Source organism: Anas platyrhynchos, chromosome 1 (genome assembly GCF_047663525.1).
Source record: "Anas platyrhynchos isolate ZD024472 breed Pekin duck chromosome 1, IASCAAS_PekinDuck_T2T, whole genome shotgun sequence".
NCBI lineage: Eukaryota > Metazoa > Chordata > Aves > Anseriformes > Anatidae > Anas > Anas platyrhynchos.
This window is the reverse complement of record NC_092587.1, coordinates 67,314,370-67,458,548: the sequence shown is the minus strand read 5'-3', so window position 1 is coordinate 67,458,548 and position 144,179 is coordinate 67,314,370. Positions and strand designations below refer to the sequence as shown.

Here is a 144,179-nt window from a genome sequence, read left to right as displayed (position 1 = left end):
GAAGGAGGAAATGGGAAGTAGTGAAGAAGGGAAATTAATAGCAGTGATGAATCAAGGTTTGAGGCATATGTTAATTACCTCGATGCTTGGTCATGTCTCTTGTGGCAAAGGAGCAGGAAGGGGATAGAAGAGGCAAGCTCTAGCATCCCAGAACACATTCATCATTGATATATCTGGTCTTTCCAACCCTCTACTGGTGGTAAGACCCTAGCGTTCCATGCAGTAATTAGGATGCTGAAGCCATAGAAGGGCATGCAAAACATAGTCTAGAACACAATGCTGTCCAGGATGCTATAAATGGTAACAAATCCAAAGTAAACTAGCAGAGAAACAGCTTTACATACCTCCATGAGACAGTGACCTTGGCAGACCTGCCAGCACTCAAGTGTTATGCCATAAAAGTATTAATAATCATATATGAATAGCTTTCAGAGACTGAAGTACTCCAGACATATATGTTGCTTCTCCAAGTCTTTTCAGTTCATAATACAAATTCCAAATCCAAAACCTGAAGATCTACCATCAACAGCCCACATTCTGGCTCATTTCATCATATCAAACACACTGCAAATATAAGCCAAAAAAATGTCAAGCACAGTGGTATGAGTTTGCTGGTGGCAGACTTCAACTAGCTAGTTAAGCTCTCAAAATATTAAAAAGCAACTAAAAAACATTAGTTGTTCACACCAATTACAGGACTACAGATTCAAATATAATGCTGCTTTCTCTTTCAATGACGGTCTTTTATTCCTGATGTTGTCCAATATGGACCTTCCCATCCTCTTCCCCCTCACCACTTTTTTTTTTTTTTTTCCTAAGGCAATCTTGACAGCCAAAAAATATTACTACATGCTAGAGTATGAGGATTACTATGGACACTGAAATGGAGTGCATCTCTCTTATATATGACTTCCATTGTAGTGCTAGGAGCATTGCAAGCAAACCAGGGAAAAGCTAGAAACAACTTCCTGGTGGCTGATAAAAGGGCTTATATGTAGAGCGTGACACCTGACCACTCTGGGGCTGTGCAATGTGAAGAAGGCAGACATTCTGAAGCCATCATAAGAGCAACCACTGATGTGTGACAGAGACTTTTTGGAAAAGCTTAACACAAAAGTAAGATGTGGCTGAAAAGTAGGAGCACATAACTTAAGAACAAAATAGTTAAAAACAAAACAAAAAACAAAACAAAACAAAATAAAAACAAACAAACAAACAAAACACAGCATCTGTAGATCAAGTCTAGCAGAAGAATTTTTGTGATGTGAAAAAAAAAAAATCCACTGGGACAAAGCAGTAAAAGTTTGATTTATATGACATAAAAGATCAAAAATTCTCAAATTCGGTCACCTTACATCATATTTCCAAACGAATCATGGAATATGGCATAGAATATTGCATAGAGTCCATCATAGTATGTGGCATAGAATCTCCCATATAATCCCCCATAGAAGCTGGAACACAATGTGGCACAGAATCTGGCACAAGATTTCCCATAGAATCTGGCATAGAATATGTAAGAGAATGGTGCATACAATCTCAGATGTTTCCATAGAATCTGGCAGAGAATCTGGCACAGAATATGGCATGGAATCTACCATAGAATCTGGCACAGAATCTCCCATAGAATCTAGCATAGAATGGGGCATAGAATCTCCCATAAAATATCCTGTAAAATCTCCCATAGAATTTTCCATGGAATCTGGCATAGAATTTGACGTAGAATTTCCAATAGAATATTGAATAGAATCTGCCAAAGAATCTCCCATAGAAACTCCCATAGAATCTGGCACAGAATCTGGCACAGAGTCTCACACATATGCTGGCATAGAATTTCCCATAGAATGGGGCATAGAACCTTGCATAGAACCTGCCATAAAACCTCTCGTAGAAAGGGACATAGAACCTCCTGTTTTTCCTCCCGTGGAATGTCCCATAAAACCTTCTGTAGAACCTCCCATAGAATGGGGCATTAAATGCCCCATAGAATGGGGCATTGAACCTCCCATAGAACTTCCCCGAGAATGGGGCACAGAATCTCCCATAGGACCTCCCATAGAATGTCACATTGAAAGGGGCATAGAACCTCCCATGGAACCTCCCACAGAACCTCACAAAGAATGGGGCAAGGATCACTCATCAAATCTCCCATAGAATCTCTCATAGAACCTCAAATGGAACCTCCCACAGAATATTGCATAGAATCTCCAACAGAATTTCTCGTAGAATTTCCTATAGAAGGGGCTTAGATTCTCCCATAGAAAAGGACATAGAACCTCCTGTAGAACCTCCCATAGAATGGGACATAGAATCTCACATAAAATTTTCCACAGAAGGGGGCAAAAAATCTCCCATAGAATCTCCCATGGAATAACCCATAGAACTTGGCAGAGAATCTCCAATAAAATTTCCCATAGAACTGGGCATACAGTCCCCCATAGAATCTCCTATACGATCTTCCATAGAATCTCCCACAGAACGGGGCATAGATTCTCCCATAGAATGGGGCACAGAATCTCCCACAGAACAGGGCATAGAATCTCCCATAGAATCGCCCATAGAATAAACGAGAAATGTCCCATTGAACCTCCCATAGAACCTCCCATAGAATCTCCCTTATAATCTCTTATAGAATGGGACATAGAATCACCCATTGAATCCCCTATAGAATCTCTTACAGAACGAGGCATAGAATCTCCCATAAAATCCCACACAGAATCTCTTATAAAATGGGGCATAGAATTCTCCATAAAATACCTCATAGAATCTCTTATAGAACGAGGCATAGAATCCCCCATACTATCTCCTATATAATTCCTCATAGAATCCCATATAGAATCTCTTATATAACGGGGCATAGAATCTCCCATAGAATCCCCAATACAATCCACCATAGAATCTCTTGTAGAACAGGGCATAGAATCCCCCATAAAATCCCCCACAGAATCCCTTATCAAATACCCCTTAGAATCTCTTAAGGAACAGACACAGAATCCCCTATAGAATCTGCCATAGAATCCCCTATAGCACTTTTTATTGAATGGGGCATAGAAGCCCCCATAGAATTGCCCAAGGAATCTCTTATAGAATAGGGCATAAAATCCCTTATAGAATCTCCCATACAATCCCCCAGAGAATTTCTTTTAGAAGAGGGCAGAAAATCCCCTATAGAATCCCCCATGGAAAGGGGCATAGAATCCCCCATTGAATACCCTCTAGAATCCCTCCTATATCCCCCATAATATCCCCCATAGAAACCTTATAGAACGGGGTATAAAATCCCCCATGGAATTCCCTATAAGATCTCTTATAGAAAGAGGCATAGAATCCCCCTGTAGAATTCCCCATAGAATTCCCTATAGTATCCCCCATATAATCTTTATATAACAGAGCATAGAATCCCACATAGATTGTCCCATAGAATCTCTTATAAAACTTGGCATAGAATCCCCCTACAATACCCCGTCAAAACCCCCATAAAATCTCATATTGAATGGGGCATAGAAACCTCCATAGAATCACACATAGTGTCTCTTATACAATGGGGCAAAGAATCCCCCATAGAATCCCCATAGAATAGGTTATAGAAAGAGGCATAGAATCCTCCATTGAATCACCTATAGAATCCCCTATAGAAGCAGCAATAGAATCTCTTTTTGAATGGGGCATAGAGTCCCCCACAGAATATGGCATAGAATAACTTTTAGAACGGGGCATAGAATCCCCCATAGAATCCCCCATAAAATCTTTTATAGAATGGGGCATAGAATGCCCCATAGAATCCTCTATAGAATCTCTAATAGATCTGGGCATAGAATCCCCAGAATAATCTCACATAGAATTCCCTATAGGATCTGTCAAAGAATTTTTATAGAACGGGGCATAGAATCCCCCCCAGAATCCCTTATAGAATCTGCCTAGAAGCTGTTATAGAAAGGGGCATAGAGTCTCCCATAGAATCCCCCATAGAATCTCTTATGCATCGGGGCGTAGAATTCCCTGTAGAATCTGCCATAGAATCATTGTGGATGGGGAGTAGGATCCCCTGTAGAATCCCCCAAATAATCTCTTATTAAATGAGGCGTAGAATTCCCTGTAGAATCCCCCATAGAATCTCTTGTGGAATGAGGCATATAATCCTCCATAGAATCCCCTGCAGAATCCCCAGTATAATTTCTTAAGGAACAGGGCACAGAATCCACCACAGAAAACACCATAGAATCTCTTATGGAATGGGGAATAAAATCCCCTGTTGAATCTCCAGTAGAATCTCCAGTAAAATACACCATAGAATCTCTTATGGAACGGGGTGCAGAATAATGCATAGACTTCCCCGTAGAATCCTCCTTAGAATTCCCTGTAGAATCCCCCGTAGAATCTCCTATGCAAAGAGGCATAGAATACCCTGTAGTATCCCCCATAAAATACATTGTTGAATCCCCCGTAGAATCCGCCGTAGAATCTCTAAAGAACACGGCCTGGAATCCCCAGTAGAATTCCCAGTAGAATCATTATGGAACAGGGCACCGAACACATGGTAAAATCTCATATGGAATGGGCCGTAAAATCCTCTGTAGAAACCCATGTGGGGTAGAAAATCCATGTGTCCGTATGAACCCCATAGAATCTCCAGTAGAATCTCTTAAGGAATGGACGTGCAGAAACCTCGTAGAATAACCCTTAGAATCCCCTGTGGAATCTCATATGGAATGATGTGTAGAATAACTTGTAGAATCTCTTAGGGAACAGGGCATAGAATCCCCTGTAGAATCCCACGTAGAATGCCCTGTGGAATCTCTTACTTAACGGGGCATAGAATCCCCCATAGATTCCCCCTTAGAATCCTCTGTGATATCTGTTATGAAACAGGGAGTAGAATTCCTCGTAGAATCACCTGTAGAACCCCCTTTAGAATACCTAATGGAATGCGGTGTAGAATCCCCTGTAGAATTCCCAGTAGAATCACGCGTAAAATCTCTTTTGGGACAGGGTGTAGAATCTCCCATAGAATCAAATGTAGAATCCCCAGTATAATACCCTGGAGAATATTTTATGGAACAGGGTGTAGATTCCAGTGTAGAATCCCCCAGAAGACTATCTTATCAAACAGGGCGTAGAATCGCACGGAGAGTCCCCTGTAGAATCCCACGTAGAAAATCAAATAGTATCTCTTATTGAAAGGGGTGTAGAATCCCCCATAGGATCCCCGATAAAATCCCACATAGAATCTCCCTTATAATCCCACATAGAATCACTTATGGAAAGTGGTGTAGAATTCCCCAATAGAGGCTATTATGCAACGAGGTGTAGAATTCAACGTAGACTACCCAGTAGAGTCCCCATTAGAATTCCCTGTAGAATCCCCTGTAGAATCTCTTGTGGAAGGGGGCGAAGAATCCCCAGTAGAGTCCCCTGTAGAATCTATTCAGAAACAGAGCATAGAATCCCCCATAGAATCCCCTGTTGAATGTCTTGAGAAAAAGGGGCATAGAATGCCCGTAGAAGCTCCCGTAGAATTTCTTGCGGAACGGGGTGTAAAATTGCCCATAGAATCCCTTGTGGAAATACCCTGTAGAATCCCCGTAGAAACCTGGAAGAATATTTGCGGAATGGATCATAAAATCCCCTGTAGAATCCCCCAAAGAATCTCTTGTGGAACGGGGCATATAATCCCTTGTAGAATCCCCAACAGAATTCCCTGTAGAATCTGCTGTAGAATTCTTTGTAGAATACTTTGCGGAGCAGGGCATAGAACCACCCGTAGAATCCCACGGAGAATCCAACACAGAACCTCTTGTGGAACGGGGCATAAAATCCTCCAGATAATCTCCGGTAGAATCTCCCATAGAATCCGATGTGGAATCCCTTCTGGAAGGAGCATAGAATGCAACGTAGATTCCCCAGTAGAATCCCCCGTGGAGTCCCTTGTGGGAGGGGCATAGAATCCCCCATAGAATCCGCCATAGAATCCCCCTTAGAATCTCTTGTGGAATCTCTTGTGGAACAGGGCATAGAATCTCCTGTAGAATCCCACATAGAATCCACCATAGAACCTCTTACGGAACGGGGAGTAAAATCCCCTGTTGAATCTCTCGTAGAATCCCCCGTAGAATCTCTTCTGGAATGGGGCGTAGAATCCCATGTTGATTCCCCCGTAGAATCTCCTGTTGAATCCCTTGTGGAAGGGGTGTAGAATGGCATGTAGAATCTCCCATAGAAACTCTTGCAGAATGGGGAGTAGAATCCCCAGTAGAATTCCTCATAGAATCCCCCATAAAATCCACCATAGAATCTCTTCTGGAACAGGGTGTAGAATGTCCAGTAGAATCCCCTTAGAATCTCTTGCAGAATGGGCAGTATAGTCCCTGGTAGAATCACTCGTAGAATCCCCCTTAGAATCCTCCATAGAATATCTTGAGGAACGGGGCATAGAATCCCCCATAGAATCCCCCTTAGAATCTCATTCTAAATAGGGTGTAAAATCACCCGTAGAATCCCTTGTAGAAATCCCCTGTTGAATCCCCATAGAAACCCTGAAAAATATTTTGCCGAATGGATTGTAGCATCCCCTGTAGAATACTCCATATAATCCTCCATAGAATCTCTTGCGGAATGGGGCATAGAGAGCCACGTAGAATCCCCAGTAGAATCCCCCTTAGAATGTCCTGTGGAATCCCCCGTAGAGTCCCGGTAGAATGGGGATTTTCCTGTTGACTGGCAGCTAGCAAACATGATGCCCATCTACAACAAGGGCCAGAGGGCAGACCTGGGGAACTATAGGCCTGTCAGTTTGACCTCAGTGCCAGGGAAGCTCATGGAGCAGATTATCTTGAGAGTCATCACACAGCACTTGCAGGGCAAGCAGGCAATCAGGCCCAGTCAGCATGGGTTTATGAAAGGCAGGTCCTGCTTGATGAACCTGATCTCCTTCTGTGATAAAGTGACGCACTTGGTGGATGAGGGAAAGGCTGTGGATGTGGTTTACCTTGACTTCAGTGAGGCTTTTGACACCGTCTCCCACAGCATTCTCCTCAAGAAACTGACTGCTCTTGGCTTGGACTGGTGCACGCTTCGTTGGGTTAGAAACTGGCTGGGTAGCCAGGCCCAAAGAGTCGTGGTGAATGGAGTCAAATCCAGTTGGAGGCCAGTCACTAGTGGCGTTCCCCAGGGCTCAGTGCTGGGGCTGGTCCTCTTTAATATCTTCATTGATGATCTGGATGAGGGCATTGAGTGCACCCTTAGTAAGTTCACAGATGACACCAAGTTAGGTGCGTGTGTCGATCTGCTCGAAGGTAAGAAGGCTCTGCAGGAGGATCTGGATAGGCTGGACCGATGGTCTGAGGTCAACTGTACGAAGTTCAACAAGGCCAAGTGACGGGTCCTGCACCTCTGGGCGCAATAACCCCAAGCAGAGCTACAGGCTGGGAGAGGAGTGATTGGAAAGCTGCCTGGAAGAGAAGGACCTGGGAGTGATGGTTGATAGTCGGCTGAATATGAGCCAGCAGTGTGCTCAGGTGACCAAGAAGGCCAATGACATCCTGGCTTGTATAAGAAGCAGTGTGGCCAGCAGGGCTAGGGAAGTGATCGTCCCCCTGTACTCGGCTCTGGTGAGGCTGCACCTCGAGTACTGTGTTCAGTTTTGGGCCCCTCACTACAAGAAGGACATCGAGGTGCTTGAGCGAATCTAGAGAAGGGTGATGAAGCTGGTGAGGGGTCTGGAGAAAAAGTCCTATGAGGAGTGGCTGAGGGAGCTGGGCTTATTCAGCCTGGAGAAGAGGAGGCTCAGGGGCGACCATATTGCTCTCTACAGGTACCTTAAAGGAGGCTGTAGCGAGGTGGGGGTTGGTCTGTTCTCCCACGTGCCTGGTGACAGGACGAGGGGGAATGGGCTTAAGTTGCACCAGGGAAGTTTTAGGTTGGATGTTAGGAAGAACTTCTTTACCAAAACGGTTGTTAGACATTGGAACGGGCTGCCCAGGGAAGTGGTGGAGTCACCATCCCTGGAGGTCTTTAAAAGACATTTAGATGTAGAGCTTAGTGATAAGGTTTAGTGGAGGACTTGTTAGTGTTAGGTCAGAGGTTGGACTTGATGATCTTGAGGTGTCTTCCAACCTAGAAATTCTGTGATTCTGTGTGATCTCTAGCAAAAAAGGGGCATAGAATGCCCTTAGAAGCCCCCGTAGAAGTTCTTGTAGAACGGGGTGTAGAATCCCATGTAGAAATACCCTGTAGAATTCCCGTAGAAACCCAGAGGAATATTTGCAGAACGGATCGTAGAATCCCCCGTAGAATGCCCTGTATAATCCCCTGTTGAATCTCTTGTTAAAAGGGGCACTGAATCCCCCATATAATCCCCAGTAAAATCCCCTGTTGATTCCATTAGAATCCCTTACATAAGAGGTTTAGAGCTTAGAATCCCGTATAGAATCCCCCATAGCATCCCCAGTAGAATCCCCTGTAGAATCCTTTTAGGAACAGAGCATAGAATCTCCCGTAGAATCCCCCTTAGAATCTCTTTTGAAATGGAGTGTAGAATAACCCATAGAATCCCTTGTAGAAAACTCCTGTTGAGTCCCCGTAGAAACCTCAAAGAATATTTTGTGGAATGGATTGTAGAATACCCCACAGAATCTCCCAAAAAATCTCTTGCTGGGGACATAGAGTCGCATGTAGAATCCCCAGTAGAATCCCTAGTAGAATCCCCCATAGAATCTCTTACTGAACGGAGCATAGAATCCCCCGTAGAATCCCCTGTAGAAACTCCTGTAGAATCTCTTGCGGAACAGGGTCTAGAATCCCCCTGGAATCACCTGTAGAATCCCCCCTAAAATCGCCCATAAAATCTCTTGCAGAATGGAGCGTAGAATCTCCCATAAAATCCCCTGTAGAAATGCCCACAGAATCTCTTGTGGAATGGGGCGTAGAATCCCCCATACAATCCCCCATACAATCCCCCGTAGAATCCCTTGCGGAACGGGGCATATAGTCTCCCATAGAATCCCCCTTAAAATCTCTTTTGAAACAGGGTGTAGAATCACCTGTAGAATCCCTTTTAGAAATCCCCTGTAGAATTCCCCTAGAAACCCCAAAGAATATTTTGCAGAACAGATCCTAGAATCCCCCGTGGAATCTCCCATAGAATGCCCTGTAGAAGATCTTGCGGAATGGGGCGTAAAATCCCCCAGTAGAAATTCCTGTAAAATCCCCCATAGTTAGTTTCCCCTGTAGAATCACTTGTGGAAGGGGCATTGAATCCCCCATAGAATCCCCTGTCTTATCCTTTGCTGAACGGGGCAAAAATTTGCCCATAGAATCTTCCATAGAATCCCACATAGAATCCCCCAGTAAATCCCCTATAGAATCCTTCTTAGAATCCCCGTAGAATCTCTTGCCAAACTTGACGTAGCATACCCTGTAGAATCCCATGTAGAATCCCCTGTAGAATCCACCACAGAATTCCACATAGAATTTCTTGCGGGACGGGGTGTAGAAACACACATGGAATCTCTTGCAGAAACCTTTTATAGAATTCCCCATAGACACCCGGAAGAATATTTTGCGCAACAGATCATAGAATCCCCCTGTAGAATCCCCCGTAGAATCCCTTCCTGAACGGGGTGTGGAACCCCCCGTAGATTCCCCTGAAGGATGTCTTGCAGAAGGGGCACAGTATCCCACGTAGAATACCCCATAGAATTCTCCTTAGAATCCCCTGCAGACTGTCTTCGGAACAGATTGTAGAATCCCCTGTAGAATCCACCATAGAATCTCTTGTGGAACAAGGTATAAAATCCCCCATAGAATCCCCTGTATAATCAGCCATAGAATTCCCTGTAGAAATTCTTGCGCAACAGGGTGTAGAATCCCTAGTAGAATCCCTTGTAGAAACCCCATTGTAGAATCCCCTATAGATAACCTGAAGTATATTTTGCAGAGAAGATCATAGAATCCCCCGTAGAATCCCACATAAAATCCCCCCCTAGAATCTGCCGTAGAATTCCCCGTAGAATCCCCAGTAGAATCCCTTGTGGAAGGGGCATAGAATAAACAGTAGAATAAACAGTAGAAACCCACATAGAATCTCCTGTGGAACACGGCATAGAATCCCCCATAGAATATCCCGCAAAATCCCCCGTAGAATATCTTGCAGAACGGAGCATAGAGTCCCCCGTAGAATCCGCTGTAGATTCCCCCATAGAATATGCGTAGAATCTCTTTTGGAACTGGGCTCAGAATCTCCTGTAGATTCCCCCGTAGAACCCCCCTCAGAATCTCTTGCGGAAAGGGTGCAGAATCTCACATAGAATCCCCCAAAAAACCTCTTGCGGAACTGGGTGGAGAATACCCCATAGAATCCCCCATAGAATCTCTTCTGGAATGGGGTGTAGAATCCCCCCTAAAATCTTCTGTAGAATCCCCAGTAGAATCTCTTGAGTAACGGGGTGTATAATCCCCCATAGAATCCCCCATAGAATTTCTTGTGGAACGGGGCATACAATCCCATGTATATTCCCCAGTAGAATCCCCTGTAGAATCCCTTGAGTAATGGGGAATTGAATCCCACATAGAATCCCCCATAGAATCCCCCGGTAGAATTTCTTGTGGAATGGGGCGTAGAATCCCACGTAGAATACCCCGCAGAATCCCCTGTAGAATCTCTTGTGGAAAAGAGCATCAAATCCCCCGTAGAATCCACCGTAGAATCCCCCATAGAATCCCCCATAGAAACTCCTGTAGAATCCCTTGTGGAATGGGGCATTGAATCCCACGTAGAATCCCCCATATATTCCCTTGCGGAACGCAGGGTAGAATCTCCCATAAAATCCCCTGTAGAATTGCCTGCAGAATCTCTTGTGGAATGGGGTGTAGAATCCCTCGTAGAATCCCCCATAGAAACAATTGCGGAATGGGCACAGAATTGCCCGTAGAATTCCCTGTACAATCTCCTGCGGAATGGGGTGTAGAATCTCCTGTAGAATCCCCCATAGAATTGCCCGTAGAATCTCTTGCTGAACGGGGTGTAAAATTGCCCATAGAATCTCCCATAGAATCTCCTGTAGAATCCCTTGTGGAAGGGGCATAGAATCCCCCATAAAATTCTCCATAGACTCCGTTTCGGAGTCTATGGAGAATTCCAAGGGGCATTCTACAGGTGATTCTACGGAGGATCCTGCGCCCCTTTCGCAAGAGATTCTACGGGGGATTCTACGTGGGATTCTACGGTTGATTCTACCATGGATTCTACGGGGGATTCTACGGAGGATCCTACGGGGGATTCTACACCCCTTCCACAATAGTTTCTTCGGGGGATTCTATGGGGTATTCTACACCCCATATCGCAAGAGATTCTGAGGGGGATTCTACGGGGGATTCTACGCTCCATTTCACAGTAGATTCTACCGAGGATTCTATGGGGCATTCTATGGGGGATTCTACTGGGGATTTTACTGGGGTTTCTATGCCCCATTCCACAAAAGATTCTACAAGGGATTAAACAGGGTATTTTACGAGGGATCATATGATCCATTCGGCAATATAGAATCCCCCGTAGAATACCCTGTAGAATAGCCCGTATAATCCCCCATAAAATCTCTTGCAGAATGGAGCGTGGAAACTCCCATAAAATCCCCCGTAGAATCGCCTGCAGAATCTCTTGCGGAATGGGGCACAGAATTGCCCGTAGAATCCCCTGCAGAATCCACAGTAGAATCCCCCGTAGAATTCACCATAGAATTTCTTGTGAAATGGGGTGTACAATCCCCTGTACAATCCCTTGTAGAAACCCCGAGAAGCATCTCCCGTTGATACACAGAAGAATATTTTGCGGAACGGATAGTAGAATCCCCTGTAGAATACTACATATAATCCTCCATAGAATCTCATGTGGAATGGGGCATAAAATGTCATGTAGAATCCCCAGTAGAAACCCCGTAGAATCCCCCCTAGAATCTCCATTAGAATCTTTTGTGGAATGGGGCTTTGAATCCCCCGTAGAATCCCCTGTAGAATCCCCCATAGAATCTCTTGCAAAAAAGGGGCATAGAATGCCTGTATAATCCCACACTGAATCTCTTGCTGAACGAGGCACTGAATCCCCCATAGAATTCCCAGTAGAATCCCCAGTAGATTCCCTGTAGAATCCCTTGCGGAAAGGGACCTAGAATCCCCCATAGAATCCCCTGTAGAATCTCCCATACATTATCTTGAGGAACGGCGTAGAATCCCCTGTAAAATCCCCCTTACATTCTCTTTCTAAATGGGGTGTAGAATCCCCCATAGAATCCCCCATAGAATCCCCCATATAATGCCCATTAAATTCCCCCGTAGAATCTCTTAATGAACGGGGAGTAGAATCTCCCTGTAGAATACCTCATAGAATCTCTCGTGGAATGGGGTGTAGAATACCCTGCAGAATCTCCCATAGTATCCCCTGTATTATCCCTTGTGGAACGGGGTGTAGAATCCTCCATAGAACCCCCAGTAGAATCTCTTTTGGAATAGGGCTTAGAATCACCCATAGAATCCCCCGTAGAGTCCCCCTTTTAATTCCCTAAAGAATCTGTTGTAGAACAGAGCGTAGAATCCCCAGTAGAATCCCCCGTAGAAGCTCTTGCGGAACGGGGCGTAAAATTCCCCATAAAAACTCCTGCAGAAACCCCCGTAGAATCCCTTGTGGAAAGGCATAGAATCTGCGTAGAAACGCCTGTAGAATACACTGTAGAGTTCGCCGTAGAATTTCTTGCAGAACAGGGTTCAGAATCCTCCGTAGAATCCTCTGTAGAAAACCCATTGTAGAATCCCCTTTAGATACCCCAAAGAATATTTTGTGGAGCAAAATAGAATCCACTGTAGAATACTCCATATAATCCCCCCTTATAATCTCTTGTGGAACAGGCCATAGAATCCCATGTAGATTTCACAGTAGAATACCCTGTAGAATCCCTAGTAGAATCCCCCATAGAATCCCTTGTGGAATGGGGCATAGAATCCCCCGTAGAATACCCGCAGAATCCCCCATAGAATCCCCCCCTAGAATCCTCCGTAGAATCTCTTGCTAAAAAGGAGTGTAGAATCACCCCTAGAATCCCCTATAGAAACATTGTAGAATCCATGTAGAAACCCACAAGAATATTTGTGGAAAGGAACATAGAATCCCCTGTAGAATACCCCGTAGAATTCCCCATAGAATCTCTAGCAGAATGGACAGAAATCCTGTAGAATCCAAAGTCGAATCCCCCGTAGAATACCCAGTAGAATCCCCTGTAGAATCCGTTTCAGAAGAAGGCATAGAAACCCCCTTAGAAGCACCCGTAGAATACCCTGTAGAATCTTTGGTGGAATGGGAGCCAGAATCCCAAGTAGAATCGCCTGTAAAATCCCCTTGTAGAATCCCCCGTAGAATCCACCCCAGAATCCCCTTAGAATCCTCTGTAGAAGCCCTTGTGGAACATTACATAGAATCCCCCATAGAATCCACCTTAGAATCTCTTTTGGAATGGGATGCAGAATCGTCTGTAGGATCCCTTGTAGAAACCTCCTATAGAAGCCCTGAAGAATATTTTGGGTAGTGGATCGTAGAATCCACCGTAGAATTCCCCATAGAATCTTTTTTTGGAACAGGGCATTGAATCCCCTGTAGAGTCCCACGTAGAATCCCTGGTAGAAGCTCTTGCAGAACTGGGCATAGAATCTCCCGTAGAATCGCCGTAGAATCCCCGTAGGATCTCTCACGGAACAGGACATAGATTCCCCTATAGAATCCCCCATAAAATCCCTCCGTAGAATCAACCATAGAATCTCTTGTGGAACAGGGCATAGAATCCCTTGTAGAATCTCCCGTAGAATCTCTTGTGCAGCGGGGCATAAATTTCCCTATAGAATCCCCTGTAGAATCTTTTTTGGAACAGGGCGTAGAGTCCCCTGTAGAGTCCCCCGTAGAATCCCCTGTAGAATTTCTTTTGGAACAGTGCATAGAATTCCCCCTAGAAAAAAATGTAGAATCCACCGTAGAATCCGCCGTAAAATCTCTTTAGAAACGTTGCATAAAATCCGCCGCAGAATAACACGGAATCTCTTGCAGAATGGGGCGTAGAATCTCCCATATAATTCCCCATTGAATCCCCTGTAGAATGTCTTGCGGAATGGTGCGTACAATTTCCCGTATAATCCCTGCAGAATCACTGGCAGAATCTCTTGTGGAATGGTGCGTAAAATCCCCTGTAGAATCCCCCATAGAATCTCTCACAGAATGGTTTGTGAATTGCTCTTAGAATCCCCTGTAGAATGCCCCGTAGAATCCCCTGTAGAATCTCTTGTGGAACACTGCATAGAATTACCCAAAGAACCCCCCATAAAATCTCCCATAAAATCCCCCATAGAATCCCCCGTAGATTCCTCAGTAGAATCTCTTGCGGAATGGGACGTAAAATCCCACGTAGAATCCCCCGTTGAATCACCTGTAGAATCCTCTGTGAAATCTCTTGCAGAACAGGGAGTAGAATCTCTCATAGAATCCTCCATAGAATCCCCCGTTGAATCACATGTATAATCCCCTGTACAATCCACCATAGCACCTCCACCAGAACGTTGCGTAAAATCTCTTGCAGAACAGGGTGAAGAATCCCCCCTAAAATCTCTTGCAGAACAGGGCATAGAATCCCCTGTAGAATCCCATGTAGAATGTCTTGTGGAACAGGGAATAGAATCCCCCACAGAATACCCCGTAGAATCCCTTGTAGAAAATCATGCTGAACGGGACTTAGAATCCCTCATAGAATTCCCCATAGATTCCTTCATAGAATCCCCTGTATAATCTCTTGTGGAATGTGGCTTTGAATTCCCCTGTAGAATCCCCCATAGAATGTCACATAGAATCTCTTGTGGAACGGTGCGTACAATCCCCCGTCAAATCCCCCGTAGAATCTCTTGCAGAACGGGGTGTAGAATCCACTGTAAAATCCCCTATAGAATCCCCCATGGAATTCCCCACAGAATCTCTAGAGGAAAGGGACGTAAAATTCCCCACAGAATACCCCATAGAATCTCTTGAGGAACAGGGTGTAGAATGCACGGAGAATCCCCCGTAGAATACCTGTAGAATTTCTTGAAGAAGGGGAAGTAGAATCCCCTGTAGAATACCCCCTAGAAACCCCTGTAGAATCTCTTGTGGAACCGGGAGCAGAATAAATCTCAGTATCCCCCATAGATACCACCGCAGGATCCCACGTTGAATCTCTTGAGGAACGGCGCATAGAATCCCCTGTAGAATCCCTTCTGGAATCCATTGTGGAATCCACCGTAAAATAGCCCATAGATTCCCCTGCAGAATCTCTTTTGGAACGAGGCAGAGAATCTCTTGTGGAACGGGACGTAGAATCCCACGTAGAATCAGGCGTTAGAATCACCCATACAATCCCCCATAGAATCTTTTGCGGAACGGGGTGTAGAATCCCTCATAGAATCCCCCGTACAATCAGCTGTAGGATAACTTGCAGAATGAGGCATAGAATCCACGAGGAATTCACCATAGATTCCCCCATAGAGTCCCCCATAGAATCCCCTGTATAATCCCCATTAGAATCCCCCCTAAAATCTCGTGTGGAACGAGATGGAGAATCTCCCGTATAATCCCTCGTAGAATCCCCTGTAGATTCCTTCATAGAATCCCCTGTAGAACCTGTTGTGGAACGGGGCATATATTCCCCCATAGAATCCCTTGTAGAGTCCCCCTAAAAATCTTCCATAGAATCTCCTGCGGAACGGGGCATAGAATCCCCTGTAGAATTCCCCATAGTATCTACCGTAGAATCTCTTGTGGTACAAGGTGTAGAATCCCTCGTAGAATCCCCTGTATAATACCCGGTAGAATCCCCCGTGAAATCCTCTGTAGAATATCTTGCAGAACAGGGTGTAGAAACAACTGTAGAATCCCCCGTTGAAACTGCTATAGAATTTCTTGCTGACGGGGCGTAGAATCCCCAGTAGAGTCCCCGTAAATTCCTCCATAGCATCCCCCGTAGAATCAGTTACAGAACTGGGAGTAGACTCTCCCGTTGAGTCCCCGTAAATCCCCTGCAGAATCTCTTGCGGAACAGGGCACAAAATCCCTTGTAGAATCCTGTAGATTGCTCCATAGAATGCCCCGTAGAATCTCTCTTGGAATTGAACGTAGAATACCCCGTAAAATCCCCTGTAGAATCTACTGTGGAATGGGGCATAGAATCCCCTGTAAAATTGCCTGTATATTGCTCTGTAGAACACCCTGTAGGATCTCTTGTGGAATGGGGAGTAGAATCCTCCAGAGAATTCCCCGTAGAATCTCTTGGGGAACAGAGCATAGAATCCCCCGTAGAATCTCTTGCGGAATGGATGCGTAGAATCCCCTTTAGAATCTCCTGCGGAACGGGGCGTAGAATCCTGCATAGAATCCACTGTAGAATCTCTTGCAGTATGGGGCATAGAATCTCTTGCAGAACAGGGCATATAACCCACGATAGAATCCCCCATATTATCCCCTGTAGAATCCTCCATAGAATATCATGTGGAACGGGACGTATAATCCCCCATAGAATCCCTTGTAAAATCCCCCATAGAATTCCCCATATAATCCCCCGTAGAATCCCAAGTAGAATCCCCATAAAAGGAATTCCTTGGCGTAGAATCTCTTGCAGCACATGGAAGAATCTCCTGTAGAATCTCCTGAAGAATCCTCCGTAAAATCCCCATAGAAGCACTTGCGGATCAGGGCATAGAATCCTCCATAGAATCCCATGTAGAATCTCTTGTGGACCAGGATGTAGAATACCCCATAGAATACCCTGTACGATGTCTCGTGGAATGGGGTGTACAATCCCCCGTAGAAAACCCCGTAGAATGCCTTGTAAAATCTCGTGCAGAATGGGACATTGAATCCCCTGTAGAATTCCCCATATATTCCTCCGTAGAATTCCCTGTAGAATATTTTGTGGAAAGGAGGATAGAATCTCTTGCGGAATTGGGCGTAGAATCTCCCGCAGAATCCCCTGTAGAAACCCCCGTAGAATCCCACGTAAATTCTCTTGCAGAAAGGGCCGGAGAATCCCACATAGAATCTCTTGTGGTACGGGGTGTAGAATCCCCCATAGAATCCCCATTAGAATACCCTGTATAATCTCCCGTAGAATGTCTTGCGGAACGGGGTGTAGAATCCCCTGTAGAATCCCTCGTAGAATCCCTTGTAGAATCTCTGGTAGAATATATTCCAGAATGGTGCATAGAATCTCTTTCAGAATGGGGCGTAGAATCCACTTAGAATCCCATGTAGAATCCCCCATAAAACCTCTTATGGAATGGTATGTAGAATGCTCGATAGGATCCCCCGTAGAATCCCCCCCTAGAATTTATTTATGAACAGTTTATAGAATCCCCTGTAAACTTCCCCGTAGAATCACCCGTATTATCCCCCTTAGAATCTCTTGCATAGAGGTGTGCAGAACCCCCCATACAATCCCCCATAAAATCCCCCGAAGAATCCCCCATAGAATCTCTTGCGGAATGGTGCATAGAATCCTCAATAGGATCCCCTGTAGAATCCCCCGTAGAATATATAGAGGAACTATGCGTAGAATCCCACAAACAATCCTCCATGGAATCACTTGTAGAACGGTCCATAGACCCTGTAGAATCCCCCATAGAATGTCTTGGAACGGTGAGTAGAATGACCCATAGAATCTCTTGCAGAACGCTGCACAGAATCCTCCGTTGAATCCCCCGTAGAATCCCCAGTAGAATTACTTGCGGAACACTCCATAAAACCCTGGTAAAATGCCCCTTAGAATCTCTTGTGGAACTTCGCAAAGAATCCCATGTAGAATCCCTCATAGAATCTCCTGCAGAATGGTGTGTAGAATTCCCTGTAGAATGCCCCATAGAACCCCCTGTAGAATCTCTTGCAGAACGGTGTGTAGAACCTCCCATAGAATATCCCGTAGAATCCCCCATAAAAACACCTGTTGAAACACCCATAGAATCTCTTGCGGAACAGGGTGTAGAATCCCCCGTACCATCCGCTGTAGGATAACTTCTGGAATGAGGCATAGAATCCATGAAGAATTCACCGTAGTAGAATCACCTGTAGAATCTCTTGCGGAACGATACACAGAATCCCCCGTAGAATCCCCATAGAATCCACTGTAGAAGGCCCTGATGAATGCTCTGTGGAACAGTGCGTAGAATCCCCCGAAGAATCCCCCCCACAACCCCGCAAAGAATTGCCTTAAGAATGCTGCTAAGAATCCACCGTAGAATCGCACATACAATCCCCCGTGGAGTACCAGTATAATCCCCTGTAGAATACCTCTAGAAACCTTTGTGGAATGGTCTGTAGAATCCCCCGTAGAAAATCTTGCAGAACAATGTGTAGATTACCCCAAAGGATCCCCCATAGAATCCCGTGTAGAATCCCCAGTAGAATCACCTGTAGAATCTCTTGCAGAACGCTGCATAGAATTCCCCGTAGAATACCCCATAGAATCACTCGCGGAATGGTGCGTAGAATCCCCCATACAATCCTCAGTAGAATCGCCCATAGAATCATTTGTGGAACAATGCATAGAATACTGTGAAGTATCCCCTGTAGAATATCTGTAGAATCCCCCATAGGATCCCCCACAGGATCCCCCGTAGAATCTATTGTGGAACAGTTGGTAGAATCCCCTGTAGAATTTCTTAAGGAACAAGGGTTTCTAAAGGGGGATTCTAAGCAGTGTTCCACAGAGGATTCTACGGGGGATCCTACAGGGGATTCTACAGGGGATTCTAAGCAATGTTCTGCAAGAGATTCGATGGGAGATTCTATGGGGGATTCTGCGGGGGATTATACGCCCCGTTCCGGAAGTGATTCTATAGAGGATTCTACGGGGGATTCTACACACCATTCTGCAAGAGTTTCTACGGGGGAATCCATAGGGGATTCTACACACCGTTCCGCAGGATATTCTATGGGGGAATATACTGGGAATTCTACACACTGTTCTGAAAGTGATTCTATGGGGGATTCTGTGGGGTATTCTACAGGAGATTCTACAGGGGATTCTATGGGGGATTATACGCACCATTACGCAAGAGATTCTACGGGGGAGTCTATGGAGGATTTTGCAGGGGATTCTGTGCACCCTTTGGCATGAATTGTATGGGTTTGTACGGGGTATTCTACAGGGGAATCTATGAGGGATTTTACACCCCGTTCTGCATGTGATTCTAAGAGGGATTCTATGGGGGATTCTATGGGGAATTCTACAGGGAATTCTATGGGGGTTTCTACGCACCATTCCCCAAGAGATTCTACAGCAGATTCTACAGGGCGTTCTAGGGGGGATTCTATGAACTGTTCCAGAAGAAATTCTACAGCAGATTCTATGGGGCATTCTACGAGGGACTCCAGGGAATATTCTATGAACCGTACCACAAGAGAATCTACAGGGGATTCTATGTTGGATTCTACAGGGGATTCTACGCACCGTTCCGCAAGAGATTCAACAGGGGAATCCATGGGGGATTCTACGCACCGTTCTGCAGGAGATTCTACACGGGAATATACTGGGGATTCCACACACCGTTCTGCAAGAGATTATATGGGGGATTCTACGGGGGATTCCATGGAGGATTCTATGCACTGTTCCAAACAAGTTTCTGTGTGGGAATCTACGCAATTTTCCGGAAGTGATTCTACAGTGTATTCTAAGGGGTTTCTACGGGGGATTCTATGGGGGATTCTGCTGGGGATTCTATGCACCCTTCCGTAAGAGATTCCACTGAGGATTTTATGGGGGACTCTAGGAGGAATGCTAGGGGGGATTCTAAGCACCGTTCCGGAAGAGATTCTACAGGGGATTCTACGGGGCATTCTAAGGCGGATTCTACAGGGGATTCTATGGGAGAATATAGGCACCGTTCCGCAGCAGATTCTACGGTGATTTGTACTGGGGATTCTATGGGGGATTCCACGCAACGTTCCGCAAGAGATTCTACAGGCCATTCTACGGGAGATTCTACAGGGGATTCTACGCACCTTTCCGCAAATGATTCTACTGGGGATACTACGGGGGATTCTACAGGGAATTCTACAGGGGATTCTACACACCGTTCCACAAGAGATTCTACGGGGCATTCTGATGGGGATTCAATGCAACCTTCCACAAGAGATTATATGGGCCATTCTATGGGGTATTCTACATGGGATTCTATGGGGGATTCTACACACCTTTCCGCAAGAGATTCTACCGGGGATACTACGGGGATTCTACTCACGGTTCTGCAAATGATTCTACCAGGTATTCTACGGGGGATTCTATGGGGTTACTCCGGGGGATTCTATGCACCGTTCTGCTTTAGATTCCACTGGGGATTCCATAGGGGAATCTATGGGGCATTTTACGCACCCTTCTTCATGTGATTCTAGAGGGGATTCTACAGGGGGATTCTACACACTGTTCCGCAGTAGATTCTATGGGGGAATCTATGGGGGATTCTATGCACTGTTCCGCAAGAGATTCTACTGGGGATTCTACGGGAAATTCTAAGGAGGATTCTGCTCACCGTTCCGCAAGGGAATCTATGGGAGATTCAATGGGGGATTATGCAGGGTATTTTATGGGGGATTCTACGTGGGATTCTATGGGGGATTGTATGGAGGATTCTACAGGGGGTTCTATGGGGGATTCTAAGCACTGTTCCAAGAGGTATTCTAGGGGGTATTCTAGGAGGGATTCTAAGCACCATTCCAAAAGAGATTTTACAGGTGATTCTATGGGGAAATCTATGGGGGATTCTACCCACTCTTCCACAAGAAATTCTACAGGTGATTCTTAGGGTTATTCTAGAGGGGTTGCTACGAGTGATTCTACAGGGGATTCTACGCACTGTTCCACCAAGACATTCTACAAAGGATTCTATGACGTATTCAAGGGGGGATTCTAGGGGGGAATCTAGGGGGAATTCTACGCACCATTGCACAAGATTCTAAGAGTGATTCTGATTAAGGAGACATTGGGGAGGCAAGGACAACCCTAGACAAGGACTATATATCTTGAAACAGGACATTGGAATTCATGATAAGGATACAACAAACAGAAAAATCAGCGAAAGCCAACTCTTGCAATTAAGAAACGTGCCAACTCAGCAGAATCCTGACCAAAGGTGAAAAGTACACTGTGAGGAAGACTCGGGGTCTTCCTCCCAAAGACCACTGCCCATGTCCCGAAGATCCCTGCCTGCAGTTCTTGGGAAGCTCTACACAGGCGCAAGGTGCTAAAAAGCTAATTAGCATGAGAAGTGAGGGAAGGCGGGGATAGGTGATGAATATGTATAGGCGCTTGTAGAATATTAATAGATGGATTGTATAAATTCAAGACTGCTCTCCGCTTTGGGTATGCACGATAGGTGGAGAGATCCCCCGTGCATCCAGCGCTGCAATAAAGAATATACCACTTAAAGGAATTTTGGCTTTGATCTTTGAATCAATTCTATGGGGGATTCCATGGGGGATTCTATGGGGGATTCCATGGGGGATTCTACAGGGGATTCCACAGGGGATTCTATGGGGGATTCTATGCACAGTTAAGCAAGAGAGTCTAAGGGTGATTCTACAGGGCATTATACGAGGGATTCTACTGGGGATTCTACGCACAGTTTTGCAACAGATTCTATGGGGGATAATTCATGGGATTCTGCGGGGGATTCCATGGACTGCTCCGCAAGAGATTCTATGGGGCATTCTACGAGAGTTTCTATGGGGATTCTACACAGTATTCCTCAAGAGATTCTACAGGGTATTCTATGGGGGATTCTATGGACCGTTCCACTATAGATTCTATGGGGGATTCTACGGGGGATTCTACACACCTTTCTGCAAGAGATTCTGTTGGGGATTCCATGGGGAATTCTAAGGGGGATTCTACTCATCATTCCACAAGAGATTCTTCAGGGGATTCTGTGAGTGATTCTATGCACTGTTCCACAAGAGATTCTTCGGGGTATCTATGAGGGATTCTACGCACCATTCTGCAGGATAATCTAAGGGGGATTCTACGCACCGTTTTGGAAATGACTCTACACAGGATTCTACCGGGGATTCTACGGGGGACTGTTCACACCGTTCAGCAGGTAATTCTATGGGGGATTCTACAGGGGATTCTGCGGGGGATTGCACAGGGGATTCTGCGCACTGTTATGGAAGCGATTCTACAGCGATTCTACAGGGGATTCTATGGGGGATTGTATGCACCATTCTGCAAGAGAATATGCAGGGATTCTGCAGAGTATTCTACGGGGGATTCTACAAACCATTCCCCAAGGGATTATGTGGGGCATCATACAGGGGATTCTACAGGGAACTTTATGCACAGTTCCGCATGAGATTCTACAGGGATCCTACAGGGGATTCTATGGGGCATTCTACGGGGGATTCTGCAGGGTAATCTACTGGGGATTCTATGCAGTGTTCCGCAAGAAATACTACCATGGATTCTGCAGGGCATTCTACAGGGGATTCTACCCCAAATTCCACAGGATAATCTACTGGGGATTCTACGCACTGTTTCGGAAGCGATTCTACATTGATTCTACGGGGGATTCTACGGGTGATTCTACACACCATTCCGCAAGAGATCCTTCAGGGATTTTATGCAGGACTTTACGGGGGATTATACATACCGTTCCAAAAGAGAGTCTGCAGGGATTCTACAGAGGATTCTATGGGGGATTCTACAAACCTTTCCGCGTGAGATTATATGGGGCATCATACGGGGGATTCTGAGGGGGACTGTACGCACAGTTCCACACGAGATTCTACAGGGATCCTACACGGGATTCTATGGGGAATTCTATGCACCATTCTGCATGAGATTCCACGGGGGATTCTGTGGGGGATTCCACGGGAGATTCTACGAGGGATTCTATGCACCCTTCCACAATAGATTCCACAGGGGTTTCTACGGGGGATTCTCCACCCCATTCCGCCAGAGATTCTACAGGGGATTCTATACCTAGTCCTGCAAGACAATCTATGGGGGATTCTGCTAGGGATTCTACTTGGGATTATATGGTGGATTCTACGCCCCTTTCTGCAAAAGGTTCTATCATTTTTTGATAGAACATCATATGTTCTTGTGGAACACCTTGTTCCACAAGAGATTCTGTGACGGATTCTGAAGGAGATTTAATGCCTTGGTCTGCAAGAGATTCTACGCGGGATTCCATGGGGGATTCTGCTGTGGATTATACACCCCGTTCCACAAGATATCAGACGGGGGATTACAGGTACATGTATTTTACGTCGGATTCTATGCCCCATTCCACAAGAGATTCTAGGCGGGATTCTATGGGGCATTCTACCCACAGTTCCACAAGAGATTCCAGGGAGGATTCTACACACCTTTCGAGAAGAGATTCTACGGGGATTCTATGGGGGATTCTGCAGAGGGATTCTACGCACCATTCCTCAAGAGATTCTACAGCAGATTCTATGGGGCATTCTATGGGGGATTCCACGGGGGATTCTAATAACCGTTCTGCAACATATTCTAGGGGGAGTTCTACGGGAATTCTAAGAGAATTCCACACACTGTTACGCAAGAGCTTCTATGGGGGACTATACGGGGGATTCTATGGGGGATTTTACAGGAGATTATATGGGGGATTCTACATGTACATTCTGTTTGCAAGCGATTCTACGGTGGATTTCACAGGGGATTTTACGCACTCTTCCGTAACTGATTCTACAGGGGATTCTACAGGATATTTTACAGGGTGATCTATGGGGATCCTACGCACCGTGCTGCAAGAGATTCTACAGGGAAATCTACTGGGGATTCCACACACCGTTCTGTAAGCAATTCTACAGGGGGTTCTATGGGGGATTCTATGGGGGATTCTACAGGGAATTCTATGCACTGTTTCACAATGGAATCCACAGGGGATTCTACGAGGAATTCTAAGGAGGATTCCAGGGAATATTCTGAACTGTACCGCACAGAATCTACAGGGGATTCTACGTGGGATTCCACAGGGGTTTCTACGGGGGATTCTACGCCCCGTTCCACAAGAGATTCTACGGGGGATTCTACGAGAGATTCTATGTGGGATTCTATGTCCCATTATGCAGGAGATTCTATGGGGATTCTACGGGAGATTCAACAGGGAATTATACACTCCATTCCACAAGAAATTCTAAGCCCTGTTCCACAAGAGATTCTATGGGAGATTCTACAGTGGATTGTATGGGGAATTCTACGGGAGATTCTACGCCCCGTCCTGCAAGATATTCTACGGGTGATACTACAGGGGATTCCACAGGGGATTCTAGGCCCCGTTCCGTAAGAGATTCTATGGGAGATTCTACGGAGGATTCTGTGGAGGATTATACTCCTCTTTCCTCAAGAGATTCTATGCCCCATTCTGCAAGAGATTCTATGGGGGATTCTACGGAGTATTATATGGGGGATTCTATGGGGGATTCTACCCCTATTCTGCAAGAAATTCTACAGGGGATTTGTAGTGTTTTTTTTTTTTTTTTTACAGGGAATTCTACTGGGGATTCTACGCCCCGTTACGCAAGAGATTCTACGGGGGATTCTACGGGGGATGCTACGCCCCGTTCCAGAAGAGGTTCTACGAGGGATTCTATGGGGAATTTTACTCGGTATTCTATGCCCCATTCTGAAAGAGATTCTACCGGAGATTCTATGGGGGATTCTACGAGGGATTCTACGCCTTCCATGCCCTGTTCTGCAAGAGATTCTTCATGGGGATTTTACAGGACATTTTACAGGGGATTCTACAGGGGATTCTATGCCCCATTCCAGAAGAGATTCTATGTTAGGTTCTACAGGGGTTCTATGACCCATTCCTCAAGAGATTCTAACAGGGGATTCTAAAAGGGATTCTACGGGAGATTCTACATGGGATTCTATGCCCCATTACGCAAGAGATTCCATAGGGGATTCTACAGGGACTTCAACACACTGTTCCACAAGAGATTCTACATGGGATTCTACGGCACATTCTATGTGCCGTTCTTCAAGAGATTCCACAGGGGATTCCATGCTGTATTGTATGCATGATTCTAGTTGCCATTCCGCCAGAGATTCCAGGTGGGATTTTCCGCACCGTTCCACAAGATTCCATGTGGGATTTTACACACTATTCTGCAAGATATTCTACGGGGGATTCTACACTGAATTTTACCCGGGACTCTATGCACCGTTCCACCAGAGATTGCAGGGGGGATTCTCTGCACCATTCCACAAGACATTCCACGGGGGATTCTACCCACTGTTCCACAAGAGATTCAAGAGGGGATTCTACCCACTGTTCCACAAGAGATTCCACGGGGTATTTTGCGTGTAATTATGTGAGCCGTTATGCAAGATATTCTACATGGGGATTCTACAGGGCATTCTACCCACTGTTCTTCAAGAGATTCTGTGGGGTATTCTATGGGGGATTCTACACATGGTTCCACAAGAAATTCTATGGGGAATTCCACGTGGAATTTTCCGCACTGTTCCACAAGAGCTTCCACGTGGGATTCTATGAGGGATTCTACCCACGAAGAGATTCGACAGAGGATTCTAAGGGGGGTTCCATGTGCCGTTCCTCAACAGATTCCACGGGGGATTCTACGTGCTGTTCCGCAGAAGGATCCATTGGGAATTCCACAGGGGATTCTATGCGCAGTTCCACAAGAGATTCTACTTGGGAATTTATGTGGAATTCTGTGCGCCGTTCTGCAAAATATTCTACAGGGGGATTCAACGGGGGATTCCGTGTGTCATTCCGCAACAGGTTCCACGGGGGATTTTGCGCGCCATACCAAAACAGATTCCATGAGGGATTACACGGGGGATTCTATGTGCCGCTCCGCAAGAGATTCTATGGGGGATTCTACAGGGGATTCTACCCACCATTCCGCAACAGATTCCATGGGGGATTCTACACGCCTTTCCGCAAGAGATTGCACGGGGGACTCTACGGGGAATTCTACGCGCATTTCCGCAAAATATTCCTTGGGGGATTCTACGCACCGTTCCTCAAGAGATTACACAGGGGATTCCACGTGGAATTCTCCACACCGTTCCACAAGAGATTCCACAGGGGATTCCAAGTGGGATTCTACCCACTGTTCTGAAATAGATTCTATGGGGGATTTTACACAACGTTCCTCAAGAGATTCCATGTTAGTTTCAATGTGGAATTCTACACGCTGTTCCACAAGAGATTCAATGGAATATTCTAAGCTTGATTCCATGTGCCATTCCACAACAGATTCCATGGGTTATCTACTGCCGTTCTGCAACAGATTCCAAGGAGGACTCTACATGGGATTCTATGTGCTGTTCCACAAGATATTCCAAGAGGGATTATACTGGGAATTCTATGCGCTGTTCTGCAAGAGATTCTATGGGGGATTCTACAGGGGCTTCTATGTGGGATTCTATGGGCCATTCCACAAGAGATTCCAAGTAGGATTCTACAGGGGTTTCCACATGCCGTTCTGCAGGTGATTCCACGGGGGATTCCATGTGGTATTCTATGCACCATTCCGCACGAGATTCTACAGTGGATTTTACGAGGACTTCTATGTGTCATTCCACAAGAGATTCCACCAGGCATATTAGGTTGGGATTCTAAGCACCGTTCCACAAGGGATTACACGGGGTGTTCTATGGGGATTTCTATGCAGCGTTCTTCAAGAGATACTAGGGGTAATTCTACAGGGGACTCTATGCACTGTTCTGCAAGAGATTCTAGGAGAGATTCTACGGGGGATTCTAGGCACCGTTCTGCTGGGGATACCAGGGGATTCTACGGGGGATGCTACACGCCATTCCTCAAGAGATTCCGCTGGGGATTCTAGGCACCATTCCGCAAGAGATTCCATGGGGGAATTTATGTGGAATTCTGTGCACCATTCCGCAAGTTATTCTACAGGGGGATTCAATGGGGGATTCCACGTGCCATTCCACAACAGGTTCCACAGGGGATTTTGCAGGCCTTACTGAAACAGATTCCACGAGGGATTACATGGGGGATTCTACCTGCCACTCTGCAAGGGATTCCTTTGGGAATAATGGGGGGATTCTACGTGCCATTCCGCAATTAATTCCATGGGGGATTCTACGCACCATTCCGCAAGAGATTCCACGAGGGATTCCACGGGAAACTCCACGGGCCATTCCGAAATAGATTCCACAGGCTATTATACACACCTTTTTGCAAGAGATTCCACTGGGGACTCTACGGGGGATTCTACGCGCCATCCCACGAGTGATTGCACGTAGGGCTCTACGGGGAATTCTACACCCCATTCAGCAAGTTATTCCACGGGGGATTCTATGCACCGTTCCTCAAGAGATTACATGGGGGATTCCACTTGGTTTTCTATGAGGGATTCTACGTGCTGTTCTGCAAGATATTCCATGTGGAATTCTCCGCACTGTTCCACATGAGATTCCACAGGGGATTCTACGTGGGATTCTACCCACTGTTCTGAAATAGTGTCGTGGTTTAACCCGGCCGGCAGCTAAACACCACGCAGCTGTTCACTCACCCTCCCCCCTCCCTCTCTGGGACGGGGGAGAGAAATGGAAAGTGAAGCCCATAAGTTGAGATAAAGACAGTTTAATAAGACAGGAAAATAATAATAACAAAATAATAATAACAATAATAATAATAATAATAATACAATGGTGATAATAGGAAAGTAATAATAATATGTACAAACAAGTGATGCACAATGCAATTGCTCACCACTCGCTGACCGATGCCCAGCCTAACTCCAAGCAGTCCGGCCCCCTCCCCCCGGCTAGCCACCCCTATATATTGTTTAGCATGACGTCAGATGGTATGGAATACCCCTTTGGCTAGATTGGGTCATCTGTCCTGGGTCTGTCCCCTCCCAGCTCTTACTGCACCCCCAGCCTGCCTGTTGGCAGGACAGAGCAAAAGGCTGAGATGTCCTTGGCTTGGTATAAGCACTGCTCTGCAACAATTAAAACATCGGGGTGTTATCAGCACTCTTCTCATCCTAAGCCAAAACACAGCATTCCACCAGCTACTAGGAAGAAAATTAATGTTGTTCTAACTGAAACCAGGACAAATAGATTCCATGGGGGATTTTACGCAATGTTCCAAAAGAGATAACAAGGTGGATTCTACGTGGAATTCTACATGTTGTTCCACAAGAGATTCCACGGAGGACTCTACAGTGGATTCTACTTGCCATTCAGCAAGAGATTCCACAGGGGATTCTACTCACCATTCCACAAGAGATTCCATGGGGGATTTTACAGGGGGGATTCTACGTGCTGTTCCGTAAGAGATTCCACTGGGGATTCTATGGGCCTTTCCCCAAGAGATTCCACAGGGTATTATATGGGGGATTCTACGTGCTGTTCTGCAAGAGATTCCACCAAGGACTCTATGTGGTTTTCTATGCGCTATACCACATGGTATTCCAAGGTGGATTCTAGGTGCCCTTCCGAAAGAGATTCCAGGGAGGTTCTGAAAGGGTTTCAACATGCTTTTCCCCAAGAGATTCCAGGGGGTTTCTACAGGGGATTCTACGTGCCGTTCCACAAAAGATTCCACAGGGGATTCTATGGGGGCTTCTATGTGCTGTTCCACAAGACATTCCATGGGAGATACCATGGGGGATTCTACGGGCCATTCTGTAAGAGATTTCAGGGGGAATTCTACAGGAGATTCTATGCACCGTTCCGCAAGAGATTCCACAGGAGATTTTATAGGGGCTTCTCCATGCTGTTTCACAAGAGATTCCATGGGGGATTCCAGGAGGAATTCTAGGGGCCATTCTGCCATGGGGGTATTCTATGGGACATTCTGTAAGAGATGTCAGGGGGAATTCTACAGGAGATTCTATGCACCATTCTGCAAGAGATTCCATGGCGGATTCTACAGGGTCTTCTACATGCTGTTCCACAAGAGATTTCATGGGGGATTCTATGCATCATTCCACAAGACATTGCACAGGAGATTCCATGTGGGATTCTACACGTCGTTCTGCAAGAGATTCCATGGTAGATTCTACGGGGGATGCTATGCACTGTTCCACCAGAGATTCCACAGGGGATTGTATGTGGGATTCTATGCACCATTCCGCAAGAGATTGTATGGGGGATTCTACGGGGGATTCTACGCACTGCAAGAGATTTGACTGGGGATTCTATGGGTTCTCTACAAACTGTTCCACAAGAGATTCCACAGAGCATTCTACGCGGTCTTCTACATGCGTTCCACAAGAGATTCAATGGGGGATTCAACGCACTGTTCCTGAAGAAATTCCCCAGGGGATTATATGGGGGGCACTAAGTGCCATTCTGCAAGAGATACCATGGGGAATTCAATGGGGATTTCTATGTAATGTTCCGCAAGAGATTTCACACTAGATTCTAGGGGCGATTCTATGTTCTGTTTCGCAAGAGATTCCGCCGGTTATACTAGGGGGGGATTCTACATGCCCTTCCTCAAGAGATTCCACGGGGGATTCTACAGGGTCTTCTACACACCGTTCCACAAGAGATTCCACGGAGGAATGCATGGGGGATTCCACAGGGGATTCTACACCCATTCCGCAAGAGATTCCACTGGGCACTCTACGAGACATTATACACCCCATTCCACAGGAGATTCCACGAAGGACTCTATGGGGAATTCCTCTTGCCATTCAGCAAGAGATTCCACAGGTAATTCTATGCACTGTTCCACAAGAGATTCCACGTGGGGATACCATGAGGGATTCTATGGGCCATTCCACAAGAGATTCCACATGGAATTATACGGGGCATTCTACGTGCCGTTCTGCAAGAGATTCCACGGAGGACTCTACATGGTTTTCTACACGCCATATCGCATGATATTGCAAGGTGGATTCTACGCACCGTTCCACAAGAGATTCCAGTTGGGTTCTAAAAGAGCTTCTACACGCTGTTCCCCAAGAGATTCTTGGGGGCTTCTCCAGGGGATTCTACGTGCCATGCCGAAAGAGATCCCATGGGGGATTTTACACACCATTCCACAAGAGATTTAACTGGGGATTCTAGAGAGGCTTTTACGCACCGTTCCAGAAGAGATTCCATGGGGGATTCTATGGGGTATTCTACACACCCTTTTGCAAGAGGTTCTTTTCAGGATTCTACGCACCATTCTGCAAGAGATTCAACATAGGATTCTACAGGGGATTCTATGCAACATTCCGCAAGAGATTCTATGGGAGATTCTACGAACCGTTCTGACAAAGATTCCACGGGGCATTTTATGTGGATTTCTGTGCACCGTTCCGCAAGATATTCTATAGGGGGATTCTATGGGGGAATCCACGTGCTGTTCCTCAACAGATTCCACAGGGGATTCTGAGCACCGTACTGCAACAGATTCCACGGTGGATTCAATGTGCTGTACTGCAAGAGATTCTACGGGGTATTCTAGGAGGGATTCTACATGCCGTTCCGCAAGAGATTCCACCAAGGATTCTAGGGGGTATTTGATGCGCTGTTCTGCAAGAAATTCCATGGGGGATTCTATAGGATCTTTTAAACACTATTCCACACAAAATTCCACTGCGGATTCTACACAGTCTTCCACATGCCATTCTGCAATTAATTCCATGGGGGATTCCACGCACTATTCTGGAAGTAATTCCACAGGGGATTCTACAGGGTCTTCTACATGTCATTCCGCAAGAGATTCAAGGGGGGATTCTACGCACCGTGCCACAAGAAATTCCAGGGGGATTCCACAGGGGCTTCTACATGCTGTTCTGCAAGAGATTCCACTGGGGATTCTATGCACCGTTCTGCAAGAGATTCCATGGGGGATTCCATGGTGGATTCCACTCACCGCTCTTCAAGATAAGTTCCAAAAGAGATTCCACCAGGAGACGTTACGGGGGATTCTACGCGCCGTTCCGAAAGAGATTCCACCAGGGGATGCTATGGGGGATTCTACATCCTGTTCCAAATGAGATTCCAGGGGGGACTCCACGAGGAATTCAATGGGGGCTTATACGCGTCATTCCTCGGCAGATTCCAGAGGGGATTCCAGGGGAGACTCCATGGGCCACTCCTCACACTTTTCTGCACAAGATACCATGGGCCACTCCGTGCACCGTCCTGCGGGCCACTCTGGAAGAGATTCTGTGGGGGATTCCACGCACCACTCCGCGGGGGATTCTGCGGGAGATTCTGTGGGGGATTTCCCGGGGGATCTACGGTGCGTACAATTTCCCGTACAATCTCTTGCGGAACGGTGCGTAGAATCCCCCGTCCAATCCCCCATCTAATCCCCCGTGGAATGGTGCATAGAATCCCCCGCAGAATCCCCCACCCAAACCCTCAGGGGATGGGGCGCGGGCGGGTGCAGGGGTGCTCCCTTCAAAGTGCAAGTTGGCAGCCCCATAGAATGCCCAGTAGAACTCCCCACCACAGGAGGGGACGTCAAACTCCTCTTCCCCCCTTCCGCCCCCCCCCCCCCATACACCAGAACTAGGCGTAGAATCCCCCATCGGAATCTCTTATAGATGAGGGCATAGAATCCCCTGTAGCACCTCTTATAGAACAGGTTGTAGAATCCCCCATAGAACCCCCTGCAGAATGGGGCCCAGACTCTCCCGCAGAACCTCCTGCAGAACTGGGTGTAGAAATCCCATACAACATCCTGTATAACCTCCCGTAGAAGGGGGCCTAAAACCACCCGCAGAACCGGGCAAATAGTCACTTATCAAACCTCACATAGAACCTACCTTTGAAGCTCTCACAGAGTATCACATAGAATCTCCTATGGAAGGGGCATAGATTCTCCCATGGGGTGTAGAAGCTCGCATGGAATCTCCCATAGAACAGGGCATAGAATCTCCCCTAGAATCTCATCTAGAAGAGCATGTAGAATCTCCCCTACTGTCTCCCCTAGAATGGGACATAAAATCTCCTGTAGAATCTGCCATAGAACGGGGCATATAATCTTCCCTAGAACAGGGCACAGAAACCCCCCTTAGAATGGGGCATAGAGCCTTCTGTAGGTTCACACATAGAATCTCCCATTGAACTTGGCATAGAATCTGGCTTACAACAGGGCATAGAACCTCCTGTAGGAGCTCTGCATAGAATGGGGGAGTAGAAAGGTGTGTAGAACCTCCCACAGAACAGGGTGCAGAATTTTCCCAGAGAATCTCCCGCAGAATGGGACATAGAACCTCTCCTAGAACTACCCTTAGGACCCCCCCTAGAACGGGGTTCAGAATTTCCTGTATCATCTGTGTAGAAAGGGGTGTAGAACCTCATGTGGGGTTCTTGCAAGTGACACCAAACTACCCCCAGTATGGGGCATCAAACCACCCCCACCCCCATCGAACCTGCCCTACAGCAGCCAGGGCACAGAACACCCCACAGAAGGCAGGGGCAGAATACTCTCTGTGCATCAAAGCATAGGTTTAGAGACATAATCCCTTGTTTTCCTCACTGAGGACTATATCAACACAATAAATAACTTGTCTGATGAGTCTGAATTTTTTTCCCTTATACAGTTCATACCCCTCATGTAATTTAACAGCATAGAGGCTATCAGCTGCTGGTACCTTAATTTAGCAGAACATAAACAAAAGAATTCTTCCCTGAAATATATGTCCAAATTAGTGAAGATTTGCAAATACCTAAGGATAGAGATAGAAGCATCTCAGATTGATTTAGGACTGCTATCATTTAACAAAAGCAATGCTATGCCAACTTTGAAAGGAAGTTAGTGTAAGCTACAGCCATGTCCAAATGATAGCTATGAAGTTCTGATAAATTCTCAGTAAAAATACTCAATAAAAAGCAGTAGGTAATACTTCATCCAATTCCTTCTAACAGTGTAAGAGAAACATCTTTCGTTAAAAAGATTCCACATTTATCATAGATAGAACTGCTGTATCTGAAGACATTAACAATACAAACTAATGACTATATTGCTACCTTACACATCTTAGGAAGATACGCAAGTCCACACACCAGAAACTTTGAAGCTGATGAGCATCTTGTATCCTTGCAAAAGCCTCCTAATCCCTAGCAATGGTTCTGACATCCACCAAAAGATTAAATAAACAAATCAAATGAATATGGTACTGATATCTGACTGCTGTTCAGCTTGGCTGGGGAAAGAACCTTTATGCCATTTCATTAAGAAGTTTTTCAAGAGTAAACTACACCAATATGTTAGATGAGACTTCGACATGGAATAAAGCCTGCCACTTTCACAATAGTTGTTGAACAGGAGATTTTCATAGATTCCTTAATTATGCTTTGTGTTGCAAGATACAAAGACTTGATCCAAAACATTTGACTTGATTCTCCAGAATATGTGATTTACTATGCCCAGTACCAAGAAATGTACTGTTCTGATGACCAGTAGAAAAAAAAAGAATTAGGAAAGTTTAAAAAATGTTATACGTTCAAGGTAACTTAACTGTAAGGAAATCTGATCTATCATTGGGATAACTAGTAACTGGTTATTTGCAGCCACTCATCACAGCATGTAGTTATGCATCATGGATAGTCTATGCAGAAAGGAGCTTAATATATGCAACAGCATAAAATATTTCTAAGAAGGCATGAGAAGTTCACATCTTACAGAGAACTGTAAATAAGCAAAGCAGTTAGTTCAGATCCATAAGTCATGAGCTGTCAACATTGATTTCAGTCTTTATGAGCTATCATCTTTATGGAATGCATTCTGTACACCTGGCTCTCGCTGGATAGACAGTTACAGAAAATAAGCAGTTATTCTTAATGCTGCAGATTAACTGCTGATAAATTAGCATGAACCCTTGCAGTGAAAAGCAGGACTTGAGACAACTTTTAGGCTCCTTCTTCCATCAGTGTTTTTGACCAGCTCTGCTCTTTACATCTTGTCACCACACTTTTTGCTCATCCTCAGTGCAAGTTAACTTCCCAGAAGAAAATAGCCTCTCAAATACTAGACACTATACAGCACAATGAACCATTTTTTTCAAATCAATCTGGCTTCTTCCTGATCATTAAATACATTGTCCTTTTAAGACTTTATTCACTTTGGTTCTTTATTTATTTTTAAATCACAAATAATTTGCAGGTAAATGATTGTTTATTTGACAGATGATAATTTAGGCAGTGTTTTACTGGTTGTCAGAAAACAATTGCTAGGCCAATGACTTCACTGTTTACATCCTGCCAGTGCAGAGAATTTGCATGCAAACTCTAGATTTGGTTTCCAGAAGAGCTCTGCATGAAAATATAAAGTTTCCTATGAACATTCATCCTATGAAAAGGCACTAACAGTTTCAAGGAAGTCAAAGGCTGTAAACATATGACTAAAACTAAATTTTTTGTACCACTGCATATGGGTTATTTGATTCTCTCCTCCTTCCCCCCCTCCCCCCCCCCCCCCCCCCCAGCACCAAATGATATGTCCCGATCTGTTATCATCCTTTTAAAAATAACCCCACAAGTTTAAGTCATCTTCCCAGCAGTAAAATCTATTGTCTTCTGTTCTAGTGTGGGTGCATATAAGCCTTGTTCCCTCTGAAGTAGCTATTTATGTAAATGCACGCTATGTTGTCTTCTTTCTGTAGCTTTCTCAAAGTTAACTGCTTATTTTCACTACTTCATCTTTAATTTGTACACAGTCAAGTAGAGCACATGCACATAGACAATGTTTCTGCTAGAACTTATACAAAACATCACTTGCTTTTCAGGTTATACTTGTATTTACAAATACCATGAAGATGTTTTTCAGAGCAATATGATATTGCTTATTCAGATTCAGCATGAAACCCATTAAACCATCTACCCCTCCAAGTTGTTGCTGACTCTATATGGATAAAACCAATTTAATGAATGTATATTTAGAGAAGCATTTAAGATTCATTTAAAGTTCTGGAACAAATAGTGAATCCCGCAAAAAAAAAAAAAAAAAAAGAAGTGGTGAGATAAAGGACATAAAAACATGAAATGCACAGAAAAATGAACTCAAAAAAACATGCCTTAAGGAAAAAAAATGAAAAACTCACCTCTTTGGATTCTACACTGAGGTTGGGCATAAAGGTAAAACACAAATTTTACATAAGATAATTTTGTTAGAAGCAGAGACATACATAACCCTTTCCTCCCCTTTCCCCTGCACAGACAGAAAAGTACTTTTGAAAAGTGCATTTAACTTGGCATTTGTACCCTTGTACAGAGCTAAGGCTTCTCAGGAGTGTGATGCACCCCAGAGATGTATTTTCTGTTTATGGAAATAGCAACTGAGGAAATGTACCAAGTCCCTGATGAAATGTAACGTGACACTTTAGGCAAGAATATCACCCTAAAATTGCCAACAAGCATATTGTTTTCAAAAAAGCCATTCTCAAAAACAAACACATGGGGATGAACAATCAAACACTGCAGAATAAACAAAACTAGGAAAAAGATACTCCCTTCTGAACGATCAACTTAATAAGGAAAAGTTGTACAACAGTATTATACCAAGAAAAACAGAACCCATGTTCTCCAAAAAGATTATAGATCTCTATATATCTGTGATGAAACAGTATAATGCTAAAGACTGAAAATTAAAAATATTGCTATTAAACACATTTTCTGAAAGACATACACTTCTTCCAGTAGGTCTTTAAAATAAATCTAAAATCATGAAATTAGTATAGGTTGCACTTATCCTGCAGGGCAATGGAATCCAGAACTTAGTGCTGAAGAGAACAAAATTTCAATGATTTCTGTAAAATGCACTGTCTAGGTCAGAAGCAATATATTAATACTAAAGTTTCTTGGTTTCAGGACCACCATTGCCACAGCTGGTGCAAATAGTACAGATTGAAGGGGTTTTTTTCTTCATTGCTGTCCATGACTTGCTGTATTGAAAATAGTCTGATCATGAAAAGTAGGTTAGTGAGGGCAGATCAGAAGATGCAGTTACAGGTTTAAACTGGTGGGGACAGCAAGGACTTGAAAGTTCATTTTACTTCTAAACAGCAAAGAACAGCAAAATCACCTTGCAGAAGACACTATCTGCCCTCCTGCTTCCTTACTTCTTGTGTTATCTTCATCACTTAAACTGATGGAGTTGTTTGGGCTACAAGAAATAAAGCAAAAAGCTTGGGAAATTTCTCTACTGCACTGGAATTTCTCTGTTAAGGGACAATTTCCCAGAGTCAAGATGACATAAGTTGTATTAACATCAATTATACTCAACAAAAATATAGTTTGCTATAAATACTACAACTCCAGAAAGCAAATACAGAAAACACACATCAAACCAGTTGACCTAATCAAAGTTTCTCAAATTAAGAAAGAAGTATTCTCTATCCACAATTAATGTCAAGCAAAGACTTCTCATGGACATATGGAGACAGTAACTTTGAACATTTTCATTATCTTTTGCTGTCACTTAGATAAAATGGTCATTATCAGAAAAACAAATTTTCTTTCTTTTCTTTTCTTTTTTTTTTTTTTTACACATAATTAAAAAATTGGTTATTATGTGGGCAATTTCAGTCTGGTTTTCCATTCCTTCTAGTCACCCACACTTTAGGAACAGGAGGCTTCACTTAATATCTCTTCACTATATGATCTTCAGCATGGAAGATTAATTTTCATTATGAAAGAAAGCATGGAGGATCAAAAATGAAAAATATTCACAAACATCTACAGCAATATATAGGACTAAGGAGGGGTATTTTTTGTTTCCACCAGTTAAGTCACTGGACACAAAGTTTACCTGCAGATGCTCAGAACTGCCTCGGTACTGTTAACCTGAGCCCCTCATCACCTCCTTCATAAGTACTATAGGTATATTTAAATTAAGTGTTTTTCTTCCTGACTGTCCTGAGACTTAAGCCTACTATATACTCAGCACATTTACCAGACACAGGGAATCTGATCTTGGCAAGGAGCGTTTTATTCCGTTTTTAACTGAGATCTGAAAGTGGTGTACTACAGTACTACGCACTACAGCATGTGCACAATATTACAGAACACACTTGTAAATAGGGAAAACTCCAAGTTTCTTTTTCAACCTAGGAAAAGAGAAGTTATTATAAATTTGAGCAAGCAGTAAGTTATCTTGAGACAGAGACCAAGGACCTAGCTTTCAACACAAAGCAGAATATCTCAAATAGAATTGTTAGTCATGAAACTAGAAAAGAGGGCTCTCTCTCTCTTCAAGATTGCCCCCCAGTGCTCTAATCTATCTAAAGCCCTCTGCAAGGCCTCTTGTCCCTCCAGGGAATCAACAACACCTCCCAGTTTGGTGTCATCAACAAACTTGCAGAGGATGTTCTCCAGTCCTGCATCCAGATTGTTGACAGAGAATGTGAAGTAGCTTCTTTCTTAGCCTCCTGATTAATACACTCATTATAAACCTCTTAATTCTGCCCCCACTGATTGTATGGAGCACAGCTACTAATCCCAGACAGGAATTTCAGCCTGATGAACAAGAGATTAAAAAAAACCCTCAACCTCAAGTCCTCAGTGTCATCCACTCATATCCATCTATGAAGCTACCTTTCAGTCTTGTAGAAGACAGACCACAACTTTCTTCTGAATATTAGCCACCACATTAATTTGTGGCAGCACACTTTAAGTTGAATAATAGTTTAGACTGAAAGAAGATTTACTCCTTGTACTTTGATGGACTTGAGCTAGAAATTAATAATTTGTCTATCAAGAAGAACAGATTTGCTAATCCTAAGTGTTTACCAATATATATTCCAAAATAGAGCAGTGTCCAAACCATAAGTAGTATTTAATGGTTTACATTAGGAATTTGATGGTGGCTGTACATACTTAATCATGTCCAACTTAACACACAGCAAGAAATATGAAGAAAATATTTACTGTAACAAGGTCCTTCCTCTCTCTCTGTAACCTACAAAGGAAGGCTAGGTATTACCAAAAATGTAATGGCTGGTATTCACAGATCTTGGAGATTTAAACTAATAAGTGAGTTCAAAGTCTCAGAACATGTGACTCATGATAAAAAACCGGAAGTCATCGTCTAGAAACTGCTTACAAATACCACAACAGCAGTGAACTGTATAGCAAACACTGGTCTTTCCTACCAAGTTCCAAGAAAAAAAAAAAAAAAAAAACATATTTTCAAAGCACAGCACAAAGACAACATATAATAGCATGTATTTTTTCATGTGGCTTCTGAAGAATGTTTAGCATGCTCAATTTCAGTGTACAGGGTAATTACATCCTTTATCTCAGCTTCAAGGAATGAAACTAAGCCCAGTTTCTGTTTTCCAATTGTACCAATGCACACATTGCTAGTGTGGGCACAGCTTTGTATTTTAAAGATAGAACAAGTAAATTTAAATTTCCTTTGGGGAAAAAAACAAATGTTAAACTATAGCTTATTGATAGCAAAAAATGAATTTCTTGCAACAAAGCAGCAAAACTGAAGCTAGTGAAGTTACACTGTTATCTATCTGCTCCACTGGAGAACAATATCTACCCTGTAGTTTAAGATTGCTCTCATCAAAAAGATAATCATTGTTTCCACGAGGAAGCTCTTCTGTTGAACTTATAATGATTTTATTTTTTTTCTAATCAATTGATGGAGTTTAATTCTTTATGAGTGGAATGTTTCTCTTGGAAAGTGGATAACTATGATGCTGATGAATTTTAGTCCTTCATTCTTGTTTGGAACATGAATAAGTATGTATCCTAGGGCCTGACAGAAACATCTGTGCAGTTACAGAGTCAGAAAGGTCCACTGCACAGAAGAAAAAAATATTCCTTTGATATGCTTTTTCAGTGAAGCATTTGAATGGTGCCCATCTTCTCTGAAGTCTCAACTGTATTATGACAAATCAAAATAATTCTTTCACACTGCTCTAAGTCTTCCATCTATGGATTTCAAAGCAGCATTGACAAGGATACATAGCACAAAGAGAAAGAGGCACATTGTCTTTCCAATACCTCTGCTATGTGCTTTCAGACCTGCAGTCATACACTATTTCTTTAGTTGACAGAAACAGACATCAATTATTTACATATTGAAAAATCCTTATGTCTAATCCTACAGTAAAAGCGATCACCACCTCGGAATAGATGTATAAAAGAAGATCAACCACTTTGCTTAAAATTAATACAAAACTGAGGTGCTGGTTTATTCAATGCAACCAGTTTGTTTCTGTTCTACTGCCTTTACTCAGTAGTAATTTGAGTATATTCACCCTGTAACCTGAACCCTTGTAATCCTTGTGTGTTATAAGTCATTCTAAGGAAACATACACCACCTTGTTTTGGAAGCCTTACTTTTAGGTATCTCAAGTTTGACATAAAAAAAGTAGGACTTGACTGAGCAATTGAGCCTGCTTCAGAGAGCTATAACCTAGTCTGGACTTCTTTCCTTCTTTAAGTCAAGTGAAAGAAGAAGACACTTTAGGATGAGATGGCATGTGAATGAAAGCATCCTCTTGTCTCTATTGACCTCACAGAGAATCCAACATCTACCTCCACTACAGGAAACACAAAGCAGAATCTTAAGTTTAGGCAAGATGAATCTCCCACATATCCCTTGCACATGATTACACCCCCACCCACCCCAATTCTTCATGCCTTTAATTGAAGTGCTCATGTGTGCAGTACTTCTGAAAAGGCCATATGGTGTTTTTTTTTTTGTGAATGTTTATTTCCACTCCCCCCTCCCCCCCCCCCCAATATCTCCTCACAGACTACATTTCCAATAAATGTTTTCTTACAACTTATTCGGAAGTTTGAATTTGTTTAGCAACAGTGAATGCAGTGAAGGTTAATTTGCTTGAATTAATTTTTTAGATGATCAGTGTTTTTGTTTTTGTTTTGTTTTGTTTTTCCCATACAGAACTTGCAACCAGTTGTATGAAATTTGCATGGACAAATGAAGAATATACACTTTTGATACGTTCATGATCCATAAACCATGCAAAGAAATTAAACTCCAGGTAAGAATCTCTCCTTTGTATAACTGTCAATTGAATTGTTTTATCTGTCCTCAGGATTTGGGAATTTTGGAAATTTGGGGAATTTTTTCATGACTCAGGTTTTTAAAACCTATGATGCTCTCCATATTTTAAAATTCCTTGAAAGTTTTCATTACAGAAACATTGAGAAAGTCCTGCAAACACTCTGTCCAGGACCTAAGCCTGACAAAGGTCAAGTCTGTTCTAAATGCAGAGCCAGTAATATTCCAACAGAGTTCAGAAGTCCACACCCTCTGCTCTCCCACTATAAATCTATTTAGATAAGTTTTTTGGAACAAAGGTTAACAAGAATTTAGGTCAAAAAACAATATAAGTCAACACGATCCAATTAAACAGTTATTCTTTTTGTTGTGTTCTCCTGTCTTGCCTTAGTTAAAAAGGTAGCCCAAATCAAAAACTTGAAGAAGTTCCCTACCCCCTCCCCAGCATGAATGTTACACACAAATCCAACAGTCCCCTATATTATCACATACCTATTTATCCAATACTATATTTCTATTTGATTTTTCTGAACTGTAATCCAAGATGCTAGTTTGTTCCATGCTTTGAAAAAGCACAATCTTTTCTACCTCAAAAAAGGCTTACTGACTTAAACAAAAAGGCAATACTAGCTAATGGGAGTGAGGTGTGCAATAAAGATGCACTGAATTTATAAGTTGAATACTTCTGTTTGTATGCCCAAAATTAGGAAAAAAATGCTTATACAAAGTCAGGATGGTGAGGACATTAATGATAGTCACGATTAGCAGACATCCTTCTGCAGTTACTCATATCTGCTGATATCATTTGCAGAATGCCTAACATGACTATTTTCAGTTATGTTTCACCATTCCAGAGCATTAAATTATAATATTGGGGGAATGGAGGAAAAAAGATTTATGGAATAGGCTAAGTCCTGGGTAACTATATTCTTCCATGTTCTTACTTGCATCAGTGATCAAATATATTTTTCCAGGAAAAGCTTTCTATAAAAGAAGAGCAATAAGCTTAAACTATATCCTGTAAAGTGTTACTGCGTTAACTAGATTATGAATTTATAAACTGTATTATAAACTGTACAGATCATCCCAAGTACCCACCCTCCCCTAACTGCTTGCAAAGGAAGCCCTCAGCCCCTGCTAAGAATTACGGCTAACAGCAGTAGTGATTAAACACATGAAGTGGTGCAAAAAACATAACAGGCTGAAAAAGTTACCCCCCAAAGATGTTGTCTGCTCTCTGGACCTCAGTTGGGTATCAACTGTTAGACAAGCTGATGGACAATTTCCCAAACCTCAGACTGTCCCCCAAACTAGGGCAATGTACATTAAGAGGAAGAGATCTTGGATGCTCCCTCAATCTATTCATGAGAAAATCACCTTCAATTTCATTCAGTCTTTGTTGCATAAGGTAGGGCACCCTGGCACTCCAGAGAGGGAGAGGAAGACTGCAGCCTGAAGTGTAACAGGCAAACTATCTGCTGGCAGGAGGGGCAACACTGATACAGGGTTGAATTAAATTGCACTTTTAGATATCTCTTGATATAATGGTTTGAAACCTTTTACCTAGGCTTCACTGAAAAGTCAGAAGAAGCAGCATAGGCTTTTACAGCATATGCCCCAAATTTCTACTAAAAAGTCTTGACTTAAGTACTCATAGGACTTACCAAGACTACCCACTTTAGTTCATATTTTCTATGTATTTGCCTGCTTTCCTGATGAGGCAGAGGAATGATGACACAGCAGGGGAAAACAAAAAACAAGAACGCAGTAAACGCATTTTACTGGGAGGCTGTAAGCCTGCAATGCTATCAGACAGATTTGATGGTTGGTAGGAAACAGCAAAAGCCTTGACATGAGAAATGAGGTTTCTGTAGTTCCCATTAAATGTCCTACAGATCTGGCAAAACTTAAGCCCCGCCCTCCGCCTGCCCAAAGGCTTATATGTGTTCACTGTTGGGACCTGTTTAGATCAACAACTCACAGTACTGCACTTGATGGGCCTCTCAACTCCTCATTTAGAGCACAGGCTAAACACAGAAAATGATAGATATACTTGAACCAAAAACTTAACTGGATTTTTACTGCAGTTGATTTTTTCCTGTTCAGTAGGGGAAAGAAATGACAAGCATCCAGACTGCCTCCACTATATTCTCAGTACTCCTACTGCTGATGCTGTGGAGTAAAGGGATATCATGAAGGAAGGGGAATTTGATTTAACTACAGGAATATTACAACAATAATGGAATAGGAGCAAAAAAGAGTCAGTGCAAAGATTAAGAGAAAAGACAAAACAGTATAGCCTCTAGTTCAGGAGTCACAAGGCTGGAAGCCAAGAAACCATATGAAAGTACCACCTTGCTTGTACTGATACAAGTCTTTTGGGAATCATTTTTGGCCTTCAAGCAATATTTACAATCATGAGAACAGCCATGCAGATCAGACTGAATATTTAAGATGGCCACAAAAGAATTTTTTTTAAAAAGAGGATCACTAAGGAGAGAAGGGGAAGTTAGTTCTAATGAACCTAGGCAAGAAATATATCCTAGAAACTTAATTACACTGATTAAATATATCAGTTCCATTGTAATTAATACTAGTTGAGAACTGAAACTTTGTACACTGAGGTGTTTTAACAAGTAGTTCACTCAGGTCATAGTGAAATCAGAGCAAACCCATCTCATTATGTACTCATATGCCTTAGAGGAGGATGTATGTTCTTAGAAAAGAAATCATAGATACTGTTAGGCTTGAACTCATTTATCATATTTACTTTATAACTCAAAAAGAAAATGTCTTTATAACCAGCACAATTTAACAGACATTTCTATTTTTTATTTTTTTTTGTCACTGTTTTATTAATTTAGAAGGCAATAGTATCTATTAACAATTATGCATCAATATCTTCATAACCTTTCATATGCAACACTATGGATTGTGACACGCTACATTAACTGCTTGAATCAAAGAAATAACTTCTACTCTTGCTTTCACATGCCAGGAAAAGGTATGTGAATCCTGGTCATGAGATATATCCAGATGTTTAATAACTAGCATACCTTGTAAAAATCTGAAGACACTAACTCTGATTTCACATTAACCACTGTAAGTTAGAAGCAACACCAGCCATGTTACCTCAATATAAAAGTAGTGTGGAGCCAGCATCTGGACCTAGACATATCGAACTCTTCTAGATGCAAAAGATCAGGAAATATGAAATTACTGGAAATGCACAAGCAATGTTAAGTATTTTACTATCTAGGGGATTAGAACCACTGAATTATCCAATATTAAAATACTTGCTTTGCTTCTTTGCATCTTCTGATCAACTCTCAACCATGAACTGTTGTCTCATGTAGGCATTGTAATTAGCATGCTTCCTTCCTTTCTGGAACCATGCTGATTTTTTAAATGGAAGTGCAAGACACTCTTCCAATTGAATGTAAATTGTATAATTTATTAATTATTTCAGTAGCACTTGATATTTATTTTAATTAATTTTTAAGTCAGACATTAACGCTGTAGAGTAACAGCAGGACATCAAAATAAGGTTTTTTTTTGGTTGAGAGCATTTTTATGAAAGAGTAAGTAGTGCACTTTTTTTTCACATTATAAAGGTTTAGTGAAATTATGCCACATAAAACGGATGTTTCCAAACAAAAGAAAAAAGTTTCTCAATGTGATACCTGCATGTGTAGGTCAAGAAATAAAAGTAATAATACTCACTTCATCACAGCCTTTCCTGCAGAGCTGTACCAGGATCAGCAGTCTCTCAGGGACAGGATTAGGAAGTTTAATTAAAGTCCTGCTTCCTTAGGCTGTGGCTGGAGGCAAAACTCTCCACAGCACCCATTGGAATTCATGGGAAATGCATCCTAAGCCAACAAAGTTATCTTCCTCTTCTTGTGTTCCCTATAACTGAGGGAATCAGTCATACATGTGTCAGAGAGTGTTTAAGAGCTTACTCTGAATTGGCAGAGACCAAACCTGTGAGAACATTTGACTAACAGTCTTGGGACAGAGAGTTGTCTTAATGTTGAGAAGCAGTCAGCAATCCTTTCTATTCACTGCAGCTAATAGTTGAGGAATGGACAACGGCTATCTGGGCAAGTAGACCTACAACCTCCTCTCCTCATCCCACACTACTATAGCAAACCATAGCACCAATAGCACTTCTGTCTATCCCAGAATCTTGTGGCTGAACAAAAGTGAGACAGCGTGCCTCACTTTTTTAATGACACCAATAACTTCAGAAGTACTGCCTTTTAAACCAGGAATTGTCTTTCCTAGTCCTGCTGAACTTCAGGAACGTGACATTCTACTGAACCTTTTATTAAAACTGCAAAATGGGAATTACTTTGGCCCATGGACACATAAAATTGAGTACAGAATTCCCTGATTTTAGCTACATTTTTCAGCATACCATATAAATTACTCCATACTAAGACGGCCACAGGTTTTTACAAGGATAGTGCTTTGTCTGCATTTTGCCTCTACATGTACCACTACAGCAACATAAATATCATGTTTCTGGAAAAAAAAAAAAAAAAAAAAAAACACAGGCCCTCTTTTCTTGAAGAAATTGGAATGATACAAAAATAGCAAACAAACATCTAGAAATAGAGTGGTTTTCAGTGAAGTTTTAAGATGACAATAAATTTGCTTAAATATTTTGGCTGCCCATGACCCCAAATAAATCACTCAGTACTGAGTTTCATTTCCCCCCCATCAATCAAGTTGTAGCTAGAACACAGAAGAGAAAAGGGGACAAAGTAGTATTGGCAAGACTTTTATGCCAGTATCATTCAGGAGTATGCATGGCCCATAACATAAACAGTATCAGCTCTGCATTCACCTGGGATCTTTGCATTGTGCTGCAACTTGCAGGAAGGGTATGCAGTGCTCAGTGCCTCATGCTCCTACCCGCCACCCCTTATTCCCTTCCCCATGTCCAGATCTGGAAACAAGACATACTTCAAGTCTTTATGACAGCTTACTTTGAGTTGTACGTCAACTGTGAACAGCTAAAATGAATTTGTTTTTTTTTTTTTTTAATGTTTAATTAAAACAAACAAACAAAAAAATACACAACACCCCCTGATTCCCACTCCATGCTTGTGCTTAAAAGTCCTTTCTTCATTCCAGTTATTTTACCAGACTCACAGCTAACATAATTTGTAGTCTGTGCACATGGAATAAAAACCATGTCCCTCCCTAATGTTCCCAGCCTATCCAAAAGATATGTCATGCTATATTCCCCATCAGCTAGAAGGGAGAAAGAAACCCACTTTCTTCTCTGAAGAGAGACAAGCTTAAACGACTGATCCTCTAAACATCTTTTCAGAAGTGACTAACACCTTGATGCAAGAGATCCAAAAATCACCTCCCAGCTGAGCCCTGCATCTCCTTACATATTGCATAGCTCACCTTCTTGTTATTCCTTGTTCAAGGAGTAGCAGTTCTTCCAAGGCTTTCAGATTTGGGTCCCAGTGGAGAGAGGATCAATGATTGAGTTTGAATATATTTAGACTTCATATTACAACTCATGTGAAAACTTCATGGTATGCACCAATTAGGCAGATAGTATACAGTTCTGTTTCCTTACCCTCATCCCGATAACAGTACTTGTTTTTTTTTTAAGCAAGAACACTCAACATTTTACAGTTTAGGATACTAAATATTCCTAACACTCATACCACTACAACCCTGCAGAAGATCTGCATTCCCACCAAAGCAATACATAACTTAAAGTTACCATAAAGGTCTTCCTGTCCCTGTGCCAAGACAGCATGAGATTATGTAAAGCAGTGGAAAACAAAGATTTCAGCTTCATATGTTGTTCTGCAAGTCCTACCCCTTTTTTCTCATCGGTGCATGGAAAAATGCAGTGGAGAGAGAAGCCGCTTTTCACAGGCAGTAATGATGCTCTCAAGGTCACAGTCCAGATGCAAATTTACAGAAAGCAAACAGTAATAACATAACTTATTCATAGTTGTTTCCTGAATCTCTCCAGTCACCCTGGATTCATGTCATTATTTCCTTTTTTTATATGCCTTGCTAGTTTGCACATTTCAGCCAATCTTCATATACAATACTGAATACAGGCAATATAACGGGAATTAAAGCTCTTTGAGAGCCTATGTGCCACATTCAATTAACAGTATCAAGAATCTTGTAGCTAGCAGCAAACCCAAGATACATAATAGGACTATTTAGAGTTTACCAATGGATAAGATACTAAACAAATACCTCCTCTTTTGCTTTCTTCTCTTCTAGAAAATTACAGTAGACTTCAAAATAAGAACCGCTTATCTTATTCCATCATGCAAATTAGCATTTAAGTTGGTGCAGAAGGACAAACCAACAGGATGTGCATTACCCCCACCTCATCCAATCTGCCTTATGCAGCATGGAAACTATATCTAGTGCTGCAGCAAGGCTTAAGAGAAGCAAGTTCTAAATAACTGCTTTGGGAATCAGCTAGAACAAACTGCACCGTGTCTAGCACAACCTTGATCTAAGCTACAGGAAAATTAGTCTCAAAAAGCCAATAGCCAGGCATATGTCAACAACATGTATGAATTACTATTTCTTAGTCTAGGGAAGCCAACTTCTCTATTTCCTTTGTGATGCCCTGTCTTCAGATAAAATGTCTTTTAGAGCTTTTTACTGCCTACACAAGAGATGAGTTATGCCTGGTAATATTGGCAGAGAACACCTTTACAAGAAAATTCCCAGTAGTCAGATGCAATATATACACACCCATTTAGTATAAAGGGAAATCAGTCCTTTTCTGGTAGGAATCTCCTCTTGACTTGAATACATTGAAGGAAAACTGAGCTTTTGCCTGGAAAGAATCCATAATGCTTGGCAGTATTAACACACTAGTAGGAGCAAAAAGCTTTGATGTAATTATTACCAGTAGGTGGTATGCATTAACTACTATTTCCAAACCAGCAGGTTATTCAGCAGCTTTAGAAACAATAAAACCCTCAAGACAAAAAAGTAGTTTAAGAAATCATTAGTAAATCTTATGCATTCATGATAAATTGCAATTATAAGCAGGTATACATGCTGGGAATAATTAGCAATATACCTCAACATTATTGAATGTCAATGGAGTCAAGAATACTCTTCATGGAAGAACAATACAGAGGAAGCAGCTAAGCTGTATTTAAGAGGAGACGTGGGCAATTCTGTTAATTGCAGAAAAAAGGCCAGATATAAATAGGATGGGCTCAGTTTGTAGTATTTCTTCAAAACCAGGACCTTCACAGATTGAAAGATAGAAATAAAGTGCAACAAGTTCTCTCTAAAGCTTTTAGGACGGAATAAGGTACTTGTTAACCTTTTTTTTAAGACACTGTCACTCTAAATCGGATCTTTGGTGAATGACCATTTTCCGTTCAGTTGTCCACAAGCATCTGCTGAGACTGTTAAGTAGACATCTAAGAGAAATATTAATTTAACATGAACAGAGTATACACCTCAATTCTATATGGGCAGAGAAACCAGGTAGTCTACTCAGTCTCTGTAGAGCATACCACCACCACATTAGTAGGTTGGATTGCTGAGTGCCCTACTTGGAGTAACCACAAACTCAAGCTTTATTACTTCAGTAATAGTTTACTAGTATGCTCTGGTAAAAATAATAATTTGTTAACAAATTTGTCAATGACAGTGTCTCAAAAGTGTGAGACTGTCCCTGCTCCCCCTTAACAATATATAACTATCTTTGTTTAGTGAAAACGGCAGATTTATTTTTCCAAACAAGAGCACAAGAAACTGAAGGAAAGAAAATCCTGTACAAGTATGTGAAACCCGCTACTGTCTGTAGTGACTTAAAGGCCTTTAAATTCCGACTGTAACTGTCTCAGGTTAACAGAGCCTCTGGAAAAGCCAGAAATTGTAATTCAGGCTTCTTCACATTTAAGCTTCTGCCACTATAATTTGGCTGACATACCTAAACTCCATGAGGAAAAAAAAGTTCCTAACAATAGGCAGATTCCCATGTGCCAGATTTCCAGAATCAGCACTCTTTAAAAAGAATATCCTTCATTTAAAAAAAAGAGTAAGGATAAGACTATTTTAAGACTATCATTTTTTCCTGAGAAATTTAAAGACTTGTTTTAAAACAATTTCAAAGAAATTAAAGAAAAAAGGTATTCTACTCAGAAGAACCATGAACTGAAAACAGTCTCTTTTAGCAAAAGATTTATCAGTTTGAAGTATTTTTAGATTAGACAAGAGAATCATCATGCTACAACCCACTATGTAAGTATTTTCATGGGTAGAAGGAGTTACTGCATATTAAAGTGATTGTTTTGTTGATGTTAGCAGACAGTACAGCCCCACTAGGAAGAGATCTGGAGGGTGCTGAGGACCTGACACACACCCTTTACAGACTTGCAGGGTGAAAGAGGTAAAGAAGGATTTTAGATCAGCCACAGCCTGCTTTTGTGGCCTCAGTGCCTCTCTGCAACTCGAGCACATTAGCTACACTCCTGGAATGCGTCTTCTGGTCTAGTCTCATTGGAAAGGAATCTGCTCACAGGCTGTGAGGTGACTCCAATGCCAGTCACAGCACAGTGAGGGTTTGGCAAGAATGGAGGAGGGAAAAAAAGAGGAAAGGGTTAACAAAAAACAAACAAACAAAAAGTGTAGCTTCAGAGTGCACTTCTGTTGGGAACTGATGAGGTAATGCAGATGCATCCAAAATCTTTATAAGAATCAGTCACTGGAAGCTGTACTCAACTTCAGATTGATGTGAATGCCTAATTATTATTAAACTTCAGGAAATTTACTTACTTGAACCAAATACCCACGTAAGTAGTAAGATTTCCCTTTCTGACTGTCTCAAAACCAGTACTGGTTTACACAGTACAAAGTGTAGTCTTTCTGGAAGATACAAATAGCTTTGCTTGATTAAAGCTAGGGTTAACAGAATTCATTGGACTAGTAACAATGTTGAAATGAGAGGAATATAGCACAATTTATGAACTGCATATAGATCGGAGTATACAAACCAAAGGTTTCTGGTTTTAAATAACAGGAAGTTATGAAAGCTCTCATACAATTGGTACTAAATAACTACAAGTCCAAGTGATTTTGATAGCAGTGGAGGCCACACAACGCCACAGAGAATAAGAATAGAAATAGAAATATGAAGAAATAGAAAGATGAAGTTCTGCTATGGACCGTCTTAAGCACTGCGAAACCTTAAACAATTCTGTTTGCCCTTGGTGCCCTTGTGATGGAAGGGAAAAGTTTTGGCCTGAACATTAGCAGAGAGCTTACTTTTTAACAGTGTATTAATCAAGTGACCATTTTAAGATCAGATGATATATGTGTTGCCTGGGGATCCACTTCAAGATTCTGAGGTTAGGGTCAGATTAAGGTAAAAATGTGATAAACCATCATCTCCAGAATTCCTTTCTGAGATTTATATAATGTTAACAATTTTTCAATAGCAATATTAAAGTGAATTAGTTCATCATTTGAAATTCCTATGTGACTCAGTAAATTGTTGGATTAAAAAAGGAACTGCATGACATGGGAGGAGCTACCTCTTTCAGGTGTGGGTTTTGAAGTCTTAACGTGATATTGATATCATGACTTTATCAGAAAATTTAAACATTTTTAGAAATGCATTTCAGAGTGAAGGCATTTTAGACTCTGTAGTGCCAAACTAAAACAAAATGAAATCATTAAAATGATATGATTGCAGAAGTTAAGGATTAAAGTGTAAGTAAAACTAGAAGACATAAAAATGGCCATTGCTTCCCTAGTATATCTATCTCTTTATCTCTGCAAGTCACATCTGTTTACTATCCTAACAAATGAATGTTAACTCTGGCAGCTTTCTCCCTAAAGAGCTAGGACAGACAGAAAAAGGCTGGATTCAGCCATGGATCAGTGACATGTCATCTGAGTTCTAAATGCAGAATCTTCTGCAGATTAAAGCAGAAATAACAGTTTTGTTTGTTTGTTTGTTTGTTTTCAGACTGAGGCTGACTTTGCAGTTCAGGAAGTCAATAAAAAATGTTTGACTTGTAAACTGAACAGATTTAGTCTGGAAGTCACTGAGAAAAAAATAAATGTAATGCTCTCAGCATGTCAGCTTGACAGGGTCCCTTTGCTTTTCTGACCACAGTTCTAATTTAAAATTAACCTTTCAACAGCTGTTCAGTTTTAGTCATCAATCCTACTACTGTTGAAAAGCAATAGCAAAAACACGTGTTGACTTCAATAGGGAGAGGATGAGGTTCTGGATAGTGCTTGCCTTATAAGTGATGGTCTTGTGACACATAAAATAATCATTAAAAATCTGAGTATGATTTTGGCAGGCAGAAAATACCCTGTTGACCCAACTCAGAACACTAGACACCTACATGCATTTGTTCTCCATTCAACAAACAGAAGCATAGTTTCTACCCGCCACACACACCCTCCCTAAATCAAGGCAAGAATTTGATAGAAAACAAAAACTACTCTATTTTAGGTAGAACACTGAACTTCAGTTTTGTAACAAAGTAGAAAATCTCCAAATTTACACCACTTTTGGAAGGCAAGCACAGCCCCCAGGGGCATCTCATAGTAGGCAATGAATTTATACAGACCTGCAGTTTCTAGGTGGTGGAGGAGTAAGGCAAAAGACAGTCCCATCTGCCCTCCAAAAGGTGATCTAGGAATCTTGTGACTCCTGACATGTTAAAGTCATGATATGTGGGTTGTAGGATGTTTCGCTGTTTAGATAGGAAACAAAATGTGTTTTATCATTATGTCCTGTAAGAAAGAATTCAGACATGTAAAACAGAGAATATCGATTATTTGGGTTACTTTGTGAGAATAAAGGATCTTTAAAAAGTAAGTGTATGGAAAACTCATTGGCTGCACTTTTTCTGTCTAATGGGTCAAGTTGCATCAGCCATTTCTTAACCTAAGCAATTTCCTAGATGTTCCAGGGTCCTTTCATTTTTATTTTTTTTTTCTAGTCGTAATGCATAAAAATAAATAAATTGCAAGGGTTGGGGGGATGGGCCTTCTCCTTTTTTTATCCTTGATTGATCATTTCTGGCAACATCATTGTTGGCTTATCAAGAAGCTTAAAGAAAAATGAATGTTCAACTGCAAATGTGTTAGGTACGTGCCATCTGTGCTCTGGAGCTTCTTGTCACTAGCCTCAAAGTTAGCTGTCAGAGTCACAACATTCTTTGCTTATCAAACTCAGACTATTTCACTCTGCTCTGCAATTATATTGAAAACATTTCTTTGATCCCTTTAAACAGAGCATGAATACTGTAGCGTAAAACAAGTTGCAGAGCCACTACAACTCCTTGTTGAATTGCCCACAACAATAGATTCTGAGGGCAACAATAGATTCTGAGGTACCAGCAGGCCTCAAAAGGTAAACAGAACAAAAAGATAACAAAAAAGGCACAATTCTTATGCAAGTTCCAAAATCAAAATACATTCCCTTCACTGGTATTGGTACCACAATACAAAAAAAAAAAAAAATAAATTAAAAATGGGCCCAGCATAGCATGCTAAAATGGATACATTTTCACCTGTTTGGATCATCTGTTCTTGAAAATCTAGTCAGTAATAGTTCCTGGTCTGTTCAGTTCCTGCCTTGTGGTACACCTTTTTCAAATTGTTTAGCTCTACCAGAAACAGAGACACTTCCCACCCCACATACTTATCTGTCATCACTACATCAATGGCTCTGAGCAGCTACAGTTTTGTACAGTCTAATTAAACCTTCATACAGAACCTGAGCTAATTAAAAACCCAACAAATTAAGTATGAAACAGACTGACTGTAAAGTGGGTATCTATATGATGCAGATACCTGCTGATGAATGTGTTTCTGTTATTCTTTTCCCTCCTGCTTCTTTCAGCAGCAGAGTCAACAGCTGTGGGCACGTGAAGCATCTACACCAATTTAAGATTCAGGTGTTAAATCCTGATGAATTTTTTCCTCACAGTCACAAGTTGCATTACTGTCTCTACAGTATGCTCTGTGGTGGTATATACCTGGGGCTTGATTCTATTCCTGGATTCAACTATCCTACTGCTACTTTTGATTTTTTTTTTATTTTTTTTTACTACTATTATCCTTACTACATGCACAAGAATAAAGTCATCTGTAAGTTTCTCATGAGAGTCTGTGTGGAAAAAAAAAAAATATGTATGGTTTTGACCACTTTGCAGCTCAGCAAGTTTCAATTAAAATGGTTCCTTTTCAGGTCTTAGTAAAAATATGCTTTTAATGTTGCATTAACAAATCAATTTTGAGTCAGAATAGCTTCTACTAAATTTCCGACCAAGAAAAACATTTCATGGCTTTTGTTTTAATTCCTATGGCAGTAATTGCTTCTAAATTATTAAACCTAGCCCTGAAATGTTTGTATTCTCTACTGCACCAAACAAAACAAAACCATGAGTGAGAACTTGAATGTAATGCTGGCCATACTAAACTGTAACAGTTTCCATTGCCTAAAGTAACAAAAAATTCAAAAGGTACATAAATAACTATTAATAGTAATTTGGATTATATATATATTAAAAAAAAAAAAATAATAAAAAAAAAGAAACTTCCAAATAATTTCACCTATACACAGAATGTAAAAAAAAAAAAAAAAAAATCTACTTATTACATTTTTTATCTGTAGTAGTATCTATACCAGTATAGATCCTACTACAGGTTCAGGTATAGTAGTGTCTATATCTGAACCCTTATCTTAGACTATAAGCATCTTACTCTGAAGAAATTACATGTAGTAAAACATTCGATAGCCCTAAATGAAAATATTATATAGTATATAAAATTAGAAAAAGTGACCATAAAAAAATTGAACCATTTCTGAATTTAAATTTGTATCACAGGCTTTAGTATAAGAAGGGTTATTTAAAAACAAAACAATAATTAAAAAAAAAAAAAAACCTCAAGGTATTAAATGAACTAGTTTACCAAGGACAATTCTACCAAGAGGCCAAGAGGCACTGCAGTGTTCTACCTAGAAAGACACACTGCTATACAGTAATAAATAATTCTAATTATATTCTATCCACAAAGTCTCTGGGAATATTTTAAAGGTGCAGAAGCTTATTAGAGAGTGCTATCAAAATCATGTGGCTATATTACGATTTACCTATTCTGGCTGATATATTTTAGAATGCTCAGCATCTTTTCATATAAATTACATCTTGCAATATCAGTACCTTAAAGAACTTCCAAGATCTTTTAAAGATGGCTTTTGTAGTTCAATCATAACTGCAATGGGAATTAACATAAAGTATTAAAATTGAATGATATTCAAGTAAGTTTACATCAAGTAAAAATATTTCTACAAAACTGGGTATTTGTACTAATGGAAATATTACTGTTTCTCTTTTGACAGTCTTGTGGTTTTAGAATCTTAGGTACTATCTGATTAGATGAAAAAAGACTGTGAAATTAGCCACCCTGTGGCCTAATTCATTTTAATGATAAAAACAAATGCAATACAATTTCTTGAGATTTATTTTTATATAAAATCAGCAAGCCGATCTGTTCAGTCAAGGGTCCACAAAATGTAATGCTGAAGAGACTACAAGAATCCCCAGGAAGGAATAGGAGGAGAGTAAGACTACCCCTTTTGGCTGCAAACCATCTTCTACCAGCTGTGGAAACTTCTCTCTCAGAGCTGGAAACAGATGTGTAGTTTCCTGCAAGGGTTAGATTCTGATACTTTTAGAACATTTTATCTGGGGACTGAACATCTCCCTTAGCACAAAAATTTATGAATAAATTTTGACTATTTTAATTTTCTGATTTATTTCACTAATGCAGGTTGGATGTAACACAACTTCAACTTGAAAGCACTCTAAACTTCGCAGTACTAACCTAGCAGAAGCTAGAAGCTTAGGAACTGCTTATTTATGTTTTGATCAAATAACCTCTCATCTCAAAGATACTAGCATGAGATGTCGTATCTAGCAGCAAAACATTGTAACAGATAGAACACAAGCAAACATTTTAAAAATATAGTAAAAAAAATAATATCAAAATACAAAACTTTACAAAAGGAACTGTGCTCCTCTTTCTAACCTTCCATAATGATTCAAATTGTGGATTTATAGAGATGTAAGACTCACTGGGGGAAAAAAAAAATCTATTGTCTGCCTCATATCTACTGTTCAAGCATTCAGATTCTGCAGACCATGTCCACAACCAATAAATGCAGGAGATGTGATTCTGAGAAGCAAGAGAATTGCAGATGACAGGGAACATGCTCAGCTGGAGTCTTCCTTCATCTCTAAAATGATGGAAGCAACCTCAAGCCTCTGTTTATTGACATACCTGACATTAAACTGTCAAACTGGCCCTAAAGAGAGGGTAAGACTTTATAGCTCAACACTACCATCTTAATACCATCCAGAAAGACCTTGCTATCATTAAGCATCACCATATCTCACAAGTTTATTAGAGATAAGAAGATATGCGTTGGTTCTTTATTGCAGAGCAACTAAAATTATGTAAATTCAAATGCTAGCTTATCTCAATGTAACTCATTTGAGAGCTCTCGGTAGGAACTTCATCCCTAAGTAAGCTGAATGAACATCAGTGACCACCTGAAGACATTTACCTTCACTGCAGAAATAGGTCAGGTATCATTTCTTCTCAAAAGCTTTAAAAGTGACTGGCACTCCAATCTATTTCCAAGTCCATTCAAAGTCTGATTTTTCTACTTTATTGTCAGTGGAATCTTGGCATCTAATGTTGTGCTGATATTATCTACTTCTAGGGTTCTGTTTCTTTCATATATTTTGAGGAAAATAGATCAGTCACATTTTCTACGGTTTTTGAATATGTGTTATTTCTAGATTGCGGGAAAAGTAATATAAATCATAGGTTGGATTGATTTTACTGATTTGCTACTTTCTCTTTGACACATCCCAAAACAACATTTTTTCCCTATGGAGTTAAAAATCAAAATTAAAATAAAATGAATATGAATATGAATATGAGTATGAATATAAATATAAATATATATTTTTAAAAGACAGCAATTACCTTGTGGCTTTTTTTTCCCTTACTTCCCTGGTTGTGCTCAAGTCTTAATTGCTCCTAGTAGGTGAGCTTGTGATTATTTTTTTTCTTGAATTGATGGAATAGGATCAGTATTTTTTCACTATGTATCCTAGATCCTAACTATTACTAAAACAAAATCAACAACAAAACATGAACATCTGAACTGGCAGAACAATAGAAACCATGAATGTACACACTGTTCATCTTGTATGCTGTTCTAGGCAGGGTACTGGCTAGACTGCTTTACTGCTAGTAAAATTGCCCTTTGAAAAATAACAGTGATCACCCTAAGTATTTTTAATAAGCCTTCTGGACCCTAGGTCCAAACACTTTAGGAGAATCAAGATAGGCTTTCTGTAAATTAGAATGTGAATGAGAATTTCAAATGAAGTATTTCCACTGTTGAACATTTTTTCATTGTTTTTGCATACAAACAACAAAACTTGAATGTTTTCTCTTTGCTTTAGTCTGTAAGCACAACCAATGGCAACTATTTTAGGATCTCATTCTGAGCATTAAGAATGGTTTTAAAAGTATCAACAATTTTATTTGGTCAAAACTCTTCTCAAATCAGAGAAGAAAATTTAGGTGAGAAAAAAAAATGCACCCAATAACCTTGTGGCAAAGGTACTTGCCTGGAGTATGAGAGTTCCTTACAATATTTTTATTATAGCTTTTAAAAACAGAACAAAACAAAAAACAAACAAACAAACAAACAAACAAAAACCCTATATAACAAAACAAAAAACAGCTTGTACAAATAGGTGAATGACAGAGAATAAGATCTTTTTTTTTTTCCCTTAAGAGCATTGCAATTGCCTGAGATATTGGAGAAAGAATTTCAAATACTTATTCTATCTGATTCTGGGTAGGGACTTGAGCTCATTGTTAAAAATCCTAAACAAATACTCCTCAATGACAAGATTATTTATTACTCTAGGATGATACTCTTATTTTAAATTCCTTGCAAAGGATATCTGGAAGTGCAGATTCTCCTTCCAGTGCCAAAAGAGGAAAAAAATCTTAATGCCCTTGAATTATTTCAAAAAGTAACATTAATTTCTGGACAATTTCATTACATTCTTTAAAAATATGTATATATATATATATTAAGTTCTGAAATTATTAAAGACTTCCTTCATATATGATGGTAAATTTATTGAGGTAAATCATAGAAATTAAATTATAGTGCAAACCACAGTTTAAGTATTCTGTTATTGTTATTTTTGGTACAAATACATCTGCAAAACTTGAGATAACATTCCCCTAGGCACTAAAGATAAAAAAGATATAAACTTTATATTGGAATCTGGGGTATAAATACCCTCTTATAAGCATATAGTCTTGTAACTCAGATTGTGCTGATCTTTGTGAAATATTACATTAAATGTTTAACTACACAGAAAAAGTCATCTGTTTTCTGGAAAAAAGTCTTACTGAGCAGAGCAGAATTCAGTCTAAAATTGGAAATTACAATAATTATATATAAAGAAGATGTATGCCATTTAAAATCTCTTGCCTCTTGTCATTAACATCCTAATTACTCAAGAATTTAAGAAAGATTTTTTTTAAAGCTCCATTATGGCAGCCCAAGCCATATGAAGAGACTATTTTTATGCTTTAATGTTTGCATTAGAGTGAAACTTAGAGGCCTTTATTGTGTGTTAGTCCCTTAATAGTTATATGTACCGAACATAAGCTGTGTCCCAAAGTTTGCATAAAGCAGATGTTAACAGAATAGATGTTCTGTGTGGCTAATTACGTTAAGTAAGAAACTGAAAATCAACTTGACAGTTCACTGTGTAGTAATGTAATGTTGTTCTGGGACTTCCACAAGCCAAAGTACCCTATTTACTTAAGAATCACACAGCTCAGTTTTTAAAGATTCTGAACATACTTTCCATGTTATTGAGAAAAAACTTCTAATTACCTGGATAATAGATGATTCAAACTATCAACTTGTAAGTTCAGATGCCTCTGATTTCATTCCCACACCGACCACAAGCTATTCTCACTAGGCTACCCGGTATCCCAACTTTCTTTGGGACCATCTGTCTTTGGGACAGTGTTTGACCATAGGTGTGCACCGCTGTGGGGGCAGGTAAGGTAATGGCCCCTGCAACAGAACTAACTCTGTGGTACTGTCCTTACTTCTAAACCTTAGCAGGTAGGAGGCCTAGCAGGAGACTGCAAAATCCTTCATGATATCATGGAGAACACACTTACAGAGACTGTGAGAAACCTGACAAGCTATGGAGTTCTGTTTGTGACATCCCATGTGACTTGAGTACTAACAGCACTTCATCACAGATCAGTTTTGCAATTTCTGCTGAAAAACTTTTTTTTTTTTTTTTTTTCACTGTCAGCATGGTAAAATTCTAATTATTGAACATAAGAACATGCCTCCCAGAACAATTCATCATTTTCAAGGGGAAAATGGATGTTTGCATCTTTTTCATTATAGCATGTAAAGAGAACACAACATCCATGGGATTATGCTGTATTCTGTTTTCTTTCTGTCACGAATAAATCATAGAGAATCATAGAATCATAGAATCATGGAATCATAGAATCATAGAATCTTAGAATCATAGAATCATAGAATGGCTCAGGTTGGAAGAGACCTTAAAAATCATCTTGTTCCAAACCCCTAGCATAGGCAGGGACACCATCCACTAGGTCAGGTTGTCCAGGGTCCCATCCAACTGGGCCTTGAACACCTCCAGAGATGGGGCATCCAGAGATTCTCTGGGCAACTGTTCCTGTGCCTTAATACCTTTGAGTATCTCACTGAGGAATGTATCCAAGTTCATAGATGATGAAAACATCACATGTGGCTGAAAAGCCTGTACTTCTAGTTCTGTTAGTTTGTTGTGGTTTTAGATCTCTAGTTAGCCAGTTCATGTGCTGTAGAAACTGTTAGAGTACCAGATGTAAAATTTGCAGTGCTCTTCCTAAAGATCTGATGAAAAGTAGGCTTTAAGAGACAGATCTTGTCTGGAAAATGTTGTTCTTTAAGCCAAAAGGAGACTGCAGGGATGCAAACACCAGCAAGCTTTAGAAATCCTGTGCCATTTGGTGCAAAACCACGTGCTTCACCAGGTGGTTTCGAACTATACTTTTTGGATCAAGGCATTATGTTGTACACAGAATACAGATAGTCATGTACTCCAAATTCCACCTTATTTCCAGCAGTTACACTCCAGGGAAAACAAAAAAAAATATGTTTTTTAGATATTACTTTTCTCCACAAGTAGTTTTGACTCGAGGAAGGCCTTGCACCAAGTTGTACAAATCCTCATCTACAGAACTGGAGAGTGAAATGCAAAGTGACCTCAGCTGATCAGTGATCTGCAGACTTGCAAAAACTTCCAGCTTAATTCAGAATCAATCCTCTACCATGTTCATGGACCTGGATAATAATTTATTTCCATTATATACATTGGAAACCTACTATTTTCCATAGCAAAGTTTTAGACATGTAATCAAAGTTCACTTGATTCTAACTTAACAGCTCAGAGTTGACTCAGTTTTGACCACCAGGCCTGAAACTCACATGTGAGCTTCTGTTCACTAGAAGAATGAACTATGTTCTGTTCACTTCTGCACCTGAACAGGCATTTACACCCCTGAGTAATGAACGCAAAACCATTCCAGTACAGAGGACTGGCCAGAACAGATTTGGTGCTGGAAGGACCAAATCCACACAACTGTACAAGTTGCAGAGATGGGCAATCAACCACAAACCCCATAACACTTCAAGGAGAGGAGGTGGCTTATTTTTATTTTTTTTTTTTACTTTCTAGTTTTTGAGTTGCTATGGGTTAGGATCAGCAGGAAGGCCAACAAGGCAAGCATCCTGGTGGGGGTCTGTTATAGGCTGCCAAACCAGGATGAGGAAACGGATTAGGAATTCTACAGGCAGCTGGCAGAAGTTGGGAAATCATCAGCACTTGTTCTCGTGGGGTACTTCAACTTCCCAGACATACCCTGGAAGCACAACACAGCCTAGAGAAAGCAGTCTAGGAGGTTTCTGGAGGGCGTGGAAGATAACTTCCCGATGCGGCTGGTTAGTGAGTCTACCAGGGGAAGTGCCCCACTAGACCTGTTGTTCACAGAGAAGGACTAGTGGGAAATGTGGTGGTCAGGAGCTGTCTTGGGCAGAGTGACCACGAGATGGTAGAGTTCTCCATTCTTGGCAAAGTCAGGAGGGGGATCAGTAAAACTGCTGTCTTGGACTTCCGGAAGGCTGACTTTGAGCTGTTCAGAACACTGGTTGGTAGAGTCCCTTGGGAGGTGGTTCTGAAGGGCAAAGAGTCCAGGAAGTCTGGGTATGCTTCAAGAAGGAAATCTTAATGGCCTCAGCAGCGGTCTGTCCCCATGTGCCCAAAGATGAGCCAGCACGGAAGACGACTGGCCTGGCTGAACAGAAAGTTGTGGCTTGAGCTTAGGAGAAAAAAGAGGGTTTATAATCTTTGGAAATATTATAAAGAGGGTGGCCACTCAGGAGGACTATAAGAATGTTGCGAGGCTGTGCAGGGACAAAATTAGAAAGGCCAAAGTTCATCTGGAGCTCAAACTGGCTACTGCTATTAAAGATAACAGAAAATGGTTTTATAAATACATCAACACAAAAAGGAGGACTAAGGAAAATCTCCATCCTTTACTGGATGCGGGGGGAAACAGTTACAAGGGATGCGGAAAAGGCTGAGGTGCTTAACACCTTCTTTGTCTCAGTCTTTAGCAGCAAGAGCAGTTGTTCTCTGGATACCCAGCACCCTGAGCTGGTGGAAGGGAATGGGGAGCAGAATGTGGCCTTTATAATCCACCAGGAAATGGTTGGTGACCTGCTACAGCACTTGGATGTACGCAAGTCGATGGGGCTGGATGGGATCCACCCAAGGGTACTGAGAGAACTGGCAGAGGAGCTGGCCAAGCCGCTTTCCATCATTTATCAGTAGTCCTGGCTATCGGGGGAGGTCCCAGTCAACTGGCAGCTAGCAAACATGACGCCCATCTACAAGAAGGGCTGGAGGGCAGACCCGGGAAACTATAGGCCTGTCAGTCTGAACTCAGTGCCAGGGAAGCTCATGGAGCAGATTATCTTGAGTGTCATCACGCGGCATTTGCAAGGCAACCAGGCGATCAGGCCCAGTCAGCATGGATTTATGAAAGGCAGGTCCTGCTTGATGAACCTGATCTCCTTCTGTGATAAAGTGATGTGTTTAATGGGTGAGGGAAAGGCTGTGTATGTGGTCTACCTTAACTTCAGTTAGGCCTTTGACGCCATTCCCCACAACATTCTCCTCAAGAAACTGGCTGCTCACATCTTGGAATGGCGTACGCTTTGTTGGGTTAAAAACTGGCTGGATAGCCAGGCCCAAAGAGTCGTGGTTGGAGGCTGGTCACTACTGGCGTCCCCCAGGGCTCAGTACTGGGGCCAGCCCTCTTTAATATCTTTATCAATGATCCGGATGAGGGGATCAAGTGCACCCCCAGTAAGTTTGCAGACGACACCAAGTTAGGTGTCTGTATCGATCTGCTCAAGGGTAGGAAGGCTCTGCAGGAGGATCTGGACAGGCTGGACCGATGGGCTGACGCCAACTGTATGAAGTTCAACAAGGCCAAGTGCCAGGTCTTGCACCTGGGGCACAACAACCCCAAGCAGAGCTACAGGCTGGGAGATGAGTGGTTAGAAAGCTGCCTGGAAGAGAAGGACCTGGGTGTATTAGTTGATAGTCAACTGAATATGAGCCAGCAGTGTGCTCAGGTGGCCAAGAAGGCCAACAGCATCCTGGCTTGTATAAGAAGCAGTTTGGCCAGCAGGACTAGGAAAGTGATTGTCCCCCTGTACTTGGCTTTGGTGAGGCCACACCTCTAGTACTGTGTTCAGTTTTGGGCCCCTTGCTACAAGAAGGCCATGGAGGTGGTCCAGCGAGTCCAGAAAAGGGCAACAAAGCTGGTGAGGGGTCTGGAGAACAACTCGTATGAAGAGTGCCTGAGGGAGCCTGAAGAAGAGGAGGCTCAGGGGCGACCTTATCACTCTCTATAAGTACCTTACAAGAGGCTGTAGCGAGGTGGGGGTTGGTCTATTCTCCCACATGCCTGGTGATAGGACAAAGGGGGAATGGGCTAAAGTTGCTCCAGGGGACGTTTAGGTTGGATATTAGGAAAGACTTCTTTACCAAAAAGGTTGTTATGCACTGGAATGGGCTGCCCAGGGAAGTGGTTGAGTCATCATCCCTGGAGGTCTTTAAAAGACATTTAGATGTAGAGCTTAGGGATATAGCATAGTGGAGGACTTGTTAGTGTTAGGTCAGAGGTTGGACTAGGTGATCTTGGAGGTCTCTTCCAACCTAGATGATTCTGTGATTCTGTGATTTTTAAATTGTACTAATTCCGTTCAAACAGCTCTACTGACAAAAAGGAGAGAGAAGCATGCACAGATAGAGAAACCAGGCAGCTTATGCATTTTAGAGGCATCACTACTTCAGTTGCCATATTGTTCAACTATAGCCACAGGCTTTTATACTAAATGTTAAAGCTAGGCAAATCATTCATAAAGAATGTATTTACTTTGCAAAATTTCTTCTAGCAGACTATACTTTCCTTCAAGCATACTACTATTCAGATAAGCTGATCAACAAATGTGTTAATTGCATATTGAAAAAAATGATGTTGTTTAGAAGAAGATTGGTTTGCTCCCTCATAGATGAGTAACTGTTGCATTTGAGTTTGGTGTGGGTGCTCACATTAAAGAAATTTGAGATCTCCCCTCCATGTGTGGAGAAATTCAAAAATATCTCTGTATATATATCTGTAAAATGCAAATGCGACAATAATAACAGGAAATTAATAGCAAAGTTTATGATTAAGACTAACTGATTCAGGAATTCCTTCCACTGTAAATTTTCTCAATTCCACTTAGTTCTGGGAACTAGTTCTACACAGTATATTCTTTAAAATGGTCAGCACACTACTTTGTTTATTATGGCTGCTGTCTAGATGTGAGAAAGTGCTAATGTAGTTAAGACCATGTAATGGAAACAGGAGAGCTGGATTCTTTCTTTCTTCTTTCATCACCTGTGAAAGTCATAACTTTGATGATGGGTGCACATGGAAAAGCAGCTTTAGGCTTTCCTGTTGCAGAGGTTTCAGTGTTTACAAAACAGTAAAATAAGAGTAAAATAAACTGGCCTTGCTAGTTATACCATTGGTAAGTCCAGCCTAGTGATCTTAGCATCCATCCTTTTTTTCAAAACCTAATGTTACAATAGCCATAGAGGGTCAAATTATGGTTCTTTTTGGTCAGTCAGTAACTTTTGTCTTCTCAGTGAACAGTAGCAGGAAACTACCAGAAAACAAATAAACAAACAAACAAACAAAAAAAGACACCCCACACAGCTAGGTAGGGGCACCCTCCAAATACATTTCCAGCCATTAACAACTTAATTTTAAGTACTTTGGAGCCAATTTATGTCTGTGTGTTTATTCTTAAATATATTTTCTTCTGCTAAGCATTCCCTTATATGTTCCCTTCAACTGTAACAAACATATGTTCAAATTCCTTCTCTGCCTCATTTTTTTGATCTCATGTAAATCTGTTGTATCCATATCCACTAGAAATTACATCGAAACAGCACTTACTGAAGTGTTTATACAAAACATAAGTTTTATTCTTTTCAACAGAAGCGAATAAATATATCAGACTAAATAAATATATTCAGCTTGTATAAACAGAATAAAATAGACATGAAAAGAACAAGTAAGTGCAACTTGGATGTTTGAGAAGTCTCCTATTTACCAGTGGACTATCTAAACCTATACCCAAACATTTTATGCACTTTCAGAGTCAAACAGCCTGTAGAGAGCACTTGTGGAGCCTAACAAAATGCAGTAACAGGCTCAGCCCTTTGTGCCTCACCTTGCACATTTGTCGTATTTTCCTGCAACAGATGAGTGCTTTAAGTGTTACCCAGGCACCATCCAGCACATTTAAGCTCTTCACCAGGCTGATTTAATTCAGTAAAAACATTCATAGGCACAAAAAGCATGCCCACCTAAGTATCTGCAGGACTAGAGGTTTAGTGAGTGACAAGAGCTTTGAAACCTTTGAATGGCAAATATTACAGAGGTGCAGAACATTTATCTCCAACAAATTGCCTCAGTAGCATTCAAAGGGAGTGCAGATCTCTCTAGTTTCTTCACATTCCTGGTACAAGAAGATGACTATCTGAAAAGAAACTTAAAAGCAAGATAAACAAGCACCCTGCCCTGCTGTAGAGCATCTCTTTATTATTATTGTTTCTTGTTTATTATTATTGTTATTATTATTATTCTCCATGGTTTTTTCCTGCGTCTTCTGCACGGGCACCGAGTGGTGGGGAAAGAATGGGAGGGAAGGAGTGGAGGGAGGAGAAACTCAGCCCCCGGAGCGGTAGCAGGCGGCCGGGCCGAGCCGTGCCGGGGCGGTGTCAGGGGGCGGCGGGGCCGCTTATAAAGCGGTGGCGGCGGGGAGCGGGCGACACGGGCGCCATGCGCGGGGGAAGCTGGCTGTGCTGGGCGGCAGCGGATCGGGCAAGTCGGGAAGGGGGCGGGCTGGGGGACGGCCTCGGCTCGGTGGGCGCTGTGACGGTGCCCCTCACTCAGCCGTTTGCTTCCTTCTCGCAGCGCTGGCGGTGCGATTTCTGACACGGCGCTTCATCGGGGAGTACGCCTCCAACGCCGGTGAGCGCCGGGGGCTTCTCGGGGAGCGGGGGGAAGGAGGCAGGAGCGCAACTTTCCGGGAAGGTTTGAGTTTTAGCTGATTTAACGGCGGGAGCTCCTGGCCGCCCCTGAGCTCCGGAGGCGGGGCGGGTGTCTGAGGGGGTCGCGCCTGCAGCCAGCCCCGTGTGAGCCGGGCTCGGGGAGGGCAGGTAACCCGCTGCTTGTGAGAAGCTTGGGGAGGTCATAGGGACCTCAACTGCAGAGGAGATAAAGCAGAGAGTAAAGCAATAGATTGTTAACAAAGTTCTACGGAGTGCCTCTTTACCAGCCCTATAAGAGCAGCGAAACGTTGTTTATCAGGCAGCCCTGATTAATCAGGGCATAATGCCATGTCCCCTGCTTTTGCAGGATAGCTTTTTGGGAGGACTGACTGTGCTGAGAGTAAAAGGTCACACTTGTATCAGAATAAGTGCAGTGATCCATAGGGCACCTCTAAGATCTTGGAAGATGGCAAAACAGGACTCGAGCTTTCACATTTTGGATAGAAGCTGTGTAAGCACTGCTAAACTGCTATGTGTGCTATTCCAGCTGGAGTGGCATGAGAAGGCCCAGAGCTTAAAATGCCAAGAAGACTGCATCTACCTCGTTTGTTTTGCTAAAGTCAAGAAATCTTTCCAAAACCCTTTTTTTTTTTTTTTTTTTTTTTTACAAAAATCAGAGTAGTCAATGTAGAAAGTAAAAAAAAAAAAAAAAAAAAAAAAAAAAGCATTAATAAGTTGAATTTCAGTCAGACATCTAAATTAACTTATTTTGAAAGTAGGTTACAGTTGTACAAAAGTGCTCTCACAAAGTAGCCACTATGCAAACAGACTCTAAGGACAGTTTGAGTCCCAGATGGCTTATCTGAAATCGGAATGTTCACATGCAGATCATGTGGTGCTCTCAATGCTCCCTGGGTGCTCTAAATCACAGCTAAAACCAGGTTTCCTTGTTCTGAGCCTCTGATACTGCAAGTCTCAAAAAAGACATAAACACCCCAAAACATTTTTACTTCTAAATGTTTGTTAGAAGATAAGTTTAATTCAATTTCTAGAGAGGCAAAAGGGTGAAGAGAAGTAGGAAAATGGGTGTTAAAGTCCACATCATCCCAGAAAGCTTAGTGGAATCAGCATATTTAAAAATAATAATAATAATTAATTATGGAAAACATCAAGGAGCTGAGGGTTTGATTCTCTGGGATGCTTGCAACTCACAGTTCACATCAGATGAACCCTTAAGCAAGAAGAACGCTTCAGATGAGCATGGTGCTGAACCAAAGATACTCAGTTCCAGAGATCATAGCACTAACCATGCCCTCCTTACGTGCAGTTTGAAGTATATTTTCAGTAGTACCAACAGCAGTTCTTGTCTTTGTAGTTCAGTAGCGCTGAGGAATTATACTGTAGAAAGCCTGCTGATGAATGTCACTGTAAATGTGAGTTGGTTGCATTTTCTCAGAACAAACTACAGCTTAAAATAATAGTGACCACCTAGCTACAGTAGAGTTCCCAGGGTTGCTAGTGCTGGCAGTGAATCTTAAATCTTAGAGCTGACTCTACAGAAAAGTTTTAGGATTTAGTCTAAGGACATTATCCTGTAAACATTAATATGTGTCCTAGTATAATAACTCTTAAAGCATCAGATTTCAGGGTAAATAATCATTATTACTAAAAAGTGACTTGTGCAGAATCAGCATTTACATGTAGGTTGACTTACTGCTTTCATAATCCTGAACCTTCATAACAAAGTCATCAGCATTTAGCCATTTCAAAGTGTTGTGTGTCCTTTATGCCTCCATTTGAGAAGAAAGCTAGGGTCTAAAAGTAGTGCTTCCATGGGAACACCAGTGAAATGGTGTTGGTTGGCCTAATGGACTGGGCAGCTCAGGTGGTGCAAAATGAAATGAGATTATTTCCATCTTAAATAAATAAAATAAGTAAAGGAAACCTACAATACCAAGGAAACTAAAAGGCTTCTCAGAATTAAATACCAAATCTCATCTTCATCACATTTCTTTTTACCACCATTTCCAGTCACTTTAATGATGCTTTTTATTAGATGCAATGTATTTATTTCTTTATTTATTTTTAGAATGCATCTCTACTAAACACTTAAACCTGGATGCGAGGCAGATACACTTGGAAATTTATGACCCTTGTTCACAGGTAAGAATTTTAGGAAGCTGACAAAATCTATTCCTCATTCTACCAGTGTGATGCTGGGGAGTTGCAAGCATTCTGTCTGTACTTGGAATTTGTGCTTGCTCTTTTTATTTGGAAAGACTGAATCTTTATAGTTGCTGTAGCTCAGAAACTATGTATTTTCTCAATTCATGGAAGAAGCCCTTCAGTGCTTATATCTTTCTGGAAATGCTTTTGCATTTTGGAATATTAACAGGAATAATCTTTCCCACTTCCATATCATTTAGGTAAATATAGAGGAAACACAATTTTCTCAAATCCCCCGAACAGACAGAATTTAGTTTATAAAGCAAGTTGTATGGCTTAAATGGCTGCAGAAACAGTCAAAGTAGATAGGCCTGGAAATAAATCTTCTATTCACACATCCAAGGAAAGCTATAATGCAGGCTTCTGCATGTTGACAGCTGAACTTTGATCACAATAAACCACTCTAAAATTAAGGGGGTTTGTACTAATTTCTTTCCTGCTGTTATAGGAATATGGAAACTTTGGTACTGTATAACGCAGACAGACCTAGATAGGTCTGTCTGGCTATTAGTTCACAAGAATCCCTTTTTTGATCTTGATCTTGCCTTTTGCTGACCAGGATAATGAATGCTAAAGCCAAAGCACTGAGAGTCTAGCTCAGACTTGAGTTCAAGGACGTAAAAACTTAACCAAGTGAGTATATAAAACAAACCTCTAAAGAGATTTGCCTTCTTAGAGACAAGCAAATTTTACTTGTCTCAGGACAAAGCAGATTGTAACATGGCACAGGGGCCATTTTAATGTATTACATGGAGTCCTTCTTTGCTATACAATCTCTGTTAGAAGCTAGTTTTCTGTAGACTTGTTTCTGCCTGTCTCAGACCTCTTTCCTAAGCCCACCTATAACTTCTACTTACTGTATATTCAATCTTGTGGTACATGAACAACTTCTTAAATGCATGCTTGAAACACTGACAGTGGCAGCTAGCTAGGTCAAAACAAACTATACTGCTGTATGTATGGGTATGGAGTTTGGTTGCTTGTGCATGGACACTCTTAGCTTCTAAGGAGATAAGAAATCAGCTGTCTGTTGAGGGCAACTCCTCTTGGAGGCCCTGTTCTATCACTCAGTTGTGTTCATCCTTAGGAACAATAACTAACATTTTCTGAACTGCCTTCTGCTTCTCTCACCTGCAGAGGAGTAAGTAGTGATCAGGAGTGAAGGTGATGGTAATGCTTTTTTCCAATAGGACTGGTGATTTTTAGAAAGAGATGGATGGGGTATGGATGTCCTGTATGCCCTGGGAGCTCGGGAAGAAAAACAGATCCTGAGAGAAGGCTAAACTAACTGGTGAAGGAAAAGTCACCATCTTTATTTCTGCTTCCTTGTTGCTCTCTGATGCTTCCCTCTGGTAGCTAAAGCCTTTCTTTCCAAAGCTCACTGTCTCTTCATCTGTGGGAAACAGCTGTCACACGAGTCACCTTTCTTGCCCCTAAATCTGCTGCACAGTCACTACAGCATTCAAAAACTGTTCTTGTGAAGACATTGACGTCTTCAGACAGTTCTGGGAACTTGTTTCATCTTTTGTTTCTCGTGCACCCCATATCACTGCCAGCATTGTCACCATCCCTCATTCAAAATTACAGCCTTGGTACAGCTGTTTATGGTGCTACAGTGTTGCTGTGGTGCTGAGCTAATCAAGGCAGCCAGGGTGGGATACTGGTGGGTGTATACACTGCAAAGAGCACAATATTAAACTTAAATAGTCCTCAAGTTGCTGTCCAACGTGTTTTCTACAGAGCACATGTTCTAGTCTATGCTGGTGAACTGCTAGTATATTACCTATCATGGATTACGTGGCTCTTGCCAACTGCAGCCATCTGGTAGGGATAAGCTAACTTCAAGTATTTTTGAAATTACCTTCCTGAGCTTAATGGGACAGTTTGCAGCTGTTAATTTCCAGAAATCATGACAGTGACACTTTCTTGGGGTGAAAGGACCCAAACACTAACTCCCATTATCCCTTGAGTGGCTTTTGTCACCTGTGGTGTTAAAGTCAACTGCTGTTTGAAAGGAGATTTGTCTAGCCCTATGGAAATTTATCTTGTGGGTAAACACTGCTTCAGACTTGAACGAAGCAAAGAAAAAACAAGAGAAGAGAACAAATTTTAACTAAATAATGAAGCTTACTGTAGTCAGGCATACATAACAGCCATAACCAGAAACACCACAAATACGGATGGCCCACACTTAATTCTCCTGTAACTCTGCAGAATGTTCAGCATATATATGCCAAAAGCAGTGGCTGTAAAGATAATGCAATTTTATTGCCTAAACAAAGCACAGGTGTTACACAATGAATTTGTTAGTACTCCAAAATGCAATCTGTAGTGGTAGTTATTTATTAGGGTTGTGGAGTAGGACTCACCTGAATTCCATGTTGGTACCAAGACCTATTAATATCTTTTGCAATGAAAGATGCAGTGTTCTCACATTCACGCTGCCACAGAAAATACTCAAGAGTGATAACAGTAACTATCTTTTTTCATGTGAATTTGAACTTCTTTCAGCCAAGGCAAGGGAAGCTCTCCCTCACAGATGAGCTCCACTGGGCTGATGGATTCATCATTGTTTATGACATCAGTGACAGAGCATCATTTGCATTTGCAAAAGCATTGCTATACAGAATCCAAGAGTCTCACATAGGAGCTTGTAAAAAGTAAGTGGTATTATTTTTTTCTCTCAGCAAAACATATGAAAACGCTGTAGGAATCCTAGTAACAATCAAAATCCAGCAGCATCCCAGCAGCATAGCATAATGCCGACAATACAATACTTGATGGTAAATTGCATTGCAGATTAAAACTTGTTTCACTGTGACCAAAACCAAGTATACTAAGATCTTTGTTTTCATTTCTTACAGCAATATGTTTCAAATAATTGCCATAAATCTGCCTGCTGTGATTTATGTGGGTAAAAAGCTATCACAGTCATCCTGTGCTTTTGCTTCCCCTACTAATGCTCATATTACCAATGGAGATGCACCAGTGCGGAATTCAGAGAAAGTGTGTCCTACAATAAATTAATCTAATACCGTAAGTTTCTCCAAAGCTGCCTTTAGCAGCAGTCCCCATGTCATTTGTGCACATGGGTGATCACAGAGTAAGAAACAAACCACTTACATTCAAAAAGAACAACCAAAATTGCATGTCTGAGTATACATGGTGGTGTGTATTCCTGTATCGGTCCACTGAGGTGCTTTCTAAGTAAATGAGTGAAATACTTTTCTTATTACCAGAAGTGGAGTAAAAAAAAAAAAAAAAAACACTTTTCTGTCTGTTTTGCTGCTGAGCTTCCTTAAATAGGGTTTCTTTGGAAGTGGTAATTTTAGCAGAAGCTTGCAATTAGGATCTCTTTTAGAATTAGGATTTTCTTCTCAATGATACCATTCATTGTGATCTTAGGTGCATCTCTTTAACTCTATTCTGTTACCCACAAATGGAGAATATGTTCAGTTTTCTTCTTCGTGACATCCAGGAGCTGACAATATCCTCAGCAGTATAGAGTGTGAAATCTGCAGTGAATGAAAAGCAGATGAAATTATTGAATAGAAGAAATGAAATGAAAACTTCCTGATTGATGTCACGAGAATACCTTGTATGGAAAGTCCTTTAATGTTTTTATACAGACAATAGAAAACTATAACTCTACCTGGTATGGTTAAGGTGGTGTTTTTTTTTTTCTTTGTTTTTTGCAGTGCTTCTTATCCTGAATACACATACATCATTTACATGCTACCTACTGCATAGCGTACAACACAGTATTTTAACATCTTTTCTCTAATTTAAACTTTTTTTTTGATTTCAGAATGGTTGAGTCAGCAGTAGTTTTGATTGGTAACAAACAAGATTTATGCCACATGAGGGAAGTTGACTGGGATGAAGGACAAAAGCTGGCAATGGATAACAAGTGCCATTTCTCTGGGCTGTCTGCAGCTGAACATTATCAGGAAGTTGTGGCAATGTTCACAAAACTCCTGAGGAATATCACCTCAAATTTCAAAGCAAAGAGAAGACCAAGTGGATCAAAATCAATGGCTAAGTTAATCAACAATGTGTTTGGAAAGAGAAGGAAATCTGTGTAAAAGATGGTTAGTCCTGAATTAGGAACAAGCTGAAATAATATAACACAAGCAGCACTTGCTATTCAGTCAACTTCCTCTGGGGTCAGTGTCTGGAGAAGTAAGACAGTACAGTCAAGGAGACAGGGTCTAGACCTAGGAGACCCAATCTTCTATTTCCAGTTCTACAACAGATTTAATGTATTAGGGCTATGTAACTTAATCTCTAAGCAGCTCCTTCCACTCTTTATCTCCTAAATTCTTCAGAGCAGGGAGTTTTATTCTGTATTTATTCAACATCAGCATGGACTTGGACAGAGTCCATGGCTTATACTCAGGTGTGGCTGAGTATAAGCAGCCATTTTCAATTAACTCAGCCTTGCTTACCAAAATCTTTCTTGAGAACTCGGAGATGTAGTTGTTCTTTTGCGCAAGAACACTTGCACTAAAGAAAAGCAAAATATTCCTATAGTGTACGATAGCATACTTAACTTGAGAAAGAACAGTTCAGAGCCTCATGATCCTAAAGGTGCCTCATACCTGCTGAAATTCATAGAAATTAAGTGTTTAGACAGCAAATCTACAGAAGATATTTACTATCAAATCTACCTTGTGGAAGCACCAGAAGTAGGGAATCAGATAAACAATGCAGTATTGTCTTCTGTTTCATATCTTCTTTGTGGTGGGTTTCTTTGTTTGTTGTTGTTGTTTAGTGATAAGGTAGAGAGGACTGAGGAGGGTAAGAACTGAAAAATGTTAGTCAGTGAGCAGTGGACTGTTTTAGCAAGATCATTAGCTAGGGCCAGTGTAACATCTTGGATTGATCACTTTCACTGAGTAGTTTTCTGGCATTATAGTATAGTTTCTTTACTGGTAAGGTAGATACGCCTGTTCAAGAACTTAATTTCTGCATGCGTTTAAAGGTCAGCCTGCTGGTAGGAGCCATGCTCCTAACTTGCACAGAGTTTTTTCAAAAGACCAGTGCTTTAAAACTGAGTTATCACTGTGGTATTAAAATGCCACTTGACAGAGTACTAAGGAGCACTAGCTACACTTTTCAAATGTGGATATTAAACATCACATGGGTCTAAATATGCTGTCAGTTGACATACAGAGCTCTTTCTGTAGATTTAACTAAATAAGGGCTTAGCCCAGCATGTTTGAAAGTGCTGTGGTCATACAGAAATCATGAAAGGGAGGAAGAATGATCCAAAAGTGAGTTACTGCTTCTTGCTCAGTCCAGAGGACAGCTGGGATTAGGTCTTTATGAGTGTCTGCACCAAAGCCTGCCTCTTCTCTGGAAGGTTTGAAACTGTATTGAAACTGTTAAGATTACTTTATCAGTTGGGACAGAATACTGATTTTAAAATGTCCATAAGATAGCATATAAAAAGCTATATAATCTTAATATTATTGTAGTAAAATAAAAGTAAAGAAAGTTTTAATGTGTTGACCAAAGATCACTTTTTAAATAAACGTTTTATTTCACTTGTTTTAAGACTACAAATACTGGAATATAGTTCTCACACAACGCTACTGTATTTTCTATTCAGATGCTTCTCTGCCATATCAGGAGTAGTGTACTTAAGACTGTGTTGTCAGTATTTATGAAACTGAACTTGAAGACTACTCATGTACACCTCTCAGCTTTCCAGCACACATGGAATTCCAGAACAGCTGATAGACTGTCAGTATGCCAGGGCAGCTGTATATTGCCATTTCTAGCATTGTCCAGAAACGTGTTGACCTGTTGTTTGTATTTACCGCTATGGTATCCAATAAACTGAATATAAGATGGATGTATTAACACTTTTTGTTTGTTTGTTTTACTGTGGTATAAATACATGTGTGTGTATATATATATTTCTATAAAAGGGAAGCACCATGCAGATCTGGAATTTGAATTAGAAGAAATAAATCTGAGAATCAGAAACTTGTGCAAAAGACAGCCTCTAGCTGCAGAGGACTTTTTTTTGTCTTTATCCTTACAAATTTGTGAAGATAACCATGGAAGCTAATTAGTTTTGATTTGCTGGTATTGGAATATGGACTTCCAGGTAAGCGTAACCTGCGGCATGCCCCACTGTTTTCCCTCCCTTATTTTCCAGATGGTTTAAACAGTGAAACAGAAGAGTGGCTGTTTCCTGGCCTGTGTGATTGGTTTCCAGGTAAGTGCAACCTTCTGAGACAACCGCAAGGTACACATAGGCTTAAGCATACTGAAATATCCATTATAAACATAACTTGATGTTCTTAAGATCAGGACTTCTGTTGTCTCTTATTGCTGGTAAATGCAAATAGCGCAGAATTTGGGAAGGAATTCAGTTTCAAAGCAGTAAAGCATACACATGTTTTTTCTACTATAAGTGTATTAAAAGAATGATTTACATGTTACTAAATGTTTTAACAGCCAATGTAATATGTTACTAATTATTTAAGCCACATTTTCTTTGCATATCTTCTCATTTTCAAAAATGCAAAGAAGAAACCTGCTTGCAAGAAGAAATGAATGATGTTATTTGATGTTTGATGCTTGCCCTTGGTAATGGCATCACCTACTGTACTCATTGAAAAAGGTGGAAATGGAGTTGTTTGGTTTGCCATGGATTGCTTCACTATATGACCTGTTTCTTTCTCACCAAAAAGATTTTGAAATTGCCGTACGAGAGTTAATGTCCTTGTTCAGATGAACTTTCAACAGTTTTGGTAAATTTTTGTCTGAGAAAGGCATTCAGAATTGATGTTCCTTCTCACTGTCTTCAACTTGAAAAGAAAACACACAAAACTTTAGAAACAGTGACATAAAAACAAAGAGATTCTAGTGAAGTATAAAGGTAATAGCCCCTGACTCCCAAATGCTGTCTCTGAGAGAGCTTTCAGGTATTTTTTGAAGCTCTTTCTCACTTTAGTTTTGAAATAAAACAAACACAACCTCAGCTTATTTTCCTGCTGTCATGTCTGCATTAAACTCTTTCTATAATTCCCACTATAGTCACACTCACAACAGGGCAAAGGGGAAAATCACAGAGTCACAGAACCGTAGGGGTTGGAAGGGACCTCGAAAGATCATTGGGTCCAACCCCCCTGCCAAAGCAGGTTCCTCAGAGCAGGCTGCCCAGGTAGGCATCCAGACAGGCCTTGAATATCTCCAGAGAAGGAGACACCACAACCTCCCTAGGCAGCTTGTTCCAGTGATCCATCACCCTCACTGTGAAGAAGTTCTTTCGCATGTCAGTGCGGAACTTCCTGTGCTCTAACTTGCAGCCATTGCCCCTTGTCCTATCCCCACAAACCACTGAGAAGTGGTTGGCTACGTCCTTCTGTCCCCCACCCCTCAGGTATTTATATACACTGAGGAGATCCCCTCTCAGTCTTCTTTTCTGCAGGCTGAACAGACCCAGGTATCTCAGCCTTTCCTCATAAGGAAGATGCTCCAGGCCCCGTATCATCTTTGTGGCCCTCCGCTGGACTCTCCAGGAGATCCCTGTCTTTCTTGTACCGGGGAGCCCAGATCTGGACACAGTACTCCAGGTGAGGCCTGACCAGGGCAGGGTAGAGGGGGAGGATCACCTCCCTTGACCTGCTGGTCACTCTCCTTTTAATGCACGCCAGGATCCCATTAGCCCTCTTGGCCACCAGGGCACACTGCTGGCTCATTGTCAACCTGTCGTCCACCAGGACCCCCAGATCCTTCTCCTCAGAGTTCCTCTCCAGCATGTCATCCCTCAGCCTGTACCGATACTTCGGGTTGTTCCTTCCCAGGTGCACGACTCTACACTTGCTCTTGTTAAACCTCATTTGGTTTCTTCCTGCCCATCTCTCCACCATGTCCAGGTCTCACTGAATGGCAGCACAGCCTTCTGGCATCTCAGCCACTCCTCCCAGCTTTGTGTCATCGGCGTATTTGCTGAGGGCAGACACTATTCCCTCATCAAGTTCGTTGATGAAGATGTTGAACTAGACAGGACCCAGTACCATCCCCTGGGGAACACTGCTAGTGATAGGTCTCCAGCTGGACTCTGCTCCTCCGATCACCACCCTCTGAGCTCGGCCAGTCAGCCAGTTCTCAACCCACCTTGCAGTCCACTCATCTATCCCACACTTTCTCAGCTTTGCTAGTAGGATGTCATGGGAGACAGTATCGAAAGCCTTGCTAAAGTCAAGGTAGATGACATCCACTGCTCTCCCCCCATCTACCCAGCTGGTGATGCCATCATAGAAGGCAACGAGGTTGGTTGAGAAGGACTTCCCCTTGGTGAATCCATGCTGAATACTCCTCATAAACTTCTTCTCTTCCAATTGCTTGGACATGGCATCCAGAACAAGCTTTTTCCAACACCTTTCCAGGGACAGAGGTGAGACTGACTGGCCTGTAGTTTCCCAGATCCTCCTTCTTGCCCTTCTTGAAGACCAGAGTGACACTGGCTATCCTCCAGTCTTCAGACACCTCTCCTGTTTTCCAGGACGTTTCAAAGATGATAGAGAGCAGTTCAGCGATCACCTCTGCCAGCTCCCTTAGCACACACGGATGCATCCCATCGGTACCATGGATTTGTATGTGTTGAGCCCCACTCAGACGGTCCCGAACCACTCCCACGTCCACCAGGAGGGAGCCCTCCATTTCCCAGACCCTTTGTGCTATTGTCAGGGGCAAGGAGTCCTGGGGGAGTGTCCTTGGGGCAAAGAGTGAAGCAAAGAAAGCATTCAGTATCTCTGCCTTCTCAATGTCTCCCGTGACCAGGACGCCCCCCTCATTCAGCAAGGGACCCACATTATCCCTAGTCTTCCTCTTGCTGTTTACATACTTGAAAAACCCTTCTTGTTATCCTTTATCTCTTTTGCAAGCCTTTAGGTGGGCTTTAGCCTTCCTCGTCGCATCCTTGCAGGGCCTGACAACACGTCTATACTCCTCCCAAGAGGACAGGCCCTTTTTCCACATTTCATAGACCATCCTCTTCCTTTTCACACAGAATCACAGATTTGATCTTATTGATGAGCTCCTTGCTCATCCACACAGGTTTCCTGTCCCTCTTCCCCGATTTCCTACTCTTAGGGATGCACCGATCCTGAGCATGGAAGAAGTGCTGCTTAAATGTAGGCCAGCTTTCACAAGCACCCTTGCATTCTAGCAGCCTATCCCATGAGATACTCCCAAGCAGGTCCCAGAAGAGGTCGAAGTTGGCTCTTCGGAAGTCCAGGGTAGCAATCCTGCTTTTAGCCTTACTTCCTTAATGTCACAGAAAAACTTATTCCTTATGTCTGATATTCCTGGAAGGAGGAGCAATTAGGTGTAGCACTGAGTATGCAAACAAACATACTATTTCTTTCTGAAAAGAAAACAAAAACAAAACAAAAATTTAAATCAGGATAACAATAAAGAGGTAGAGCAGAATGTTTTGAAGCTGTGCTATACTCTGAAAACAACAGCAAGTATCACAGGTTGCCTAGCCCACTGCTAGAAGCTGACTTCAGAAGTAATTATGAAAGGTAAATACTGAAGCATCAAAACCTTGTGAGTCATGCAGGGACAACCTTGTTTCTGTTCTCTCTATCTGGCTGCGCTATTTTGAGGGTGATGCAGCAGTAGATATTTGAAGATATCTGATTGCGGTGCTCTGTCCAGCAAGGAGGTAGAAAGAGGGATGGATGCTGTAGCTAACAGCCTGAACAGGCATGATGCTGTCTGTCACCGACAGTTGGATCCAGATCACTCAGTGGTATTTTCAGAGGGTGCACTGTGGAGAATTATTAAGAAGTTATTATGAACACCACTCAAAGCAAAACTTTTAGGCTACCAGCCTAGAATAATATAAAGCGATATTAACTTATACTCTTGAATAAATTAGTTCTCACTGTATTTAAAAAAAAAATGGAACCCCTTCCTCCTTAAGCCAGGAACATTCATAGCCTTAGCCTTTACTTGACAATGGAAAACAAATACAAGGGGAAGCTAAATTTTGACACACTGGTTAAGATGGTTTGAAAAGCAAATCCTTTGTTTTTGTTTGCCTGAATGAGGAACTGGTAATCTGTCAAATTCTATCATTTTAAAACTTGGGTTTGATTTTTACATAATGAAGCAGTGTTGTAAATGTTTGTGTCGTGCCACCCCACCCTCATATTTCAAGACAGGAAGGCTATTCTGGTTAGGAAGTTATTTTTAAACAGACATTACTCTCTCTCAGAAACAGACTGTAAGTCTCTGTTTTCTTTTAGTTGCTTTATAAAGTAAATTGAGTCCCTCTGGTTATATAATTAATATCCACATTTAGCCATATATATTTGAGATGACCGCTGAGCCATTTACAGCTAAATTCATTTCTTAAGACTGACCAGGAGGTCAGATACACATTTAATCTCTGTTGAACTTTGTTAAGCATCCAGAGTTTTTCTTGTGAAGGCCTCTAACAGTACAGAGAAATAGCTACCAGAAGTGAAACAAGTAGGGAACAAAGCTGTTATCATGGAGTTTGTACCACATGATCTAAGCATGTCTGTCCCCATGTACACTTTATGTTCATATTCAGCAGCAAGATGGCATCATATCTATATTGCATAATGTATTTTACTACCTGAGATAAATGCAAAGGAAATCAAGTTTAAAACATTTGACCTTAAAATTACAGGCAATGTGATATCTAACAAAGATTTCATTTTTAAAAGACAACTTTTTAAATAGACTTTGCAACTGTTATTTATTATTATTTTTTTTTTCCCCCAGAATTGTTTGCTAACCTTTCAGGTGAGTTTCATCCCAGAAAAGGAAAAACAAACAAACAAACAAACAAACAAAAACACTATTGTAAAGATTCTCCGAGCTTCTGAACGTTTTACAACCTTATCTGAGTGTCTGCGAAAAGTAACGCGCTGCTTAATGAGGAAAACGAGAGCTTTACTGCTTCCAACAGCTCCCTCTCGTGGTGTTTTGCTCACACTTCATCGTCCTCCGTGAGCAATGAAACATTTCAGTTTCTCCTCAGGTTAAAAAATCAATTCTATAAACCCAAGTCCACAAACTACAGGTAAAAAACAGCCTCCCACCCAATACTACAAAATTTTGCTATCGATTATTTCTTAACAATAAGAAATTGGCTTCATAGGCTTCTTTTGACTGAATCTTTGCTAACAAAACTGCATGCATTTAAAAGTTGTTTTTTTTTGTGAATAACATTTCTGAGCTCAGCTGTTTCACTGAAATAAAGTTCAGCTACCTTGTCTAAAATACTGAAAGTATGTTAACATACTGCCAATATATATTAATATCTTCGAGAAGGGCTTGTGAGCTTGTATCGTTTTCCCAGCTACTGCTATTAGCCTCATAAGAGGTCTAACCTCCACTTTCTCCTTCTACTCCTTCCTGAAGATATTTATCCCCAGAACATGGCAGAGAGGCATGACAGGGAGCTAAGGCACAGTTAGGCAACGTTTCTTCTCTTATCTGTAAGCTGTACCACAGATGTACTAGTTCAATCTTTAAATGAGCAAGGTCATTTACTGGAAAGATTCCAGGGGTGGCTTCATCTGGCCAAATACTGAGGTCTCCTTCTAGATTCCCATCTCAGTGAGATGCCTTTCTACCAAAGGATTTACCTCATCAGGGTGATGCCTCAAATAATGTAGATGAATCACACTTCAAAAAGGCATTAAACTCTCCACCAACTATAAACATAATTAGGATTGGAGATCTCTAAAGTTAGGTGAGATGAATCATGCTCCAAACATGACCTCTAGGGGCTCTTTGCTAGCTATTTTGCCCTTCTTCAGCTCTACAGAGCCATCTGTCCTACTTTACAAAGTCAATTTAGTCCCTATGGTTAGACAATTAACATCTAACTGGAGCTGACCAGTGGGTCATTTAATGCTAAATTTATTTCATATGATTGATCAGGATGCTGGATTGTATTTGATCCCTGCTGAACTTCATGGAACACCCTAAAATCTGTCTGTCACATGTTGAATTAATGGATGGGCTGAATTGAAATGAAGCTAAGTTAACTGAATACTGCTGCAGATTGCTTCCAAGCTAGCTCATTAAAAACTAACTAGCACATCTTGATGCTTCACTGCAGTCTGCAGCACAGACATTTTAAATGTTTGCCTATGGTAACTCAAAAAGCCTAAGGTTAAGCAGAAAGTTGTCAGGTCTCTGGAGTACCAAGCTAGTGATTCAATTAGTCGGTTTCTGAGTTGGAAAATATGTTTCAACAATGTGTGTGACACTGGCTCACTTTGTGACTTATTCTGGTAGGAATTGCTGGCCATATGGAAAGAACCAAGCTCTTAACATGTGAATGGACAGCTTAAGATCTACCATTCATAAATTGATTTGCAATTGTACATCCTTCTCTTTGCGATTAGAGGATTTTGCACCAAATAGCTCCAATCTTAAAATATTTTATTAAACCAGTGGTTGAACTAAACAGCAAAGTTGTTCAGTGAGCTATTTCCTTTTGACCACTGACGTGAGGTCACAGTCACACCGGTTTCCCATCACATCTCCAGCTATTACAGCACTGCATTATCCAAACAATAGTATGAGAAGTCCAGAAAACTGTATGTACTGATGGACCACGTGCTGCTGCTGTAGAATATACGCAGCAGCTGAACTGTAAATGTCTTTCCCTCACAGAGCTGATCTAGTTCTGTGTGTTATATTCTCAGTCTCCTTTTTATGAAACTTAGAGGAACACAAGGCACATGCAAACTTTATTTCCTCTTTCTATTTCAAACCCAGTATTTATTAACAGGTGCAGAAGTTGTTAGTGGGAGAATGAACTGACAGGGCAGTTCAGAAAAGGTTCAATGGGTATTTAGTCTGGAATCCAGGCTGAAATATTACCTTAATTTTTTGTTGTTGTTGCTTTATGCAGTTAAATTGGTAAAATGTGATAGAAATTGCTTCATCGTTTATTCCACATGAAATATAAGCAGAGTAGCCATCTTTTACTTTCCCACAAGATGGCTGCATGCAAAAATCTTAATTTAAACACAACCTCCATCTACAATAATGGATTACTAGACATGTGTTTTGCTGGCATATAGCTAAGCTTCATTCTTCAAATTCTCTGCATGAAAATGCCCTCTGAGCGAATTTTTCCTAGTTACTAAAGACGAGTCACATAGGCAAAACTACTTGTGTATAAGGGTTCTTGTGATTACTGGGCTGAGCTAAATGGATGCACAATTACATGATTAAATACAACATTTTTTACTAACTACATATAATTTTGGCTGTCACTCAGAATCAATTGCATTGAGGTACTGAGGTACTCTGGGATCTGTCCTATACAGACCTTAGGGAATACTGCAAATACTGAGCTAAATCGCATAACTTATCTTAGGCACAAATGGAAAATGTTTACAAAAGAACTAATCTATAATCATCTTTTACAATGTTTGAAATCTCCTTCTGTTTGCTTGTATTTTTGATCATTAATACGGATTTACAAACAGATACTATTGTTCATGTATGTTTTTCAACTGCCCAGAATGCATCTAGTCTTCAGTTTAGCCTATATTTAAAAAAAAAAAAAAAAAAAAAAAAAAAAAAAAAAAAAAAAAGGCCAGTGTACACAAGGTTGTCCTGAATGATCTAGTCTGGCTTCACAGAACTAGTTAAACTGGTCTTTTGCCATCTGGGCCTTAACCAGTGCCTCCAACAAGCTTTTCTCTGTACTATTTCTATAACACTCCTAGGAGCCACACGAGCAGTGCTCAGCTGAGTAAGTTACTCTTTGTTCTTTCTCTTCTTCCCTTCTCAGATTCAACCTCTGGATCTTACTGTGATTAATTTAGTACCAGAGGGTATGTGTACTTGTATTACTGATACACAGAACAGGTACAGTGCAGAGCATTATTACGCCCTGATCTGTTTTTAACATAAGGCACAGACATATAGGTATGCATGTGAGGGGTGTGTGAGAAATAATTTCCTCTTTCCTATGCGCACACATGAAAAACTGCTATTTTTATGAAAATCTGTTGATTATATGTTGAAATAAATATATACCTGAATGGAGGTTAAAGTAGGTTAATATACATGTATACAACAATTTAGGTTTGCATACTAGCACTTTTCAGGCATAAGTCACAGAACAAATAGATAACACAGAGCACATATCAGAAATCCTGCATTTCCACTTTGGCTGTGGAGTAGGTATGCCTACAGGCAGAAAGGGAGAGAGAAAGACTCTAGTGTCAAAGAAGTTCTGAAAGTTGTTCATAACAGGATTCCACAGCCACCAACATACCCCCTACTATTAATCAGTATTTTTATCCCTGTAACCCCAAATGAAAAAGCTGTTTTTGCACCAAATCTGTTCAGTCACTGCTTACTAAGCCATGCAGTGGGCCAAAATTACCAAAATATCACAGCCATATTCCATGAGCCCTATTGAGAATCATATGAAAACTGATCTAAGCTAAATTTGAACGTGCAGGTTAGGAATTAGAAGCAGTCCAGCACAATGTCATCTTTTTTCTTCAAAGTAGCTATACAGTCGAAGGACTGGGAAGGCACACTGAAATAGCACACTTGTCTCACTGCTTCTGCCCCACTTTTCTAAAATTGCCATTTCTCAACATCCACAGAGATACCTTTTACCTGTGGAAGGAACAGAGAAAATAGTCTATATCCCCTTTTTCCCCAGCTCTCTCTCTTCCTTTGCCCAGCTGAGCAGAAGAGATGCAAGCCTTTGTTTTTAATTTTATTAAACTCAGGGTCAAATCCTGCTTGCTGTTTTTCTGGAACAAACTCAGAATAACTCCAGATTAACAGTGGTACAAGTGAGAACTAAATTACGCCCTGAAAAAATTATTTAAAAATCTTTCAGACACCTAAACAGATGGATAAATCAAGCACAGATTCTCAGGTCAACCTCTACCAGAAGGAATCTCTCATCTGACTTACAGTAGAAGTAAGATGCTATGATAGCAGCTAACAATAGAAAGAGAGATACAGTAAGGGAGGGGTATATTTTTCCTTACCAAACTCACTTGATTTAATACAAGGCATGCACAATTAATGATGGCTTTGAGTGATACCTGTATGTTTTATAGGTTTATAAATTGGTTGTAGTAAAATCTTATACATCCTATATCACTAGGTATTGTTTCAGCCTATTACAGGAGATATCTATCTAGAGTTGACTGAATTGTATTAATCTGATCCTAGTTTAATGATGCCTTAACATTTTTATGGGAGAATTTAATGTTTGCAATATCCATGTTCCTTATTTGAAAGTGTGACTTATAGGTTCTCATCTTCCTTAAATTATGAAATCCTTCAGCTAATAAAGGAAAATGATTATGGTTTGCAAAAAAGGCAAAGTCATTTAACAATCCATATAACTGTCTATTGTAGGTCTTTGCATAATAATTGTAATTTAGCTATTAGGAGTTCTAAAGGCAGTTATCAGTCATATGCCGCAATTCTGAGGAATAAGGGAAAACTCAAATTATTTAAAGGCTTTGTACTTTCCAAAGGGAGAAAAAAATAAAGCAGAAATCAATAATACTTTTAACAATGAAAAAAAAAAATGTTCTACTGAAATAACCAGTTGTTGATGGCAATTTTTCTAACTATTCAATACTGAAATTTTAAGCTTTCCTCCATATTTCACTGCCACAAAATGATATTCATTTTATACAGGCACTTCTGTAAGCAGGGAAAGACAAGTTAGGATTAGAATCTGCAATTCTTGATGCCCAAGACTTTCCATTTTTGCCCTTGGTACATGAAGAGGAGTGACCAAAGATAAATCAGATGGACTGTAGCCCTGGAACACAGATCTTCTTCAATTTGAAATTACTGTCTGAATTTGACTTTGTGTCTAGGGCATGTCTTGATTATTTCCTTCTCAGATGAGGATACTACATACGTGAATCCAGCTTAGTTAACTGCATGTGCTTTCATATTTCTTGTACTACGGTCAAGCCTCTGCAATTGTAACATTCTCTTCTAAGATTCCAACCTTCATTTCCCCAAATCCCAGCTTTCCTCAGTAAAACATATACAAGGAAGGTATACACCTGGCTGAGGTGACAACTGTCACCTCAGTCCCTATGAAGATTATGTAGCAAGTCTCCCTAGAAGCCATTTCCAGGCACTTAAAGGATAAGAATATAACTAGGAATGGCAAAAACATATTTACCAAGGATAATTGTTCCTGACCAAACTGGTTGCTATCATGAAACTGGTGTCTATGTAGACGTCAGAAAAGTGGTAGATGTAATTTGCCTTCAGTTTAGCAATGCTTTTGACACAGTCTATGTTAGCACATAGGAGAGATTGACTACATAGGACAACTACAAGGTGGCTGAAAATAGACTGGATGGTCAGGCTCAAAGGGTAGTGCTCAGTGATGAAACATCTAACTGGGACTGGTTTCTTCAGGCACTTGTCAGGGACTGATCCTGGGACTGACACTGTTTAGCATCTTCATTGACTAGCATCTTCCTTCTCTGCTACAATAGCAGAGATCCCATCCTCAGCAGGTTGGAAATGACAATGAAACTGGGGCAAGGGTTGACACTTTGGAAAGATACAGACACAAGACTGCTAACGGGAGTTAGCACAAAACAAATGTGAAGTTCTGTATTGAGGGTGCAATAGTACAGTCTAGGGACTGAGCAGGTGAGAGCTAGAAAGGGAGTTGGTGGTCCTAGCTAGTTAGCAGCACGACCTTGTCATTATGAAGGTCAACCTCATCCTGGCCTGTGTTAGTAAGAACATAGACTGAAGGAAGTTATTATTCTCCTCTACTTGGCTCTTGCATGGCTGCTTCTAGTAAACTGTACAATTTTCACTCCTCCAGTGCAAGAGAAATAGAGAATTAGTTCAGCACAGGGCTACCAAGATGGTTAGGGGTCTGAGCACATGATGTAGAAGAGGCTGAGGAAACTAAGTTTATTTAGACTTGGGAAGGTTAATGTGGGATTTAATTGCACATGTCAGCTACCTACTATACAAGACAGAACCAGACTCTTCTCAGAAGTGCACAGCAAAAAGAGATGGGTCAACAGATACAATTGGCAGTAAGGCAAATTCCAAGTGAACATTAAGAAATAAAAAAATGAGAGTGCCTAAGCATTGAAACATGTTTTCCAGTAAGGCTGTGTAACCTCCTCTCTTGGAAATTTCCAAAACTGAATTGAAAAGCACTCTGAACAACTTGATCTAGCTTCTAAACTCTGAGTTGGAGGCAAATTCCTGCCTATCTGAAAAAGGCCAAATATGTCTTAACAAGTGTGAAAATGAGAATAGCTAGAATATCAGTTCTTATATGATATTCAAAAAACATCGTGATAGGATAACTGCTTTTGCTTCAGCTATGACATCTGTCATCCAAACACAGTCCTGACTTACCTTTGGTATACAGCATGTTTTAGTAGCAGATTCAGACACTGAATTGAGAGATGAGCCAGATGCACAGCTACTAACAGGCATTGTAGCATTCAGTATCTAGAATAAATGCAAATCTTGACATTCATCAACAACCTATAACACAAAGCACCATTAACAGACCAAAATATAGACCAATTAAAATATATTTTGAGCACGTCCTTTACATTCTATATTTACAATGGTGCTATCTGGTTTTGGTAAATGATGACTACCTTGCACATCGATTGATTTTTTGCAATAATAGGATCCAGTCTTTAGATGGATCTGCAGAACATGCTGAGAAAACAAGCCAAACAGAAAATGCATTACTTCTGTGAATTGTTCATGTCTTTAATTCACGTAAAATTAGCACACAACACATAGTCAAGTTAAAAAGAAAGAAGTGCTGGGTCAGTAAAGGTGAAGAAAAACATGTTGTTTTCATACATCCTGTGGATATTAATTCCTTTTAAAAAGTGGCTTTGAACAGTCAATTAGTTTCTTACCTTTTAAGAAAGATTTCACTTATTGTTACAAAATGTTCTGAAAATGTTCTGATCTCTTTGAAAGGATATTCTCAGCTTACATCATATCCAGAAACTCATTTAGGAAGAATGTTCTGGATGCTGCATATACTTAAAAAAACAAAAACAAAAACAAAAACAAAAACAAAAAAAAAAAAAAAAACTTTTTACTTTGAATTTAACTTTTAAACTATTTGAAAGAGAACAGCTAATGTTGTCTGTATAGCTATTAAAAAATAAAATGGGTTCTACAAAAAGCCTTTGAAAAAAGCATGATTACATTAAAAAAAAGAAAAAAAGGCTCTAAAAGTGTCAGCTTTCTATTCAGAAAAACTGTTCCCAGTGGCTCCTTAAAGCATATCAGCCCTTGCTGTTCAAAAAGACCTTTTGTAGGATCCTCAGACAATTTAAAGCTACACAAAGTTCTCAAGTCCCTAGCAGATATAACTATGACTTGCAGACAAACACTTCTGCCCACTACTAATATCTGAAAGGAGTCTCCCAAATTGTCCTCTGCTGTAATCGTTTTCCTAAGCCTCTGTTCACCTGTATTATTATTGTTGCTTTTAATCTCATTTATTCTCTCTCTTTCAGATGACTAGCAGCAGTCTTCTCAGAAAAGATGTCAAAAATAAAGAAATTAGGAGTATAACATTTTGGTGACACAACATCTACAGAACATGTTATGCAAGACTTAGGCGGAGAGAAACTTGATCCACTTGAAGATGCTAGAATCACTGAATACCTCTTGACTGATGTCAAGGTGCTATGCATCATCTCACATGATCACATTGAACCTGAGTTCAATGAAGGGTCACAGTCTTTCCTTTTACATTATGGAAAACTGGATCTGGATTTTAGTGGGGCTTTCCATTAATGACCTCTGACTAATTTAGGGTATATAGTGTTGAGAGTTATTTGAAATGTATTTATAGCAAAGTAAGTAAGTAGAGCTACTGATTGCACACCCCAACTTAAAACCCAACAGTCCTATGATTTAGGCTAATATAATACACCATTGGAAGCTGATTATTTTCGCTAGTTAAGCCATAAAGCTGCACTTAAATATGAATAATAAAAAAATGGACTATTAATAATAATTATTGCAAATGTCACTGATTTCAGATTATAAAACTTAATAGACTATCACCATTAAAACATGTGCTCTCCATAATTATGCTGTGTACCAACTTGTGCTTGATTCTGTCTTTGTGAGTTATTTCAATGCTCCTTTCAAAGCTTATGGAAAATTTTCTTTAAAGAAGAAAACAGTTGTTTTATAGGCAGCTTGGGAGGGTTTTAAGGGAAGAACCCTTTTCTGTTCAAGGCTTTTTGACAGAATCAAAATAGAAGAAAAATCTAAATATTTTCCTCACTGTAAATATCTGTGTTGTCTTGACATGTGTATTTTCCTTTATCAGCCAATCTTTATAAAGCAGAGTATAAAGCATATTATGAATAACACCTTAACCAGTTCTTATGTTTTTATACTTTGAGCATAAGTGACAGGCTTTTAAACTGGGATACAATGAGAATTCAGGATAGACCTAGCATTTGTTCTACCTTTCATTTCAAATCACAGCAAGGGAATGTCTAATTGGTCTGATCAGGTTGTCAGCTGACCCTTTCTCCTTTCCCTAAATTTTCATTCCAACTTCCTCTGAATGTCACAGTTGGGTAGGTAAAAGTGAGTCAGAATACAACATGAAATTGTTAAATGATGAACTCAATGCTTAGCTTAATTTCAAATGCAGAACTGTTCTTGCATATCAAAGCATGGCTACAATGGGAAGAATTCTTTCTGGTTTCTGACTACTTCACTGAAGAAATATGTAAGAGCTCTAGCAATGGGCAGAGAAAGAGATGTGTGAAACAGACACGAGATGTTAGACTGTAGATCAAGGTTCTGGAAATTAGGGGATGGACTCTATATAGAAATAAGTGCTTCAGAACTCCCAAGTCAATGGAAGCCTAATACACCTCTTTTCAAGTGACTACAGGCTGAAGTCGTTTATAAAAAGGTGGATTAGCAGATGTGAAAACTTATTACAGCTAGCTAGCTATATGCCTCAGTTTCCCAGTTTGTAAAATGTGTGTACTTCTTCAAATGTCTCTTTAAACAAGGCTTATAAATGTTCAGCTTAAAACATGCCTTATGTATATGAAAACTTGCCATATTATTACTCACAAGATTGGCAAGTTTTTAATATAAAATAAATGAGGCTTAAAATTATGTTATAAAGCCAGAAATACCTAAAGCCAATGTGACATTTTAACATGGAGCAGAAACATTTACAACGAGCAAAGCATCTAGAAATCAATCCAAGGGGCCTTTAAGAAAATAGCTGAGTTTGTCAGTTTAGAACACTAGTGCACCTAGCTTCTACTGTGAACATATCATCCTAGTACAGAAGACATACAGCAATAAATGAGATGGTAAATATCTTCTAAGGAGAGGTCAATATTTGCTATGCCTGATACTTTTTTAATTCCTCAAATCCATTAATGCCTGGAAGGCCAGAATTCAGAGTAAAGCCATTGCATCTTCCTACTGACTTTGGGTGGAGCTTGGGTACCAAGCATCCAACCTGCCCCATAGAACTTACACAGCACTTATGAATTCAGAGTGCCACAAGTTATTCATAAATTTTAGGATTAACCCCTTGAAGAAAGGCCCAAAATGTGGCCTGGCCACTTCAGACCTCTTTTGGGAGTTTACTTGCAGTTACAGTTTCTATAGATCTTGTGGTGGACCATCTCCATCCACAAGGAATAATTCTACTTCAACATAAATGATGAATTCCATATGCTGATTACATCACCAGATGAGAACATTTATTGTTTATCTGTTTCTGTGGGGCAGGGATAATTTTTTTTCTTTAGAGAAGGATTATCTTTAGAGTTCACACCCATAGAAAATTACATCTGAAAGAAACTATGACTAGGTTGTATGGATAAAGTCATGTAGCATCTTGATTTTTAGTTTGTTTTGAGGGGTTATGAACACTATTGTCACCTGTACATCTTCTAGGACACTGGCATTACTTAGCTAATGACAAAGGACAAGTTTTCTGGAGTATATATTCCAATCCATACTCACATGTCAACCCAAACAATCAGTATGTTCATATTTACAGGTGTGAGTGAGCCCACATTCATTTTATATTTTGCTGCAACTTGTTATATTAGCAAGAGAAATTTGGATTTACAGCTTTTCTTTTCTTTTTTTCCAGGTATTTTTTCTCCTCTATCCCAAATACCAGTCATAAAATGAATCATATAATCATTAAGGTTGGAAAAGACCTCCAAGATCATCTGGTCCAACTATTGCCCTACCACTGATATCACCCACTAAACCATGTCCCTAAGCACCATGTCCAACCTTTCCTTAAACACCCCCAGGGATGATGACTCCACCATTTCCCTGGGCAATCTGTTCCAATGCCTGACTACTCTTTCTGAGAACGAATGTTTCCTCATTTCTGACCTAAACTTCCGCTGGTGTAACTTGAGGCCATTCCCTCTAGTCCTATCACTGGTTATCTGCAAGAAGAGGATGACCCCCAGCTCCCCACAACTTCCTTTCAGATAGTTGTAGAGAGCAATAAGGTTTCCCTTGAGCCTCCACTTCTCCAGACTAAACAGTTCCCTCAGCTGGCCACCCAGCCAGTTTTTAACCCAGCAAAGAGCATACCTGTCCAAGCCATGGGCTGCCAGCTTCTCCAGGAGAATACTGTGGGAGACTGTGTCAAACGCTTTGCTGAAGTCTACATCAACAGGCTTTCCCTCATCTACCAGGCAGGTTACCTGGTCAAAGAAGGAGATGAGGTTGATCAGGCAGGACTTGCCTTTCATGAACCCATGCTGACTGGGCCTTATCCCCCAGTTGTCCCACATGCTTTGGGTGACTGCACTCAAGATGACCTGTTCCCTGGCACTGAGGTCAGGCTGACAGTCCTGTAGTTCCCTGGGTCCTCTTTACAAACCTTTTTATAGATAGGCATTTCATTAGCAAGTCTTCAGTCATCCGAGACCTCTCCAGATGACCATGACCACTGATGGATGATGGAAAGCAGCCCAGCAATCACACCCAACAGCGCCCTCAGCACCCATCTGGCCCCATGGACTTGTGATAGTTCAGGTGGTGCCACAGGTCTCTAATTGTTTCCACCTGAACTGTGGTGGGTTTCTTCTGCTCCCCATCCTGGACTTCCAGGTCGGGAGGCTGAGTACTCTGAGGATAAGCATTAAGAAACTCAGCCTTTTCCTTATCCTCAGTAGTCATGTTCCTCCCTTTATCTAGGAAAGGATGGAGATTCTCATTGGCCCTCCTCTTCTCATTAATATATTTATAAAAACACTTTTTGTTATCTCTAACCATAGTGGCCAGGTTGAGTTCATGCTGTTCTCGTTGAGCCTTCCTGATATTTTCTCGGCATATGCTGGCAACTTCCTTGTACTCTCCCTGAGTTGTCCGTCCCTTCTTCCACCAGATGTAAATTCTCTTTTTCTCCTGGACACTCAGCACAAGTTTCCTGTTCAGCCATACCAATCTTTTTCCCTGCTGGCTCATCTAATGGCACACAGGGACAGCCTGCTCCTGTGCCTTTAAGACTTCCTTCTTGAGTAGCGTCCAGCCTTCCTGGACCCCTCTGCCCTTCAGGACTGACTCCCAAGAGATCCTCCCTGCCAGTGTCCTGAACTATTCAAAGTCTGCTCTCTGGAAGTTGAATGTAGCAGCTTTACTGACCCCACTCCTGACTTCACCAAGAATAGAGAACTCTACCATTTCATGGTCAGTCTGCCCAAGACAGCTCCTTACCACCACATCTCTCACCAGTCCTTCTCTGTTCCTGAACAGCATGTCTAGTGGGGCACCCCCCTGGTAGGCTCACTAACCAGCTGAGTCAGAAAGCTGTCTTCCACGCTTTCCAAGGATCCCCTAGACTACTTCCTTAGGGCTGTATTGTATTTCCAGCATATGTCTGGAAAGTTAAGGTCCCCCCTGAAGACATATGCTGGTGACTGAGCAACTTCCAACAGATATTTATAGAATGTCTCGTCCATCTCTTCATCCTGGTTTGGCGGTCTATAACAGACCCCCACCAGGATGTCCACCTTGTTGGCCAGCCCCCTGATCCTTATTCACATGGACTCTGTCATTCCCAACCCTGAGCTCAACAGCATTGAAACACTCTCTAATATAGACAGCCATGCCACCTCCCTTTCTCAGCTGTCTGTCCCTTCTGAGGAGCTTATAGCCACCTATAGCCCATGAGTGGGTTCCTGTGGGCTGGTAGGATGTGCCAGCTTTGTCACTTCTAGTTGCCAGTGTGTAACAACTTAGACTTCCCAAGAGAACCTGTAAAATGTTAATACTTAATTCAACAGCCCAACATCATAATCTCCTCAGAGAAGTAAACAAATTAAGTGAAACAGAGACAGCATGACCTTGGATAAGTTGCCTCAGCAACCCGTGCCGCTTCTTACTCCCAACTGCAGCTGCTGTGTCTATTATTTTACAGGCTGCTCAGTACAAGGCACTTTCCAGTTTACATGGCATTAGTTTAGAGCCTCTTGCAGCAAGGACAGTGCAAGAAGCAACTGGCATAAAGTCTTCACATGAAAAGTTTTACAAATTTCTTTTCATCTGCCTTTGCAAAACATTAACAAAGCAGGAGCAAATCTCTAATAGAACATAAGCACACTAATGTAAAGGAAAGGAAATTTCAAATGTATCTAGAATTGGAAACAGGAACAAAGCTGTTTGAACTGAAAAGAGCTAAGATGTAACAGGTGAAATAGTTGCTTTGGTGAAATTCTTTATTGGGCCTCAATGCCCATAGAAATGTCTGCAGAATTATATGCTTCAGCCTACAAGTAGGATTATTTATGCTTCCTACAATAGCTTAAATTCTGTGGTAAAGATTGTCTATCCATTAAGTGATTTGAACACTTAAGTCAAACTTAAAAAAATAAAAATAAAAATACATGTCTCAATGACCATCTTCAATAGTTTTCAAATAAGTTAAATTTATTGTCTGCTGTCAGCACCAATCATACACACTACACCTAATCAATCTTTTCCTTCTGCCTCAAGATATAAATAACTTGAGATCCACAAACTTTTTTTTTTTTTTTTTCCTTTTAACAAACTGTTTCTGGGAAACAGGTCCCACAGTTAGGATATTTTTCTCCCTTTTTTTGACAGACCTATACATGAAGATAAGAACCCTGTTGGGATGCTGAATAGCCTATCTCTGTACGGTGTTGCTCTAAACATATGGCTCTAAAATTCAGAACAGATATATCATTGGTGAAGTCCAGATAATTGATTCATAAGTCAGCTGCATCAGGCAGGTTTTTTGATGGTATCTTTATAAATAGGCTGGTGCTTTCAATGTGCCTGATGGTATCTCTCATATTGACATGAAAGGCATTTGGAGGTTGGAATATACTAGTTATACAACTTGTATTCTTGGTGCAGTTCAAGAGGATCGTTAGCCTCTCAGAACACTACTACAAATATTTTGGTAATTACCTCTTGTAGATTTATACTTTTTAGCTTTCAGTCTTTTAGTGTTTTACTGAATTGTGTCAAATACTTTTGAGGTCTAAAATTTCATGTTCTAAAGAAAAAGCATGGTCATTATTCAAATGAATAAAAACAGTTCATGACTTAGAATCAAAAAGCATAATTTGACCCATCAAAAGACTCTTGAATTTTCCTAGTATGTTTTTGTGCTCTTGTGCCTGTGCTTCAGTTCTCATGTATTTAAAACTCACACATACACACACACACACAAAAAAAAAAAACACACACACACACACAAAAAAAAAGAAAGATCGTATGACTCAGTAGAAAACATCACAACATCTTCTGGAAATGGTAGCTTACTGGACTTACATATTCCCTACTAAGTGAAATTTTGCACCAAACAGTACAGGCAGAAAACAAAACAAAACAAAACAAAACATACAAACACTTACTGTAGTTCACTCTGAGCAAACAAAAGTACTGGCCACCCCCCATATGACTTGATTTACAAACTTTAAAAGCAAAAGCAAGATTAATAGGTGACAGACTTCCCTTAATTTAGAGGAGGAATTGCCTTTCAGGAGCTGTGTGTACAATGCCCGTAGGCTGCTTTGAAAACTCTTATCTATATTCTTCATTTTGAAAGAGGAGATGTCAGTGGTAAAACTGATAAGGTTTTTTTCCTCCTTCTTAAAGATAGGCACTTAATATTGACCACATGTATACATACTCACTCACTGTGCTCTATATACATTTGTCTACATATAATTATAATTATATCTAAGCTCTCCTGACAGAAAGAAAACCACTGTAACAAAAAAAAAGAATTAGAGAGAAGGGGATCTAATAAAAATGAGGTATATCCACATCTCCTGGGTTGATTAACTGGAAAAAAAAAAAAAAAAAAAAAAAGCGCACATCTTAAAAAAAAAAAAAGATGTTATTCCCTCGATGTCCTGGCTATGCACATTATGTACGTCACATCTCTGACATTTTCAATTATTCCATGACATAAATAAAATGAAACAGCATCTGGTACACTGAGACATCTTACCTAACACTGTTCATGCATGAAAACACTCACCAGTATTTCAAATTGTATAACTTCACTGGATCCTGAATATATAGTTAAAAATTTGTAAATCCGGAGGGCTGAGATTGCTCTTGCCCCTCACTTGCACTAATGGGGAAGACACCCAAGGATCCATGTGTTATAAATGAAGATACAACTCAATCTGAATTTAGTAATATTTATAAAAGATAAGTAAACAGTGCTAGGTACACGGGGAGTCTATGTTCTACCAACACGTACACACTAACATCGAACTTTCTAAATATACAGAACATTGCTTTAAGATATTAAACCCCAGTATGCCTATACATATGTACAATCAGAAAAGGTATCAACTGAAACATAAACATGACAAAGTTTTAAAAAGCAAGTGTTTAACAAACAATCCTTTATTACTATTAATGTCCATTACTGGGGGAGCATAGTTGGAGTTGGTAATCCTGGCTGAAGTGCTCCCATATTTTCCATGACTTCGTTAATTTTTCTCAGATTATATAACAGTCTCCATTTTCCATTCCTTTTCTTGATTACAAATACTGGAGAATTCCAGGGCTAGTCGCGGAAACAATATGTCTCGCTTTAAGTTGTTAAGCAACTCAGCCTTCGAGCCTTATGTATCCTACTCTTCAAGGATAGAAGGGAAACATATCCATCTCCTTTTCAAGGCCAACAGGGCCTGGGTCAAAAGGCACGTTCAGGTCACCAGGGAGCATAAGAGCAAAGGCCTGCAATGGCAGTAGCGGTGGGGGGGGGAGAGGAGGCGGGGGGCCGTTGGCGATGGTGTAGCAGTCAGATCAGTGGACGAGTCCACAGCTCCCTCACTGTCTGGCAAACCACATGTTTCTGATTGTGGCCCTACATGGCTCTTTAAGGCCTCAGAGACTGCTCACCAGGTGCCGAGCAATCCCACTGCAACCTTGTTGATTTTAGTTGCAGAATGCCTCACCTTGACCTCAATTTGGTCCCGTATTTCAGGATCATAAACTGATTGTTAATAAAGAGAATAAGCTGTAAGGTTACCAGGACAGTGTTTGTTTCTAAGGACGATTCCCCATAATGCGCAACTGCTTACCAGAGAGGGGCAGTTGTGCGCGCGGGTCCACTTCTCTCAGCTTGAGCTTCTTTCCAGCTCCAGTGCACCTATTTCCAGTGATTTTCTATGCGAGCTTCTTTGAGTGGTTTGCTGAGTTTGGCCGAACCTATCTTCATGAGGCGATCAGTGTGCCTGTTCCTGCCCTGGTCTCTGTTCTGCTAGCCTGTCCCTATGCATTCCTTTTTTCTACTTCTTTATTGATGACATAACTTCATTATATCATGTTGCCTTTTTTCATCTTGAGGACACGTTCCCCTCTTATACCCTTTGCCCCACAGCAGTTCTTTTCAAAAGCAACTTTTCATTGGTCAAACAACTTTGCCCGGTAACCAGAAAACACCCAGAAACTTCCGTGCCTTAACAGCTAGAGAACAAGCAACCCGAGACGAGATGGCATTGAGATAGGGAAGATGCTAAAACTTACCCGAATTAATATTTAGCTACATATATGGTAAAATATCCTAATTATCGGGGATGTGGATGAGAACCTAAAAATATCCTAATTATAGGGATGTAGATGAGAAAGAGATGTAAAAAAGATTTTGCTCAAGACCAAGCAATGAGAGAAGGACAAACAACTCATTAGGGAAGGATGAACAACTTGTTGGCATGAAACAAGGCAAAGATAAACAAAAAACTTCTAAATACTGTCCAACAGCAGGTCAAAGTCCAGAAAGGTAAAAAGTTTAACCTCCTCTTCCTCGTTGCCTTCATCCTGAAAGACCCCTGCCCATGACCACCAGGCTACACTGCGCAGGCGCAACTGGAAGGAGCTAAGGGTGGGGAGTATGGAAATGAGTACTTGGAAGAGGTCCATCTTTTCAGGGAAATTAATGAATATGTATTAGAGCTCATGCAATCTGTAACATAGAGCTCATGTAATATGTAACAGTATTTGTGTATAAAGTTGTGAGAGATGATCGGGCAGGTATGCACCTTTTTGAGGGAAGCTATTCCCTGGTGCACTGCAATAAAGTATACCTACTTTACAACCCTATGGTTGTGGAGTCTTTTCCTCCAGTCAGCATGGCATCTCCCAAATCACCCTTCTTTGTTCCCTCTAAACTCTTTACATTCCTGATGGCCTCATCGTTAAGAGTCTGATGTTATCTCCAACCATGGGGCTTGTTGACCACCATGGCCACACTCCCACATCTCCCCCTTCTTTATTAACATCAACCATCTTCTTGAAATGAATTCTTACTCCATATATCACACATGCACCCCAGCAGAACACCTTAAACATTTACAGGGACAAGGTGTAATGAAAATCATGGGTTCGGAGGCCTACTGGCATCCAAAACTCTGCCTAAGTTAAAGGCTTCATAGTGGTGTTGGGAAACCTCAGCAAATGCTTCAGGTGCAAGCAGGCTGTATACATCTCCTTTGTTACTATATACCAGCTATGTAGAAAGTACATGCTCATAGCTCACCTGAGATAAGCTACTAAGATATTCCACTAATTAAATTCAGTGTTACAGCTTGTAAAATAAATGGACAGCAACTTCTTTGAGGATGACGTACAGACAGACAGGCTCAGCCACCACATCTGCAGCTGTAAACAACCTGGGACTATGTCTGAGGCACAGCCTCCCCTCAGTGCACACATGCCTCATGCCACCTTGTGCCAGGCCAGGGCCTTGTGGAGGAAGCAGGGGCCACGTTGAGGCGCTTGCAGTGCCCTGCTGCACTCCCCTCTCTGGGCAGCTGCACACTTCTGCCTGTGCAAGAGGCTGATTAAAATAATAATAATAATAATTAAAAAAAAAAAAAAGTTGTTTTTCCTTCACTGCTCCATCATGTACCTCTTCACAAAAGCCTCTCAAACAGACCATGACAAGAAAACAAGTACATTTTAACAAGGGGGAAAATAACTGATAGACTGTTGTTGTTCTGATTGTTGTTAAGTTCACACAGCAAATGGAAAACTTGGAAGGTGGCATCAAAGTGGCCTTTGCTCTCCACCTGACAGTGTCTTTTAAACACCTGTGGTGCTTAATTTTAATGAAATCTCTTATCCTGGGCATTATAATAAGGACAAATCATTTCTTTGCTGCTGATAGAATGAAAATATTGGTTTTAAATGAACAAACATGTCTACGAATAGTGATTCTCAAAACTCCGGAGTTAATATATCAAAACATTAATCTGTCTTTTTCTCTAATTTAGAGTTGCAAAGAGTGTGGTTTAGTGGGAAAAAAGTTAATTTTTCATCCTAGTCATAAATGGAGCCTATAAAGCCAGCTCAACACTATTACATCAAATCTACAGAGGATAAAACACCTTCTGTTCTATTATTTCTATTTTCAGTACACAAACTGATTTCCAATCACAGAAACATATATAAACACACACACACAGATGTAAACGCCTTTCCAAACAGTCCCTTAACTTCCTATCCTAGCTAGTGCTTATACTATGCACAGGAAAATATACAACTTTAACTCAAGATTATCAATGTGAATCATCGGGATTAGAAATTAGAGAGTGATTGATTAAGAATGAATAGGTGCTATATTTGCAATGTACTTTGCCTGTGCTGCACTTAGGCCTCCAGATAACAGGAGGCCCTCGGACCCCAAGTACCAGATCAAAAAAACCTCATGGTTCAGACTTTAACCAAGGCATCAGAGATAAGCAGGACTGTATACAAAGGGACAAGATAAGGAATGTTAAACATACAAGGCCTCAAGATAACAGGAGCCCCTCAAACCCCAAGAACCAGATCAAAACAACCTTATGGCCCAGATTGTGACCAAGTCCTCAGAGAGCATGCACGAAGAGATGAGGTGAAAAGTTCAACCCTGATGAAGACATTTTACGTCATCCCCACGACCCTCAGCGCCCACCACCACAAAGCACTGAGCAAGCGCAGACGAGGAATTTGTGGAAATGACTTCTTGTAGCTATTTTTAATACTAAGCGGGGACAGGTTATGCATATGTATATATAGGTGTATTGGGAAATTTCATGCATATGTAACTCTTTACAGCATATAACCATGGCAAGTTGTCGCGTTAGCTGTGCACAACTTTGGTGGGACTACCCTCTGTGCTGCCCAGTGCTGAATAAACATACCTACTTTACAATCTTACTGATTGTGGAGTCAGCTTTCCGCGAGTCAAATGTACTTATTGAAATCTTTTCACAAGAAACTTGAGAAACAAAACATTGTGCACAGCAAACAGTTTAAAGGCCTCAGTTTGCATATCTGCACAAGTTTAGGAAGGGTAAGAGAAGACACTTGATGTGGCCACCTGTGTTGCAGAGGATCATGATGGACTCTAAACCCATCCTTCCTCCCAAAAACTTCCAGAAGTGGCAGTCAGGAAACTCTTTTTCCCTGTGTTTATTCAACCTGAATCTTTTTGGTTGAACTTCCCAAGTGGGGAAAAAACTTCAGGCCTGAAACCTTCAGATAAAATAAAATAACCATTTCCGCGTTGTATACTGAAAAGGGGTGAAGAGAAATGCCAAACCTGTTAGCTGAACCATGAGTTGGCCCTTTGTTTGCATTGAAATGCTTTCCTTGCGAACACTTCAGAAGTAAGTGTGCCTCCTCAAACCTCCATTTGAAAGGATTATATGCAGAGCTCAACACAGGCAGGGGCACCGAAGCCTCGCATTCAGCTTCCCCAGCAGGAGGTAAGTTCCAGCATCGAAGTGAATTTAAATGGAATTCCCATTTTCATAGAAACAATAAAAAGAAGTTAGGCAGAGAGAGAAATGTTATTTACACAGATCAGAACTGGACTAGAAGTTATCTGAATAGGAATAGGCAGCTGAAGAAAATAAGACTTGTGAGAAAGACCACAAGATTGTAAAGGTTTAGGCCTTCTCTACATTGTGAGTTTACTCCTTTTGCTCCTCTGAGACCGCTGAATAGGGTAAAAGACACTTTATTTGTATTCTCTTCTTTTGTCAGAACCTCAGATTCTTCTTTGCTCTAACAGCTCATGCTCAACATTTAAAAATATTTAAAACCACATTCAGATAACAAATCTAGCTACCACTCCAAAATGTAATAAATGACTGAGTCCCAAATAGGATTGCAATTAAAGTTTATAATTTATTAAACGAATAGAGGCAAGCAAACAGCTCTGGGTGCGCCGGGAGTCTCCGCTCCACCAAGACGCACACCTATTACATCAGGTGGCTGGTTTATATGCTCCTAGGCTAATACATATTCCATACCATTTTTTTGAAAAGGCAGGGTTATTATATTTAGTTTCCTGGGATCCAAACCATCCCACAGACGCATGCAGATCGGTCTCCGGTGGTCCCTCTGGGGGGGTCACTCGTACTGAAGGCTCATAAGTCTTCCTTCCAGGCTTTGTCCTTCGGTTGTTCTTCATCTTCCCCCCTTCTCCTTATTTGGTCATCTCTTAGCCAGATATCAGAGACCCGTGCAGCACCCCATGCAATAGTTAGCAGTTATTTTTAAACCCCTTTGTTCTCTTATCCCAGATATCAGAGACTCGTCCCATGCAAAAGTCAGCAGTTTTTGGAAACTCTTTTGTTCTCTTAACCCCTGGACCCAAGTCTCAAGGTTTACCCTTCAAACCCTCTGTTGACACAAACTCCTAGACCATACTTTTGTAAGATACAAGAACTATATATATTAACCCCTCTGTTTCTCTTATACATGTACTTGTGGTTATACAAGGGTATGTAAGACAGAAGGTCACATTTCATCATGCGGCCCTAGCATTGTTCCATATTGACACAAATCAGATGAACACATTTCACAAAAACATTAAACTGAAGGGAAAGTCCCACAGAATGACACCAGAAGAGAAGAGTAGGCTATGTTAAGGTTTTATGTCCTACTGTTTTCTCATCAGTCTCTAGTTCTCACAGTTTTATGTCCATACTTCAGATTATAAATGTGTGTTCATTTTCCAAAGGGACCACCTCCTCCCAGTGGTTAGCATTTACATGTTTTGAAGATTAAAGGCCAAATGAAGGCTTTTTAACAGAGCATACTATTTGCACACCAAAATTATTCTATTGAAGTAAATCTATTCATGACCAAAAGCTGACTGGCATGGAAGTATAACACAACTAAGAGAGAACTGTAATACTTGATTAGACACTCTGGCCTTTAGGCCCACCTAATGTTATCACAGAATCACAGAATGACTTAGGTTGGAAGAGACATTAAAGATCATCTAGTTCCAAACCCCTGCTATGGGCAGGGACACCTTCCACTAGACCAGGAAGGTGTGGCCACAAAGCCACATCCAACATAGCCTTAATATTTTTAGGGACGGGGCATCCACAATTTCTCTGGGCAATCTGTTCCAGTGCCTTACTACCCACATAGTAAAGCATTTCTTCTTTATATCTAATCTAAATTGAAACTCTTTTAGTATAAATCCATTACCCCATTGTCCAATCGCTACATTCCCTGAGTCCCTCTCCTGTTTTCTTGTAGGCTTTCTTTACATACTGTAAAACTGCTATAATGTCTCCCCAGAGCCTTTTCATCTCCAGGATGAACAACTTCAGCTCTCTCAGCCTGTCTTCATAGAAGAGGTGGTGCCCAGCCCTTTGATCATCTTTGTGGCCCTCCTCTGGACTTGCTCCAACAGGTCCCTGTCCTTATACACATGGACACAGTGCTGAATGCAATACGCTAGGTAAGGTCTAACGAGAGCAGAGCAGAAGGGGAGAATCACCTCCCTTGCCCTGCTGGCTACACTTCTTTTGATGTAGTCCAGGATGCAGTTGGCTTTCTGGGCTGCAAATGCACATTTCTGGCTCATGTTGAGCTTTTTGTCAACCAACACCCCCAGGCCTTTCTCCTCAGGGCTGCTCTCAATCCATTCTCTGCCCAGCCTGTATTTGTGCTTAGGATTGTCCTGGCACAGGTGCAGGATGTTGCACTTGGCCTTGTTGGATGGCATGAAGTGTGCCCAGGCCCACCCCTTAAGACCATCAAGGTCCCTTTGGATGGCATTCCTTCCTTCCAGCATGTTGACCACACCACACAGTGTGATATCACTGGGATATTTGCTGAGGGTGCACATTATACTAATGTTGCTCCAATATAACTGTATATCTTGAGGAGGTTATATATCTATGAAAGGACTCTAGTTGTATTTATATATTTATATGTGAATACAAAGATATTAGTAAAGATCCAGAAAACAGAAATAACAGGAAATCATATTTTAGTCACCCTATTTTAGATTGGTGACAAATAAAATGTTTTAGTGCAGAAAGCATGTAAATTTGTCACAGAGTCTAAAATGTAAATGAAATACTTACTCACTTGTACATTTTCACCTTTCAAAGTGTAAGCTGTTTTTAAATTTATACAATCAGTTGACTGCCTCTGAGAGATGACTCTCATGAGCTATCTGTTAAGGGGCCAACCTCAAATTCTAACAGAAAACTTAGATCCAAAGTGGGCAGTCCTTGTATGTGGTACACAAATCTTAGTAAACAATTATGATGGAAATGCTAGGTGCAGGCAGATTAAAACCAGTTCAGGAACTACTGCAGAACCACCCAAACATTCTGAAGTGCCTTTTTTGCACCCATGGTTTTAAGTGGACTGCTGGAGTACATGCCCTAAGGTGGCAACACAACACCCTACCACACACTGCAGCTTCACTCTGCAGCAGCGCAGAATGATCACTTAACCAAAATTAGGGTGCTGCAACCAGTATCTTGGCAGCTCATCTGACCTGCCTCCACATTACCAAATTTAGCTGTCTGACGCAGGAGAACAGTAGGGCAAGCAAATTGTATGTCATAGTGGGGGCTTTACATATAGCAATAAGCACTCCTTTTGTTTCAGAGAACTCTGTATTAAAGAGGTTAATCATCTGATCTCCTCTGTCTATTCTGCAATCCAGTTCCTTTCTCTTTCCAGCCTTCCCTTAATTCTTTGTTGGGCCCCTCAGATCCTGAGGCCCTGAGCTGTTGTTTCACCTCATAAAAAGAAGAAATCTTTTCCCTTGCTTTCAGTGTTGTCACTATCAGAATAGTGGTACTCACTATCTTTTAGATCTGTTTGTTAGTGGCCTGCTCAGCCAGGGCCCCCAGGGATACACACTCTTATCTCTGTGGTCTATAGTATCTTTTCTGAACTTACGCAACTTGAATTACTGGAGTTCCTGGGTGAAATTTTTCATCCAAAGGACTGGAAACCTTTTCAGACATTATGAACCAGAGGGGTACTATAAGGACAAAGGTAAGTATTTGAAGACTTCTTTTAGTCCATTTGCCTACCCACCTAACAAAGAATTCTTCTACACTCTACCTCACCCTAAGAATTAAAATAAAAGTGTCAGATACAACAGGAAGCCAATTCCAACTTTGTTTCTGACCCCCACCTCCAACCCCTAGAGAAGGATTCAAGGCTGGAAAAGGGCACAGTCTGGACCACTGATGACCAAGACTTGATCTAAGCTCAACTGATTGCATCCCCTGAGCTATGGGATGCTATTGCCAAAGCTGTGATTTACACAGGTACACATTTTTTCTCCTCTGTGCCTTATAGTGCTTCTAAGACTACATTACAATACCTGAGTGCCTCACAGTCTGTGACACATATAATGCTGACAGCATCTCTGTGAGGATTGGAGGTGCCATAGTTCTCATTTCATAGATGGGTAACTGGGGCACATTGCAAACTAGGGCCTTGTCTAAGAGTTACATCAGCAGGTAAGTCTCCAAGTGGAGACAACTATAGCAGAATAAGGATGCCCACAGAGATTATTATGTCAGCATAAGTACACTAGAAAAATATTATAATAATTAATAGTTAAATAAATAATAATCAAAATAATTAAAGTGTAATATATTAGAAAATTCCTCAGTGTAGCCACTACCCTCCATAACATCCACAGTGATATAAGGGAAGAAATAAATAAGTGGCCTAGCCTAGTACTTTTAAAGTGCCTGAGCCAACTTTCTTCTTGTATATCATAACATCAATGAAACCAGTCTCACAGGAACTCTTCTGAGAATACCTGCCACAGCACAGCAGAAAGCTGACATGAAGAGGCTTCAGCCTCCATGACTCAATACTGCTGCGGCAGCAGGGATCTCTTTGCTGCTACTTCCTTTCCTAACTCTGAGCATGTATCTCAGGTACCAGCACTCATTGCTCTCTTGTGAAGACAAAGGCTTGGACTACATCAGTCCAAGGATTATTGTTTTTATTCTGCCTGATTGAAAGAGTCTGTAAACCTGTGGTCCTTTTGGGGGAAGTTTTAATAACTATATGCAGTGGCAGAGGAGTTCTCAAAAATCTAAGTGGGTCAGAACTGAGGATTATTTTTTTTTTCCTCTTGCAAGAGCAAATGTAATAGGGATAATCTTACTTGGAGAATAAAGAAAAATAAAAAGGCAATTTTCAAAAATACCTAGTTTACAAAGCCTTATCACATCTTGATGAGTGATGGCCCTAGCTTTTTCAGTTTTCTACTCCCCATGGTGGTCCTGGGTCTCATACAACTCATTCTCTTTTGAAGGATGGTCCCTTTAGTCCCATTAGAGTATGCTGTTCTATGCTGGCGGGCTTTCTCCTACTCTGGTCCAAACCAGATTTATAGGTTGGCCAGAGAGAGGGAAAATCTTCAAAGCTAATAATGCTGGCATTATCCCTTCATAATCCTTCCCAGTATAAATATTACATTTGCTGTTTTCCAGTCAGATGGTATCACTGTTGGCTCAGTTGGTTTATTAAAACTTCTTTCTACTGGACATGTTCAGACATCCAACATTTCTTGTACAATTCTGGGGTGGAAATTATCTAGTCCTGCTAACATGATATTATTTTATTTGCTTCCAACCTAGATGAATACATTTCTGTTTCAGGCCCTCATTCCCAGCAGTTATTTTTCTTTTGCCTCCATATTTTGTAGCAGTATCCTCCCTTGAAACTAGTAGAAATTATTCATCAAGATTTTGAGATCTGCACAGAGAAGCTTCCGAGATTTTTGAAAGATGCATGATTCAAAACATTTTTTTTCTGCTCCTGAAGAATTAAAGCAGTATATTTTGATAGTAGGCACTTCTGTAAGCACAGTATCATACAGTTCACGTAAACCATCACAACTTCAAATTCATCAGAAATACTAGACTATCCAAATGCTTTCTTTAGAGCATCCAAATAAAAAAAAAGACACAAACACAAAGCTTTTTTTTTTTTTTTCACTTAGAAGACGGTAAGGTAGGAATACTACCACCATCATCACTAGTGTGATCATTTTGTTGGTTTTGGTTTTAGATATGAAAAATCATGAAATAAAGTACAAAACTATCAAACAGCAAACTATAGCCATGTGAAATAAAAATCTGACAAGGAAACAAAATTCAAGTTGGTGATTCTATAAGTAGGCTTACAAAAGCTGTTGGCTCTATATTTTCAAAAATTTTGCAGAAAATTAGGATATGGGATATGGCAGATTGGCAGATTCCCATTTTCCAAAGGCAAATCATCTTTTACTGAAAAAAAAATTATATATATATATATATATATATATATATATATATAAACATATTTTGTTGTTGTTAATGGGAAGATTTAATTCAGCTACTTAATTTATATACTAATGCAGGGACAAATATTTGTACTCAGAAATATGATGAAGCTTCAAAAAATAATTGAAATGGCAATATATTAATGAATATTTCATTATATGGTATGGCATCATTCAAAGAAAATACCTGTAGTAACATCACCAATCCTTAATTACTTTAAAAAAGAAAAGAAACAAAAAAAAAGCACTAAGAGACCAAAGAAATATGCATATATTCGATATTTATTTTTATGCATGAGATAATATTTATTACACTTATATAAATGCTTTGTTAATTGAATTTTTGTTTCTTTAAAAAAAGTGTCAGTAATTAAAAAACCTGACACCAAATTTCCTTTAAAGATTCATGAACATTTTGTCACACCTGATGTGAATTTCAAGTTCCAGATGATAACAGAAACCTGAACATGTTCCATGCAGCTTCTTGTTTCATCACAAACATTTCTCATAGCTTCAGTAGATAAGCAAGAACCCCTTTAGCATTAGCTTTCTTAATCAGACTGCTACACACATAGTGCAATGTCTTTTTTTTTTTCTGTGGGAATCTCATAGATTTGCTCATCCATTATTTCTTTGTCAGAAGAGTAAGTTTTGACACTTACACCAATTCTTTACATGAATCCCTTTGGTAAATAAAAGTGACTAGCTGCTCCAGGAGGAGAAAAAAAATAAAAATAAAAAATAAAAAATAAAAGTCATAAAACACCTGGAAATCCTAGATAAAGTACATGGATTTTATGAATAGTGTTTTGTTCCATGTTGCAGGTTGTCTTTATTTTTAAGTGCTGTAATATAACTCTTATACTATTAAGCAGGCAGCCCTGGAAGGAAATAATGAAGGAAATAACTGAAGTCCAGTATTTTCTGGCTTTACGTAAGCATACCTGGGGTATTTCCAAAACTTGCAGTTAGATACGGATGGAGGCTATGAAATTCAGTAGATTTTCAAGCAGAACCAACCAACCCAAAGATGTCTGGTCAAATCATACCTTTTCATTCTATGTTATAACACGGTTGCATGAATAGTTTCAGGTAGAATGCAAAAGAAGTTGCACCCCACCACAGTTCTGCAGGAACAAAGCAGAAGCATCCTTTGTCACAATTTTGAAACTCAGACAGAAGTTCAAGAGAAGCCTACAAACTCTAAAACTTTGCAGCTATAATATTGACTATATGTTTTGTGGACCTGCTATCTGTCAAATATAGTATCCCTTGTGTTTATGGTATGATACATTCAGCCTCTGCTCAAGAGCATTATTGTTTGTAAGAAAGTAGGTTTCCAAGCCTTGAATGTCTGTGCCTGATGGGCATTTCAAGTGTAGCTCCAATTTCCATTAATTACTCACAGATTAATCTGGAACAAACTAAAATTTTAGGCAAGCTTGTATCTGGCTCCTAATCCACCCAAGATGCAGGGTTGGGGGACAAAGCACAGTAACAATACAAAATGATGAAAACAATGCCATAGCAGGTAGTTCCAGTTTTCTTGTCATCTAGTTTCAGCCCAGCAAGGCTACTTCTAGTCCAGTTTTGTTAATTCAGTGATTTTAATAGACCTGAAGACCCAAAAGAAAGCAGCAATTCTGTGTTTTATCTTCTCTTATGTAAATGTGATGTGAAAACTGAAAATTTTCAGGGTAAACAATATAAACAGTATAAACGATCTCAAATAAGTTTGGAAAATGAATTTAGAAAAACAATATGTATTGTTACAGAAATCAAGTAAATCTGCATATTTTGTGCTTGTAGTAGAATCTGTCATATCTTTAAGAGAAAACTTGAATATAAATAACAGCTTTTACTAAACCAAATAGTGTAGCTGAAAAAAGCTAGATCAACTTCTGAGCATTCAGCTCTTCTTCAGGACATAAGAATAACAACAGACTTTGAAAAAAGGGGAGGGAAAAAGAGTTGGAGGTTCATTTAAACACCTTTACGCAAACTGGCCCTGAAGCAACCCCCTGAAGAACTCGGCCACCACGTGTGTTCTGTTTGTTGGCCCTTTTGAGGCAGTAGACCCTACCTCATTGGGAAGTAAAAGCATTCCTGTTATACATGATCTATATATATGCCCTTGCCAAGCAGGGAAGACACAACCCATGTGTCTTGGCAAATGTCTGCACTTGAAAGTAAAGATGTTTTGTTCTTTTAAGACAAGAATATGTCAGTTTAATCTTCACCTGGTGTGGCATCTCAACCATCAAATGAGAGAAGGGATTTAGAGTAAAAGTAGCAATGGTTCAGCCACTACATTAAAAACCACAAGACCTCTTAAATGGAGTTTCTAATAATAATAATAATAATAAAATCCTAACTGGTTAATTGCAGTTGCTAAATTATTTCTTTTTATAGTAAAAGCTTTATAATTAACAAGCCAGACATTGATTTCTAGTCATTATCAATTTCTCCATGATTATTATTGCTTCTCTAATAATCTTCACTGTATTAACATAGATTAAGAAGCTCTTTAAAATAGAGCAGTTTCATTAGCTCATTCTATCACAGGAGGACCTGCAGAACTCAGCACTTCAGTTAACCACCACACAGAAGCTGAAAATAAATGCTGCAAGAGTATTCCTAGGGGCTGATGTGCATGAAGAAGTGTGAGAAACCTCAGCACTCAACTCCTAACACTTAACTACCAGTCAGTAAAGCTTCTAAAATCATTAGCATGGACAGCCATGTTAACAATATTTCTGTGTTAATCTTTATTGCTACATTAATGAAAGGTCTTTTATCCTATGAACCTAATATATTTGAGAAACTTTATAAATCCAGTTGCAAATCAGGAATAACTTCAGCTAGGTAAATGAAAGCATGGTAGCTTCATGAAAGCTTTTGAAAACACAGCAATGTAACAAAGCACGGTAGCACAGAGGAGGGGAAAAAGAGCTCATCTTGTGTAAACCTCCTGGCTTTCAGGCCTTAGAATACACTGAAGTAGGGATCGGGATGGCATCTGACACACACACTTTTGCTCTTGCAAAACATGCTAGGGAATCTTTACAGACTAAGTAACTATTTCTCATCCAAAAGCACTGGTTTAGTTTTGCTCAGTCTTTTCCATGAAGATATGCTAAGATTGATGATAGCTATGACTGTCCTTTGGAGACCACATAGACCATTAATTTCTGCCTGGAAATAGCAGAATTCAATAAAAGTTTTAGCACGCTTTGGGTTTGTTCATTTGTAAAGTTATACTGACTTTTTTGCTCTGAGATTTTAATGTACAATTTATATAATTCAAAGAAGTCACATAGGATGTTGGCAATGAGCCAATAGTTTTATGAGTTATGCAGGAGTTTTATTTCAGATATAGTCCACAGACTGTTTATTTCATGAAATAAAAGAGCATCTAATTACTTGTATTTTGGGTGACTATTCTTCTCAAACATTCCAAGTGATCTCGTTCAACTCTCCTTCATGAATTCACAAAAGAAACAAAAGCCATGGCTCAATGCAAAGGGGTTTTGAAAATGTTGTGTGATGTTTTATACAATGAATATAACAAATAGAAGAGAAAGCCTTATGCAAGTCTTTAATATCTCAAAACGAGCTTACACCCCATGGATCTGCACTTCCCCACAGCTGCAAATCTGTCAAGATAAGAGGATTTGTCTTGTCTTATCACTAAGACTGAGAATAGCTGGGTGATCTAGAGTTTTTTAAATGCTGAAGCTGAGTTGAATTCAGACTTGCCCTTCTATCCTTGCCCATTTTACCAAAATCTTCTGATTGCATGTGACAGAATGCAAGAATAAACTACAAATCAGAAGAGAATTATACTAATGGATTAAAAAGTAAAATATTAAAAATCTCTTATTTGAAATATATCCTTCAAAAAGACATGCATTAGAGCCTCTAGTTACCTACAATAAATTTTTCTGCTCACAGGGAAGTCAGTCCTTGTGGGATTTTCAATCAAACTTCATAGATTTATTTTGTCAACCCTAAACAATGCTCAGACTTCTCTGTTTTTCACAGAAACGGTAGAGAGAATTCTACCTGTCCTACCTTAGAATAGGTCAAATGCTATAGGAAAATTTCTGCATTTTCCTACTGATTTCTTCAAGTTGATTAAGGTCTATTAGACTGATGCTATGCTTTTTAAATTATCAGAAATCTCAATTAATGATTCCAAAAATAAACACAAAAACCTTATTCCTTTCACAGCCCTGCACCATTCAAAGTAGCACAAATATGAAAAAATATGCAGGAGGAACAGGGTGATGCAAGATCATATCTTTGGGATTCCTCTTCAGGGAATTACCACACACATGCCTAAATTTAAAGTAAACCTAAGTTAATTGTGAATTTGCTACGATCTACACATGAACTTGAGGGAATTTTTGAAAAAAAAAAAAATTGAAGCCTTCTTGAATAAAGCCTTGAAGAAGGAAGAGGGTGGAAGTGTGTAGTGGGTTTATGTGGCAAGGTTTTGGTAGCAGGGAGCCATAGGGGTGGTTTCTGTGAGAAAGTTCTAGAAGCTGCCCAATGTTTGGGAAGGGCCCCATTGTTTTCCAGATCTGAGCCAATAAGCGATGTTGTTTTGTGTCTCTGTGAGAGCATGTTTAAGACAGGGAAAAAAAACGCTGCGCCACACAGCAGCCGGGAGAGTCAAGGGAGTGAGAAACAGCCTTGCAGGTGCCAAGGTCAGTGTAGAAGGAGGGGGAGAGGTGCTCCAGGCACCGGAGCAGAAGTCCCCTGCGGCCTGTGGTGAGGACCATGGTGAAGCAGGATGTCCCCCTGCAGCCCATGGAGTACCACGGTGGAGCAGAGTTCCACGCTGCAGCCCGTGGAGGAGACCACGGTGGAGCAGGTGGCCCTGCACCGATGGAGGCTGCCGCCTGTGGAAGACCCCTGCCGGAGCAGATTCCGGGCCGGACCTGTAGCCTGTGGAGAGGAGACCACACAGGAGCAGGGGGCCTGGCAGGAGCTGCTGCCCGTGGGGGAGCCAGGTTGGAGCAGTTTTCTCCTGAGGGATGGACCCCGTGGTACGGACCCATATCTGGAGCAGTTCTGGAAGAGCTGCTGCCTGTGGGAAGCCCACGCCGGATCAGTTCGTCAAGGACTGCATCCCGTGGGTGGGACCCCACAGCACAGGGGACGAGAGTGACCGAGAAGGAGCGGCAGAGAAGAAGCGCTGTAGACTGACCATAACCCCCATTCCCCCGTTCCCCTGCGCCGCTCGGGGGGAGGAGGTGGAAGAGGGTGGATGGGGGGGAAGGTGCTTTTGGTTTCTTTCCTTTGTTTCTCACTTCTCTAGCTTGTTAGTAATGAGCAATAAATCTTACTATCTATCTTCTTATGCTGAGTCTGTTTTGCCCGTTACAATAATTATTGCATGATTTTCTCGTCCTTATCTCAACCCTTGAGCCCTTTTCACATATTTTCTCCCCATTCCTCTTTGAGGAGGGGGAGTGAGAGAGCGGCTGTGGTGGAGCTCGGCTGCCCACTTGAGCGGAACCACGACAAAGTGGTCTTTATTTTTTCCAGAAATGTTGAGTTAGTGGTCAACAGGTAAAAATTACTATCATTATCATTATCATTAATAATAATAATTAATTAATAATTATTATTATTACATTTAATAATATATTATTAAATATTATTAAAGTATTGTGATAATTTATATTATTAGGTAATAATAATATTACTATATTAATAATAATATATTAATAATATATCGATTAATTAATCGATGAATAATATATTATTTAAATAATATTTAATTAATGTATTATTGGATATTATTAAAATATGCTAATGATGATGATAATATCATAATAATAATTATTAATATATAATAATTAATAATTATAATTATTATTATAGGTTATGGTATTTCACAAAGATTTGTTTGTCTGAATACGTTTTACAGATGTAGCAAAGTGCCTTAAAAGCCCAAATCCACAGGACACCATGTTAAGTGTACCTATGGCACATGATGGAAGACTGTACAGAAACAGCTCAGCAACATGCTACTTTGTTAAGCTACAAGCTTAATTTGTCTGAGCACAGTTTCATGTTAACCTGGATACAGAAGGAGATACAGAGAGGACTAGACATTATGCCAGCTGCATGGAATTGGTCTGTGGCTGTGCACCTGTTAGTGCACTATGTGAAAAGCAATGAACATAGCACCAGACAGTGCTAAGGATCAAGGCAGTCACAGTCCTTGCAGTTCCTGCCCTTGTAAGTCCACCTTTGATACTACTTCCAGGCCCTGATCTTTGTGCAGTAATGGATTTTCTGACACAGACAGACCAACTTGTTCATAGCTAGGCTGGGACTTCTAATACATATATTGTCTTGTGTAAGCATATTCTAATATCCTTTACCACCCTGCCTGCTTGTAAAAAATTTAAAACAAGACTTTCATCCATATCATGAGACATGGAAATTCATAGTTTGTGGTCTTTATTAACGATGCTCAACTGAAACTTGATTTATGAAAAGTGAAACTTTGCTATGCAACTGTACTAAAAATTAAAATTAATTGATCTGACCATAATCGTCAGTGAACAACTGAAGAGGTTGTAACCAAGGAATCATCTTGCCTTTTGAAAACTGTCTGGATAAACTTAATGGATACATACAGCAATATGATCTAAGGGAATACATGCATTCATTTCCCTTTTCCATTCACCTAAGAGGGTACTGAAACTTTTATCTGATGCCACATTAAGGTGTAATGTGATCTGATATGCAACAGATAAGGAATTCCCAAAACTTTCTTTGATGTCTTTCAGTCATGTTTCCATCAAATAATTCACCATGGAAAGAAGACATACAGAAATTACTAAGTTCTTTGTAACTAAGCAATTGGTTTAGACTGAAAATTCATTTCTTTTGCATCTTCAATCCAAATTTTATCCAAATTTTTACTATTATTGTTTTTAATCCTTTTTTTATGTATCTGATCTAGAGGGGAAAATTGTGCATATTCATCTGTAAAGTGTGTCATCCTGTAATACAGAAAACATCGAAGGGACACACCTATGAAAATATTAATTCTCCTCTAAACTTTTTGTCCCAAGGCCACCACAAATCTCTCTCCTCTTGTCTGATTTATGTTTCAACAATGTTTTCAATAACCCTCTACAGCTCTACATCTATTGAGCAAATACTCTGAAAGTGTTGCAGAGAATTGCTATGTCCTAATACAGCGTATATAGAATAATAAATATATTGAAACCAATCTATTTTCTCAGATATGAAGAGTACATGAATGTAATTGGTATTCTAATTTATGACAAATACCCTGTGGCTACAGTAACTAGAGCCCTGCACTGTAACATAAAGAACAGCTTTGCATCTTCAACATCTCATTGAATAGGGCCGTGCACTGCCTTCTCTAAATTCAGCACAAAGCTAGTTTAGATTCATGCTGTAGTACTCACTATGCAAGCAATTCTTATAAATGTTTCAGAGCAAACTCATCTTGGTCCAACTTTATTTACTTCTTGAGACACCTATGTTTCAACAGAGTGGATTAAAACAATTAAAAACTCCAAGCATGATATGGGTGTCCTGTTATCCCACTCCTTCCCCACTGGAAAGTAAATAGCCATGTGATCCTCCTGTTGCCACATGTAAAAGCAGCAGCAGCAGTAACTCTGCTTGCATTTCTTGGTCATAAAGTTAGTACTCCATTGCAATGATTTTCCCTTTTGTGTAGGAAGAAACAGTTTGACATGAATATATTGGTCATTCACAGGACATGTTCAGAAGACTTCCTTTGCAACTTCCAAGAACAGTAAAACTAATTAAGATGAATTACTAGCTGTCTTGAGACCAGTGATACCTGATGACTTCAGGTTTGTAATGATTTAAAAAACAGCAAACCACAACAATAAAAAGGCAAGATAAACTTAGGTTCTGATCTGAAAACTGTGTAACTCCCAATTTGAAAGAGGGAGAAACATACGATAGATACTCATATCCTTAATCTACCTGTGCTTTAATTCTATATATCCGCTGGTGCTACTTTTCATTTCTTCATTCCAATTCATTTATTCTTTACATAATTCTTAATGCAAACACATATCCAACAAAATGGCAGAGACTGTTTTCAAATTCACTCCTTAACTTCACAACTGGACTTTCTTTGCTAATGCAGATTTCAAATCTAAAGCCCACAAGCTTTGGAGAAGCTAACATTAGGCTGAGCTGTTACTACCAAATTTCTTGTGGCTCATGAAAGCCTCTCATGAATACTCCATTCCTCACCCCCTAAGTTCCAATTAGATCTGAACTTTACAAGATGAAAGTGTAAAATAATTTGCAGAAGCAGAAAATTACACTTTAGGGCCTGTGCATCAAACAATCTAGGTCTCTAGATATTTATATTTGTTTATCTAAGCATAGTATGCTCTGACAGTTCTTAACATATGTAATAACAAATAATAATTTTTGTATAGTTTTATGAGTCATGAAAGTTGTAATAAATGAAATGAATAAAAATATCCTATCAATATATAAAAGATTATTTTGAAGAAGAATCTTGAGGTAGGATCAGAAGATGGGCTTCATCAGCAAAATTGTAAAGGAATCAGAAATAAGAAGGACTAATACAAAGGACATGGGTTAAAAATAAATAAATTCCATGGCTAGGTAGTGGATCAAACTTCACAACAGGGCATCTATGAAAATGTTATTCTGTCTTGAAAAACTTCTGTTGTGTACTGGTAACATGAGTGGCCTTGAGAACTGTAGTCATATCAATTTGCTGAATCTCAAAGTGATATAGTAGCTTTTGGTGTCTGCCAATAGCAAGGAATAAAAAAGCAAGCAGGCTTTTGTGTTTCAGACCAGAGGAGCTCTACAAGCTTTTACAGTTCTGCGGTGGCAAAACTTTTTGGGGCTTTATTCATTGGCAGATTTATTCTAGCATTTCTTTTTTCTCTCTCTCTTCCTTTGTCAGCCCACCCACACTCAAATATTTACTGCTTCTGATTCAGCTGAAAGAAATCCTGGAAGTGCTTTGAAAGACAATTTGGGATAACCACATAAAGAAGGCCCTTTGCATTCAGATGCTCTGAGAACTACAATATCCCTAAGCTGCAAAGACACAGGTTTATGGTGCATTATCTCCCTGACATTATTCATACATTTGGAAAGAAATTCATACTGCATTAAGCTAAAGTAAATGAATTTTGCATGTGCTGAAGGATGAACTGGAAAAGTGGAATCCATAGTCCAATCTGAGACAAGGACTTGCCCTTTTCCTGAAAGAATACTCGAAGTACTGGATTGGAGGAGCAAGCTCCTGGACATTTTCAAAGTATTATGATGAAGAGAATGAATGAGGTCTTATGGTCTCTCTACCAACACACTACATCAACATGTTGTCACCCAATCCCTTGCTCTCAGGCTCAGTGCTCTGTCACACACCAATGGTCCTGTGTGTGGTTGCTTTTGACCCTGGTTCCAGAGTCAGAAAGGCTCCTTCTCTGGATTTTAACACTGGCGTACCTTCTCCCCATCTAAACCTCATTCACAAAAGGTCATCTTGTATCTCATCTTTTATTATTTGATATAGAGATATATTTAATTGTTTAAATTAAATTAAATTAAATTGTTATATGAAACTAACCCAGAATACATTTTATTTGGTAGTTATATGCCAACACCTCTTCAAATGTCAAAAATTCGGTTGGCTACATTTTGATGTGTGTTTAATGGCAGACACAAGCACAAAAATGAATTATCAATGCTACAGCCATTCTAATAAAAGAAGTGCAACGTCTCAGAAAGAAGATAGCTCTGATTTCCTAAGTTTTGAGAAGCTACATTATGGTCCTAACAGCATTGATGACATATGGAATATTAATGGGCAAGCTTAGAAAATAAGTAAATAAATAAATAAATAAATAAATTAGTTGGTTCAGACATGTTTTGTTTGCCTTAGTACCATGATTACTGTCTCAGTCTTTTTTATTTTTGACAGCATTCACAAGAACATAGTTAAGTGTTTCAATTAATTTTAGGTTTGGGAATTCAATATTTTCATTTCCAATACATAAAGTTGTTCTTGAAGAGAATTTAGGAACAAAAAAAAAATCAATCATTAATTTTAGCATCAACCAAATTAGATGAGAGAGAGAATTGTAAATGAAAATCCTTGGAAAAGATTAATTACTGGTATTCTGTACAAGAAAGTCATATCCTGAATCATCAGGATAGCAGTGAAGGTATGCATTGGAAAAATCAAATTGGCTTTCACAGATCCTTAGACAAGTGCCTCAGAAGAAGGAATCTAGTTATGGGTTAATACATAAAATATACCAATTTAAAGTTGACTTTCAAAAAAGCCACAATTAGAAATGTCTAGCTTTTAATCTGGAGCTCCTCTAGCTGTTGAATACTAGAAGAAAACAATCCTTACATCCTTGCTACCAATGAAGTCCCTTATGCACGCTAGCTGCTAGGGTGAGCCTGAATTTACTGCAAGCTGCTTGCATGTGTAGTGGAGAGCTGATACAAAGGGAGGATGATCAGAAAAGGTGACAGAAACTGCCAGAGAGTCTTACTAGACCCTTGTTTTAACATAAGGAGTGTTAGATGTTCCTTGGCTGCTCTTGAAGTCCAACAATTTGTAACTGGAGTTCATTCTGATAAATATCAGATAGAACATACATATTTAAAGCAAAAAATATTGAAGATGAGAGGACACTTAAATGAAAAGATAAGAATACATATTTATTCTCAAGTATCTAAAAATATTTTGCTTGAGAGGTGCAGGTTGTTTGAAAATTTTCTGCTCTTGTCCTGTGATATTAAATCTGAAGTAGATTTTACTAGCACAATGGAACTAGTGTCATTAATTAGTCCCATTTCTTCTGTTAACACTGAAAACACTGGCTTTTTTTCCCAGTTTGCCTCCTTCAAAGACATGCCAGATGAGTTCAGGCTCTGTTTTGAGACTGGAAATTGATAGCAGTATTTTGATCAAGCTGCATTTAAAATGACTATGCTCAGTTAAAAAGCATGTTAATTCCAGGCTGCTAAAATGAATGGCTGATGCTCTTCAACTTTCTTTTTCCGGTGGGCAGCCACAGATCCTATGTGGATCTGTGACTATGAACAAAAGACAGAGACACATTATCTGTCCATGGTAATGCCAAACAACAAATAAATTGGTTTCTGTATTTTTTTTTATTTTTTTTCCAGAATAAACACAGAAACTGTCTGTTTTGCTTTACATTTCTTTTCTCTGTCAGCTCTAAAAACCACCTATTGTGCTTGGATATCATACAATGCATCTGGTATGCCCGATCACACACTGTTCTGAAAACCCTTCCTGTATCTCATTGTAACAAGATGAGTTAAGGGTAAAGTAATAATCTTACAGGACCTGGATTTTCTTAGTGTTTGTCGTCTTCAGATAGATTCTTAAGAGTATTGTTTTAACACAGTTTGCAATATGTACACATAACATCAGTCACAGAAAAGCTACACTATAGCTAAACTTTAGCCAAATAATTTTAACTATTTACTAGGGAAAGAAAAAAAAACAAACAAATATCTACCATAGCAGAGCACGTCTGTGGTACCAGAGCTCTCTGGTACCACATTATTATCTATTCTGTCATTAACATAGGCGGCTTGTTCATCATGGAGAGAAATGTCCATTTAAAAAGAAACATTTGAGATTTGTGACAAAAAAAAAAAAAATCTTTTTAAGCAAGAAACATATTTTTTTTCCCAGATGAGATGCTTTTTTCTTATTTCTGTTTTTTCTATTTATAATTAAATATATTTTTAGTATGTATATATTAGCAGAAATGATGAAAGTACTGCCTCCTAGCTTTGCTAGACAATGCAGAATTTCTTCTGACACCTCTGGAATATTTGATGTTGGCAACAGCTATATAATGAATATTGTACTTGAGAATATATGCTATAAAAATGAAGGTGTATCAAGACTTTCTGAAAGTAAATACGTAACTATACAAAAGAGATTGTTTCTTTAATGTAGACCAAAACACCTAGAAAATGTCTGAGTTCCACTTAAACACTACTTTGGGGTCCTGGAAAGATTGTTCTTGAAAAAATATCCACATCATCTTTTTTCCTCTTTTCCTTTATCCCCTTAGCCTTCTCCATAAACTTGGCTGAAACCTGGGGCTATGAAGCAAATGCTTGCCTTGAAGAAGCAAACTAATATTGAGGGCCTGGGAGAATAAATGTACTTGTGGAGTTGTTAGGAAGGTTTTAACCTGCTTCTTGTAGTGCCCTCATATGGATTTTTCTTAATATCTGAACATAGTATTTCTGCACTAGTGCTGAAGCAGAGATGTGCATGTTCAATGATGGCATATGCCCAGTGTTGCCTCTGATTGCTTGTACACACTTTTGTGGCTGAGTTCCTCTGCAGGAAGAATTGCCAACACACAGCCTACATGACCACATAATATTTTGAATGTAATGTTATGAAACACCATACAATGAAATTCCTTGTACCAGAGGAACAACTTTGACTCAGGAATTTACTCCAGTCAGAGACCAAGGTTAAAAAAATAAAATAAATAAATAAAATAAAATAAAATAAAATAAAATAAAATAAATAAAATAAAATAAAATAAAATAAAATAAAATAAATAAATATTTAAAAAAAAATAGAAAAACATCTCTTTGTTCAAGTTCCCACTTTTCAAAGTTGACACTGCACACAACTACACAGAACTAAACCAAAGGAAATCTGGTGCAACAAAAAAAGATAACTTAAATCTCTCTAAAGACAAAAGTCAAGCTCCCATAAACTTCAGCAGGTCCAAGATTTCATCTACATTTTTCTGGTATGCAGTTTGTGGCTAACATAAGAAGAAAATACAACTTGAAGAAATAGGTTCAATGGTATAAGCTACCATAGCTCAGCCATCAATTCCACTGTAAACATATCCAGCTGATACCAAAGATGGCATAAATAATGTTGGCTCAAATGTGTTTTAGCAGGAGTTTTTATCTGGACAGGACTTGGTTTGCTTCCAGCTCATATTTGAGCCTGCAGATATTGCTAACCCTAGTGCTGCACAAACCAGAATGACATACCCAAAAGCATTCCTCTCACCTATAGCCTTAGGAACAAAACCATGCAAAAACTTTTCATGTTATGCCCTTGAATTGGTGGAAAAAAAAAAAATTATAGTGAACTCTAAATATCTGGATGTTTTCAAATTACTTCACCCGTATTTGAAACACACTCAAATCTTATTAGTCCAAGAAATTGCCAGTGCTGTTACAGTCAAACGTAAAAACACATTGCTGTAACTTGGACAGAGCTTGTTTCAATATTGGCTTATTTCAAGCCAATACTTTGGAAGACAAGCCTGTGAGTGATTCCCTAGGTCACTGAGTCTATTTTTCTTTTATTAAAAAAAAAAAAAAAGACAAAAGACAAAAGAAATCTTATATGCTAATTGATCACACTTATCATAAAACTACTTCAGCCAGAGTTTATTTCCTCCCATCCTGTTGAAGTCTGTTCTAGAGCTTCATTGTTTCATTTCCCTTATTTTCAAGTAAGTTTTTTTCAGGGTTAGTTTATTTACATTTCTTACCACAGTCAATCCTGCCCATCAGCATAAATCATGTTTTTTCTCCTGTACATCTATCTCTTGGTTTTAATGTTCTAAGCTGAAATCCATTCGAATGTGTTCTTTTAGGATGTAAATCCACAGCAGATTTTGAGTCATTTAATTATGCCACTGTGCCCTTATGGAGCTGCCATTCAGCATGAGACCACAGATGCAAGACACTTCTCTTCCTGGCCTGACAAGCATTTTTCCCTCATAGGAGACTTCTTTCCAAGCTGAAGAAAGCCCACATGCATTTGCAAAATTCACATAGAATGTTAAACAGATGCACACAAATAAAATACAAAAGAATTATGTACTTGTTAAGAAGCTTAATAAACAGTACTGAGCACTCAGTACAGATAAAAGCAAGGAAAATGCTTAAAATCATTGAAACCCTAGCATAAATCAACAAGACTAGAAGCCACACAGTTGCAAGAATTCCACCAGGAAAACTAAGTGAGCATAAACCAAGTCCTTGCAGAAATAATTGCAGCAGTGGGGCCACCGTCAATTTAGTGAAGTAAGGCAATGTGGCAGAGGCAATGAGGAGAGCAGCAAGAACAATGAGACGACTAGAGGTGAGCAACCAGCAGGATGAGAGCTGATCAAAATGAAGGGTCAATCGAGAGATGCTCATTTCTATCCTCTTTGGGGAATCTCTGGTCCTGAGGTATGATATTCAGAGCAGTTTCATAGACTCAAAGAATATCCTGAGTTGGAAGGGACCCACAAGGACTGTTGAGTCCAAATCCTGGCTCTACATAGACCACCTAAAAAGCAGACCTATGTCTGAGAGTGTTGTCCAAACGCTTTTTGAATTCTGGTAGACTCAGTGTCATGACCTCTTCCCTGGGGAACCTGCCCGACCACCCTCTCTGGGTGCAGAACCTTTCCCTAACCCCCGGCCTGACTCTCCCCTGTCCCAGCTCCATACCATCCCCTCGGGTCCTGTCACTGTCCCCAGAGAGCAGAGCTCAGCGCCTGCCCCTTCTGCTCCCCTTGCAAGGGACCTGCAGGCCACCATGAGGCCTCCCCTCAGTCTGCTCTGTTCTGGGCTGAACAAACCAAATTATTACAGCCACTCCTCACACATCTCTTCTAGACCCTTCATCATCTCTGTTACCCTCCTTTGGACACTAATAGTTTTATGTCCTTTATATATTGGCTGATCTCCGCTCATCCACCCTTTGTAACACCTGCTAAAACCCAGGTACCATCAGAGGTTTTTATAAGAGGCCAATGAGAGACAAATTTCAGCTGCTGAAAATGCATTTACTCCTGAAACAAACTGAAATACACCAATTTGCAGTCATCTCACAGTACAATGTAAAAGTAATTGAGCTAATATTACAGTTTTCCATAAATTATGCTTAGCTTGCATACAGCTTCCTAAAGACATTTTCACCTTTCTCCTGTTGGAAATGCTAGACCTCTTTAAGAACCCTGAAAAGTGTTGTTTTTCTTTTTCCTCCTCAAAGTTCTTAAGCTTAACAGCAATACCACATTTCTAATTAAATGGACAGATAGGGTGCTGATAAAATCTGCTTTCTGTAATAAAAACTATTGATATTGTTGACCTGACAGATTATCTGCAATAGACAGAACACAATGGTCAAATCTAAAAAGCAAGGGAGGAAGAGCAGCTTAGTACAACAATATGTTATATTATTATCTGTCCTTCTGCCTCTTGGAATTATTAAGAATTATTACAGAAATTATCAGTCATCTCTGCTTCTTTTTCTCCCATATGGAACAGAAACTGTGATTGAATGTCATGAAAAACTTTGATTTTTTTTTTTTTTTCTTGATATGATGACTTTGTAAGGTGAGCTTCTTATTCTTCATGGTAGTATCTCTTAGAGGAATCCCCAAGATTTATGACAGCAGATGCCATTTTTCAAAATTTTTGTCCCATATTGTATTAAGCAAAACTTAAAATATCAAAAGAATATCCCTAATAACAATTGACATTTCTTACAAAGCTTTTTATTCAAAATTCTTAACACTCCTAACATAGTCCAATACTGACTACTAAAAGTTACTGGTTTTGTGGAGTCTGTAATAAAACAAAACACTGTCTCTGTGAATTAAGGTCATATAATTGCTTTGTGAGTACCTATTCAACGTTTTTATTACTATTCCTAAAATAAATAAATAAATAAATAAAAAGTATCATATGCTTGCTGTCTCAGAAAACAAGCTGAAATTTCAACTTGACCCTTTATGCAAATCCTCAAGGGACATTAGGAGCCAAATTTTTCCACGTGGAACTGTATTTATAGCCAGAGTAAACTAACAAGACTGTTGATTTTAGGGAAATTTTGTTCATTTAGACTGTTGAGATGGCCTCTGGTTTACCTCAGGTTTCCTCTTCAGGCTGCAGTATCTACTATCTACCCATTCAAAATAGAAATAATGAAATCTGCCTCTGCCACTCAATTTTGTGCATTTCTAGGTATTTTGAGGTCATGACAAAGACAACAGTCATCTACTTATCCCTAGCTACTGAATTTACAAGAGGTAAAAAAGCAAGCAAGCAAACAAAATGCTACTGTAGTAGATTTAATTTCTTCTTTTTGTTCCCTATGCCAAACAATACCACCTTATTTTCAGACGCTGATCCGTATCATTTCCAAGCATTCGATACTCAGGAGTTAACTAAATGCTTTAGCCTGAAAGATATCAAGTCTTTTTTAAAAAGGCTTATTTGCATTTTCCTGTGACCATATGAGTGGAGGAATACGGGCTTTTAGAGAGGAAAAAATAACCAAATATCTTGATGGGGTAGCTATCAGGATTAGTTTAATTTTCCTTGTGCAGTGGTTCTAGGCATAAAATAAAATAAAATAAAATAAAATAAAATAAAATAAAATAAAATAAAATAAAATAAAATAAAATAAAATAAAATAAAAAATTGCAGATGGAGGAGTCAAATAACAAAGTTAAGAAAGTCCACAATTGCACCATTGCACCACATATAGTTCAAATTCCCATGCCTGTAAGAAAACCAGTGCAGCAATGTAATGGGAATATATTTACCTTTTTCCAATTTTTCATTAGCTATTCCTGAAAGATGTTCTCTTTTCACAATATGAATGAACAATGTTCATTTTAAATCAGATTTAATACATATATATGTATATTCGTTTTATTTTAGTACATGAGATTTCCCAAAAGCTACTTCATCTTAGTTGTCTGTAATATCCCTCATACTTCATGGTAGGATTTCCTGCCATCTATTGTTTCTTTAAAGTAAGCAGAACACTGATAATATACTTTGCCTGTTCATGATGTACAGAACACGGTTTATTTTCTTTGCAGATATTTTTATTTTACATGATGTCATTTCTCCTACAGTATTTACACATCTCCTACAATATATTTATTTCTACATTTTAAAGTTAACTTCCAGGTCATTTCTAGGCTAAAAAAGAGTCTACCCATGCTCCTTTCAAATTTTAGTGAGCTGAAACTACAACCCATGCTCAACATTTTTCACAACTTCCAGAGTTTTGAACAGCTGCCCTTCTGCCTGAATTCTGACAGGCTGTTTTACAGTGAAAGTTCTCTGCCTGTTTTTTGTCTCTACTGATGCAAAAATGCTAGTGTGTTTATAAAATGTATTACAAAATTTTCTGCTGTTACTCAAATTACTTTATTATTTAGATGAAAGTATCTATCAATTGTGTAACTGCTTGACACTAAACAGTGTTCTTGGGTTACGCTTAATTCCCCAAGCAGGAGGCCTCATATCCAGCATCATCTGCCTCATTAATATAATTAACACCATTCTCCCAAATTCATAGGTTGATGACCTTTCAGTGACTTGTGGATGAAACATCATATTTTATTTTCCTTCCTGTTATCAGCCATGTAAATTGAATAGTATACTGAATGTCAGGGCAATAGTTGAAAACAATAACTTGCTTGAAGATAGCAGCTCAACAGACACTTGAAGGGTCAAACTGTGAAAAGAAAGGCCTCTGGATGACTTCTGATGGAAATCGGGTCACTGTTTTGATACTCTGCAGCTCCTAATGAATATATCATATTTTATAATTCCAGTAAGATGTGAACATGGCCCCTAACTGCCATTTGCAAAGATACTGTTTCGTTCATTAATACTGATTTTATTGTATTAAAGTAATTTTGAATACTTACATAAATGTGTTTTTCTTGACAGACCTGTTTAAAAACAGGTTTGCAAAATCAACAAATACGTGAAGTTGCATTAACTCAAAGGGTTGAGACTTTTCACAAAATCCCCACCAACAAATTCAATAGTAGTCCTCTGTATGTAGGGGATAATTATCTACTGGGTCATCACATAAAAATATAACTGTGGTGTGTTTTTTTTTTCACAACTGTGAAACACTGCAAAGCCAAAGTCATGCTCTTGATGCCAGGAAACACTTCTGAATTTATACAAAATGGTTAGCAGTTGATTTTTTAATTTTTATTTCTATGTAATTAAGAGTATATTTAAGATATGTATCACAGTCATCCACATCAAAACTTCAGTATATGGTGCATCATTTACTACATAAAAGTAAAAAAGGAAATATGCAGATGTGGATATTTCAACCCTTGGAATATTTAACGAATTGCTGAGCACTAAAGAGATGACCTTGATTCACTCTTTGTCAGTGAAAGAGCAGAAGACAACAGTTAGATTTTGAGGTAAGATGTTACTTTCTAAATGGAGACATGGTGGAAAAAGTATATGATGTATTGATATATACAGTGAGAAGAGAAAGAAGAGAAAGAGAAAGAAGAGACGAAGGGGAAGGGGAAGGGGAAGGGGAAGGGGAAGGGGAAGGGGAAGGGGAAGGGGAAGGGGAAGGAGAGGGGGAAAGGGGAGGGGGAAAGGGGAGGGGAAAAGAAAGAGGGAAAGGGGAAGAAATAGGAAGAGATAGAGAGAAAAAAGAGGAAGAGAGAAAGAAAGGAAGAGGAAGAGAGAAAGAGAGAGAAAGAAAGGGGAGAGGGAGAGGGAGAGGGAGAGGGAGAGGGAGAGGGAGAGGGAGAGGGAGAGGGAGAGGGAGAGGGAGAGGGAGAGGGAGAGGGAGAGGGAGAGGGAGAGGGAGAGGGAGAGGGAGAGGAGAAGGAGAGGAGAAGGAGAGGAGAAGGAGGAGGAGGAGGAGGAGGAGAAGGAGAAGGAGAAGGAGAAGAAGAAAGAAGGAGAAGGAGAAGGAGAAGGAGAAGGAGAAGGAGAAGGAGAAGGAGAAGGAGAAGGAGAAGGAGAAGGAGAAGGAGAAGGAGAAGGAGAAGGAGAAGGAGAAGGAGAAGGAGAAGGAGAAGGAGAAGGAGAAGGAGAAGGAGAAGGAGAAGGAGAAGGAGAAGGAGAAGGAGAAAGAGGAGTCATAAGTATACACTGAGTAATGTCTATAGATAGATATGTGTGCAGCTATACTATAGACAACTGTCTCCTCCTTCCTTTAAGAGGTAATATTCATCCCTGATTCTTTCAAGTTTCATTTTAATTATGGTCTTGTAATTCTGAGTATTAACAAGCATCCAATAATGATTATAACATGAGTCTCAAAAATAACTGAAATTCTGATAACTGCATAGTTGACAAAGTATTTGCTACAGAAAGATCTAGCACATTACTACTCTGGGTAAAATTCAGTTTGGGGACCTGTAACATTATTATTAGTCCTAGTAATAGTAAAAAATATTCTGTATCTTGGGCTCTGTAGTTAGAAACTGGACTGATATCTCATTGAATGGAGCGGTTCTCAGTTTTTCATCAGGCACAACCAAAGTCTACAAAGCACCAGACCTAAAAGGTATAAGTAGACAATGCAAAAATGTGACATGAATGCAACAGGAATATGGCACATCAATCACATTTTTATATTTCTTTACAGAATTATGCTCTCATTAACTAAGGCTTTGCAGGTGGATATATGCAATATGTATGTCAAACCCAGTAAAATACCCTTGAAATGGTGTTTTCCTTGATTCTACAGACATACAAACTGATACCGTAAGGATATTCATCAATCTAATTACACCTATATAATCATGATTATGTAAGTTCTATAAAAGAGATCCAAAGCAAACTTTTCACCCTTGGCTATGTCCTTCCAGTTTATTATTTATGAACTCTACTGTAACAATGGCAGAAATTACCAACTCTACTAAATTCTTATGTTACTGAGGTTATTCAGCTGCTGAACTTATCACACTTTTCTCTTTTCTTTTCTGAAAAGTCTGTGCCTCTTCACTTTATCAACAGACATTGGCTGATCTTTTAAGTGCATAGGAACCATCCGTCTGACTTCACTCTGAATGAGACACCAGCTCTCATGGCCTCAGAAAATCCTTTCCATCACAGAACATCAAAACTGCAGCCTACAGCTCTGTCACCAGGGAGGAGCTCTAGTTCGCTCCTCTGCTGCAAACAGCTGCACCATAACAGAGGATACTTCATAGCTCATCTGGGAAATGAACTACCACTTGCTTGATTATGTCTGCTCAGCTCTTCAGAAATATTATCACATTTTGCATACATGCACCCATTTTGTTTAAAATATTAAAACCATTTGTTTTAGCTGAAAAATTCAGACTTCGTTATTTAATCCAGTTTATAGAATTCCCTGTTTCTTGCTAAAATTAAATCTTAAAAACACAACCTTTCCATAAAGAGGAGGACAGGGATACTGCAATTCAGTAAACAGACTTTGAACTCCCTAACAGTGTTTGAAGTTGAACTTTCTTCATTCATCTGAAAAGCAAAAGTCCTTCAAGCTTCTCCATATGACCAGGCAATTTTCCTGAGGACCATTCACAGCTTTTAAGTCTTATTTTTCTTAATATAGGGAATACTCTATTATCAGCAACTTCATCTCTGACAACTGTCTTATTACAGACTAGGCTTTCTATTCCAAAGGCCTTAGGATATGCCTAACAGCTAAAGTCATATTATACCTTTCCATCTAAACAGCAAAAAACTTCCATTAAGCGTCTCTGACAAGCTCCAAAACCCTTATAACAGAATTTTTTACCCATCTATATTTTTAAAATTTTGCTTATGCAACCATACAGCTTTTCCTGTAAATGCAGGTCTCCTTTGCTTTTTAAGATACAAACTATGTTGGCAACACATATACAGTCCAATGCCCAAATGAATGTAAAGCTACTATGACAATAACAATGAAGATTTAGAAACATTTAACTAAACCTAGATTTGTTTCTTGCTATTGAACACATAGACAATCAAGCTTTGTTCTAGCTTTAAGTGTTTATTATCCTTTTTTTATTAAAAAAAAAAAAAAAAGACAATCCTATACTTTTGGTCATCTAGAAGCAGAATTGAAAAGAACACACCAATGTAAAGAAATGAAACAGGAAAACAATAGTTTCTCCTCTCCCTCTAAGCCCTGTATGCTGCACCTTAGGTCAAGGAGTCTATTCGTGGTGGCTTGAAGATGGATAAGATTATGAAAGAAATGTGAAGACTATTGTTTTCACAATTTAGAACATGAAACAATGGTTTTAACTGAACTGTATAAATTGTCTGCAAAGTAGATCCAACTTTTGAGGGACCAGTTTAAACTAAGAGCTCTGGAATCAAAAAAGTGTTGAATATTTATTGTACATTGCACTGAGAGATGCGGATGAAATCTTTTGTGGAGACAAGGTTATTTTTATTAAAACTGCTCTAGTTGGAAAACATGCCCTGTTTAATATATTTATTATTTTTTTTCCCATTTAAAAAAATAAATAAATCTCAGGCTTGACAAGTGTTTGTCTGACAAAAGGAAAGGTCCCCAGGAGCTCTTCATAGTTTTTTACGGGGTCTACTTTAGGACAAGAGGGCAAAAGCAGTTTTGCCATCCCCAATTCAAATACAACTCAGAGTATCAACAAAGAGGGTGGAAGCTCTTTTGCCACCTACATCATCTGATCATATTCCTACTATTGTATCATCATGAAAAAAAAAAATCGACAAAACCAATTTCACCAAAATGTCCCTAGAACTTTCAAAAAATTTTAAAAGTAAAGTTTTCCATTTCTATTTTTAAGATCTCCCGCTCTCTCTCTCTCTCTCTTTATATATATATATATATATTTCCAAAGAAGCACAGGCTTATGGGTATGTCCCTTCTCTCCTGTTATCTGGGATATGTTGTCTTGACACTTAAATAGTCACTGACTGGAAATACCTCTGATGTTTCTGAAAGAAGAACCCTCACTGCTCTGCCTGCCAACTTATTTTCAGTGCATGGGCCTGAAAAAACACATCTTCCTCTCTCACACATATGCATGTACTCATACTCATACTTTTTCTTTTTTTTTTTTTTTTTTTTAATTTTTTTTAATTCCTTGTGGTAGGTGGAAAAAAACGAAATTAAAAAAAAAAAAAAAAAAGAGGCAAGCTGCGATATCACCTTGGATGTTTCTTGTAGAACTGCTAAATGCAGTGGGTCACCCACCATTCACAGTTTGAGCAGACTTTGCTGTTTGTCAGTTAGTGCTGTTCCATTACGGAAGTTATGTGTCAACTCTATTGCTTCTAGCAGTATCTGAAAGAAATCCTAATGCTGCCGGATTAACAGCAACAGCAGCTATGAAACCCAAATGGTCAGTAGCGAGTGTTTTTTGCTTTCTCTCTTGCAGTTTGCCCCAGGCTCCCTTCTCACTATTACCACAGACTTTGTAGACTTGACAGGACTCATGTGACTTAATATTTTCCTCATTTTTTTCCTCTGGCAGAAGCATCTACTGTACCAGGGATAAGATTTTGTTTGGCCCCCTTGGCTTTCAAAACTCAGCTGTCTGCAGTTTCTGCCTGTGGCACTCACAGAATATCCCCTCAGTCATACAGGACTGAATTAGTAGAGAAACCAAAGCTAACTATGGATCATTGAAAGGTAGCTTGCTATAATCCCTAAGGAAGCAGAAGATGTCGATATCATCCATCTAAATAGCTCATGTGTTTCTTGCAGCACAGCTGCCAAGCAGCTAGCTTCGGGGGAGGAAGATGAATTTAATGGGACAAAAAGATCTCATGGAAGAAATATTCTGTGTTCCCTAAGCTGTTATCAAAAGAGAAGCCAGCATGGGATAGAAATGTCCATCCTCAGTGTGACAAAAGACCAGGGGAAACATTCATTGAGGGTGAAAAGAAGAACAGTTTATTTGTGTGAGGAGAGGTAAAAATCCATTTGTCCACATAAGAGAAACAAACAAAAGAAAGGCAAGAGCAGAAGAGTAGATAAGAAAACTCAGAGGACAATTAAAAATACCTTCTCTATTTAGAAATCTATTCTTCACAAAGTAAAGTAAAATAGTCATGCTGCCACCATAACCATTAAATAAGGTAAAGTGTAGAAGGACAGGTGTCTTTTTCATTCCTCAAATTTAATTTTAATTAAGCACAAAACAACTCATTAGAATAACCAGAACATCAGAAACAATTAAACAAACTTCTCTGCAGGGATCAGATGAAGGACCTTATCAGAAATCTGTGGATGGACATAGAAAAGGAATGGATAACTCTGTGAACATAATAACGTTTACAAGCTACCCTAATTAAGTGGGATAACTGCATCCATGCAACATTATGTTTGATGAATTAAAATGAAAAAAGAAGCCAGGAAACAATGTAATCAACTCAAATACATGTACATAGTGAAACTTTTATACTATAACTAAACTGTCATTAATATAAGTATATATACACACATGTCCTGATTAAAACAGAGGAAACTTGGGCCTCTGCTCCTGAAGGAATGCAAATCTCCACTTTCATGTACAAATATACTTGTAAATATACAGCAGCATTAAAAAATATTATTTTCTTGCATCTCTACACTCACCCCCACTGGTATAGAGACTTTCTGTCTGTGAAGGCAACATTTAATACACAAAAAATGCAGATCTTAAACTCTCTGCTAAAGTCAATGACCCTTAGGAACAGTTTTTGGTTTGGTCTGCCTGCCAACAACATTCAAATAGCAGAAGCTACTATGATGAGACTCCAACAATTCAGAAAACACAGTTCATCTACTGTGAATAGATGGATCAACTGTCAAGCAACCTTTAGTTTCCATTACCTTGAGGAGTGATTTGAAGAACGGAATAGTTCTGCTTCTGCCATTCCTGAATATAGAGAACTACCACACTGCAGGAACGAAGAGACAGTGACAATATTTAGAGTAAGCTTTTAGGACCTCCAGGATCCACCCCATGATGTTATCTCAGTCCAGAGTACCTTATCACAATTGGCATTTTATCATAAGTATGCTTACAGGAACACTTATCCCTCACACCCTTGCTGCACTTCTTTTCCTGATCAGCAATGCAGAACTTTTCTACAGGCTCCCAAGCCTTAAATCTTTCTGTACACCAAAAGCCTCATATACATGTATCATGCCCCTTCAGTGCATGACACAACACACAACTTGGACTGATAGCCAGTAACTATTACGTCCAAACCACGGGAGAGAAGAAAGGAGACTGTACAGGGTGATGGCAATGTCTGTATTCCTTACAGAAATCAGTGACAGCAGGATAACATCAACAATACAAAGTAACTGCATCAGAAACTCCCAGTTTTATTATGCTAAATTCAAGCAGAAGGTGCATTCTGCAAATGGCAATTAAGATTTGCAGTAGCGTAACTGGATCCTTCAGGAAGTTGTTTACTCTGATGAGTTCAAGGATCTCCAGACCCCACAGCATCATAAACGATGGTGAGAAGAAACATTGCTCCTGAAGAGTACACCTATACAATTATGTGGAACACCGTTTCTATTCCAGATCAAGGAATTACTTTGTCTTGTGTGTGTGTGGTCAGAAACGAAGCTCTATTTTATCCCTTTCTGGCATCTATCTCATGCTGAGTTTCAAGCTGAACAGCAACACCATCAGCAGCTCCAAGTGCACGGGGCTGGTGGAACTGGACCAGAAACAACACTGTGCAAAGCAGGGCACTGTGATCTCTTTAAATCCACAGCTTATATGGGAGAGGACTGCTTGGAAGTGCTTTAGGTATCATTGGAACTTTTTGTAGATGCTATAAATACAGAACTGGCAGCAGAGAGATACACTATGAATTAGGCATGAAAGGCGATTATTCACGTCTGAGTAACACCAGATAAGTCAGCTTGCTTTGCTTCAGAATCAGTTTTCACTGATCTTTGAAGCTCAGGGCATTAGAAAAGTGCTTATTTTTGTTTAGGCCTTTAAGATATGGAATTTTACATCATAAATAAGTGTACTACTGTTGCTAATAGGAATGCTACAGGAAGCTTGGAACAGGAATTACTCATTCACTGAGTGCTGATTTTGTTCCAAGTTGTAACAAAAAGTTAAAAAAAAAAATGTTCATTAAAAAATTTCAAAAATATTTAGCTTAGTTGCAGTATTTACTTTCAATAGAAGTAATCCCTCCTCGTATTTTGACTTTTGAAGTAATTAAGATTTGGACATAAAAAGCTATCTCTAAACAACAATAATGAAAGACTGTAATTTGAAATAATTTAACCGGATATACCTGAATTTCCTGATCACTGACATATTCCAAGAAATATTTAAATCTGAATAAGACAGCATTTTTCATCAAGAATCATTTTGCTGAATATTTTCTACCTCCTCTAATTATTAACTCCACAACTTTAAGAAGTTTTCTTCTCCTTAATCTTCCTTACCCTGAAATCTATGGAATGGTATTAAATTCATAAGCCTATTGATGCATATAAGATTTTCAGCTCATGCTCCCCAACAATCAAGGTAAAACAGACAACGCTTAAATATTGTAATAAAGAGGTTTTGCATTGAATGACAGCTATTCTCTTTATGAGCCTGGCATAGGAGGAAAAGCACTGAACTGATTATATTTCTTGTTTTAAATATTCATGTGACAATGTTGAAGAAAGAAATGAATATCAGAATGAAAAAATGACAAGAAAAAAATGACTACAAGAAATCTCTAGACATTTATCACAAGCCTAGAGGATACAAACCAATCAACTTCTAAAATCTGCTCTTTGATCGAGATGCCCAGTTAAAGCCTACATTATTAATATATGACTCTGTTTAAAAAGTCTATTAATCAAGTATGGATGAATGATTAAATGGATAAAGCACTAGCCTTTGACCTGACAGTCAACTTTCACAAATCTCCTGAGAATTCAATTCTTAAATAATAATAATAATAATAATAATAATAATAATAATAATAATAATAAAGAATAAGAATAAGAATAAGAATAAGAATAAGAATAAGAATAAGAATAAGAATAAGAATAAGAATAAGAAGAATGCTTAGATATCTGTATAAATTATCTGGAAACAATGGTCCTCACTGTTTTTCTCTGTATCATTAAATGATTTTCATTTATATGCAAGACCATATTCATTGTACAATTGCTAGGCCGGTAGCTTGCCCTCAGGATGGTGTATGACCGATATAGCATGTGCTTGTTGTATTTTATCTCTAACAGCTGTAGCAGCAGCTTCTTTGAACTATTCCAGCTTTGTCTTCCAAATCTTCTCCAGGCCTTTAGAATGTTTAACAAAAAAGGCCCCAATCCTGGAAACAGGTCTACACACAGGAATTCTTGTTTTAGTATATTTTGGTGGGATCTTAGATGAGGAAACATGGAAGAGCTTGAGTATCAACACACATTTTAAGGCCTGAGGATCCTGAAGATTTCAACATTAAACTCTGTCATGCACTGCTACCTTTCAAGGGCAATGGAAACCAGAATATTTCAGTGACAGTATCAAAATGAGTAGTGAACTGAATATATGGCTCTTTTTACTAGCTGCATTACTATTGCTATTGCTATTGCTATTGCTATTGCTATTGCTATTGCTATTGCTATTGCTATTACTATTATTGCTATTATTGCTATTATTATTATTATTATTTAAAGCATGCATTGGATTCTTTCCAATTATGTTTCACACTGAGGAAAGGGATAGAATGAAATTTACAAATTCTGGTGGTAAATTATAAGACCAGTTTTCTGTCATTTACCATTCCAAGGCAAATCCTGTTGACTATGCAGGCTGTAGAGTCTGTTCTTTTTCTCCTTGCAGAGGAAAGTAGTATTTTCAGGGCTTTGAACATTGATTTTCATACCAAATTTACCAATAACACGAGCTCTATCTACTCTCTTATTGAACACTTAATTCATCATCACAGAATATTTCTGAAATCATATTATAAAGTATTTGTTAATTTTTTTCTCATCCACAGAATGGTTCTCGCTGAATTCCGCAATAACTGACTATATCAATACGCAACAATTATGGGCTTAATGTGGAAATTACTTATTGAAGGTCTTTATTCATGCTATGCTTGTGGTTAGAGTAGATCACATGATGGTCTTCCTGTTTTGAAAGGGCGGAATTATAAATATTGTGTGTAATACACACCCTTTGCAATTATTGGGCTTACAAGCTACAGTAACAAAGCAGTAGAAGTTGCCAAGTACATCTCACAATTCAGGTCAGTGTAGTAAAATTTGGTGGTTAGAAGGCATTCGTGTCCTTTGATGACACAGTTTGTCTGCAGGACGTTAAAAATCCTACTTCAATTTTAAATTAAACTCCTAAATATTATGAATTATCTTTCCTAAGTATTAACAGTAACAACTAGCAATACAAGTAATAAAAGTTCTGCTGACAAAATCATGTCTTCCGTAACATTTTGGTAAATATATTACCTTAACCAGTTTTCTAAATGATTGGAAATGAACAACAAGTTTTGGTGGTGGTGAGGAGTAAAAAGAAAAGATCCCATCTACCCCCTGCTCTCTCCCTAGGTGAATGGATCCTGAAGGGAAAATAGCATGAAATATTTATGTTATTAAAATAAGAAACTGTGTCCCTGGACACACACAGAAAGAGTTGTATTGTATGCTTGTGTATCCTCTTTGCAAAACAGAAATACATATTAGTACACAGAGCTTTTCTGTTTAGGATGGTTTGGGCAACATACTACCTTTTAAAATTAGATTTAAAAATAATGCTGTCATTTGGAAGTGGTACAAAATTTCTAATGACAGAACAAGCATTGTTCTTTATTCACTTCAGCATCAGAGAACTTGTTTATTCACTTTAGCACCAGAATGTTACCTTTGCATAATCCATGCCAAAGGTCTGAGAAGTAAATTGTATTGATTTCTGAACCTATTCTTGCAATTGATGTATTCCAAGGCCCTTTCACATATCCCAGAAACTATCATAGATGACAAGAGAATTTCCTATGTTAATTTACAAATTTGTGTATAATTCCTCACCCTTTAATTCACTTCAAGTGTCCCTTCTCCCTGTTGTTGCTGGGGATGGATAATAAAACAGATGTACTATCCCAACTCTCTCTTTTGAGCAAATGAAAGGACAAAGAAGTCTAGTCTACAACAGAAACTGAGCTCAGACAGTGGACTTCTTAAAGACAGTCATTCCTATTCTTAACACAGCCTGAGCAGAGATCTGATGCCTGTGTGTATATATATAAATATATATATGAAGTTCTGAAAGTTACATCTGCAGAGAGTGCACAGATATTGCACCTTTCTTAGTTAGTGCCCCATAGGATTGACTTGATTGGAATTAGGTGGGCACAGGGAGTATCAGAATATTCAAGCTTTGATATGAAACACCTGCTGGAAGCTTATCCAACTCATGATGCGTCCTCAAGCAGTCTTCGGCTTTTTGTGGGTTCATTTCTGTGCAGTAGAAAATGAGGCACTTGATATGAAATTACTGATTCCCTTAGAGATGCTCAGCTGGGATTCAGCACTGATTCCACTGAGTGTTGCTGTGAAACAATTTACTGCTGACATTGGATACATAGTGACAGAATTAGTTACTCATGCTAATGAATGAGTAGTGCTTAATTCTGTAAAGTCCCCTATGAAATTCTTCTATAAATAATACCTGATAGTAGGATAGACTTAAGTGGATAGACTTAAAATCAATGCTGCACTTACAATCCAGGTGCAGGATTTTAATGATGTCAGAAGGAAGATGATGGTATCTACCTCCATGCCATTTCCTCCTCCCAGAGATCTCAGGTAGGGGTTTCAGACCTCGCACACATTTGGGCTTACCAAGATATTTTGGTTCAGACATGAAGAAAAGGAAATGGGGTTCCCATAACCCTTCACTTAATGAAGTTGGTCACAGAGAACCAAGTTCACATGAAGGGGAAGCAGAATATGCTTCCCCTTCCTTGAAGATTCCAGATTAGCCGAGGCCAAAACAATTTTCTTTGCATTCTTCATATCATGAGCTAGAACTGAAATGCTAATTCAACGGATAACATTGTTAAGTTGTCACAGTTTAGGTATTATGAAGGTCTAACAAATGGGAAGCAGAGGAGGTGGATAGAGGAGGTCTAATGTGATGAGATAACCAGATGCAGAGGGAGAAAATGAAGCACTTAACATCAAATCACTTACTTACTTTTGCTGAGACACTTAGCTGGGGTTCAGTGCTGATGTTCCTGGGTGCTGATGTTCCTGGGTGCTGTTTTGAGCAAGAGGTAATTAATAGCATAAGCTATATAATAATAGATCTTTTAAAAATATTCAGAGTGAAAACATACTGGGAGAGGTTTTGTGAGGCTGCTATATTTGGAAAATAGTGACTGAAACTGTGCTCTGTCCTCAGTGATAGTGATAAGAGACTTCCCATTTTTCACAACAGGGTGCCCACGGAATTGAAGGATTTGGGGCTATTCCCTGACTACAAGGTACGTGGAAAATTATGCTTCATTGTAAACAGTCTATGCCTGATTATATGTGTTTAAAGTAAAAATGAAGTCAGTTATTGTGAATCTCATTTCTGTTTCTGGACCTTTCACATATCCCAAATCCTTTGTTACCACAAATCATGAAATTTGGAAATTACATGCCCTGACAAACTACAGAACTTGCTGACACAGTATCTTCCATTTAAAAGGTGAAACCTAACTCTTGATTCTTTCTTGGTCCTCTATATTCCTGATCACTTTATATTTGAAATCATTTTTTACCTAGATTTACTGCTGTTTTATATACAGATGTATTTCTACATTGCATTGTTTGACAGTAACAATACTATCACAACAATTAGGAACATTTGCAGTATTAGTGAAATGCATCAGTCATGGACAGACTTACCGACAGCTCTACTAGATTGATTGGTAGGGTCAATAGGGTTCATTCCCTCTAGCAGACATAACAGCCAGTTCAGTTAAGGCCTGGATGTAAGTTATGAACCTTACTTTAAACCTGTTGTTATACCTAGAGAAAAGTATTCCTCTCACTCCAACAGACACTAATGGGGCATTGACTGATCTTTGAACTAGTTTATCTACTGGAAGATGTGATGCTCTTTCTTCTTTACCCATCGACTCAGATAAGTAATCATCACGATGTAATAAAAAGTAAGCATACCTGCTTCTGGCAGAGAAGGAAGTCTATAGGAAAAAACATTTAGAAACAAGTACAGAAATACTCTTGGTATTTTAGAAGATGAACTAAAGCAAAATTTTTTTTGACAGACACTGGTCTGGGGATACACTGAATGGAACTCCTTCATGTTATGGCTACCTAAAAGGTTATTTGCTTACTGTCTTGATTTATGACAGACATTTCTTGATAAATGTGTAAATAGGTAAACATTTTGTAAAAGCATGCACACAATATTCAGAATTTACAAATGCCAAGACAGGCTAAAAGACAAAATCCTATATTCTCTAACCATCAGAAGTGCTGAGTGTATTTGTAAGCCTCTAGATAATCTTGAAAGGTCAATGGACTTGAATTTTTTCAGCCTGAAGGGAATATAAATTCCATGGGGTAGGTTTGTCTGCTTCTTGCACACTGCCAGTTTTTTAAAACTGCTGGAATCACAAACATGAACATCAAACTATGAATAGGATTTCTATTAACTGAAAGTGTGCTTTTTTTTTGTTTGTTTTGTTTTGTTTGGTTGTTTGCTTGTTTATTTTTATAACTAGAAAGTGTGTAATAATTATAGGCTAATATAAGCTAATTACAGGAATTGGGAATTAAAGGTTATAAGAAGAGCTAAAGCCAAAAAAGTTCAGCTCAGGATCCAAACTTTAAGCATCTAAAGAGAAAAAAGTAATTTCCAATTATGATTTGAATTTCTCTTGTTATTAAATGTGTAAGTTTTCAAGACTACTATCCTGTCATTTATACTATTCTCATTAAATATGATGTTTGAATAACTGAAAATCATGCTTATAATGCTGTAAATAAGTTAAGCAAGCAAGTAAACAGAACTTAGTTATCCTTCATGGCTTGTGGATAAACTGGCATTACGTATTATGTTGCCGACGGAAGGAAGACCCAGACGCTCAATATGAGTGAACAGTGAACTTCAACTTTAATGGATAGCTCAGTCGCCTTTTATCTAGTTTGAACATAATCAACTCATACATATTGCAGAAACTAAGCTCAGGATTGGCTAACACTTCCCGGGCTTTTCAGTCTGGTCCTCCTTCTTTTAGCTACCTGTCCCGCCTTAGGGACTTTCCCGATCGCCCAAGGGCATCGTGTCCTTGAGCCTGATTGGCTCTCAGCCAGCTGCGTACGTGCCCAGGCTCATGTGAGTTGAGTACGGTACTTCACTAGCCCATTGTCTCCCAACTGCTCAACATCCACATGTCCCACCTCACTTAACCATTCCTCCACAATTCCCCCGTTTTTATTTTGCAGCAACTATAATCAATATAACTATAAGTAGAAAACGAAGTTCCTCTTTGATGAAGAAAAAACCATCCACCCATGTTCCCAAAAACAGATTTAAACCAACCTTCAAACCAACTATCTTGTACTACAATTTTTTGCGTATGATCCCTTAACCATTTCAAACATAATCAACTCATCAACAAAAGGATCAGACACAGAAGCGAGAAATAGGCAAAAATGAACTTTGTCCGGTTTGATTTGCCCAAGTGACCCACATATTGGTTTGAGGATCGATTTTGCTTAGGATGGCACTATTACGTCCAACCGTCATTGTCAAAGATAATGCAACCAAAATCCCTTGTGCCGTCAGATCAGCCATGGTTGCTGTTATTCGTACTTGATGACTTTTCTTCAATGGCTGGTTTAACACATCAGCAGGCCCCAGCCATTGTCCCGTTTTCATATCTCGGTACAGTACTCTCATCCGCGTCCCACCGCGATTCCGCGTCCCACCGCGATTCCTTTTTCCGCGTCCCACCGCGATTCCGTTTCCCGCGTAAGTCCCTTAACGTTCTGGTGAAAAATAGCATGAGCCTCCCGAGCTCTGCAAAAGGGTGACAGTGGTGCTTCAGTAGCTGTTGCGGTGAAGAAACAGTCTTTCAGATCCACAATCAATAAATGCCAACCCTCTGGTATCATAGCAGGATTAGGCAGACCAGGTTGCAGTGCTCCCATGGCACACATTTGATTATTAACCGCTTGCAGGTGTCAGCCTCTTCAGGTGCCGCACCACCAGGATGTCCAGCCTCTGCATGAAGGCAGGCAGGCTCTTGGCGTACAGGTGCCGCAGCGCCAGGCGATGCTCAGCCTGAGGCAGTCCCGCACGCAGCTCTCCTCGCAGCTGCTGTAGACGCCCTCCAGCAGAATCTTCACCTGCCCCACAGAGCAGCGATCCAGCAGGATGAGGCACTCGGTGGCCCCCTGCAGCAGGGCAGCTTTCACCGGCTCCGGCATCGGGAGCATGTACTAGACTTTCCCGTTTTAGCGGCCACTGCTCAACCCACACAGGTTCATCAGTTTTCCATTTTAGTGGGATTGGGAAAGTCCAAGCAATGGTCATACTTATAAATGGTGGTCTGACATAAGAGCAAGAATGTCTCTCCCTATCAGTGCTTGTACTCCCTCTGGCAACGGTAAGACAGATACACTGCATTTTACAACTTTGTTACCTATTGTCCATTGTAGTACTGGTGATAGATGAGCAATAGTCATACCTCCTACTCCTGCTACAGTGGTACTGGATTTGAATGTAGGCCAATGCGGTGGCCAAGTTTGCGCACTGATTATTGTCACATCTGCGCCAGTGTCCAACAATGCCTCAGTTTGCAGTTTCTCATCCTTTAAACATACTGTGATTTTCTGTCGTGGTCTCTGCTGCATGCCAAGCGTTAATAACGCTATTTTTCCTGTGGAGCCAATTGCTCCGAGTCCTCGGTCCTTATTGACCATCGGTGGTAGATATGCCGCAAGGTGTGGCAACGGAATTAATTGAGCTATCTTTGTATTCCGCGGCACATGCATTGGAGGAAACATTGCAGAAACCATAATCTGTATTTCCCCACAATAGTCTTTATCTATAAGTCCAACCAGTATTTGTAATCCATTCAAGGTAGCAGACGATCTTCCGATCAATAAAGCTCCCACAGGATCACCATTGACAGTAACTGGTCCCATAACTCCTGTTCTTACCCAGGTGGGTTTAGAATCCAATAGCGTTACATCTACTGCTGTTGCCAAGTCCAAGCCGAGACTCCCTCCGGTGGCTGGTCGGAGGTAAACGGTGCCGTTCCGGCCGCTGTCATAAATGCCGCTTTTTGTGTTGTCGTGGGGCGGTCCTTCCCGCTGCTCCGTCCGTTTCCCGACGCACCATGCCAACAGGTCGCCGTGCCACGCACACTGGACCGGTAGTTCTGACACCACCTCATATGTCCCGTGATCCCACAGCGAAAACAACGCGGTCGCAGTGAAGACCCTCGGTCAGTAGGACGGTTTACAATCCATAACTAAAATGCTCCGCTTTTCTAAAAAGCATTTCTGGCAAATACAATCTATATCTAAAATGCTCCGCTTTTCTAAAAAGCATTTGAGCAAATAATATGCCGCTTGTCTTTTCATACCTTTATATACATCGGTTGCAGCCTTTGCAAAGACCTCGGCGGTGCTTTTCCGGCGGGACCCTATATAGGCTCATTCCGGGTGCGGGGACTCCCTTCCACCTTCTGAGCTGCAGATCTCGGCGACGCGCGACGGCGGGATCCTCTCCCGGGTGCGGGGACTCCACGTCCCTTTCACCTTCCCGGCGCGGGTGCGGGGATTATTGTCCCTTCCACCTCCTGGGCTGCGTTGCAGGACCGGCTTCCCTTATTCCGTCCAACCATGGCCCAGGATCACTGCCAGCAGTGTCCAAATCCCGTTCAGACCGGTTCCTATTCGGGCGCCAATTTGTTGTACTGGTCCCGCCTTAGGGACTTTCCCGATCGCCCAAGGGCATCGTGTCCTTGAGCCTGATTGGCTCTCAGCCAGCTGCGTACGTGCCCAGGCTCATGTGAGTTGAGTACGGTACTTCACTAGCCCATTGTCTCCCAACTGCTCAACATCCACATGTCCTACCTCACTTAACCATTCCTCCACAGTATTAAAAAAAATAAAATAAAATGAACATGCCTTGACAACGCAAAATATGTAATAAATTTAACTAAGACATTTTATAGTCATTTCATCAAAATTATAAAGGTTATTTCATTGGTAAGCTTAATACTAAAACACACACAGAAATGATTCCCCAAAATTTAAAACAGGATAGGAATTATAATGTCAGATCTATTTGGGAGTACAGGATTATACAAGATTGTTTTGGACATGTTGAAATTTCTGTTCTATGAGTATTAAGGGAAGTTTAAATAGATGAAATAACGGGCAGCATTTAGGTTTTTGTTTCGTCTAGTAAAAAGGAGCACTTTGGGCAGCAGAGCTTTATTTTGCAGGAAACAAGGCCCAAGTTTAACCACGATTTCAAAAATTCTACCCCAAAGACCCATTTGTTCTTAACACTGACATCCAGCCCAGAGCTCCATCATTGTAGAGCTTAGGTATATGGTTTAGTGGGGACTGTTAGTGTTAGGTTAGAGGTTGGACTCGATGATCTTGAGGTCTCTTCCAACCTAGAAATTCTGTGATTCTGTGATTCCGTGATCTTTGGCATTCTGGGGGAAGTTCTTATGCTCTAGGGAGAGCTAACTACTCTCTACTTTCCTATTCAAAAGTACCAGCCTGTATCCTTAATTTCTGTAGAGATGTGCCCCCTGCCATATCAACAGGGACGAGACATATTATCACAAGCTGCATGAAATATATCATGGCCTTTGAGTGTGCCAGTTTTGTTGTGCGAAATCACCTTTTTTTTTTCTTCTTTTACTCAGCCTTTAACTTAGACATCACTGGTTGTGTTTCACCTACTGTTCTGGCAAACTCTTTCTGATGAATTTAATCTACTCTCACAGCAGAAAAGAATTATACTCTAAGGCAGTCTAGTAGCCAGCCTCACCTTAACAAAATTGTTTTCTGAAATAGAGACTATTTATTATGCAACTTTTTGTTTGTTTGTTTTAATCTCCTGGCAAAATGGTTAAAATTTATGAGCTCTACCTCTCAATTCAAAATTATTTCAAGTCTGAGTTCTAAGTAAAAAATCTACTTGATCAGCTTTTACATGTTTGATATTTCTATACTTTCTGCTGAGCATCTTTGCTTCTCTATCATTCAGCAAACTTTGAACTGCCTTTCTTATTTTAATTCTACTTAAACTCCTTGATATGTATGTGTATTGTTCTTAAACTCTTTGTAAGCCTTTTATCTGTTGAGGATTGACTATACCTATTGTCTATGCAGTATTTATGTACTTCTGGTTGTTTTAGATACATTGTAACAAATTATTCACTTGCAAAGAAAGCTTAATATAAATACTGCTATAAATATTATTGGGTGTAGTGTATAGCTACATGCCTGGATTCTATCTAGTTCTGTTTAAAAGAATGAATAGAAATCATATCTAATGCTTGCCTGTGACATAAGCCTGAAGACTGTATGGTAAAAAATATCGGTAATTTGCAGCAGAATGTTTGTCCTCACTTGGAGAGCTGGTCTGATAAGGCGGGCTTAAATAATCACTTCCCCTTGTCTGTTTTTAATTAAAGTGGCAGTAAGTAAACACTGACTAGAAATCGATCAGAATCAATGGCCTTATGGCAAAGTGGCAGAGAAAAATCTAGTGTGTCAGTCGAGATCAGGGAAAAAGATGGTTTTCAGGCTGTCATGTGGCCTGTGCTGAGGCTGTAGGAATTCAGATCCTGAAACACTATCAGAAAAAGGAAAAAGACCCTGACTCAATGCGAGTGGGATGAACTGAACAGCAAAAAGACAGTCTGCCTGCCTCTTTTTACCCTATTAGCCTTTCAAAGGAAGAAAGAGTAGTGGAAAATGTTTGGATACCTGCTGTCTGATTTGCAGCTCTACAGCCACTGGCACAAGGCTGTAGGCTTTGTTTTCTCGATATATATTTCAGCTAAATAGAGCATCATACATCCAGCTATCTTGCTGCCCAGTCATTAAACATTTTTATTTTCCCCTGTATCTGTCTGCACAGTCATGCCTTAACTCTGTGCTTATACGTTCTTTTTCTCTAGCGAGTGCTCAACAACCAACAACAAAATAAAATTATCCTAAAACAGTCACACGTTACTGCCTGTTCTACTGAAATAATCCTGGCCTCAGAAAAGATTAGGTGACTGGGTCAAAGAGTTTGCTCAGAGATGGTTCTGCCACCTGAATTTCATTCTTTGCTCCAGCCCCAGGACTCCACTCCCCCAGGACCATTACTCAAACATTTCTTCCTATCTCTTTCTCTGCCCAGACATGAGACAGCCTATCTGTTTCTGAAGTAGAATATCATATTTGTCTTAAAGATAAATGAAGCTACATTTAAATTCTACTGATTGGATTTTACTTCTTATCAAGGTACTTTTTTCTTCCATAAAAAAATAAATAAAATAAAATAAAAGTTGGATTTTATTTTCATTTTTTAATGCTTTTAATGCTAAGGAAATTACACTTCCTAGTAACTAGTTTGTAATTTGTGATCATGCATGATTCCGATAGAGAAGGAATTTCATTACAGGTACGGTAAAAAGAAGAGAATGCCTGTACATTTGCATGTCCATGTGCAGGTAAATAAATAGTAAACCTTATTGATAACAGAGGCCATTATAATTTGAATAAGATTATATTCTCTCTAGGAGAGATAAAGGGTAATGAAAGACAATTCAAAGCTAGTTTGTTATTACTTCATCAAATACCTCAGCCTCAAGCTGATAAAATTCCCTTGTATAGCTCCCTTGAGACATTAACTGCAATGATGCTGCCAACCATTTGTAGTGATCTCTAAAAACATTAATATCACTATTTAAATTAGTTTGTGATGTAGTATAACAGAGGGTAAAGCTAGAGGTGAAACTGCTACACAAGCTTTCACAAAATGACTACAAGTATGTTACTGGGCATGACAAAATGAATTATTTTCACAAGCGACAGGTATTCCAAAGAGACTTTAATAGAATTTAGCACAAGAGAAGTCAAAAAATATTTTGCAAAGTAACTTTCACTGTCCTCCATTTGAGTTTGACTCAAATCTGTTCTTGTCTTTTCTTGGCATTTTGTTATGGTTCCTCATCTTTAATCGTTGTAAGAAACTTTCCTTTTGTGGTTCAAAGCTTCTGAAAATGTGGGCAGGTATCCCCCCTTATTTCCATAACATTGTGCATGTTGCAAAATTATGTATAGATGTTGGTCTTTGACATGTATTGACTACAGTGGTTTTCTGCTCAAAGATGGAGAATGGTTGCAATGGGCTTACGTCATTCAGAGAACACAAAATAGACGAAGCATGCTGTAGTTTTGCATTTAAGACTTCAGAGGTAAACATGTTTAGATCCATATCCGTGTTTAGATGTCATATTACAGATCCACATGTTTTTGACTGTGTTAATGTCTCCCCTACAAACAGGCAGCTCCATATGGAATTAGGAAGTTGATGGCACTGTCGGCTTGCAAAACAGTTTGTAAGTTTGAAAAGTAGTTAATCACATTTTCTGAACCAAGGAAGTGAGGGGGAAAATAAGGCAAGTAGGACAGCTGTTTGTCTCATTTTAGATCAAAATTTTTGTATATTTAAACAAAAAATAATTAAAAAAATGCTTGACAACAGACTTGTGTTAAAGTCTTTTTATTGTAAGCCTGTTATCTGAGACATTCTCATGGGGCAAAATTCATTAACACTTGGAACGAAGAGGCACAGAAGCAAAAAGTGCTGTTGTCACAGTGTGTCACTCGACAGGCTGTGAGGGAATTTTACATTCTTTGGTAGAAATTCAGTCCCTTCCAGGGATACTGTGGAAAACCAAAGTAATTTTCTAAAGGGGTAAAATAGACCGGGCTGAGGGGTGGCCCAAGGGATGCACTTATTTTCTCTCTCTCTTTTTTAAAAATGGTTTTCAGAAGCTTGTTTTGGTGAATAAACCCACTGGTTACATGCTTGTATAGCAAACAAGGACTGCCCTGCTCTGACAGAAACAATGAGTTAGTACAATAACTTCTCCCCCATGAAGACTTATACCAAGACTGCTGATCAGGATTTAGCCACTGGCCATGAATTTAATTACAAAAACCATGAACATCTGAGTTAAAACCTGAGTATTTTGACTTGAAGTTTTATGCAAGAGGTCAGGTTTCCTTAAAAATAAAATAATAATAATAATATCTATGAGAGAACAAGATAGTAAATAAACTAAACTAAACTAAACCTTTGCTAATTTAAAAAACAAATGAAGAAACAATTTACAAAGCTCACAGTAGGAATCTGCTAGATTGTCCTCAAGAAATGCTATGTAACCTTCATTTAGTATTACTTTTTTTTTTTTTTTAGGACTTATATTGTTCAGTTTACTACCTAGTGTGTTTTTAAAATATTTTAATAATGTCTGAAATAAAATGTGCATAGTGGGCACAAATGGTAAAAAATACTATAGAGTCTTATTCATACCCTAGGTAAGGCTGTTTTTTCTCTCCTCTTCCTTCCACCTCTGATACCTAAGACTATCGGTAAAATAAGTCATACAGTGCTTAAATTGCCTTCCAAATAAAAATTCTTAGGTGAATCAAGAGGCTTTCACCAGCATAAGGTCAAGGAGAACGTGAATGAATACAAATCTTAACATGATTATTCATTGTTAGTATTTAACACAATAGGTTATTTTCCCCACAGGAAGAGACACTACAAATATTTAAGTCTATTTTGTGGGTTTGATTTCCAGTATTCATTTTATGGACTTCTTTTTTGGGGGTGGGGGTAATAACAGTCAATGCTTTTTCCCACTCCCCCTTAATCAGGGTTTTTGTTTTCTCAAATGTCAGAAAAAAAATATTATTTTTAAGATTTAGAGTCTTTATTTCATATTCAGAATTAACAGTCAAAAAGATCTGATTGTAGTGAAATGGGATTTTTCCACTTCCAATCTGTCCTTTGTTTGTCCTTTTACAACTACCAAGTGACTGAGGATGTTTCAAACTATACAGTAAGTGCAGTATGATTTTGCATTCAAAGCTGCCCCTCACTAAGAGCTTACAAAACAATGAAGATGACAGTGATTTTACAGAGAGCAGTTTTCAGAAATAAACAGATTTTTCCATAGTTGTGAGTTGTGATTTCTTAAAGATGTCATACAGGTACTTAATGTTGTTTTCTTTTTTCTTTTCTTCATTTTTCTTTCAAAAGCAAAATTTTAAGAAGCACTGGGCCAATAACATACTTGTCCAGTTCTTCAAGGTCTGATATTTCACTCCTCATTGTACACACAAGCAGACTTCAGAAAACACTCACCAAAATTGCTTCTTCAGGGACCAAAGCACAACCTCTAAGATGCACTGAATCAGTACTCTGGCACACAGTATTGCTTCTTCAGGGACCAAAGCACACACTCTAAAACACGCTGTATCAGGACTCTGGCACACAGACTGTCCTTCAGCAGCAGAAAGTTTACAGTCATCCTCTTTTTCCTTTGCTTCCAGGCTGCTCAGATGAGGAGTGACCACAAAGGAGCATTGCTCTTCAGACATTGAAGAATATGGGCCTGACCCACCTGAGGAACTGCCATGCTCCATGAACCAAAAGGAGAAATAGAAGGAAAATCCCTGTGTGACAAGACCCCAGACTGTGAGACCAAGCTTAATTTCATCCTGCATGAGTACTGCAAGGTGCATTATGTAGAAATGATGCATCTCTTCTATCAGTTCACTAATATTCATACTAGGCATGCTTAAAAGTTTTAATACAAGCACTGGCAAAATCATTAAGTTCCAGTAGGACATAATGCGAAGACATACCCATACACAGCTCTGTCATCACAGACATAATCAGTAAAATATTTCCATTCATCTCATACTCTTAGTATCAAAATCCAGAAGGAATTAATTCACAAAAATATTTACAATAGAAATGCCTTTGTAAAGATTAGACTAGCAGCCCGAGATTAAAGGATGGCAATTTAAACCATAGAGATACATCTAGAGATTTAACAGTGTGACAAATCACATTTTCTAATGGTTTATAACATTATAAAATTATTTTTATGCATTTTCTTCAGAATATGCAGAAATATTTTCCTTTGGCATCAGAGACAACTTGCAGAGTAAATCACCTTCTCATGACAAAATGCTAGTGACCCTAGAGTAAAACATGCAAGCTATGCTTAATTCATTTAGAAACTATTGTTTCAGCAATACACTTCAGGAAAGTGTATTTGGATGCAATTTGGATGCAACTTTTTCGTTTTCCAACGGATAACCATATCCTAGCATCTTAGGGCTAGACAAAAAAAAAAAAAAAAAAAAAAAGTGGGCAGCTCAACAACTGGATGAGGAGCAAGGCTGAGGTCACCCTCATGTCCTATGCAAACTGTCCCCTGGGTGTCCCAGGACAGTACTTTATAGTCCCTTGTCCCTAACCTGAGGACCATTCCCTCTACTTGGTTGCCTCCTTTTTATCCTCCTGCCCAAAGGTGCAGCTGTGAGAACAGGGGAGGTGCCAGCAGCCAGCCGATCAGGGCCCTTTGTGGGATGGGGGCAATAGCCTGGCCATTCGTGTTATGAAGCCCTCCTACCTGTGAGTTCTCTAAGAACAAGTCTACTATGTAAATGAGGGGCACTTATGCAGCTATACTTAAAAAAAAAAAAAAATAGGATGTGCTATCTGCATCTGAAGAGGCCATTTTGACACTTACAAGCAGAAGCAGCTCTGTGAATCCCAGACCCAGAGGTGCTAAATCTTGGTTTTAGAGAGGCAAAGGTGACTAAATTTCAGTGTTTCCTTTAACCAACCTTTCCCAGGGGTGCAGCCGAGCAATCACAACAATCGAGGTGCTACCTCGATTGTTGTCTGTGTGTCCCCCCACTAAAACTGGGACCCTACCAGCAGGTGCTGTCACACCTTTTGATCTTGACCAACACGGCACGGAAAGTCAGTGGGACTATTAATGGAAACTTCAGAAAATGCTTTTGATTCTCACCCCAACTGGTCATGGGACTTTCATAATAAGAGAAGGAATTAAAAAAAAAAAAAAAAAAGAATCAGTGAAGATCCATACATCCTCCAGACCTGCAGTGAATTTCATTTAAGCAGTTCAGATGATTTTTCCTGTTCAGCTTTCTTGCACATTGATCTGCAAAGTTTGGCTGCGGACCCAAGATTTGATTGAGATTCAGCTCTAGCACCCCACACTCACACTTGCAGTCTTCAAGGGGGTATTACTATGGATTTTCCATGATACGGAAAAAAACACAATGTGTTTTTTCATGCCCCAAATAAGTGATATTGCATTATTCTTTTCAAGAGTTTGTTCCCTAGGGAATAGGTTGAGTGAAGATTTTCCAGTCATATCCCAGAACTTCTTAAAATCACAGGAGATATAATCAGTTTTTGAAATGCCCTTTATACCTGTCAAACTAAATAAGATTACAGATTTGTCTGCTCACAAAAGTGTGATGTCATATATTCCCATTTTCTGCAGTTCAAGTCATTATCTATCTTGTCTGACAGTGCTGCATGCATGATCTGCAAGACCAATGTTTGGTTTGTTAAAGGAGAAAAAACAAATTAAAAAAAAAAAAAAAGTTCTTGAATTCTCAAATGGAAAAACAGAATCACAGAATCACAGAATTTCTAGGTTGGAAGAGACCTCAAGATCATGGAGTCCAACCTCTGACCTAACACTAACAGTCCCCACTAAACCATATCACTAAGCTCTACATCTAAACGTCTTTTGAAGACTTCCAGGGATGGTGACTCCACCACCTCCCTGGGCAGCCTGTTCCAATGCCTCACAACCCTTTCAGTAAAGAAGCTCTTCCTAACATCTAACCTAAAACTCCCCTGGCGCAACTTTAGCCCATTCCCCCTCGTCCTGTCACCAGGCACATGGGAGAACAGGCTAACCCCCACCTCTCTACAGCCTCCTTTAAGGTATCTGTAGAG

General features: G+C 40.0%; 1 protein-coding gene and 1 long non-coding RNA gene across 2 annotated transcripts; one reads left to right on the top strand and one right to left on the bottom strand.

The window, feature by feature from the left end:
* The first annotated feature begins 61,006 nt into the window (after window positions 1-61,006).
* On the top strand, window positions 61,007-71,923 carry RERGL (RERG like). Its single transcript, XM_038173195.2, has 6 exons — window positions 61,007-61,108; window positions 63,531-63,663; window positions 63,757-63,813; window positions 65,923-65,996; window positions 68,571-68,719; window positions 69,868-71,923. Exons 1-6 carry the CDS (start codon window positions 61,007-61,009, stop codon window positions 70,142-70,144), a joined length of 792 nt encoding a protein of 263 aa, XP_038029123.1. The 3' UTR covers window positions 70,145-71,923.
* A 305-nt stretch (window positions 71,924-72,228) lies between these two features.
* LOC119714552 (uncharacterized) lies at window positions 72,229-126,027 on the bottom strand. The gene is made up of 4 exons (XR_005261855.2): window positions 125,939-126,027; window positions 84,011-84,139; window positions 83,487-83,582; window positions 72,229-75,447 (listed from the first exon to the last, which is right to left on the bottom strand). It is a non-coding gene; the product is annotated as an uncharacterized lncRNA (long non-coding RNA).
* Window positions 126,028-144,179: the final 18,152 nt, after the last annotated feature.

What these genes read in the sequence shown, in the direction of transcription:
- RERGL (XM_038173195.2), top strand. Translation starts at nt 61,007, where the DNA reads ATGGAGGTGGTCCAGCGAGTCCAGAAAAGGGCAACAAAGCTGGTGAGG. An exon ending in GGGAGCCTGAAGAAGAGGAG is followed by an intron (nt 61,109 to 63,530) that starts GCTCAGGGGCGA and finishes GAGCGGTAGCAG; the next exon opens with GCGGCCGGGCCGAGCCGTGC. An exon ending in GCTGGGCGGCAGCGGATCGG is followed by an intron (nt 63,664 to 63,756) that starts GCAAGTCGGGAA and finishes TCCTTCTCGCAG; the next exon opens with CGCTGGCGGTGCGATTTCTG.